This window comes from Miniopterus schreibersii, assembly GCF_964146895.1.
Source record: "Miniopterus schreibersii genome assembly, chromosome: 6".
NCBI classification, from domain to species: Eukaryota; Metazoa; Chordata; class Mammalia; order Chiroptera; family Miniopteridae; genus Miniopterus; species Miniopterus schreibersii.
Genome location: NC_138107.1, coordinates 76,554,033 through 76,675,928, shown reverse-complemented (window position 1 = coordinate 76,675,928; position 121,896 = coordinate 76,554,033). Strand labels below are relative to the sequence as shown.

The following is a 121,896-nucleotide window of genomic DNA, read 5'->3' as shown; positions in this document are numbered from 1 at the left end:
TGTGAAATAAGAGGTGACAGTTTTCTTTCTAGTGCCCAGACATGTTAAGATATGAATTATAATGTTTACCTCTTATAAATACTAATAATCATTCTAGCCACTCCTCTACTGCAATAAAGTTCTAAAGAATATATCAGCACACTGGGTTTCTAGACATAAATGTTGAGTCCTACAAATGCTCTAGGAATTTAGTTGTGAAAGATAAGAACACTTTTTAGGACACATGATATTTGGGGCTTGTTTTTCAGTAATTTAGAACAGTTTATTCTGTCTGAATACTCATTCTATCAAACCTATACAACAACATTACACTTATGTAATGAAAAACTGAGACACAAATGATTATGAGTTAATAATTCGTTTTCTTTCAGACAGAGATCAGGGGTCAGCAAACTTTTTCTAGGGGGCCAGAGAGTAAATATTTTAGAGTTGTGGGAAATACAATTCTGCAGTCGTGGAAAGCAAACACAAGATAAAACAAAAGATAAAACAAAAGAACAGGCATACTTTTGATTCAATAAAACTTTATTTGAACAACAGGTGGCCAAGCCATGGACCATAGTTTGCTGACCCATAGGTTAAAGTACTTTAATCTTAGTGGAATCAAATGGACCAGATAAATTACAGGTAAATCTGCCAAATTTGCCTTTTTAAAAGAAAATTGTGTCTTACTACAGAAATATATTCCTGTAACTAAAAATAATGACATAAAAAATGACAATTCTAGCATGCAAATCAAAACAGACATTTGGCTCTGTAGTAAGTTGAACCAGTGAAAAGAATCCTTGTATTTATTTTTTTACACAGCACAAATGCAGGTGACACATTAAGTCCAAAATTCCCCACAAAACTTATAAACCTAACAACTGAGAATCTAAGTTCTTACAAGCTTCGGCATCATTCATAGCTACACTCTAGAGTCCATTCCATAGCAGCAGAGGAGAACCCTACCTCAAAGCACCGGGTTTCCAGGCATCGCTACAACTGTTTTTCATTCTCTAACACATGCAGCCAAGCTGCCTATGAAGCACATACCAATTCACCTTAAATGTCAATGGATAAGGGAAAGCGGCTGGGAAACCAACATCTTCTTAAGTTTAAAAGTGATTCTACCTCTTTACCTTACTTCTTCTCCATGAAAATTTTAACTTTTAACATGAATATAAATTGAATTTTGAACATAATCTCTTTCAGATTCATCTAACAGTTTCGGATGTTCATACTTGTTTTATAAATTCTGAGGAAAAGAAAAAACATGATCTCTAATCTGGAATATTCTGGCAATCTTTATTAAAAGTTAAGTTTAGAATTTTATAGCAAAGTACTATGATCTGTTTGTCCAAATTATAAATTAAAATATTCCTTAAATTATGTAAATTAAGATACAAAGCTTATTCCCAATACATCTTATAGAACTGTATTTTCGTTTTTTGAAGGAGGGTTCAGTGGGCGTTTTTAGGATCTTGCTAACATCAGCCCTATTTATCCAGAGATTACTGGGCCCACTACAGGCAATGAAAACTGGTTGAGACTGCCGCTGAATGCTTCAGCAGGAATCTGGTACAGACACAGATTTCATTGTCAGAGTCAATGGGACGGAAGACTTCCCTACAACTGTGCTCCCGATAGGCTGCAGATAGAGTAGTGGACTGTTAGTTCTTTAAGCCAGAAATGCAGGAATCTGCCGCACAAAGGCCTTACTCTCTGCCCGTCGTCAGTAACCTGAGGGCCTTCTGTAGGTTCTGCACAGCGGTGCTCACATCCTCGTACTGCAGGGCACTGCCGGCGTATTTGCAGTATTTCTGAGCTCTCGCAAAGTCCTCGGGAGTTAGACAGAGATCCCCTAGAGGAAAAGAATGGTTAAGATAGCTATAAGAATATAAAAAGTGTTCTGTTCAGGTTAGGTAAATGTTTAAATTTAAGATTACAGAAAATATTAGAGGTTATATAAAAACATTAAGGATTATTTCAATCCCAGTTGTATTTAAATAAATTTTCTCATGTTATCAATTTTTTTTATTACTAATATAAACCATACTTATACCAATACACAATAACTTACACGAGCAAGATTGTTCTTTCAGAAGTAATTATCCAGAAGCCTTTATATTTTGGCAAATTAGTTACAAAAATTATACTCTGTAAAACAACGATAGAAGCTCTGTGTTTATGCTAGAATCGCTCTGCCTCTCTTTTCATGGAACAATACACACAGACTAAACCATTCAACCTTCATTTGAACTGGAAATATAACCCTCAAATTTAAAAAAAGGAATAACAAACTTTATGTAAAAATATTACATAAGTTGTTTAACTTTCTTTAAGCATAAATTTTTTTAAAAATATTTTTGTGCCATCCATATAAAAAACTCTAAGGTTTAACAGAGGTTTTATATCATTAAACTACACAATTAGGCATGTAAACCACCCCTAGAAATTATTTCTCTAAAATGTATTTTCTCAGCAAGTTTTCCACTTACACATGTGACTGATATGTGTCAGCCCAACCTAATAATTTGGGTAAACTAACCATACTAAAAAAATGTCATTCAATCTAGGATTTGAATATCCTTAAATATATATTTCTAAAGATGAAATTAAATACTACTTTGTATTTTGTCTTTTGAAATAAATAGCATTTTCCTTAGAAATTTTATGAGGATTCTAAGAGAACTGATCAGAACGCTAGGGGCACAGGCTATAACAAAAAGATAATATATTGTGTGTTATCCATTAAAGCTAAAAAACAATTATCCTGCAGTTCTACAGATAATTTAGTCAGGCATGCCTCAGTCTATTTTTGCTTGAAAATACCTACCAGATTCAACAATGGTTTTGCAACATATATTAAGAGGCTCTAGTAACTGAGATATACATGCTATTTAGGTGAGTGAGACACCTTTAAAAATTAACTTAACCTTAACACTGCTCATTTTGTGTTTTAATATCCTGTGCTCCTATCTCGGGGCAATCTTTAAACACATAAGGCATCCATCCAGAATTTACTGGACTTGCTGGAAGAAAGCCCTGATGCTCAGGGCTAATCTTATTTTTACAGCATTAGCGTTAGCAGTGTTTTGCTGACATATCACTTATTTATTAATCAGGTAAAATGTGGATAGTGGCAAGAATTCAGTTACTATTTTAGTTTTACAAACTAAACTTATCCACCAATGACAAAACTATTTTAGAACACAAATGTTGAATTTTCTTATAAAATGAATATTTCAATATTTATAAAATGTGAATGAAAGTATTTTAGTAAAAATATAGTTACTGATATGTAATAAATATAATAGACATGTATGACAAATTTGTAACTCAAAAAATAACTAAGTAATAACCAATTTATGATTTAGATACAAAATGTAAGTTACAGACTTAGAGGTGTAATTTATTTTCAACAATCACAAATACAAAGAACTTATTAAGCCATGTCAAAGTTACTTCTGGTATTTTGTAACAGTTCAGGCTTCCCTTCATTTAAAAAGTATAATGTATAAGTCATTAAAATATAACATTTTAATTAAAAATTTTTAAATAAAAATAAAATCTGTCTCCTAATTATAGTTCTTTTAAATTAGTATTTAAAAGCTAAACACAGAAAGTGGATAAGACATAGGAAGAAAAAACAGTTTAATTTCATTTTATCTGATTTTTTTTTATTCAAAATAGTAAATACTGTTTAATGAACCAAAGTAAAATTTTTTTTCTATCCTTAAAATTTACCAGACTCCATAGTCAGAACCAGAGACAGAGAGAATGTTGTGGCCCTAAGATGTGTTTCAAGAATCAGAGAGGTTGCTTAACATAGTATCTCTTTTCTGAAATCTGTGCTTTTAAGTTCCAGGTGGCTTCAGTCCACATTGCCTGTCACACAGACCCGATTCTCCCTTCACCGGCCGGACAAGGTCTATCCAGCAAGCCTTCAAACAGGAGCCAGCTAGAGCTATCCAGCAAGTTCTCTGTTAGAGTGCAAAGATACCCTTGATCAGTGCTGAATCAAAGGTAACATTATTTGGTGTAGAGAGAAATCCCTGCATGCTCAGTTGGCATAAGCATCCATTTCCAAGGTTGACTTATCAAGTTTCCAAGGAATAACACTTAGCTCTAAATATTTCCAAAATGAGTCTTCAGCAATTCTTTCCTATTTAACCAGGTAGTTCTAGAAATTCAGACCAAGGACCTTGGATAATCTGATCCTAATGTGCTCTACGATTCTCTGACTTAACAGATGCACAGGCAGGATCGTACGGGAACCATCTGACCTGCAGTACATTTTGGAGATAAATGTAAAGCATAGCACTGTAACCTTACTTTATATCCAGGCACTGCCAAGATAGGTCACTTCATAATGACGACAGTAGTAATGACTGAAGGCAGAATTTTATTACACCAGGTACTATGCTAAATGCTTTTTAGATACTCCATTTACTTCTCAAAATTTTTTCTAAGTTGTTATTCATACTCTAATACTATATAGAGGTATACAAAGTAAAAAAATAAATACTGCGCTTCAAATACCTACCTTTCCAATTCCATTCTCCTTTCCAGAGACAGCCAAAAATTCATTACAAAAACATTTAAAATATATTAACACTAACACACACATGTTACATGTGTATTAAAAGGCAATACTACTAAACAGTAAGGAGAAAAATGTAACAGGAAGGGGGTATTGAAGTACTAGAGGTGGCAGTGCAGGGGTGGTTATGAAACCACTATTGCTGTGGTTTCTCTAGACTTTTCTTATGCACTTACACGCATCTGTACACATAGGAGGATACCGTTTAGTTTTACATTTTTTCCCCCCTAAACAGGGCTATACTACACAATGTTCTGCAACTTGCTTTTTTTACCTACTGTGTCTAGAGCTTTGCACATGAGAGTTATCACATTCTTTTTAAGTATGGGCACAGTATTCCTTAGTATAGATAGATCATAACTAATTAACCACTTCTTCATTAATAAGCACTTAAAGATTTTTCCTATTATTACAACTGATGCTGACATAAAAATCTCTGTAAATACATTTTATACCCATGTCTAAGTAATTTTTAAAGATGGATTCTTAAAAGTATAATAGCTGGGTCAAAAAAATTATATTTGCCATTCTAATACTGACATAATGCTACTGAGAAAAGTTTTACCAATTTATAGTCCCACCAACAGCACCCAAAAGTTATTCGTTTTCATTAACATTATAAATCTTTAGACATATTTTTGCATCTATTTTAAATGTATAGTCACCAACACAGTCCTCAGTGCTTGGAGACACCATTACCATCAGCAGTGAGTGCGCTGTGCTCCAATCACTCATCTCCCCTAACTTTCATTACATTCTCAACCAACTACAAATAAATCTTTTCGGTGTCACACCAGTAAGCCGACTGAGTGAATACAGAATTAGAGGAATACAATTTAAGCAATTCATGTTATATTCATAATGATACCACTGAGGTAGATGTGACCCCTCTCCCATCTCCCTTCCAAAAGAAAGCTCTCCCCGGCCGTGACCGAGAGGCAGGTAGCTCAACAGCCAGTTCCCATTCACAGTGGGAGCGCCGGGAATCACGTGGGAAACAGACCTGCACACACAGTATCGGGGAAACTCACAACAGAAACTAACAGAGCAAGGCTTTCATTCTAAATACAAAGGACTAAGTCCCTCCAGACATATGAAGAAAACTGAATGAGAAAGACCAAAGTAAACACAATGATGGACTGGGGGGGACAACAGAGAAGTCAGAAAAGTGGGGAAGATTAAAATTAACAAGCCAATCACCTAGCCTATGAACCAACCAAAATAATTATCCTCAGTGATTTTTATTTTCAATTATAGCCAGTTCTCTCTTCTTAGATAATCTCTCAGTACAGATGAGAAATATCATAATCAAAACACATGACAATCTTTAAAATTTTTTTTTAATCCTAACCTACTTGAGGATATGTTTTTATTAATTTTGAGAGTGAGTGAGAGAGAGAGAGAGATCGATGTGAGAGAAAATTTGATCAGTTGTCTCCTGTACCTGCCCGGACCGAGGATCAAACCCACAATCCAGGTATGTGCCCTGACCAAGAATCGAACCCTCGACCTTCTGGTGTAAGGAACGATGCTCTAACCGAGCCACCAGGCCAGGGCAACACACGGCAATTCTGAACTACACTAATGAGTTTCCATGATATCTTTGGCTAACTGTCTGTGCCACTTATATATATACAGCAGTATACGAAAAAAGGGACTGCAAAAAATAAAGGAAATGCCTTTAGATTTTGGCATTTTTGCTAATATGAAACAATCCTGATTCATTGGAGAATCTAGTGAACATGGGCATTCAAAGAAATGTGTTTCAAATTACCTAGACACTCCTAAGGTAAAATAACAAAACGACACCCCAAAATAAAAGATACACTATATCTTATAAAACACTCAGATGACTTACCCTGGGAAACTGTGTTGAAAAGTGCAGGATCGATGGCCGGAATAGTTTGTGGAGTAGGTTGGATAGTATTACTTGTTACACCTGCAAATCAGAAAACCACAAATGATGATTAAAGTTTTATATTTCTTAATTACACAGCAGGAAAGCACTTAAAGGATCATGGAGGAATTGCATTGCTTCCCTAACTTCCTTGAAACCTTAATGAATTCTAAACTGAAATAGTTATTTGATGTTGGAGGCCAGTATAGAAAATATGCAGGAAAATACATTTTGAGTGTTTACGCACATGTATTGGTTACACATTTCCTATTATGTATTTTGTTTGTCATGTCTAATGTTTCAACTTGTCTATTAATTAAAGCTTACCAAATACCTGTAGAAGTAATAGTTTCTCTTCCTACCTTTTAATTTCTTAGTCAATTAAATAATTTGGGGACAAGGTGGGATATACTTATGATTTAATTTAACTTATAGGATAAGACTCATTTTACCACTGTGCATAAAATTAAAAATTATACATTCCAAATTTCCAGTTAACATGTTTTTAAGATGATATTTTTATATATCCAATTAGCAGTTAGTTTTGACTTCCTATTAGAACTTGTTATGACTGTCATATTCAGTGAATAGCATTCTTGATTAATCATAAATAATATAATAGAGTTGAGGATTACTAATCACCTAAACATTAACACAAATTGTTGAAACTTCCCAGAGAGACTTACATGATTCAATCAGCAAGAAAGCAAATGAAGAAAAAAAGTTGATTACTCTAAATCAATGCACTCAAATAGAAAACAGGATTCATTTGCCCCAAGCTAATAGGTTAAATTCGAATAGGCAATTTGTAGTAAGGTCAAAGGGGAAAGACAATGGAATAAAAAGAGGAAAATGGAAGGAAGGAAGAAAAGAAATTAAGAAGTTTTTAGGAAAACAAAACCATAGCCAATGAGAGGTCTATCACGATGGTTTCAAAAAGATTGACTTAAATTCTAAAATATAGTATACAGATCAAAGTGCTGACTTTGAAGGACCTTCTCATTACCAACCCAAAAGAAAAGTGGCTTAGATATATACTGTTTTGTCTTATTTAATTATAATTTAGGGCAAATTAGTTTCATTTTACATCTCTGGAACTATTAAAGCATGAAAATACTTTTTAACTAAGAATTGAACTAATAAAAATTTTAGAAGTACAAAGGTATACATATGAAAAGTCAAGTATGATTTTTAAAGAGTGAAAAAAAAACGTGCCTGCGCAGTCGCCTCCTTATCCCCACTCCAGGCCCCGTGAGGGCCGTCTCCAGCTCCAGGGAGCCCTTCCCTGCGCGCAAGCCTGCGTGTGCCCAGTCCAATGTACTTGTGAGCGCGCAAGCCTGCGTGTGCCCAGTCCAATGTACTTGTGAGCGCGCAAGCCTGCGTGTGCCCAGTCCAATGTACTTGTGAGCACGCAAGCCTGTGTGTGCCCAGTCCAATGTACTTGTGAGCGCGCAAGCCTGCGTGTGCCCAGTCCAATGTACTTGTGAGCACACAAACCTGTGTGTGCCCAGTCCAATGTACTTGTGAACAAAAGGAAGTGTTCCACCGCCCTCTCACAGATCCATCTTATCCATGCCATTCCTTGCTAGGTAAGTTGTTTCTGCCCAAATTAAAATCCTCCAAACCAACCCCCTTCTGTATGGAGAAGGCATACTATTTATGGTCAGTGTCCTGCATTAATTTTTAAATATATATTTGTATATCTCCATCTGATCAAGTAGGCAATATTAACAAGAACAAAACAGACTTAGAGAAAATGTAATTATGTAGTAAAATTTTATTTGAATAATATTAGAAAAATAGGTAGTTTGCATTTTAGTAAGAACTTCTGGTCACTGTAATTCAACTAAGACTTGAACTAACACACAGGGTGCCCAACATGCCTCATGCAGCAGTCAGAAGGTACTGCACCTCATCCGTCTTGACACGAGCCAAGGCCTGTCCTCTTGGCAACTATCATAGCATGTTGCCATAGTAGCCTAGCATACTGGCTCAACACAGATGCCTAAATACCAGTCACATTAGTAAAAATCATTTTTTAGTTTATGTTCATTATTTTTTGAGATGCCCAAATATAGTTTTTTTCCTTCTTTTCTGATTTGGAAAGGATTCATCTGTCAATTCACAAATGGGCTGCAGCCCCCCAGACTGCAATATGTTGGAGTGAACATTCCTAGAGTATGTTGAAAATGTCTTTCTTTCTATTACTTAACAAAAAAGAAGTATTCAAAAGTAACTTTTGGTTAATTTTTAAGTAGATTGTTGCATATCCTATTAGATGGGATTAATAAACGTTCAAAAATTAAACATTACAAGATTTCTAATTAAGCACTAAGTTGTTCTATTGACTAAACGGTGTGAGGAAAATGGGTGTTGCGTAGAAAATTAGAGAAGACTATACAAAAAGTGTAATGAAACAGAATACTGAAAGTAGTAGCTTTTGGAGAGGCAGAGAAAAGGCAGGAAGACATGCTAACCATGAGGAAGACTGTGAATAAAGGTAAGAAAATAGGAGGGTCGGATTGAGTGAAACTTCAGCACAGTTATGGAAAATAGCACTGATACAAATGATTAGGCCAGAACATAAACAACTCTGAAAGCTGTACATAAGAACTCCAATGCAGTACTACTGACGTTCAGAACAATAAAAGAGCTAAGTTTTTAATCTATATATGAGGTGAGCTGCATTTATAATTAAAAGGCTGGCATTCATTATAAAATTGTTATTTAATGTAGATTTTTCACTGAGATCTTCCTCTACATTTAGCTATAAAAAGTGAATTTCAAAAGAAAGAAAACAGCACACCGCACTGCCCACATCTGATATTACATTGGTTAAAGCACAAGGGGAAACTCATGGCCTCTTTAAACAACCACTATCCCTGCTCTCATTGCACTCCGTTACTTTCTTGTGGAGGAACTCGAAACCGTATATTAGTACATACTATTCTTTTCAGCTATCTTAAGGATTTCCCTTTGATAAAAGTGTATCCTGGACCTTTATATGAGAGAAAGTAAATCATTCTTAAAGTGAGTAAGAGGGGAAACATCTGCTATATTTATAAACTAAAAATCTTATTTCATTTTCTATTAGGCAACTACAAACTGATCTTTTAAAAACTGTTTTAAATATAATAGAAAAAAATTCTGCCAGCTAAGAGAAGATTCCAACATCTCAAATCAATGTAAGAGGGAAATATATATCAAAAAAGTAGGTTTTGACAGAATATTAACTCCTTAGAGGAAGGGGCAAAAAAGGTTCCAAACCCATGAAATCAGAATGATTTGGGTTCAACCCTAGTTCTGTTACTTACTAAGTATGTTAGTATTAAAATACAAGTATTCCTTGGGATAACTGTTTAATTTCTTTACTGTTAGTAAATTAAGGACAACAATATCTAATACAGTTTCTATAAGAATAGATTTATAAAATAGTTATGGTTACTTTGATGCTAAGTCTGTAAGAGTGTATCAAGTAACAAGATAGGACTTTATCTTAAGAGAGGTTATAGGTTTTTAGTTTTATGTCCCCATTCTAATGAACAAAAGAGAGAAAAAATAAGGTTAGACTTAATTGGATCAAAACGAACTCTTCATACCATAAAATTTCCTAACAGAATACACCCCCTTAATATCTATCTTTATGTGATGCCTATTCTAAACAGGTGTTATTGTCTGTTAGTTTGAACATATGAAACTACCAATATTCTATCACTTTTGTTGTACAAATATAGCAATTTCATATGGTTCAACCTGATATAGCCCTTCTATTGGAAATATATGTTCCCTTGCATATGTACATAGAGGATGTCTACAAATAAAATATGTGTATATGGCTATACCACTACTCTGCCCTAAGACATACTGTCTAAAGCAACACCCCTTTTGGCAATCTTTTTAAGGTCATATCATATCCCCAAATGTAACACTTCCTTTGATTCACAAAATTATTTTAAGTGTTATTAACCTGCTATTAAATACCCTGACTTGCTTTGGCATAGAAATAGGAAGGAAGAGAAAAAAGGGAAAGGAAGCTAATTTGCTGAACACTGATTTTGTGTTAGGCACAGTACTAGTCAATTTTCATTTGTTTTCCCCTTTAATAATTAAAACAACCATGAGAAATATGATTAATTTCATTTTAGGAAGAGGAAAAACCTAGGTCAAAAGAAGCTGAACAACAGTTGAGTTTGTGGCTTAGCAAGGGGTAGAAACTAATAACCAATACTACTTGACTCCAATGCATTTTATGCTCACTTTACTCTTCTATAGGGATGCTCTTGAGTAGTGTTTAAATTTAGTCGTATAATTCAAACAGTATTCATCTAAGTCTCATACACCTAAAGTAGCTGTTTTACTGATCACATTCTACAGAAATTTTCAATATTTCTAAAAGATGAAATACTTAAAACAATGTTCTATAAAATTTGACTTACAAACTAATTCAAATTGGTTTGCCTATGAATGTCAACACATAGATGATAAACCAATGACAAGGCAAAGTAAAATATACAGAATGATGACACAAATGAGATCAGTGTTAAAATTACCTTCGTTAAAATTATTAGCAATATCTGTAGATAATATATAGTTGAAAGTTTTAAAACAGATAGAAAGAGACTAATCATAATTGCTGCTAAAATGGTCAAAACAGAAAACTTACATGTTATTCAACTCATACACAATAACCTAACTGGTATGGGTAAACTGAGGCTGACAATGGAAGGTCAATGAACTACTAGTGTGTTACATAACAGAAAGACTAGAAATCAGGACTCAAAGGATGACTCATTATATCAATTACATGTTCTGAAATGTTTGTATAGTTTACTACCACAGATTACCCTTATGCTGAAATCAAAGCAAAATTTTAAGAACAATTTTTATTAAAAATTTAAAATAAGTTAAAGATTTAAATTATCATTTTAAATACCATTCTATTTGGAAGTAGGGCTGATGCTATGTTAACAACAGAAGTACATAGAAGTGTATCTCTTTAAAACTTAAAAAATATCTTCATCTACTGATATTAACTTATTGGAGACTAGTTTTGTCAGATCTTTTTTCTATGAAAACATATAGTCCTGAATTATTCCGACAGTAGACATCACTTCCCTGTTTTAGTCACATTTGTAATCTTAAGATGAAAAGAAAAAAAAAAAAAGGGGAACTCAAACCCTCTCCTTTCACTAATCTGTGATTCCACTGCTACTGAGATTCTGCGCCTCCCCTTCATGAACAACCCCATGTTGCAGGCAGAGCAGGGTCCTAAGGAAATGAGGAGGAAAACTCGCATCTTGCTATCACAGTGGGACGCTGACTGACAAATTCCATAATAGCCCCCTCACCTTAGTGCTATTCTTGAACAACAGTGAAGGGGAAAGGAGAGGAGGGGGAAAAAAAGAAATAAGTAACACACATGAAAAGCACAGAAGCTATTCTTATTAATAAAATATAAATAGTAATCAATATATGTAAATGTTCTGTCATTTCTCATAAAACTAAAATATAACTGATATCAAAACATTAAAAAAAAGAACTTGATGTTTTCTTGGGGGTCCAAATGGAATTAAAGATCTGATCATGCTTGATGACATCATTATGAGGCACAGTTACAGTAAGAGGCGCAGTTCTTACTTACTTAGGAAAGAAGTCCTTTCCTACCTGTGCTATGAGGCACTTCTGCTGGTGTATTGGCTGGCGCGTGTGCACCGGGAGGAATCTGTATTCCAGTATAGTTACTTGATGGCATGTTGCCAGGGTCGAAAGTTGAAGATGATGGCTGAGGTGATTGAGTGGGCAGAGAGGTTGCTCCAACATCTTCATTGTCCTCAACATCTATTATAGAATATACATGTGATGTTAAACTATGTATTTTGAAATAAAAATGCTGAATATTCTTATTTTGCTATATAGGCATGACAGACCTTCAAATGCAATTCTATTTTATGCTGTTGATAAGCAGGCTCTATCTTTTAAAATAATAGTTTTAAATATTTTCTAAACAGTTATGCCTAACAATATGATTATCACTTCTTGTAATTCTAATTCTGTAAAATCTATGCATATACTATATTTTTCCTAAAAATAAATTTCCTTTAAACCCACTCTTTAAACTTTTAAAAAAATTGACATTTTTGGCAAAACATGTCACATTCATGCTACCCAATAAGAACTCTATTTTCTGACAGCTGCCTTTTTTACCTATATGTCTTAAGACTCATATTTTTAAAATAAAAGGACAAAAATAGATATACTATGTAAATACCAAGCAGACAAAAGCTGAAGTGCTAATTTCAATTACAGAAAACACAGAACTCATGCCAAGGAATATTAACAGAGGTACAACAGGATGGCTCATAATGATAAAACGGCTGGTAATCAACAAAAAAATAAACTATAAAGGTGTATGTGCTTAATAAAGTTTCAAATAAACAAAAGCAGAACTAGTAAATACTATATTAAATACTATATATTTTACAAGACTTTTTAGACATTAGAGGAGTTTGGCCTTAATTTTTCACTATCCCTAAATTTATGATTTTATACACGATTTTCATGAATTTTGGGCCTGAAGGGGGGAAACAATTGTATGGTTCCTTCAGAAAACTTTAAATAATAATATACTGAACAATTATGACTCTCCTACATCATTTTACATAGATAAACAAATACATACCATTATCTTCTTCAAGTCCAACAGGCCCTGCCTGAGGAGTTTCTCCATTCTTTAAACAATTATGGATATACGTTGCCTTCCACCTTGCATACTTTCTGTGTCTCACATTCTAAAAGAAAGATTTTTATATCGGTATTTAGATTGCAGTAAAAAGTCAAGTAAAAATACATTTATGATAACCTATACCATATTTTTAAGATAAAACCCATTTTTGCATTATACAGCTCTGAAAGAGTCTGACGCCCTCCCCATCCTACTACTGGATTCTACCAACTGTCTAAGGCTCAACAGGCTTCATGAAAAGCTATCTTCCTCAAAATACATGCCCAGTTCTCTTTTATGGTTTTGAATTTCAGAAAAGGTCTGCAATGGAAATATGAGAGTGTCCTACAAGCAAAACTTGCAACTTTTATGCAGAGGGGAGAACTAGGCTAGATGGAATTCTAAAATTAAATATAAAGGACAACAATATATTAAACTATTATCACTACAGAGGAAAAAATTAATCTGTACAAATCTAGAAAAATGAACACGAGTCTCAATTACAGCAATTCCAAAAAGGGGGAAATAATACATCATGGGATTATTGTGAGAACTGAAAGTATCAGTGAAGAACCTGCTAGTTGCCTCTTCTTTCCTGCCTTTAAAATTTATGCTATATGATATAAAATCAGGCAAAATATTTTGTCTTGTTTGAAAATATACAAGAGTAAAATCTGTCAGAATTTTGGATGGTCTAGTGATTTTTAGTTCATATAGTTAATAGATCTTTATGATACTCCCAGACCAGTGGTACTGGTATCAACTGGGAGCTTGTTAGAAATGCAGAGTCTTCACACCTGAATCACAATCAGTACTGTACCAAGATCCCCAGAGGATCTGCATGCACAATGGAGTTTGAGGGGATACACAGTTTCTGCCTTCTGCAAAAACCCACTAAGTCACCAATGAGTACAAATACAGCATACAGTCCTGATATTTAGTTGAGTATTTTATGTGAGATTCTCCAGATACTACAGATTAGTATACAGAACCCTAAAATGTAACTCCCCAAATTACTGAATATGTACCATATTTACTTTCCCCTTTCTTATCAAATAATCCTCTTATATATTCCATTATAAAAAAGGTTCTATACATTGATTTCCAATTTCCAGGTGTGATTATAATTTGTTCTACTTCACAAAAAAGCTCTCCAAAAGAAGCATCCACATTTAAAGTCTTCACTTCACCACCCAATTCATTCTAGGGAGAAAAAGTTTCTCTTTATTTTTCATTTTGTTCTTATTTTTATTAAAAAAAGATGAGAAAATTTGAATGTATCCATGCATTCCAGTGGAGGGATTCTACATGTGCCAGACTCCACCTTGTTTAAGTCATCAGTTTACCTGAAGAATTCCTCTTGCTAATGTTAGCAACGACCTATCACACTGGCAAATCCAAAGGACACCTTTCAGGTGATCATCTCACCAAATTGCCCAGAAGCATAATAAACACTGAACCATTCCAACCTTTGTGAAACACTCTCTATTCCTGCTTTTTATGACACTCTAGTCTTGTTTCCTTCTTATGTCCTGCCTACTAATCCTCTATCTGACCTCCAAATAATCTTACATACCCTCTTCTAGCAAAGCCCTATCCTGCTCTTCAACAAACTTTACACCAACTAGTTTTAAATTCCATAAATGATTTCTAACTTCATCTTTACTTCTATACTTATTAGTTAGAATTCTACTGTAAAGATCCTTTTCTGTTATTCCATCATTCATTCATTCATTCATTCATTCTTTCAGTCAGTCATTTACTTCATTGTATGTTTCAGTAGAGACCCACAGAGTCTTATTTTATTCAATGGTTATCATGTATTAGTATCATTCTTACTTTGAGGCCCAAATTGTCCCTGACTTGGGACAGTGGAAACCCTTTCAAACTGGCTTCTGGATTCTTTTGACATGTTACTGTGATTATGTCAACACTTCTTTACTTTCTGGTATAAGCAGGTCTAACTTCATCTAGTACTTTCTCTGACCCAGCCCTAGACTCAGCCCTTTCTATAAGAATCCTGACTCCTTTTACAGATGATGGTATCTAGAACCCCAAATCAGACACTAGGGGTGCTCACTGCTATTGATGCATGACTGCTTCCAGGTCCTTTCAGTACAGGGACAGAGGAACTATGTTTCATGTGCATGTGTACACACAGCTATGATACAGACTGTATACACAAACGCATACATATATTGTATATACACACGTCTGTAGTATACATATATACTATCTATATACATATATCGATTTTGCTCTATTTATCTAATAAATTTAAAAGCATAAATTAATATGGACAACTCCAAATCTAATCCAACACAAATACAATGTAGTACATTCGAATCCCATATTTTAAGTTCTTTTCCCAGAAGTAAGAAACCTGGCTCCTTCAATATTACTCATTTGCTCAATTCTAGTACACAGAGTAAGCAGTTTCAGAACTGACAACCTAATACCATAAAGAAAAACCAAACCTACAAATAACAGTTCAATATTTAACTATTTTTCTTTTGTGGTAAAACTGACATACCTTGAAATGGATAAATCTTAAATGTATAATCTGATGAGCTTTGACAGACAGATTTGTCTGTGTAAAACATACTCCTATCAAAATATAACATTTCTAGTTCCCCAGAAAGTTCCTTTATATCCCCTTCCAGATCAATTTTCCCTTGCCCAGACTCCCAAATAAACCACCTAATTTTTTCACTAGAATAAATTTGCTTTTATACGAAGGGACTCATAGTTTTCATTCTTTTGAGTCTTCTTTTGTTCAGCAGACATCCACAAGATTCGTTCATGTTGTAGGGTATATCAGTAGTCCCTTTTTATACTTTAGTAGTAGTACAATTTATTTATCAACTCCTCTGCTGGTGGACATCTCAGTTGTTTCCAGCTTTGGGCTATTATGAATAAAGTTCCTATGAGCACTCTTGAACAAGTCTTTTTCTGGAAAAATGTTTTCATTTCTCTTAAATAAACACCAAGGAGGAATTACTGGGTAAAAGGGTAGGTGTGTTTAACTTTATAAAAATCTGCCAAATCTTTTCCCAAAGTGGTTATAATGTCTAACATTTTCGCCAAGCAATGTAAGAAAGCCCTTGTTTCTCCAGATTCAAGCCAATATTTGATGTGGCCAGTCTGTTCATTTTAGTTAATTTTACTGTTTCAAAACTACTTATTACACTGATGATTGGGGGGTGGGGGTGTTAAATCTCCAAGTAGGATTAAGAATTTATGCATATTTTTTTATTTCTATCAATTTCTGTTTCATATAGTTTAAAACTATATGTTATTTGGTAAAGACATTCTAAACTAATATCTTCTTGATGAACTGAACCCTTTATCATTACAATATCCCATTTTACCTCTAGTAACACATCTTAAAATTCACTTTGTCTAATATTAATACAGCCACTTGGATTTTGTTTACTCAATATCTGTATTGAATATTTTTTTCCATTCTTTCATTTACAAAACATTTGTCTCAGTATTTAAAGAGTGTCTCTTGTAAACAACATAAAGTTAGAGCTTGTTTTTTTATCTAGTCTAAAAATCTCTACTTTTAAATTGTAGTGTTAGTCCATTTACATTTACAGTACTTACTGATACAGCTATATTTAGGTCTAAAATTTGATACTTGTTTTATATTAGTCTCATCTCTTTTTGTTTCTCTCTCCTCTCTTTTCTTGCCTTCTTTTGGGTTTTCCAAATAGATATGTATAGTTATAATTTTTATTTAAACAGGTATATACCTTTTTTTAAAATTTAAAAATATATATATATAGTTTTTTTTAATGTATTTACATACATACCATGTCAAATGTTCTTCATTCCTCCCAATATCCAAGTTGCCATCTGGTATTATTTTCCTTCAGACTGAAAACTTCCTTTTTGCTGTTTAGTTCTTTAGCTCTTCAGTGCAGATTTGAAAGCAATGACTTAATCTGCCTGAAAATGTCTTTTATTTTACCTTAATTTTTTTGAAGGATACTTTTCCTCTTATAGAATTCTGAGTTGACAGGGTTTATTGGCTTGTTTTTTTCTTTCAGTACTCTAAATGTTGTCAATTTCATTATCTTCCTGCCAACACTTTAAAAAATGAAAAGTCAACCATCCTTCAAAGCATTGTTACCTTGTGCATAATGTGTTGTTTCCTAAGACTGCTCTTTAAGATTTGGTCTCCTACAGTTGAACATCACTGGTTTGGCTATGATGCTCTCAGATATGGTTTTCTTTGTATTTATTTTATTTGGGGTTCACTGAGTTTCTTGGATCCATAACTGTTTTTTCAACCAACTTAGAAAATCTATAGTCACTATTTCTTTAAAATGTTTTCTTCTCCATTTTATTTTTGCTTTCTTTTATGGGACTCCAATTACACATGTTGGACCTCCAAATACAGTTAGTAGCAATACATAATGCCTATCTACTTCTAAATAAACTCATCTTAATATATACAATGTTGCTTAATTCAGAAACTTCCAATACAAAGGGATACCTTAAACAGACTACCTCCTTCCAGATGGCAACACGTATACACAATTGGTCCAGTTTTGCTGGAGCCCTGCTTTTCCAGAAGCAAAAGTCCTAGATTGGGATATAAACAGGATTCACTGGGGTCTTCCATAGAGGGATCTAGATCAGTGCTAAACAAAATGTGGTCCCAGAACCAGTGCTAGTCTGCAAACTGTACACCAGTTTGTGACAACATAGTACACAAATTGAGAGTATTTAGGAAACTTACAGCAAATTAGGCTTGTACTTTTTGTGTGTCTTTTAAGTTTCATTTTCCTAGTAATTCAATTATTACTTGTATTTTACAAAACAATCAGTCTGCAACAAATTGCAAATTAAAAACATAAAAGCTGGACCTTTATCACAGAGTCAAACAAAATATATCTAAAAGGTCTAAGTACAGTGCCTGTCAAGTGGTAGAAGTGGATCCCTTCCCTGTATTTTATCATTACTAGGCCACATATCATTATAGTCAGTTATTTTGCTTCTCTTTCCAAGTCAGAACACAAGGTCTTTGAGGGCAGGAAAACATGCCATATGCATTTGATTTTTTAAATTAGCACAAACTCAAGAGGTAAAAGCAGTTATCATTATCTTTTAAGTGATTTTCATATTCTTCCTAAATTAGCAGTATTAAACCTAAAGACTACAAAGCAAAGAAGGTAAAATAGTATCTGCTCCTTACACACTGCTAAAAGTGAAATAAATCTAAAATACAAGAAAAAGCCTATTAATAACATTGACCATAAATAGAATAAGATATAGTAGGAAATAAAAAGTTTTGAACATTTCTTGCTTTATAATACAAATTTAAAGTTTACATATATATATTCTGGTGACTCTATACCTAAAACTGGGACACTGAATTCAAGAAAGCTACAGAAATGCTAGAAGTGTGTATAGCAACACATTTAATAACATACTGAAATGGAATTATGTAAGGCACAGTTAAGAGAGTTCAATACGTGTACCTAAAGAAGGTCTATGTAAACAGGTCTGAACATTATTTTCAACTACAGGTAAAAAAATAAAAAGCTAAACTATAACAACTTTTGAAACAGTAACTGATTAGCCACCACATCTACTCAGTGTGTAAACTGCACTTAATGCCAAAGAAGAGCTAGCAGAATGAGACAAAGTTCCCCTTCTAGGACTTGCAGTATAACTTATTCCAAAATGTAATATATAAAACTCAATCAATACACTTATAGTGTAATATGCACACAGCTGAGACTCTAAAGGTGGAAGAGTTGAGAGAATGGAGAAATTCATATAAGAAAAATGTAGCTAAGGCTTAAAGGGAATGTAAGACTCAGGTAAAGCAGGCTCAAAAGACACAGTTCCCAGTGGTAAAAGCTGGGAGCAGACTGGCCTGACAAACATGAATGGGACTGGTAAGAAGTCCCACAAGTAAGATGAACCTGCAATGCCTGGAAATAAAAAGTCCGTATAGGTTCTTCAGCAAAACAATGACAGCGAAGAATAGGTCGCATGGAAAAAGAACAAAAAAATAGTATAAAAATAATTATGTAAATTGTAGTTATCTAGGCCATGAACCTAGGGCCTTTTTAAAAAAATGCTATTTTTTCAAAAGAAAAGTAAAGAGAATTTAATTAGATTAAAAACCTTTATGTGCAAATGTCATACAGACGGCCTCAGGTGTGCAGCTTGCTTGCTCTCAACACGAACCCACCCATATTGCTATGTTACCCGTCTCTCTTCTCCCTACTAGAATCTGTTCTCATCTGGTTTATGACTTACTTTGCTAATCTGAGGTCCATTCTTCTCCTGTGCCTGCTTGGTGCCTGCTTGGTGCTCACCAAAACCATACTGAACTAGCTAAAGCTTTCCATAATGTCAAGTTGAAATCACCTCGGCATCCTCAAGTATCTAGTATAGTGCCCCATACATGTGCAACAGAGCGGAAAAGAAATGCAGGTCAGTAGAAAGGAGTAGAAAGGTTGCTAAACAGAGTGGATCCACTGGGATTCACAAAATGTGCCAGCCACTGAGAAGCAGTGCAGATTTCCATACTCCAGGTCTCAGTTCCGTCTTATACTCCTCTGTCTCCAGAAAACTGTACAGCAGTGGCTCTCAATGGGCATTGTCCCATACACTAGAAGGTGTTTTGAAAATATCTGGGGGTGGTTTCTGGTTATCTGAATGACTGGGAAGGCTGTGTAGGTCAAGGGCCAGGGATGCTTTGGTGTTTTGAAATAAAAGGAGCAATCACACAATTTTGAAAGTCCTGCACAACTCTGCAATGCAAAAACCACGCTTAAATCACCAAGCCTAGAACTTAACTTCATTTTACATACAAACATAAATAATTTTTTGCACAGTTTTGATATATTGTTTTACAAAACTGCAAATATTTCATAGATTATACTTTGTTTTGTTTGGAACTTTACTATGAACTGCTCATCATTTTGAAAAAATCCTACCACAGAAAGCAGTGTTCTTCATAGATTTCAAATCACCAATATAACATGCCTTTATCAGTCTCATTATGGCTATCCTTTCCCCCTCCCTATCTCTTTCTAGATTAACATCTCCCCTCTCAGAAAACAAATTTTCTTGCAACAGTGAAAACAACACTGAAATCACAGCAATGTTTGTCACTTAGCCTCAATTTGCTCATGTATAAAATGATTATGCACTCTACTTATCTTAGATTATGAGAAACAAATTAATATGAAGTACCTTGTAAAATAGCATGTTATATATGTATTTTACAATAGAAACAAATCATAAATAATAATATTTCTGGATAGAAATGAAATAGGAAAAAGTCCTTAAGTCATCTCTGCCTCCAGTATGTTTATACCAAATAACAGTGAAGGAACTTAACAGCATACAGGGTTAGTAGTATTTAAACCCTTAATAAAATCAAACTCAAAACCTGTGCTGCCCAATACAGTAGTCATGCATTTGCTAAAGTGTAAAATACATACTGAATTTAAAAAACTTACTACAAAAATAAATATACATACATTATTTAAAACAACCTCTTTTGTTTATACTTTGAAAAATGTGCAGTAATTTTAAAATTAAATTTTTTGTTTCCATTGCATTTCAGATGGACAGGCTGCTTTAAATAAACATTGCTATAATAAAACTGATAAACAGCAACAATACTGATCTTTAGCTATTAAGACAATAAAGAATATATACTCACTTCATCAGTGAGTTCTCCAAACACTGTTATGACATCTATTAAAAGACTTGCAGTATAGAAAGACTTGATCATGTTTCTGGAATAGAAAAGAGAGCTGGTCTAGTTTAAAGAAAAAACATTAAGATGTAGGGTTAGTTATGTAACTATATAAAAAAAAATTCCAATGTTTATTAAAGCATTCTGCAATCAATATTTTAAATAAAATTTTAAAAACACAATGGAGCTCCTCTTATAATGCTATTAGGAGAAAGTAGCAACACTTACACTATAGGTAAGTACTATACAGTAAGATTTTATAGTACACATTTGATCTTAGATAATGCATATCAAGCCATGTGCATTTCTTTCCACTTAAGTATTATTATAATAATGACAAACCATTTGAACTGGTGGAGTGGGAGTTTTTAAAATCAGCATCACTGAACTAGGTTGTTTTTGGCTAAAATCAACTTAGATTTTGAGAAATGTTAGATTTTTTCAGTCATTTTCTCTAAAAAGAGAGGATTACAGTTGATACTCAAAATCATTCTGAGATTCTACAAGTACTTTTTAAAAATTTAAATCATTAATCAGGAAGTCAGAAAGTGTTCAATACAAAACTGGATAATTCTGGTTTAGAGCAACTAAACTTACCATTTTTATTTTCCTCTTTCTTTACTTACTTGTGAAATCGTGCAGCCCGATCTTCGTTATCTGCATACAAAAACATTTTCAAAGCATAATTCTCCAAATGGGCACAACCAACTACTTCTTGAGTAACAGCTTCATTATCACCCAACTGTTTCTTAAGCTAAAAGAAAATCAAATATAAAGCTTATGATTTTGGACTTACAATCATTTTAAGTAAATTATTTATATTCATTTCAGTAAAAGATGTATCAATGAAATCCTTCAAAGAAAAAAATTGCTCTGCCTCAGCTCAGGGCATTTAAAACAAAATCCAATGTTCACAAATTTTTGAAGAAACATACATATGGTAACCTGAAAGTATAATTAACTCAAGAAATAAAAATAACCAAGAATAAAAACATAACACATCCAAGTATCTACTTTAAAGCATCACAAATATTTCAAAATAATGTATCATCCAATGTACTACCTTTCCTAACCATATATAATTTAAAACTTTAATTTATTCCCATTTCAATTTCTTATCACATTAAAAAAAATAAAACTAAACGATCACTATATCCTATAATAGTATCTCTCAGAGAACGTGTAAAATAAGAGGTCTAATTCTAAGTAAGGTATACATGACAAACCTGGAACTGGATTATGGAAGTTTTTTAAATTTAGAAAAACATAAACCTCAAAGCAACACAATTTACTACTGTGTACATTTCCAGTTAGTATATCCCTTTTCTACACATACAATAATTTAAAGTATCTTAAAAATAAACTAAATTCCTACATTTTATTCAGATTGTCACATTGAAATAAACGACCTGGAATATTACATTTTAGCACCATACTACTGTTTTATAATTGCTTTTCTCAAAACATTATAAAATAAAAAATTATATTTAAAAAAGGTCTCAGGATTTTTCATAAAATCAACAAAGTAAATATTCTCATAATTACAACAGAATAATTTAATGTCCAGAAGGGATTCAATGTTGGAATTTAGAGATATTTTTAGCTATGATTTTCCTAAACAAAAAAAAAGCCTATGGATAACACTAGTTTACTGTATCCAAAGCATGAAATCATTTAATTCTTTATTTAATTCTATAGGCAGATTTAATTCTAGAAATAAGTTAGTAAGAGTATGTCATCTCAGCTTCAACATAAAATACCTGGTAGCAAAAATATAATATACTAAAAATTTTCCAAATGTAATACAAATATATTAGGCAGTTGTGCTCTCACCACCAAATAAACTTACTCTACTTGTTATTTAATTTAGATAATAGACTCCTGATGATTCACTTTATAAATGTGATTTTATACTCTGCTTATTACAAAGAACTGAGTTTTGTCTCATTCAAAAGTTATTATTTTACCTATTATTGTTCTACTATGAAATGAGAAATATACTCTATATAAAACTTCTGTTAGAGATGGATTTTACAAATATATCACTATGTGTAAGACATGGTCTTCTTCCGGCTATCTAACCCCACCCTCCAAAAAAAAAGAATACTCCAATTTTTCCTGCATCCACAGAAGTAGCGTTAGAAGTGTAAGGCCAGACAGGCTATGGGGACAGCTGAATTCCCACAGTGGTGACACCAGAACCACCTTGGGTGGTCAACAGCAGCAGATGACGGGGGTTTGAAGGCCAGGCACCTATACCAAGTTATAGAGAACACTACTGCCCGTGACTGCTTAATACAACCAGGCTTTGATCAGAGTAACTTGCAACATTTATAATAACCTGTGAAATTATACATTGGTATCTCTCCATAACTTGTGAAATTCAAGGTGACTCATTAGTCACCTATCACATTTCTTCAAATGGGCAAGAATGCATGGATCAAAGAGCATCTTACCCTGGGACCAAGTGTGAGAGGAAGAGAGGAGAGACAACTGGTATCATTTCCTTCATTGTTCCTTTCACTAAATAAATAGCCCATTTCAGTCATCCATGTGACTGCATGAGGAAAGGTTAGAAAGGGTGCATCACTTATGAAAGGATGACTCAAGGGCCATCTATAATAATATAGAACAAGATATAATGGTATATGCAAAGATAATGGGGCCTATTTTGAATTTTGCTTATAACTTCCTTAGCAGTATGATATTAAAAAAACAAAACAAAAAACAAACAACAAAAAACCTGTGTCATTTTTTTCATCAGCTAAAATGACACTGCTGATTGCAGCAAGGAAAAGCACTAAAATGACAACACATACACACACAAATGAAATAAAATATCATTTTAAACATTAATCAGAAAATACATTATCACTATTTAACTCACAGCTTCTAACTGATCCATTAGCTTTGATAAAAATTTACGACATTCAGGAGTTTTACTATCAATCTTCATTCCAGTTTGCATTGCATATAAACGACCTACAGAAAGAAGAAAAATAAACAATTTAATTTTTTAACATCTGCTGATTGAATTTTTAAAATTCGTTTTGTCTAAGAAATCATTTAAAATGTAAGTAAATTTAGAAATAAAACTGATTTACTATGCATCTTATTTACAAAGATAAAGAACACAAAATACGATTTTAACAAAGTTTTACCAAGTAAGGCATTCTCTTTTGGCATTTTTTTTAAAGTATACCTTTATTGATTTCAGAGAGGAAAGGAGGGGGAGAGAGATAGATAGAAACATCAGAGAATCACTGATCAGCTGCCTTCTGCAGGTCCCCAAATGGGGACTGAGCTCACAACCCGGGCATGTGCCCTGATCAGGAATCGAATCCCAATCGCCTGGATCCTAGGTATCTTAGGATTTCCAATTCAATTATGTCTACCCAATCATATCTCCTTTAAAAATGTGTTAATATACACATAATACTGTGTATATCCTGTGTGCTTTTAATTTTAATAACTCTACCTGAAGGAACTACTTTTTAATGCTTAGGGTTTTAGGGCTAGCTCATGGTTTAGAGTCTAAGGTTTAATTTATTATTTGTTTCCACAAATCAAATTTAAGGATTTGATCCATCTAGGGATTAACAAGTGGAAATTGTACAGATGTACACTGGCACACAGTGAAAAAACACAGCATTTCATTTTCACTGCATGGCGCCCACGCTGGACATCACTGTGACACAAAAATAGAGATATGCTAATTTAAAAAGCAGAATGAGCACTTATTTTAGTTTAAATATCCATTGCTTTAATCACAAATGTTACCAAATTTTCCCCTTTTTTCTTTCTCTTAACTAGTCATATTTCTCTAGCAACTTGCTTTGGTCCCTTCTCCATATATCTATTAGGCTTTAAGTACCAACTCCTCCACCCGCAGGCCTCTGAAAGCACCAGTGAGTACCCTCCCGTTTACACCAGTCGTATTTCCTTTGCGTTGTTCAAGCTCTGTGCTTGCTTTAGTCAGCTTTGTTCTCTTAAAACTCACTGAACTCCCCGACATTTCTTTGTGAGTTCTTCAGTCTTTACTTCCAGCATTTCTGTTTTGAGTGTGTTTAGGCGCAGGGGTATTACTTTTGTTTTAGTTTTTTAAATTTATCTTTATTGTTCAAACTATTACATATGCCCCCATTTTTCCCCCTCCTACCCCCTCCATCCCACCCCCACCCCCACCCCCAGGCCTTCCACACTACAGTCTGTGTCCATGGGTTATGCATATATGCATATAAATTCTTTGGTTAATTGCCCCCCTCCCTTCCCTCTAAGATTCCTCAGTCTGTTCCATGTCTCTGGATCTATTTTGTTCATCAGTTTACTTCGTTCATTAGATTCCACATATAAGTGGGATCATGTGGCATTTTTTTTAAAGTATATCACAAGCTCTTTAGGTAAATAAACATAAAGGCTACAAATACTATGTTGTTTTTCCATTTTTGCATGTTGTTTAAAACAGAAGTTTCAAATACTTATGTACTCAAAGCTACTATTTTTCCCCCCCATCAGTTCTAAGCTTGGAAAGTTATTTTATCTCCAGTTACACAATATATTCAGTTATACAATTTTTCTAATTGTTCTTATGATTTAATATTTCAAATATAACTCTTTAATCTCATTTACATTTTCCCCCAAGTTATTGGCACCTATCTCAAAACTCACTTAATAACACTTCCTTTTCTAATGATTTTATGATTCCTTCTTTGATATACATAATTTAACTTTTTTAATCCTCACCTGAGGACGTGCTTATAGAGAGGGAGGGAAAGAGGGAGAGGGGAACAGAGAAAGAAAGAGAGAGAGGGAGAGGCATCAATATGAAGGAGACACATTGGTTTCCTCTAGGATGCACCCCGACCAGACCCGAGGAAGAAGCGTGCAACGGAAGTACATGCCCTTGGCCGGTACTGAACTCGGGACCCTTCAGTCAGCAGACCGACGCTCTAACCACCGAAGCAAACCGGCTAAGGCTGCAAGCAGCTTTGATTTTACAATGTATTTTTCTAGAACATTACTGTTCTCTCTCCTCCTACCCCTGATTCTTTTTTTACATCCCTCTGGTAAAAAGCATACTCATATATAGAGCCATCTATTTTCTTTCTCTATACTTACATAGAAGCCACAGAGACCACTGCCATATTAGCATCAGTAGAAAGATCACAATTATCAATTAAGCTTACTACCTGCCTTCCCAATCTCCCAAATGACTACTTCAAAGAATCTGAGTCTCATTTTAAAAAAAACCTGATCCAGAAAGACACACAGAAAACTTAAGATGTTAACTATTTGCTACCTATATGTAATACTGACTGACATAGTAAAACATGGTAACATTAAGCACTGTACTCACATGAAATACAGTACTGAGTTTCATTTCCCAGGTCTTTCTCCTTATTTTCTAACGTAGTAGTGAACACTGTGATTCCTACCATCTGGAGTGTAGTCAGCTACTTGGTAGACCAACTCTGGGGATAAATGGCTACCAAGCACAGGTAATGGCCCAGATAATATGAAATGAGGTTGATTCCTGGATTCATGTTGGCCTTAGTGGCAGCCATCTCAGAACTTAACGATTAAGTAGACTAATGCAGAAAATTAACCCAGCATTTTCTTGTTACCATGAACAGGAAATTTATTCCTATGTAAAAAATGCAATTTTTAGCTTCAAATTTGTTACTCTTTATTTCTACTATTGCTTACAATAAAAATGGAGCCTATCTATCATCTTTTTCCTTTGAAGCAAAAATCAAATTATTTCTATTTCGCTATCACCAAAAGCCATGACCATCTTCCCTCACAACGCAAATATAAACAAATATCAGCTTTTTGTCCTTTCAAAGTTAACCTCAACACAGATGGCAGATTCTCGTAATACAGTGTAATGACTATATAGTTTATTGGTTTTTCCAAATGCATTTTTTCTTGGTTTAGATGTACATTTAGTCTTTGCTATTACAAGGACATTATTGTACAGTAACACGTTTAATTGAAGAACTGGATCATCTCAGAATTGGAAAGATTTAGGATAAAAATTGGCCTGGCTTTTGCATTTTTAAATATCTTATGTAGTTTACAAGTCTTACGCACAGAAAATGTATCACAAGATGCATTCTGTAATTTTAATAAAAGTGAAAAGAACTTAAATCTACTTATGAAAATTAACAAACATGTTTTTGCCATAAGGAATGGAAAAAAAGGATCACATTCATATAGAATTCCGTTCAAGACAAGTAACTCATTGTAGCAGCAGCAAGATGATGAAAAATTAATGTCTAACATGGAAATTACCTACTAAAACAACATAAATGTGTAGCTAAAATCATCTATAAGAAAATATATTTGACTCATTCCAGCAAGGAAATGTGTTTATTTTTATGAATAAATATTATTTGAAGATGAGTAATGAGGCATATTTGCAAATGGATTAAATACTTTCCAACTCAATTTTAATTTAATGTGAGGCATTTGGCGACAAACATTTACTAATCCTGAAGGTATGTGTAATTCAAAGTTCCATAAAATCTAAACATTAATATTCTAACACATCCTTCCTTACACACAAGAAATATAAAAGTATGAAATACATGATATACACAAAAAAGATACATTAATAGCAATTCTGAAGAGTGATACTTTAATAGATTAACAAATCTATTAAATAGGAATCATTATAGTATATATTGATGTCTAATGCAAATTTTATTCCAATGAACAGAACTGAATTTCTAAGTATATTGTAAATATCTGCTTATTGGTTAGTGTTGCCTTTTGTGTAGGGACTTTTGAATAAAACATTTAAAAGAAAGCATTACTGAACGTCTACTAAGAAAGGATATTTACTTCCATCATTCCTTCACTAAACAAACATTTTGGAGCTCATTACATCATAATGTATATAAATTAGCAGCTTTAAGAAAACCTTACTAATGAATTCCTAAGAAAAGATTGTGCTGGTACAGCCCTGGCTGGCTTGGGTGGATGGAGTGTCATCCCATACACCAAAAAGGTTGTAGGTTCTACTCCCAATATTAGCACATACCTAGGTTTTGGGTTTGATTTGGGGGGGGGGGGTACGGGAAGCAACCAATCATTCTCTCCCCCTCCCTTCCTTTCTCTCTAAAATCAATAAACATATCCTCTGGCAAGGATAAAAAAAAAAAAAAAAGACTATGCTGGTACACAGCAAACACTAACAATTTGATTATTAAAATGAGACCACCGATTTTAATTCCAGCCATGACGGGAGTTGCTGTATTTGCCATCCTACCATAAACAAAAAATTAAGACAAAATATAGAAAACCCATTTTCAGACAATGGAAGCAACAGAAAACCATGACACCTGGGGTAAGGAAACAAATGAGGTGACACCAATGGTCAGCCCAGCATTTTGATGGGCTACATGTTCCACACTAAGGAACAGGAGGGGCATCCTAAACAGAGTATAGTCTTCCAGTTGAGTTGAGGAAACAGACTGAGGCAGCTGTAAGTTGAGGGGCAGAGTTCTGAAGAAGAGAGAGCTAAGCAGAAAAGAAACCCAGAAATCTGTATGGGGGTAACCTTGAGGTTCAGCCAAATACCACCCACCACGTGCATGTGTAGGAGAAAACTCCACAAGGCCAAAAAATAGGCAAAAGACATGAGCCAAACTGCTACCAAAGCACACACAGGGCTACGACGCATTCAACTAGACATAGTGAGTTCCAGATGTTTATCCAGGATATTCAGTAGAGAAACCAAAAGACATATTCTTTAGTAGTAGGCGCTACCTGTCCCTAGAAAAAAAGTTACTTTATACCTACCCCCAAAAACTAAAACCAAACCAAACAAAATAACAAGGCATAAAGGAATCAAATTGAAAGTCAAATAACTTGTCAGCCAGATCAACTCCCTTCAAAGAAAGACCATAAGCTCCAGATATTTAAGAACTTAAAAATTCACAGAGTCCTGAAAATAATAGAAAATTACTAAAGATGGCAAGAGGCAGGAGAATATAATCTATAAGAAAAATAACAGCCCAATAAGATCAAACAATGACAAAATAGCAGAAATAGTAGATGACATTAAAATACTAGGAAACCATTATAAAGTATTTTAAAGGCAACCATGAAATGAGATAAATAGAACATACACAAAGGAATATAAATGGAACTTCTAGAGATGAAAAATATATCTAAAATAAAATATTTATTGGATAAACTTAAATACCACAGAAGAAAAGATTAGTGAACTTCAGAACACAGCAACAGACACTACTCAAAACAAAGCATGGAGAAAACGGACTGAAAAGAAAGGAAAACTAGAGTCTCGCTGAGGTGTGGGAAAATACCGTGTTCTAACAAGTGTAACTGGATTGCCCCCATAAAAGATGGGAAAATGTGGTAAAAAAAAAAAGTGCCAAAAGAAAAAATAAATTAATTAAAATCTTTACTCAGCAAAAATATCTTTCAAAAATAAAAATGAAATACAAGTTTATTTCATACAATAGAAGAAAACAATTCAGTCTACAAGCCTCGTAAGAAATGATAAGGTTCTTTATAACAAAAGAAGGTAATAACCAGACTGGATCTATGCAAAGCAATGAAGAGTGCTGAAAATGGTAATTATGTGAGAGAATATTTTTAAAATTTATTCTCTCATTTTATATATTTCTTTAAAACATAAGTTTAAAAAAATGTGTTCCAGGTTTTGTGGCGTATGTATAAGTAAAAAGTATGTCAATCAAAACCAAAGGCTAGGAGAGGAGGAAACAAAGCCAAGTTCTCACCTTATATGGCGTGTTATACGACAACAGACAAATTATTGTAAATATCAGAGCAGCCAATCAACAAGGAATATCTAACAATCCCAAGTGGAAGTACAATGGAATGCAAGTGCTTCCAAAGAGAAATAATAATTAACTGACGTTAAAAAAAAACATTTAAAAACCAAAAGACCTTGCCAAGCCACAGAAAAAAGACAAATTGAATGAAAGCAGAAAATTATCAAACATTGAACATTTTATATATAATCCTGTGCTGCTCCAGAGTATGTAAGCTTTCCCCCTAAATAATCAAACACAACTGTCATAAAATATGAACCTAACCGAAGATGCTTAAACTCGCATGAGTACCAAAAGAAAAGAAAATGACAGTTAAGGACAAGCTACTTGATTCCACTAACCCTGACCCTTCAATCTTAGGGACAGGTTAAAAGAACCTAAAAATGAGATGACTCACCTTACTCAAAAAAGGAGTAACTATTAAATGACTATTTTTACAAAATAAAATTAATGTATATATATGTTTGCAAAAACAAATATAAATGACTGGAATGCTAATGGATAAATCAATGGTCCAACTTTCTGTTTTCTATTTATTATTAACCTTTCGTTGCTACAGTAAAATATCCTTAATTAGCTAATAAAACATAAGTACTTAGATAACATGACTATGGGTTCTGATTAATCTTACAGGTTTAGAAATCAACAAAAAAGAAAAGTGCTTATTTTTAGTCTTAATTAAGCATGTCTGAGTGGCTTTAGGAAATCCAATTTCTGTGTGATTAACATCAATAAAAAAGAGGCAACTAATTATTAATCCTAACATCCATGTAGCTCAACACCATCAATAAAGAAATCCAATATTATTTATTTAAACTTTATTTAAACTACACTACAATTTTACATTTGTTGTCCAGAATTGAAATAACCATAAATATTTACAACTTCCTGAAAACTGTATTTTACTTTTTCTATGATGATATAAACAAATGGCTCTCAGAGAACATTTATACAAGGTCATGAAAGCCTATTAATTGTACAATGTCACCCCCTAGAGGAAACTTTAACAAACCAAACTTGAAACTATATGTTTAGTTAATTAAGCAAATTTAAAAGAAAGAAATTTTTCTGGGTTTAGATTTATCTACAACACCAAACCCGATAGAATCAAAATATTTATCATATAGCATCCCTGTTTAATAGGGACTCAAAAATTTTCTGGCTTCATTAAAGAAAAAATCGAAAGAGAGAGACACATGGAGTTCAAGCCTGTCCTTTATTAATTTTGTCTCCTATAAGAACATAGATTATCCCTTTGTAAATTTTGAAGTTAATATCTACCACTTTTCATCAGATGCTTAAATAGGTACAAAGAATGTAACTACTATATATCAAATACTGAGATCTAAAAATTATACTCTTTCATCTGAAAATATAGCAATTTGATATCTATCACAACTATTTTAAAAACAAAAAGCTCTGCCCAGCCGTGCATGGCTCAGCAGTTGAGCGTCGACCTAGGATCCAGGCAACTGGGGTTCGATTCCTGGTCAGGGCACATGCCTGGGTTGCGGGCTCAATCAGTGACTCATCATTGATGTTTCTCTCTCTCTCCCTCTCCTTTTCTCTCTCTGAAATCAATAAAGATATATTTAAAAAAACAAAAAAAAAACAAAAAAGCTCTTTTCTAAGAGTTAGAAATAATACATTGTTGTATTTTATTTTAGCCCATATTTCCATTTACTTATCCTATAAAATGTTATTATAAAAAATACAATTTGTACCCCTGGCCAGGTGGGTGTTGTCCTGTGCACCAAAAGGTTGCTTGTTTGATTAAATAAATAAATAAATCACAATTAAAAATATATATGTATATATTTGTATGTTTAAAATTCATAACTTGCTTATCATACGTCTCTGCAAAAGTTAAAATTTAAATTAATCAAAATTTCCTGTGGGATAAGGTGCTAAGTATTAAAATTTTTCTTCTGGAATTGAGTTTTTATAATTATTATATGCATAATTGATCAAACAACATAAATTTTATATATTTTAATAATCATTAAATATAAAAGTAAAATTGTATTAGAAATGCATCTTATAATGAATTAAGTTGCATACTGATGAATCCATATGATCTGTCATGATGAACTATAAAAAAATACTAGTTCTATTTCCACCTTCATTTTTATCACTGTAACAAGGGAGAAAATTCATTCACATAAAGCAGCAGATGAGCATGAAAGTTTTGTCATAGCAAAATCACTGAATTCTTTATATTCCTTCTGGGTATAGACTAAAAACCATGAAATCACCTATCATCAAGTATTATTTTTAATAATCTCTTGGCTGACTATTCAATTAGCTCTCCCTCAAAATCTGTTTTAAAACTAGAAAAGACTTTGTCCCCCCATCAGTAAAGTTATTCATTTTCTCAATTCCCGTGAAGCATATAAAAAAGATCTTACAAAGATCCTTTTTTCTTCAGTCAGAGGCTTCTTGTTTATCCTAGACACTGACACAGGATTGGGAAAACTGAAATACCATTTATTTCAACATCCTCTGACAAATATATCTTATCACTTGTTTTAAATGTATTTCTGAAAAAAATAGAACACATCAGAGCTGAAGACATAGCTCATTTAGTTTAAGAAGAATGTCTACCTTATGACATAAATGGCAAAATCTGTTAATGCCCAACCAATCAGCCAATGAGGCTTACTTTTTCAGAAAAATATGACTTAACTTTCCAATTCAAATAAATATGTTAACCCATGTCCCCACACGCCTCCTGTCATGTGAATCCCAATTCTAAAGTTCGATAACCCACAGACCCCTATGTGAGCTTGTCACCTGGATGCAGAGAGGCACCTGGCCCCTTAAGCATTTCTCTTCTGCCCTTTTTGCCTCTTCTCTCGAGAATGACATTCCTTACTAAGGAAGAGAGCGCGGAAAGGCAAGGTCATTTCATAAAAGCTCTCTACCACTTTGGGAATTTCACACACAGCAACACAGGCCAGGTTTTTTATTTTTCATCATGAGAGTTATGTATAAGAGTGTAAGAGACTCTTTCTAGTGTGATCCTTCAGCGTCTTTGTCCCCACAGCTAATCCTTCCCACACCTGTTGCAAATGACCCTGGTCCCAAACTGTCCCTCCTTACCCCTCTGGATAAAATCTAAAACGATCAAACAAAAGGTGCTAATCTCTAAGAACAATTCTTCCATCTTCGGAGATTCATTCCTGACCTATTATTCCTGAAAGGAGATAAACTCCAGGTGACTTCCCCATCCCCTTTATAAAACATACTGCTGCTCTCTTTCCCCAAATCAGAATGGTCCTCTGACATCCTTTCTCATCCCCAGCACTTTGAATAAAGGGTTATTCTTTGTTCTGACTGATATTCTTCCACATAACACACGGAAAGACAGAAAGCTCTACCCAATACCTTCACTAACACTAGTAATTTGAATTGTCCTGTTTTTCTGGACCCTGGAGGTTTTCCACCTTCTTCCCCAGGGCAACTCCCCCATAAAAATACTCAGATGCACATGGGTATGTCTGTCTTCTTTAAACTAGCAGAAGAGCATTTGTGAACAGGATGTGGGAAAAGAGAAGGCAGCATAATATTTTGCTACTGTAAGCAAAGGAACCTTGTCAGGAAAGAAACACTGAGAACTGAGAAAATGATTCCTGTAGAACTACCTGCATACAGAAGTTTGAAGAGCACTGCTTTAGCTTGTCTAGAGCACGTTACAGAGAAAGAAGTCACCATGAGCAGTCTTCTGTTAAACAGCAGATTCATACCCACAAATACAGCACCTACAGGAATTATCAGGCAGCATATATGAATATAAATATATTCAAAGCATTTAAAGAAATAAGAGTGTTTTAAAAATATAGTAACAGGACTATCAGAAATGGGAAAGCCAATTTGAAAACAAAAAACAACAAAACATCTAGAAATAAAAAAATCAAAGTAGCCCGGCCAGGTGTGGCTCAGCAGTTGGGCATCGACCTAGGATCCAGGAGATGGTGGTTCGATTCCCAGTCAGGGCACATGCCCGGGTTGTGGGCTCGATCCCCAGTGACTCTCTCATCATTGATGTTTCTGTCTGTCTGTCTGTCTCTCTCCTTTCCTCTCTCTGAAATCAATGAAGATATATTTTAAAAAAAGAACCTTTAAAAAAAATTGAAGTAGAAACACGGTAACTGGGCTATACAATAGGTAACCTACATGGAGATGGACACAAACCTAAAGAAATTACACCAAATGTAGCTCAGAGAGACAAAGGGAGACAAACTAAGAAAACATTAAGAGACAAAGAAATAAAGGAGAAAAGTGCAACCTGTCTAATCAAAATTTCAGTAGAGAATAGACAACAGAGGAAGAACAACATGCCAAAGTCCCAAACAAGGTACTACTTACACAAAAGGAAATCAAGGACTAGAAAATCAGAATACAGATCATAGGGAAGAGGCTGGTAAATTGGCTATAATTTAAAACTAAGAGCTTTTCAACATCAAAGGACTTCACAGAATGAAAAATCAACCTATGAACTCAGAGAAGACATTTGCAATGCATACAACAAAGGAACAGTTATCTAGATTATTAAGAAAAATGGTGAAATAGAATGGTCAAAAGCAATATAGGGTATTTCAACAGGGAATCACAAATGGTTAATTAACATATGAAAAGATGCTCAATCTCATTAAGACTCAATGAACTGCAAATTTCACTCCAATGACACACCACTTGGAGTCCACCAGATTGGCAAAAATTAAACAGTCTAATAATATCAAACATGGTGGGTTCATTAATGTTCATTTTATTATGCCTTAAACTTTATACACACACTATATATTTTGTAATGCATATGTTTCATTACAAAATATTTTTTAAGTGCCACTTAGATTTAGCAAAAATATTTGCTAAAAATATTTGTTCATGACCCGGCTGAGAGCAGTTTCAGTGAAATAATGGGCATGAAAACCCGACTTCAACGGGCTGAAAAGACCTAGGGGATCAGGGTGTAAGAACTACTGCACACAGCTATTTCAGGCTCGTCTCTGAGGTTGGGCAGCCAGGATGCGACTCTAGGGGAATGTCCTAGTGAGAGCTTCTTTTATTTTTTAAATAAAGGCAACTGGGGTAAGTTTAGAAAGAAATGGCCAAAGGGAGAGGACAATGACACAGGCCATAGAGGGTCCCTGGGTAGTCAGGAAGGTATAGGATGCACAGCCCAGGAATAGGGATTAGTTAGATGGGGATGGGAGCTCCTGTTTCACTGTTACAGCAGACTACCTTTGTCCACACCACCTCATTTCTCTCCCTGCTCTAACTACTTCAGATCCGATGGCTTCCCTCAACCTCCTTCAAGGAGCCCCGCCTCAGGACTTCTGCATTTGTAATTCCCTCTCTGGGGAAAAGAGAAGACTCTTTCCCAGATGAAGTCAGGCCTGTTTTCCCTTCCTTCTGAGTCTTTGCTCAGATATGAATTCAGCAAAACAGTTACCAGACCACTCTCAGAGTGAGATTCCCTCCTTGGCTCCTGCCACCCTGCTCCTGGTACTCCCTATTCTCTTTCCTTGCCTCTTCTCCCTCCATAACCTTCTAATATTTTACATAACATACTCATCTTACTGCGTAACCTCCCCATCCCACTGTGCCTGAGCTCCACGAGGGCGGGAGCTGTAGCCACCGTGCCTGGTAGTGCTGGATGCAGGTAGAAGCTCAACAGATATGTGCTGAAGGATTCATGGTCCCTGCTTGAGGACCCCGAACAAGTACAGTAGAAACAATACTGTGAGACTTGAGCACAATGAGGTAAAGCCTAGAGAGTCAGTATTCAACTTACTGACCAGGGAAGAGGTGACATTTAAGTTAGATCTTTAATTTGCCAAGTGGAGAAAAAAGGCAGCCATTCCGAAGGGGCCTTGCCCACGTGGGCACTGAAAGCGGGCACAACCGCAGGGCAGAGGGGACGGCGGATCCGACTTTGGCTAACCTGACAGCACTCACAGGAGAGGACACACTGCATTGAGCTTAACTCTAAAAATCCTGTTCAGCAGACTGACAGTGGCTGGGCTACCGATCTGCAGTCAAGTTCGAGCACAGAACACAGACTAAAGTTGACATAACACTGCTACTACTCTCTTCAACGCAAAAGACGAAGCTGGAACAATTGTAACCCGTGCTTCCCACCGACTGCAGATGGTAAGTATGACAGCCCGTCCAAGTGAGCATATGGCCACGAAACGTCTCAACCCCAGGCTTTTATTTAAGTCGAGACTGAAAGTCCTCCCCGGCGGGAGAGGGCAGTGTGGCTGCAGAAGTGGGAAGGGGTAAAACCCGACCGCCGGCTGCGGGGCAGACGCCCTCCACCGAAGCGCGTCTGTTCCTGCACCGGCCGGCACGGGTCACCGTCCACCTGCACTTGCTGCTGCGCCCACAAAACGGGCCAGTATTCCTCTCGGCCGCATCACTCCTGCCTCTGGGACACTCACCTGCGATGCTCCAACTCAACTACTAACTACCCAGGTTATTTTCAGGCTTCCCTGGTGCAGACGAGAGGCTCCTGTGCGTACAGAAAACACAACACAAAACAGAAACACCCCGGGCCAGCGTGCTTCGGGGCTCGGGAGGCCGTGGAATCAGCTCAGGGATATTTGTAAGCCCCCCACAGGAGAGCGGTGGATACCACGGTGCTTTTGTTGGAGTTGTGCATTTCTGGGACCCGCGACCCCACAGAGAGAAGGGCGGGACCCCGAGGGGGGCGGGGCAGAGGTTAGCGCTCGGCTCTAAAGGTAGGGGGCGGGGCCTGCCCCGGGGACCCGCGCGCGGCGGGTGGGCCCCGGAAGCTACGGGAGGCCGCGGGGACTCGGAAAGACTCACAGTAATAGGCCACGACAGGGTCCCGCTTGTCATGCTCCTGAGCCGTCCTCAGATGATGCTGTATGCTCTTAAACTGCGGCGGGAGCGGGGGCAGAGGGGCAAGCGCGGCCATCTCCACTCCGGGACTCGCCACTTCCTACTCGCGCGCCGCCGACACTTCCGCTTCCGCTGGGAGGTCACGCGCACGAGCGCTCAGGGCAAGTCCCGCCCACTCCGCCCGTTGCTCCGCAACAGCGAGTCAACTACGGCTTTCCCGCCGGAAGCGCCTCAGCGCTCTCGGTTCCCGGCAAGTTAAAATTTGAGAGACGCCAGCGCGCTCTGCTGGTAGGAAGGGGGGGGGTATGTTTTGTTTTACTTTGGGGGGGGGTTGTTTACCACCCCCCCGCCCTCAATCCCTTTTGTAGGAAAAACAAAAAGAAGGGAATGTTTGTTGACTGGGAGAAAAGATAAAGGCACGAGTCGCCCTCGGCACCATTCAGGAAATAGTCGCTCCCAAGTCCTCAGGCTGTATCAGCAGAGTCCATGGCAGCTTTTCGGGTCTTAGAGACTGTACGTTCAGTCCCTGCTTTAGGTAAGAGGCGATGTGTTTAACCTTTTAAATTACGTTCTTCTACACCGACACATTGATAAAGTAACCAGCAGTTTTTCTTTTTTCCTAACGAAGAAAAGTGAGCTTTCGTGGTGAATTGGATAGTGTATGCTTTAGGGAATGGATGGCCTGAAAGTCGTTCATTTTCGGGAAATGATGAAACTTTGCGGAGTCTGGACGTTCGCGGTCTGGTCCGCGGCGGAGAGGGGGCCCCGGGCGCTGCGGGCCCAGTGCTGCTGCCCACAGCCCGTCAGGCCTCAGCCTTCCTCCTGCCACCCGCGACTTCACTTCTTTTTCTTTCCTCTCTATCCCATATTATCACCTTTAACTTAGTTACCTCCTCGAATGACCGTTATTTCTTTAACTTAGTCCACATTTTTGAGAGTTCATCTTAAAACGATTTTCGTTGACATTTCCAAGAAACAAGAGCTCAAGCCCTGAACGGTTCCTCTGTCTGCTCTTCTCTAATCAGCACCAAACTGTCCCCAACCCCTGAAGGAGCTGCTGTATGTCCCTACATTACCCCCACTCCACATCCTGTGTCTATTCCTGTTTGCAGAGTCCACCACCTTACTCTGGGCCTGCCCCCCCCCCCCCAGCAAGAAACGGAGCCCTTTCTTCTCCCGTCTCAGCATCACGCTGACTACCACTTGAGGAGGTATTTGCTGGGAAACTAATATCTGTGCCCCTCCGCTGCCGCCAGATTCATAGGTTGAAACCCAGTGACCAATGTGATGGTATTAGGAGGCGGGGCCTTTAGGAGGTGAAACATTTCTGTTGTTTATAAGCTACCCGCTCCGTGTTATTTTCTCATAGCAGCCCAAACAAACGAAGGTATTATGATTGCCTTCTTTTACTCCCATGGTCCTGACTTTCCAGTCAGAAGTTGCTGGATTGGTAGAGAAATTAATGAAGCAAAGCAGAGTGGGACAACCATAAACGTCTTTTCTCTGTCCTATGCCTTCTCGCTTATTCTCTTTGTATTACTTCTTGCTTCTCAACTACGGTTGCCCTTAACTATCATCTCAGACGTTTATTAAAAGATTCATATCTAGGTTCCACCGCCAGCCTTTCAGGTTTAATTGTTCTGGGTAGGATCCTAAATGTCAGTATTTTGGAAAAGTCTTCAAGAACTTTTAATGGCGTATCTAGAGTCGAGGACAACTGCCCTGGTGACTCACCAGTACACACCTGATTCTTCAAGCCTTCTCTACTCTTTTCAAGCCATACCCTCTGCCCTGATTGCCTCTGTCAAAGATTGTACTCACTGCTGTTGCGATTAAGACCACCAAAAAGGAATTGTTTCACCTCACCTCTGCCACACCAAAGTAATACTAACCAGCCAGCATATATTGAGCATATACTATGCATCATGCATGTTTCTAGGCTCTTTTTGTAAACTCATTTAATCTTTATCACAACATAATATTCAGAACTTTTAATTTTTTGCCAAGCAAGTTTCAAGTTGCTTTCCACAAATTTTGATAAATTGTGATTGTATTAGCATTTGCTTAAAGTGTCTTTCAGCTTTCCATGTAATTTCTTCTTTGATCCATGGGCGAATAAAATTGTATTGTTAGTTTCTCAAATATTTGGGCACATTTCTTGCCCTTTCTTCCTTCTTTCCTTGGGTGCAGAAAAGACCTGCTGCTTGTAGCTGCAGCAGCTTACATTGCAACTGTGAGTGCAATGCACTGAATGATTGTGTTCCCCCAAAATTCGTATTTTGAAATCCTAACCTGCAATGTGATGATATTGGGAAGTGAGACCTTTGGGAGGTGATTAGGCATGAAGGCGAAGCCCTTAGGAACGAGATTAGTGTCCTTATAAAAGGGACCCCAGAGAGCCCTCTTACCTTCTTCCCATCTTGTCAGGAAATAGCAAATATGTAACCCAGAAGAGAGCGCTCACTAGAACCTGACCATGCTGGCACCCTGACTTCAGAGATTCAGCCTCCAGAACTATGAGAAATAAATTTATTTTGTTCATAAGCCACCCAGGCTGGGTATTTTGTTATAGCAGCCCAAATACACTAAGACAATGGCTCCACCAGCTTGAGGATGGAATTTGAGATTGTGAGAGCTGTGGAAACGTAATGGTTCTGATGCCTGATGCACCAAAGGAGAATCTGATGGAGCGCACAGGGAGGCCTTATTTACTTTAGTAATGGGGCAAAGTCAGCCCTTCACCAGGGCTACACTGGTCCCATCTAATAAAGCTTAAACTAAATCACAAAGGATACATTGTTTCCAAGTTACTCAACTGGGCCTCAGAATAAAGTTTAACTATATTTATGGGAAGAAAATAAATATCCAGCATCCAACAAAGTAAAACACCCAGTCTGGCAAAAATTACCAGCCTTCCAAAGGTGCAGGCAAGTATTACTCAAAATGAAGATGTATGTATATGTGTGAGGATTGGTGGGAGCAGACCACACTGGTGGCAGGCAATAAAACGTGTATTATCGCTAAAGAATTTAAAAATAAGAACAAAATGGACTAAACTTTGTTGCTGTTTATTAGCACTAGGGGCCAGTGATTCTAGACAAAGACAGTGAATAAATAGTCCTTCGCACAGCGTGGGCTATTTCTACCCCTTGTCATGCCACTGAACATCCCACTAGAATATGATCTCATAAAGGTACTAAATCTTAGTTATCTTTGTATATGAACTCAGTGCAGTAAATGGTAAATGACACTCAGCAGCTATTTGTTGAATGTTGGTAAGTTGGATTTTTCTCCTGTGTACTCATGTGGAAAAAGCTTCAATAATGAAAAAATCCTAAATCTGGAAATTCATGATATCGAAAATAGGCTGAATAATACTGAGGAAAAGATTGAAAGTCTCAGTATTTGACTGACTCTACTTACTTCCCTAATAAAGCACCAGTATAAGGCAATCATACATAAAGATTTTAAATGACATCAAATGAAGATGATTATTGGTAAGGCAGGCAGATAAAAAGAAATGCACTGAATATACACAAAATTGTCTTTGAAATAATTTCATGGCCATTTAGAAAGTCTAATTTAATATAAATATAATTTTCCATTTCAATAATCTTGAATATAGAAGCAATAGTTATATCTATGAGCACAGAGGTTTTAATTTTTTTCAACAAGAAACAAGAAAACTTTGCACAATATTTTTCATAGCATCTAAAAAATTTATTTGGAGGCTACATTACCATATCGTTTAGTACTTAGAATTTTAAGAAAACAGTAGAGTATACTATTAAAAATGTAATTGCCATATTTCTTCAAGTTAGTGATCAAATATAGAATGACTTTTAGTAATTAGCTTACAACTTTTGTGCTTAAATATGTTATACTTTACATGACTGCAGATATAATTACATCCTCAAAGTTTAAGCTGCATGGTTCAGTGGAAAAGGAAATGGTTTTAGAGTTAAGGAGGTCTGGATTCTAGTCTGGTTGTATGAATTAACCTCTCTGAGCCTCAATTTTCCACTCTGCATAAAAGGGATAATAAAAGCTTCTCTATCCACAAAATACTGTGACCTGTTAAGATATTGTATGTGAGAGAACTCTGTAAAGGTACTATTTAAGAATGAGCTAACATTAGTTCTATGTCTGTTTTCCAGTGCATGACAAAATTAAAATAGAATGAAATGGTTGTTCAAGAATCCCTGCCTTCGAATTTAGCACTATATTTTATGTTAGACGTAAATTTTAGACACACTGAGGTAAATTTAAAGAATAAATATTTATGTTTGAAATTAAGATACTCAATAAGGTAAAAACAAATTAAAATGATTGATAAATAACTGTGCCATGACAGCAGATAATCACCATTTGGGTCACTGCTTAATTAGAAAGCATAATCTTTTAAATGTGATCTCAAAAACCTCAGCAACACATAATACCATTGTAATTGCAGCAAATGTATACATTGCAATGAGAAAAATGGTCTTCTCCAAGTGTTCTGGCACCATGCATTTTATAATAGTAAGATTTTTCCCCAGGGCTCCAGCGTCACACAGGTAGAGAGGCTTGACTTGGAAACCAAAGAGGTGAATCTGAAGCCAAAATGATATCGTCTCTAGGCTGATTCTTAATAAAATGGAGACTATATAAATCACAGCGTAGACGGGCTTTTGAAGAATGCATTCTTCAGTGATGCTTTTACACGCAGCGTAAAGATGGAAAGTAGCCCCAGGAACCAGGACAATCACTAGTTGCAATGCCCAGAACACCTAAAGTGTGTCAGAAATATCTTAGTCAAATCAATCAACATATAACCAAAAGTACACTTTAAAAAAACCACTGATTATCAAGAGAGGCTAACTTAAAAATTCCAAGTTTCATAAGTCTTATAAGCAATAAAAATAATATAATGAAGGAAGGAAGTAATGAAGAACATTCTTTTAATTAATAAGATGTTTGAAACACTAAACATCTTAGTAATTGTGAAATGTAGTCATATTGTACTATCATCACCTACCAATGAACTGATAATGATGAAGTACTTTATTTTATTAGCTGTCTAATTTCCATTTTCTAATTACACGCCTGGAGTATAATTTTAACATCAATAGATGATAGAATGTTGGAGTTGGAAGGAACTCTCAATCAACTCAAATTAATTTACCTGAAATCAACAGCTAGTTAAAAAATAGTAATAATTCTAGAAATAATACCTGTTATATTAAATTTATTAGGGTGACATTGGTTCGTATGATTGTATAGGTTTCAGGTGTGTATTTCTATGATACAAGATCTGTACATTGCCCACCACCCAAAGTCAAATCTTCTCCCATCACCATATATTAGGCCCCCTTCACTCCCCACCCTCCTCCTCTGGCAGCCACCACACTGCTGTTTGTGTCCACAAGTTTCAGTTTTATATCCTACATATGATTTTAATGTTATTATGACATTAATTTATATTTAAAACAAAACAAATTTTGTGTGGTGCAGAGTCAGTTTTATGGGAACACAGAGAAACTTACTTGGGGAGTGATTGGCCTGAACTGATTGTAACAGAAGAGGTTTATTTCTCTCTTGTCTGGGTCACAACTGAAGTGCAAAGCCTCATTCCCATAGACCGCGAAGCCTAACACCCCGAGGAAGAACATTCGGACGGATCCAAAGAAAAGCGTGTGGAATTGACCGACCACGGTTGGAGGCTTCACCTGTTATAGTTTTGGGAGAAAAGAATCTTTTGAAAACAAACATTAAAGGAGGACATTTTAAAGGATTTTTTTCGTTGCCACATTTTGAAAAATTTAAGGTTCATAAAATTTTGAAGCAAGAAAGAACCTTAGCGGTTATCAAGACCAATGCAAGCCCTGCATTAGGAGATTTCTCACCCCCTTTTACTCTGAAAATATGAAGTGCAACAGTCAAATAGTGACACGTTGCTAATAATGAAATGTATAATTTTGGAAATATTTAAAAAGCTTTCAATTCAATTAATATCCCCAATCCTTTTGTAATGAAATCATGGAAATCTGAGAATATCTGGGACCTGTTTTGGAAAAGTAAATAACCCATCCAATGTTAAACTCATGCGCACTAGCTTAACAACCAAATTATGTTTATTTATTTCACATTACAATTTATTTTCTACTCCTTTATTGAATTGCAAGAGAGTGAGCTACTTTAAAACAAAGCTAAAAGTACTTCCTGAAATGTCCTAGTTACAATTTTAAATTCAGAGTGTTTTGAAGTATATGGTTAATATGTGATTCTCCGTATATGTAGAGGAACTTATTCAATACACAAAAATCAGGTTAAAACACACAAACAGTACACCATTTTTTGTTATTTGTATAATACTCACACATCCTTCACAGAAGTTTCTGATGTAATTTAGAGACATACTCAGGAGATGTTATCCTCGCATCCCTGTAGGCTAATTCTTGACCCACATGCCAGTTGGCTTCTGCCGGAACCAAACTCACATTGTGTCCAGACTTTTACAGCAGAAATCACCTATCCCTGCAAATTTCTTTCCCCTCCCCCTTCTTTTCTGTCTTCTTTTTCATAGATCTCTGGGGCCCCCTACAACTTTCCTATCTCTGTCCCAAAACAAAAACAAAGAAACAAAAGCCTAGGGCATATGGTCAATCTAATAATCCCTTGATTTACGCTGTCAGCACAGCCTGCCAGACAGGAGTGCCAGCAAAGCAGGAGGCCAGCCCGACCTGGGCTCTGAGCACTCAGTGCCTCTCAGTTGCCCGAGAATTGCCTATATGTAAATCAGTGAACTGTAGCTTAGAATTTTCTCAAAAATGTCCTATTGTTATTTATTTATTTATTTATTTATTGGCTTCCCTTTACATGTGTCTGAACAAATAAGTACGTGAAAATATCCCTGATTCTTTCTTGTTTACTTCCATGGAATAGAACTAATTTCTGGGAAGTTTAAGAATTTTGGAACATAGGCTATGATAGGTATTACATTATTGAATACCGATGTGTTTCTCTCTTTGTCTTTGGCTGAACGTTTACCACAGACATGGAAAAATCTGGTTAGAACTCTCTTCTAAGGAGAAAGACAGGGTCCTGCTAACCAAGGTGAGACCAGGATCTGGCGCAAGTCATGTGAACAGTTCCTCCGCCCTTTCTTTTGTCTTTCAGTAGATATATGTGATCCGCTAGACATTGTTATGGGTGCTCACAGTCAGCTGGGACCAAGACAGACAAGTGTTGCCTTCAGATGGATACATCTGCTTACTATCTTCCATCCACCCAGAATGTCATACAGCCAGTGGTGAATCAAATCTTCTTTCTTCATCTGCCTTTCTCATCTTTGTTTTGTTTGTGATCTGTGAAAGTTGGAACTACAGACAACTTCGTTGCTCTCCTCAGCAACTGGAGAAGTGACTGCTTAACATGTAACTGTCACCAATGGGCAAGGGACAGTGGCCTTGTACTGGATAGGAAAAAATAAAAAAGAGCAACGTAACAATCCTTCAGAGCTGTTGAATAAGAGAGTTTGAGTATTTTTCTATTAATTTTCTCTTTTTATGTAGACTACAGAAAATTAAAAGATTAATAATCTTTCTTAAGCAAGGAAGAGTCACTACTTCTTCAATGTAAAGAATCTTCATGTTGACCAGAGTAGAACATTTTATGTCTTTTTACAATGTCTCTCCTTTTTCTATCTCTGGTCAATCTTTTTGGGAGGGGGTGTCCCTTCCTTTAGAGTCTATTAAGCTGCCAGGGCATGGACTTCTGCTCAGCAAGGACTGGTGAATCTGAACCCCAGGGATGCTTTGAGTAAATTTAACCATTAAAACTACTTCTGTTCTCCAAGCCCCAAAGATTTAAAAAATGACCAGAACATCTCCATCAATTTCCTGAGTAAAGGTCTAAAATTTGAGGCAACCACATCAGCTTGCTTGCTCAAATTTGCTGGGAGCTTTTACTTTCAAGATAGAGGAGTGAAGGCAGGCTCAGATCTACAACTACCACTGTGAACACACACACGGGCACACGGACACGGACACAGACGCACACAAATTGCTGACATTTATTGATCACCACTGTCTTTCAGTACTACTCTAAACCCAGAAAGTCACATATAGTTTTTGAATAGATATTCTTGGTGTCCTAAGATTAAAAACAGGTGTCCTAAGATTAAAAACATAAATTAAGACTTGTGTGGTCGAACCCAGTAAGGGGATACAACTCTAATTTCCTTCAGAACCCAAGACAGGATTGAATGAAATTAAAGTATGGAAACGCACTATCTGTGATAGCTAACACATGAAAATCAATTCATAAATGTTACTTATTATTGTTGTTTACAATCTGCTTAAAAATCTAGCTACACGTATTGCTTTAGAGCTATGCTTTTCCATATGTACTTATTCACTCATTTTTTTTTCCATTCACCCAATAAATATTGAGCACCTACAGCACCGGCTGCCCAGCTGCTATGTAAGGTGCTGGGAATGTGTGTGAGTAATGTAGCCTCTGCCTTCATGGGGCTTACAGAAAAGCACGTGTGTCTGTCCGTCTGTATGTATGTATATATGTACATCTATGGTTGGCATTCATACTGTTGAGAATTTGCTTAAAATAAAGCATTTATACTTAATCCTTCAGAGTACACTCACAAACTATTTTGGCTTATTTTACATCTGACAAAAAGGAAAAATGGTCTCTATATAAGTTTCCTCTCTAACATCCTTTGATTTTCAGAATTTTCATGGTGTTACAGCAACTTACCTTCTTCATGAAGGGGCGATGACTGTCGAATAGGATGGAAGAGAGGTCAATTTAGGTACTCAAAATACCATGTTTCACAGAAGGACAGCTGAGATAAGGCAATCTGGAAAGCTGCCTGGATTCATAAATCACAGTCCTTAACCAATTCACATCTCATTGAAATCTCTGCCCTGCCAAAATTGGGTTTGTCTTTCTGCATGAATAATTTATATTTTTGGGAATGAAATTGGGGACTGCTAAGAAGAGAGGGTCAATAACCAATGATGTTATTTTAGACAAATGATACAGCCTTCTGGGTTGCATTTCCATTTCCCCAAAAGGAATAGACTGTATTCTACAATCTGTAAATAATTTCACAATTCTATGGTTTTACAATCCTAACTATTACAGCCGTACCGGGAGCTATTGTACTAGCTCTGAAATTTATTGTCAGTAATTTGTACTGTAATTGCTTGAACTAATGGTAAAATCGAGGGTTTGCGTTTCAAATGTTTCTAAACTACATGATTTCTACTTACAGAATGCATAGACCTTATTTCTTTTTCAGCTACTTCATCCATATAGCCAAGCTCCGTAGGAGAACACAGTCTGTAAATCCAGAAGATCTGAGGTGGTGTCTTTTTCTACTGTTATTGCTTGTTACTTAAGCATTCTATGTTAGCTCTGTGACCTGAAGCTTTTCCATTGTAAAATGGGGGGAAATATTCGCACTTAACAGAGATATTGTAACGAAATCAGAGAATATATGAGATAACATCTAGCACAGCACCTGATATATAGCTGGTTTCTCAATAAATATGATTTTTGCTCTTGTTGTGAAGACTAGACTCATTCTGTCATGCTTGAGAGGAAGTATAGCAAATAGGTAAAAACTTAGGTTTTGAATCAGCAACAGATTTGAATCATAGCTTGTCATGAAAATGCCTCTGGAAAATAACCTAGCAACTCTAAGCCTCAGTTTTCTCATCTGCTTGGAATTTGTTGAGCTTTCTGATTCTGTGAATTTGTTGTCAAGAAATCTTAGGGGGGGAAAAATCAGCCATTATTTCTTCAAATACTTTTCCTGTCCCCTTCCTTTTTTATTCTGGGATTCCAATTACATATATATATGTTAGACTGCTTGATAGGGTCCCAAATGTACCCGATCCTATCTATAAATACTTTTTCTCATTGTGTTTCATTGTGAATAGATATGATGCTAATTCCATTGATGTTTTCTTCTAGAGGATTTCAGCGGTAGCTAACTCTATTTAAGGCACTTTTTATTTCTGATATTTTAACCTCTAGATCAGGGGTCATTGAACTATTGCCCATTGATTAGACATACCTTTAGTAAAACACAGTTTATTGCAACATAGTCATGCCCATTCATCTATGTAATGTCTATGGTTGGTCGGTTGAATAGTTGCAATGGAGATAGTATGGCCCGTAATCCTGAAATATTTACTATCTGCCCCTTTAAGAAAAAAATTTGCCAAACTTTCTAGAGCCAACCCATCTCTAGAAGTTGAATTTGGGTCTTTTTTTAAATCTTCCATTTCTCTAATCAGAATGTTAATATTTTTCTCTATCTTAGTTCCAGCATTTCTGACTTTTTTGTGTCTATTTCTAATGATCAATTTTCTCCTCATTATGGGTTATATATTTCTGTGTTTTCTTTAACGTGATAATTTTTAACTGAATACCTGACATTTTGTTGGTTGCTGCATTTTATCGTCTTCCTTTAAATAGTGTTAAAATTTGCACTGGCATACAGATAGGGTTACTGGAATCAAAAGGACACCCTTGAGGCTTGATTTAAGCATTGTTCAGATGGGTTTAGATTAGCTTGTGGTACAGGACAAATTTAGGCTCATAACTAAAGTAATATGCCTCTGAGTATTCTACAGGATGAGCATTGCATTACAAGGTCTTTCCACTCTGGGTGTGTAAACACAAACTACTCTCAGCCTTGTTTATATTTCAAGTTTTTATGGGTGTTTTTTCCTCTGGTAACGAGATGTTTTTCTCATGTATGATCTGATTAGTACATAGTCAAAATCTCAAGTAGACCCCCTGCAGGCCTCTAAAGTTCTCTCTCTCTTTGGGTCCCACCTCTGTAGTACTCTGCCCTTCAAATTTAATCCATTTTAGGCTCCTTAAATGTTGATCTCTGGTGGAGAAAGACAATCGTCCCTTCTGCAGTAAAAAAACAAACAAGACAAAAGATAACTTAAGGCATCTGAGGTGTTTGTCCTTCAGATGTGCCAGAAGATGGAATATTTCTTAGGTCTTAGATTTGTATCAACTTCCCAAAAGCTTCTAGGTCTCCTGAGACTTTCTGAATAATTCACATCTTTCAAAATACCTTTAGACATGGACATTTCTCTTAGGAGCGATTCCTAGATAAACATGAGGCAGTATTAGGGTAATTCTTCAACTGACAGATTTTTCTGATATGAGACAATCTACATCATATAAACATGACTTCGGAGGGCTCTTATCAGAAGTTATCACAAATTGCCATTAACAAATGAGGAACTTATATATTAAGTTAGGCTACATGAACACGATTAATATTTTTACTAAAAACTTAGTGATGACTACAAATATGAACACATTAGCACATATCTTTCAATATGTTTAGATTTTCAGGTTATTTCAGTTTATATCAAGGAGTTAGTGAGCATTATGCACTGTAACTGGGTCCTTTAGATTTATTAGTTGGAGGTTCATACTCATCTTTTTCTGAAAAATACTGAATTTTTTATTTGTGGCTGCCAGTTTTATTTTTTGTTTTCTGTGAACCAAGTATCCGTAGTCTGTGGTTTCTGTGAAATTATTTGCTGTACACTCAAACTCAGGAGCTCAGCTTCATACTACTCATTCGTCAGTGCTTATTCTTGACTTCACCTCAATTTTTATAAGTTCTACAAGCCATCTATTCATTATAATTTTTCAATGTTGGACATAATGAGAAAGTATAAATGCTTTTGTTGCATGCCTTAGTGTGGGGAAAGTTAATGATTGTTTATGTTTGGCAAAGCAGTATAGTCTGACTGCTTCTTAATTTCAATATATATTGAATCGTATTTTATATTACAATATACATAGCATTCCTTTAATTTATGAAATGCTTGTAGATTCAAGCTTTAGTGTATATAATTAGTCTTAGATTCATAAACTCCAGATTACGGAATTAAAACTCTGTGCTAAATTATTGGGCTGTCATTAGAACTTCCGTTCCTTATTCCCTTTGTGACATGTTACCAGGGAAAATTCATTGCTTTGAATAGTAATGAGCTTGAGACAAATTTAGCTTTTGAAAGCTGATTAATGTATTCCCCTGTTATGAACACCCAATATTAAACCACCTTTGCTCCCTTTTACAAGGAAAATTTAATGCCCATTTTTCTATGAATTTCTACTTATTAAGTATTAAGATGTGCTAATTTATCTTTAAAATGTTAATATAGATCTTGAGATGCAAATGTGCTAGAGCTGGTGAAATATGAAACCATATGTGAGATGATTGTATTAATATTCTACTGACTATAATTATCTGAGTTTTATGACTCATATGAACTAAAACTGTCACATATTCTCTGATAGTTTCAGAAGAAATGATTTTTCCAGCTTTTTATGTTAGAAGTATGTAGTTTCCAAGGTGTAGTGAAAGGTCTTGTGACTGTCTAGCGACCTTTAGTGACCTTATCGTCGCAGGCATTCTTGTGCACTACAATGAACAGAAACCAGTCTCAGCATTTACGTTATTGTGATACAATTTAAGATGAAGTTATGTGTTGAAAGTTTCTAATAACACTTTTTATCTATAGGACTTCCTAACTTATTTTGGGTGAGGTGGCAGGTTTCTAATACTATTAATCATGATGTTAGAAGTTAATAGTTTGTTAAAAGCAATTATGCTAACAACAAAGGTAATAATTATGGGGTCATTTGGATAACAGTGGATAAAATTTATAGTACTAATAATCTGAATGATGATTTTATGCCAATAGGTCTATTAAAAATATGTAAAACCGAATTATGAATGGAAACTTAAATGGATAAGAAAATAAAAAAAGATGCTTAAATAACAGGTGGCTAGAAAGGTGCTTTTCAGTTGTCAGATGACACAGGTCTTGTGCAAAAGCAACACCCTGCTGAAATGAATTCCCCCTGAGTTGGTAGAGTGATTTGGAATCAACTGGTGTCACATTTATGATACAGAGACTTTTCATTGATTTCTGATAGGTCGGAACGCAAGAGCATTGAGCTTTTAATGCCTGCTCAAAACCTTCTAGGGTTTCAAGACTGTTAGAGGAAGTATGGTTTAAGGGTTTAGTCCTTCATAAATGGCTCTACAAACAGAATTTTTTGAAGACCTTTACCTGTCTGTGTACACACAAGATTTTAATAACTCTAAACATCCCCTTAGAGCCAAATATTCTATGTACAGCTTCCTATAGGAATTGTAGGCTGAAGCTATATTTTTGTGTAGGTGTAGGTGCAGGTGTTTGAATAGGTGTATCTTTCTGTGGGATTAAGAGGGTGTAGCCCTGGCCCGTGTGGCTCAGTGGTTGGAGCATCGTCCCTACACCAGAAGGTGGTGGGTTCGATTCCCAGTCAGGGCACATACCCAGGTTGCAGCTTCCATCCCCGGTTGGGGCATGTACAGGCGGCAACCTGTGGATGTCTCTCAAATCCATGTTTCTCTCTCTATCTCCCTCCCTCCCTCTCAAATCAACAAAAAACATAAATTTAAAAAACTAAATTTAAGAAAAGAAGTTGCAGAAAACAATGGATATTAAAGTTCTTTCTTGGATTTAATAATTCTATCAAATCGCAATTCAAGGTCTTTAAATATTTTTCCACGACCATTAATTACCCCTATGTCAAATTCCAAAAGATCTTAGTGTTTTTAACTTGGTGCCCACATGGACATATATTAGAGCTAAGAACTTTAAAAAAACTAAGGTTCACTGGAAGACAGAACAAAACTGCTTTCTGGTATAGATTATCCCTTCTCTTACTTCCACTACTTCTACAGTCGTGTGGCTCGGTTCTGGTATAATAATTCCCCGATTGTCTTCTTATTGCCATATGACCTGCTCAAAACCTTCTGCACCCAATGCTAGAATGATACCTCATATATGGCTTTATTGTTTCCTTCCAGAACCTTCTCTTGCTTTCCAAATCTTACTAACCACAGGCTACACACTTTAATTTAGCACTTTGAGTATTCCACAAGTTGGCTTTTTTCATTTGGTCTCTGATCCTTCTGGAAAAATCTATGCTTCAGCCACTTCAGACTATCCCTTATGCCCCAAAGGTGTGTTATTTTTATCCACATATGGATCTTTTGCAGCTTCCAAAAGGCCCTATTTTACACCAGTTCTCCACGCCCCTCCCACCACACACGCACACACACACACAATACTCTTCATCTTCCCCATTAAAATCCCATTTGTTTTTCAGGCTAATTTAAATTTTTATGTCTATGCTCCCATCCTTGATAAACTGAGCTAACAGCAAGCTTTTCTGTCTGAATTTCTAGAACGCTTGGCAACACGCAGGGCTTAATACGAGGCCGTTTGAGATCTTTGTGTAAAGTGGAAAAAGTCACTCCATTTGAGCAGATAGTCCCACAGGCACATACCTTGGTGAACAAACTGACTCTAGGTGAATTAGGAAAAAGGAATTCTTTTATTTTGTTGATGAGTGGATAAAAAAAAAGCTGTGGTACATTAGCACAATGGAATACTACTTGGCCATAAAAAAAAAAGGACATTTTACCTTTTGCAACAGTATGGATTGACCAAGAGAGTATTATGCTAAGTGAAATAAGCCAGCCAGAGAAAGGTAAATACCATATGGTTTCACTTACTGTGGAAAATAGGAACTCTTAATTCTTGCACCTCTAACACCTTGCCAGGATGCGTGGCCTAGCAAATGGAGATTCACTAGACTTCAGTCCCCTTTTTTTGTCATTGTCTAGCTGGATGACCTCAGATATATTACTTTACCTCTCTAGATTTAGCTTTATCCCTTGGAAAATAGGGATAAAAATATGGAGTTTGTAGTGCTGTAAGAATATGACATGAGATAATGAATGTAAATTGTTTAGCTGGATATTTGACCTATAAACCCTAATCAGTAAATAGTACTGACCTTTACGATTATTATGTTTTATGCTACCACCCTTAGTTTCAGGGCTAGTCTGTTTTTCTCACTGAATTGAAGTTTCTGATATGGAAATTCAGTATTTGTAGACACAAATGCATTTTTTGATTGAAATGTTTACTGATGATCATTATCAGGTCAGTACCTCTTAAATAAATATTAACACAACTACATTTCTTGAACCATGATGCATTTTTATCTGCTGTTGACACTAGCTGGACACATACCAACGTATGAACCCAGAGAGAGAAAATAAATATGAAAAAGGTAATAGTCTTATTAATACCCTGACCTTGACTTAAAATTATGGTGGATTTTGGGAAAGACATTTGTTAGCATGATCAATCACCCCATTCAACTAATGAGAACACTTTCCATTTTCTGAAAGACAATTTGTAAAAAAAAATATCAGATCACTGGTCACAAAAATGTCAAAACCTCTTAGTTATCTGCGGGGGGAAAAGGCAATAGAGATGATTCTCCATGCAACACCAAAGTTAAAAGCCTTAGCCTTGACCTATGGAGATTGCCTTCAAGGCCATAAGGTAATTTATTTTTTCAACCTAGACTCATTCAAATTCTTGTTTTCTCTGGCAATATCCCTGCAGGTTATATCCAGTGGACCAAATTCATATCAGTCTTTTAACCTCTCCAGAGCACTTTGTAACTGCATATATCAGCTTTGAGTGGAGCTTTTCCTATTTTATAATTGGCTTCTTTATGCTGAGAAACCTTTGGGGGATTAGGAGGGGCAGCCAGGAAAATGTGAATGTAGGAGGGAATTGGGAAAAGGAATATTTCTGTTAAACATTAATATATTTGCATGTGCAGAGTGTGATTGACTTTGATATTTTGGCTGGGCTTATATTTGCAATATATCAGTCTTTATGTGAAAAGGAAACATTTGGGAAAAACTGACAATCCAGGCAAAAATGACAAATATTTAAATGTTTACAGATATTTAGATGTTTCCAAATGGGTAAGCTGCTTGTTAAACAGTTGGGGACTATAGATAAGAATATATGCAATGTGAGCATTGCTTGATTCCTCAGTCCTGGTGTTCTATCTGCATTAGGTATATGGTAGAAAAAATGAGTATGATGAGGTATTTAATCAGATACATGGAAATATTTTTACTTTATTGTTAATTATAATGTTATGTTGATTTATTATTATTACTTTATTCAGACAAGGTCTACATAAAGGTAGTGAAAGAGCTAAAGTTTTTGAGAAGAACTTTTCTTATATAGAATCATTCTGTTTTATAAAATTCACCAATAGTTGAATATCAATGAACTTGATACTTAACCACATATAAGTTCTTCATGTACTTCATGATTCTTCAATAGTTTCAGCAAAATCAGAAGTTTGAACTACCAGCTTTTCATAGGTCATGTTCAATGTGTATGAGTCAATGCATCTTTAGAACTGAAAAACAAATGACTTTAAGTTATAAAAATAACTCCTTCATTTTTCTTAGAAATGAAAAGATACTAACAAAGCAGTTCCAGACCATCAAATGTAGGAAATCTCTTTCCAGTGAAGTGAAATATTTCAGCTTTTCCAAATGCTTAGCTCAGTTGAATCTAAAGTAGCAGCCTAGCTTCGATTAAAAATTTAGTAGTAGCATTTTAAAAATGTTTGGAAAAAAATTAAATAAACTGAAAATGCCATTTCATTATGGGTTAAATTGTATAAAGTGGTTTACATTTTAAAATTTTTAATTGTTTACAAATATTTTTCACATGCATTATTTTATATAATTGTTATTATAAATCAGTGATACAGGTAAGGCAGGTATGGCTTAATTTTTATTTTCATCAAGCTAAAGCCTCTTTTTATTAAATTATCACATATAAATGAAATTTAGGGCTAATTCTTTCCTGGCATTCATTGCCCTAGTTACTGAACCTATTCTAAAATAGTTTGGGTGAAAAGAAAATGCTGGAGATATAATCATTCTATTGTCATCCTTTTGTTACTTCAATTTGGTTCCTTTTGTGTTTATAGCAAGTTGACTTCTGAGACATGAAATGTGACCAGCACTCGGTAGGTGGCGATAATGAGACATAAAATACTGAATTGTCACCTATTGTCAAACATTTATTATTATAGTTTAGTAATAAGAATGTTAGGGATAAAGACAGGCTAATCATACTCTTGTTCATTTGAGGCATGCTGATGTCACATCAAATTATTTTAGAGATTCATTCAATTCAAACTTTATACTGGATTTGAAGATAATGTTTAGTCTTTCTTATTTACTTCATATTTGAAAAAGATATATATAAAGCACCTTCTTCCACTGAAAACTCGGCCTAGTTGTTTGCCTACATGAACTGTCTTCCAGTCATATGCTGCAAGAGGGGAAACTAACTAATCACACTGTGGTGATCCCATTAAACACAAATATAAAATTCAAATGAGATTCTTAGGAGCTACTAACTCACAAGAAATTATAATCCTGTTTATCTTTGAGAGATATCTAGCAGATTATTTAGGCCAAAGATTTCAAGTTGTAAAATTTCTTTTGAATTTTGACTCCATTATTCATTCAGAGTGAAAATCAGATGTATTGTGGCAATTAAATGGACCTTTCTGAATAAGAAAATACTATTAAACTAGAAAGGATTGAAATATTTGCTTACTTTGTCAATCTAGCAACATAAATAACATGCTTTTGTATTAGGTATTGCCTTGGTGGCTTCTGAGTAAGTTCTTTGAGAGATATCCCAGTAAGAGAGAAAGAGCTCTATTTTATTTATTTGTTTATTTTTATTTTAATAGATTTAATGTTTAATGTTGAAAGTGTTACAGATGTCCCCCCTTTTCTTTTTCTTTTTCTTTTTTTTTAAGTGTAGGCAACTTTTTGTAGATGTGCAATAGTCTGGAAGGAGAAGGAGTGAGACTATCTTTGAGGGAGAAGAGATTGCAGGTTGTTAGAGGGCTGTTTTAAAGTTATAAATTACTCTTAAGTAGTTTTAGAACAGTGATATTTATCTTTAAAATGTCACCCATATTCATAAAATGGAATGTTATTTGGCCATAGAAAGAATGAAGTACTGACACATGCTATAGCATGGATGAATCTTGAAAACATTATACTGAGTGCAAGAAGCCAGTCACAAAAAACCTCAGATGTCCCCCCTTTTCCCCCAATTGGCCCCCTCCACCCACTCCTGCCCCCACCCCAACCCTTCCCCATACTGCATTTTAAATGGGGATTCAGTGGAATTTTCTGTGAACATACTAATGCATGTTCTCTGAAGTGACATTTCTACATGGATTAAATTATCATTGACATTTCTGGTATCCTAAGTTTTTCCATGTTTAATTTCCTTCTAATAAAACCCAATGTCATTCCAATTCTATATTCTAATTTGCATAATTTATTTCAAATTTTGTGAATCCCAATTGAAACCAATGGATAGATAAAACTATTTTAAAGAAGTTTCCTTTTAAATGACTATAGTTACGAGACTGCTACATATATGAAGGTCTAGTTAATTTTTTTACAAGTAACATTAACAATTGGAAAGCTCATAGAAATTGCATCATTATGTAACCAAAGCAACTTTTTCTTATTAAGAAAAGTATTTAATTTTTTTGGTTTTTATTAACATACCAAAAATTATGACTGTTGTATTTATTGCCCCTTCCTAACAGAAATAACCTCTTCCCAGGTACCAGATTTTGTTGTGTACATGAGTAAACCAAAGCCATGCATCAGTAGGCTTAGGGTCCAAGTATTTGTGGGCATAGCCACAGATCTTCTATCATTTTGTAGGACTGAGCTGAAATAATCTCCCTTTGGGAGGAGTCTCCTAAAAGAGCCAATCAAGTTCTCAGTAGGATTATCTGAGAAAAATTTACTGTCATTCCTGTTCCCACATGGTCAACAATTGGGTTGACTTATTTGTATTTATTCATGAAACCAAGCTGACAAGGGGAATCATGTGAACTGCATCCCTTATTTACAAACTTCCATAAGGTAATGGGTTCATACATTCTCTATAAGTGGAGTAAGCAGTGAATGTGATAAGCTCCTCCTACTCCTTCTTTTCTCTTATACAATCCACATACCATACCATTAACCCATTTAAAGTATACAATTGTATTGGTTGTAATATATGCACAGTGTGTAACCATTACCACAATCAATTTTAAAATATTTTACTAGCCCCCAAAACAAAGCCCATACCCATTAGCATTTTTCCCCTTTTCTTCCTGTTTCCCCCCGACTCCCCAGTCAAGCAACCACTAAAATTCTTTCTCTGTAGGTTTGCACATTCTAAACATTTTGTATACATTTATGCATTACCTTTCACCTATATGGAATCCTACAATATATGGTTTCTGCGATTGTCTTCTTAGCAAAATATTTCCAAGGTTCCTCCATAGTGTGGCATGTATCAGTACTTGATTTATTTTTAATTTCTAATTATGTTCCATTGTGTCGATATATCACACTTTAGTTACAATTGAGTTGTTTCTAGTTTTTGATTATTCTGAATAAAACTACAATCATTTGTATACACATTTGTGTAATATAAGTTTCCAGTTCTCTTGGGCATATACTTAGGAGTAGATTTGTTGGGCAATATGGAACTTCTTTATGCAGTCTTTTGAGGAATAGCCAGATTGTTTCCTACAATGGCTACACCATTTTTATTTTTACCAGCCAGGGATTCAAGGATGTGAATTCCTCCACATCGTTGCCAACACTTATTTTGTCTGTCTTTTTTATTACAGCTATCCTACTGGGTATGAAGTGGCTTTGATTTGCGTTTTCCTAATGGAAATGTTGGGCATCTTTTCATGCGCTGATTGGCCATTTATATCTTCTGTGGATATCTCTTTGGATTTACATATCTTTGGATCTATTCAGATTTTTTGTACATTTCTAAATTGAGCTATTTTTTTTTTTTTATTATTGAGTTGTAAGAGTTCTGTATATACTTTGGATAAAAGTACCTTTTCAGATGCATGATTTATAAATTCCATTCTGTAGATTGCCTTGATAGGATCCTGGAGAGCACAAAAGTGATGCTCCTCTTTCACACCTGATTTTAGTAATTTGAGTCTCCTTTCTTTTTCTGTTAGTGTAGCTAAAATTTATCTACTTACTGATCTCTTCAAATAACAAACTTTTGATTTTATTAATTTTTGCTGTTCTGTTTTTTTATTTCATTAATTGCTGCTCTAATCTTTATTATTTCCTTCCATCTGTTTGGTTGATTAATTTTAGGCTTTTCTTCTTTTTTTATTGCTCTAAGATAAAAGGCTAGGATATTGAATTGAGGTTTTTCTTCTTGTTAAATATAAGTGTTTAGAGCTATAAATTTCTCTCTAAGCACTGCATCCCTGTAAGTTTGGTATGCTGCAACTTATTTTCATTTCAAAATACTTTCTAATTTCTCTTGCAATTTCTTCTTTGACACATTGGTTATCAAGGAGTATGTTTAATTTCCATATATTTGTGAATCCCCCCAATTTCTCTGCTATTGCTTTTGAATTTTATTCCATTGTGGTCAGAAACATACTTTGTATGTGATTTCGATGAATTTATATTTATTAAATGTTGTTATATGATCTAGCCTAGAGAACGTTTCAATTATACTTGAGAAGAATATTTATTTTGCAGTTGTTGAGTAAATTGTTCTATAGATGTCTATTATGCCTAATTAGTTGATAGTGTTATGTCTTCTAGTTCCCTGTTGCCCTTTTGTGTAGTGTTCTATCCATTAATGAGAGTGAGGTGTTAAAGACTCCAACTGTTATTGTTGAATTGTCTATTTCTCCATTAAGTTCTGTCAATTATTTGCTTCATGTATTTTGGTACTTGGTTGTTACATGCATATGTGTCTATAATTGTTAAACAGTCTTGATGGATTGACCCTTTTATCATTATAAAATGTCTTTTATTATCTCTAATAAACTTTTGTTTTAAAACTTTTGTTTTTGAATTGAATTGTTTAATCCATTCACATTGTATATTATTACTGATATAGTAGTAGAGTTTTGTGTGACTTTATTGTATGTCTCAAATCTTTTTTGTTCTTATGTTTCTCATTTATTACTTTCTTTTGTATTAAGTAAATGTTTTCCAGTTTAACATTTTAATTTTTTTATAATTTTTGTTTTTTTAGTATCAGAGTAATGCCAGCCTCATAGAATGAGTTGGGAAATATCCCCTCTTCTTCCATTTTATAGAAGAGTTTGTTTAAAATCAAATCATTTCATCAAATTTTCTTGCTCTGATTTATTTTCTTGTAGCATTTGTTTTGTTTTTTTCTTTGCTTACTTCTATAATCTTTGTTTTAAATTGGCATTACTTCTTTCATAAATATTTGGCAGAATGCATCAGTGATGTCATCTAGGCCTAGAATTTTCTTTGTGGGAAAGTTTTCAAATTTTTAATAGCCTGTTTACTGAGATTATTCAGGTTATTAATTTCTTTTTATGTTGGCTTGGGTAATTTGTTTCTTTCCAAAGGAATTTGTTCATTTCTTCTCAATTGTTGAATTCTTGTCATAGAATTATTCATTATATTGTATATATTTTAAAAATATCTATAGAATATATTGACTTCATATCTTTCATTACTGGTATTTCTCATTTGTGTTTCTCTATTCTGATGTCTGGCTAGAGGCATATCAATTTTATTGATCTCAAGCTTTTGCTTTAATTGATTTTTCTACTGTTCTTATGTTTTCTATTTCATTGAATTGGCTTTTATCTTATATCCTTTCTTCTGCTTACTTTGGGTTTATTGTTTTTGTTCTAGATTTTTAAGATATAAGCTAAAGTCATTGATTCTGCTCTATTATAGGCATTTAGCACCATAAATTTCCCTCTAATCACTCCTTATCCTTTACATAGATTGTGCTTTTGTTTTCATTACGTTCCAATTTACCTTTTAATTTATTCTTTGAATAAGTCATTTAGAAATGTTTTATTTATTTTACATCGATTTGAGGATTTTCCAAGTAACCTTTTATAATTGAGTTCTAATTTAATTCCTTTGCTGTTATTTAACATACTTTTAAGTTTTGAATTCTTGTATATTTATTGAGACTTTTTCTTATGGCCCAGAATGTTTTATCATTGAAATTCTCTGTAGGCAGTAGAAAAGAATGCACATACTTCTGATGTTTAGAGACATAGTTTATAAATGCTAATTAGTTCAAGTGGGCTGATAGTATTGCTATCAACCTACATAGCTTAATTATCCCAGTTAGTCTGTCCCAGTCAGCATTCAAGTACTATGATACCACTTCACATATAGATAAGAACCTTATAAGAGTATACTTGCATTTCCCTTCTCCCTTACTTTGTTTTATTAATATCATGTTTTATTTCTATGTATGTTATAATTTACACAATATATATTACTCTTACTCAATTATCTTTTAAAGGGGTTTAAATCATAAGAAATTAGTTTATATATTTACCATTTGCATGCTTTTTTTCATATTTGCAGATAAAGATGGAATCATTTTACTTATATCTGAAGAACTTCTTTTGGCCTTTTAGTATGAGTGTGCTGGTGATAACTTTTTGAGCTTTTGTATGTGTGAAAAGTTATGTATCTAAACTTTATTTTGTAAAGTTAGCTGTTTGTTTTTTTGTATAAAATTTTAAGTGACATTTTCTTTTCTTTTTGTATTTTTAACATACTTCTCCACTGTCTTTTGGCTTGCATTGCTTCCAGTTAAGTGTCTCTTGTCATTGTTTTATTTGTGTCTCTAAGTGTGTTTGCTTGTTTATTATTTTATTTATATTACTGGCTGATATTAATATTTTTTCTTTGTCATTGTGATTTGATTATGATGTTCCTTGGTACAATTTTTTCATCCATAGGTGTGTTTTTTTAAAATATATTTTTATTGATTTCAGAGAGAGGAAAGGAGAGGGAGAGAGAGAGATAGAAACTTCAATGATGAGAGAGTCATTGATCAGCTGCCTCCTGCATGCCCCCGACTGGGGATCGAGCCCGCAACCCGGGCATGTGCCCCCACCAGAAATCGAACCCCCATCACCTGGATCCTAGGTTGACGCTCAACCACTGAGCCACGCCCATCCAGTCTCAGCCATAGGTGTGTATTTTTTTTTTAAAAAAAGCTCAAGTAAGACTTCTTTTGACAGTAAAATATAAAGCAGATAATCCTATCAAGTAGTTTTTATAAACATAGATATCTAGATAAAATGAAGCACCTTATTAGATAAATATAATTTTTATCATATTTATTTTTAATTTTTTGAGCAATTTTAAAAGAAGTTTTAGGTTCACCCAAAAAAAAAAAAAAAAAAGCAAAAAGTACATAGATTCCTATATACCCTCTTTCTTCACACATGTATAACCTCCCCCATTATAAATATCCTGCAGAGTGGAACATTTGTTCTAATTAATGGACCTACGTTGACACTGTATCATCACCCAAAGTCCATAATTTGCATTAGAGTTTACCCTTGGTGTTATACATTCTATGGATTTTGACAAATGTGTAATGACTTGTATCCACCATTGTGATTCCCGACAGAGTAGTTCCACTGCCCTGAAAGTCTTCTGGGAGCTTCCTCTTCTCTGCATCCTTCCAAGGGTAACCCCTGCAACTGTTGCTCCCTTTACTCTCTCCAGAGTTGTGCTTCTTCCACAATGTCATACAGTTGGCATCATATAGTAGGTAACCTTTTAAGATTGGCTTCTTTCACTTAGTAATATGCGTTTATGTTCCCTACATGTCTTTTCATGGTTTGTTTGCTCATGCAAGGTGTTGTCCTTCAAAAATGTATACACACTTTGAATAATTATTAATTCCAATGGGTTAAATTTGAAAAGAAAGACACATCAATTGAGCTATCAGCTGTAAAGTGTGTATACATTTTTGGGGGATACCCTATATTTTAAATCTGAGTAATATTCCATTGTCTGTATATATCACAGTGTATACATTTGCCCACTAAAGGACATCTTGGTTACTTTCACATTTTGACAATTATGAATTAAGCTACTATAAATACCCATGTGCAGTGCAGGATTATGTGTGAAGTAAGTTTTTAAATTTTGAAATACATACCTATTTGAATACATACCAAGGAGCACAATTATTGGATTATGTGGTAAGAGTACGTTAAGTTTTGTAAGAAAGTTCCAAACTGTCTCCCAAAGTGGGTGTACCATTTGGTATTCACACCAGCAATAAATGTGAGTCTCTGTTGTTTCACATCCTTAACAGCATTTGGTGTCATCACTGTTTTGGATTTGGGTCATTCTAATAGGTGTGTAGTAGTGTCTCATGGTTCTTTTTTAAAAAAAAAATTTTGAATTTATTGGGGTGACATTGATTAATAAAGTTATATAGGTTTCAGGTATACTATTCTATAATACATCATCCGTATATTGTATTGTGTGTTGACCACCCCAAGTCAAGTCTCCTTCCATCACCACTTATCCACCCTTTACCCTCCGCTACCTCCCCCCTCCCCTTTCTCCTTTGACAATCACTCTTCTGCTGTCTGTGTTCATGAGCCTTTGTTGTTTTTCTTTGCTGAATCCCATCCCCCTTCTCATTCAGCCCTCAGTCCCCTCCCCCCTGACAGCTGTCAATCTGTTCTCTGTATCCATGAGTCTGTCTCCACTTGAAATAAACCCATCCTTTATAGACAATTAATATTTGACAAAAGAGGCAAAAACATACAATTTGGTTAAAGATAGTCTATTCAATAAATGGTGTGGAAAAATTGGACAGATACATGCAGAAAAATGAAACTAGACCACCTCCTTACACCATACACAAGAATAAACTCAAAATGGATTAAATACTTAAATGTTAGACTTGAAATTATAAAAATCCTAGAAGAAAACATAAGCAGTAAAATATTGGACATTTATCGTAGCAATATTTTTTTCTGATATGTCTTCTTGGGCAAGGGAAACAAAAGGAAAAAATAAACAAAGGGGACTGCATCATTGTTGTTTTAATTTGCAATTCCCTAATGGCATATGACATTGAGCAGCTTTTCATGTGCTTATTTGCAATCTTTACATGTTCCTTGGTAAGGTGTCGGTACAGATAGATCTTTTGCGTATCTTTAAATTGCTTTACTTGTTTTCATACTGTTGAGTTTTCACTGTTCTGAATAAAATATTCTCCCAGTCTGTGATGTATCTTCTTATTCTCTTGACAATATCTTTTGCAAAGCAGAAGTATTTAATTTTGATAGCTCATTAAGTCAAGCTTATCAATCCTTTCTTTCACGGATTGTGCCCTTGGTATTGTGCAGTCACGCAGCACCTAACAAATGGGCTACATTCTGGGAAGTGCGTTGTTAGGTGGTTTTGTTGTGTGAACATCACAGAGTGCACTTACACAAATCTAGGTGGTATAGCATCCATTTTCAGAATAGGGAGGCTTTCATATCTCCCGAACATTTGTTCTGTCAAGTAATTTTCCTCCACAATCAGCTTATCTAGAGTTTCTAAAAACTCTTCAGTTGTCTTCACATCAGCACTCACAGACTCACTACTCACTTTCACATTATATAATAAATAATGATTCTTGAGTTGCTGAAACTACCCAGAGCTAGCAGTAAGTTCAGCATTGTAGTCAGGTCCAGGCTTTTCTTTTACCATCGCCCCCCCCCCACCCCCCTAAACAAACAAACACCTTTTTGCTTTGGTCGTGATTGCCACGGGGCTGTGAGGGATGTGTTTCTGTGTCTGGTCTTCAACCCAGGTCCTTATTAACGTTTTCTCCAAGTTTGATTTAGGACCTTTCTGAACTTTGTTAGTCTCGTTGCCTTCAGTGAAGCAGATCCTTTAACAGCTTCCATCCCTTTGTTCTTGGTCTTCAAGTTAATACGGTGGAATGGGACATGCCTGACTGCTGAGCAATAACCATCACTAATTTTCCAACTTCCTAGTCCTTAATCACTTTTAATTTCATTTCCAGGTCAATCACTTGATGTGACTTCTTACTGAAAACATTAGCAATAGATTGTGCATGCTTAGAGACCATGATAAACTAAACAACAGGAGACTAAACTGAACACAAGAGAAAATGATACAGTTTATACTAGGCTCTGATGGTGTCAATTAGGAAGTTATTTTGTTCTTAAGGACATCCTATTTAAAATAGCATCATATATATGTATATATATGTGTATATATATACATATATATATACACACACACACACATATATATATGGGGGAGAGTGAGAGTATTCTTAGGGCTGGCATTACTAAGTCATAGGCATACATATGTTTAGCCTTAAAAGATATTGTCAAGCAAGTCTCCAAAAGTTGAAATTTGCTTTGAAAAATTGTCAATTTCTGCTAAAGTTGGACATAATCATTGTAGCCTAGCAAATCCACACCTGGGATGTAAATGTGCACCGGAATACGGCGACAAGAACATTTATAAAAACAGCTTTAAATTATCTAAAACTATAAATCCAAATGTCAATTACCTTAAATGGGGTAAATAAACAGTGGTAAATTTATAATGGAAAACTATACAGCAGTGAAAAATTATACATAAAAAGCATGGGTGGATCTCATGAATGCAGTGTTGAGTGAAAGAAGCTGCGCACAAGATTACATACTTTATAACGCCATTTAAGTTACGCTCAGGAGCGACCAACTAACCTTGGATGATAAAAGGCATAGCCAACGCTGGTTACCTTAGGGAGAGTGGTTAGCCTGTGGGTTCTGAACGGTGGTTAGTTCGAGCTCTGTGCTTAAGGATTGTGCATTTTATAGGCTTCAATACAATAGAAGTTTAAAAATAATATGCCAGCTGTAGGAAGTGAGAAACGTGGGTCAAGGAAGAGAAGTGGGGAGGGAATTCCATTCATTCCCTTCATCCTGTGTCGCTGGTTTTCCTTCCTAAATTCAGTGTCACAGCGACAGGCGCCTGCCAGCCTCCAACTCCTCAGAGGCTCACAAACTTCTGGCGTGTGGCTCCTGCGCGGAGGCGGCTCTCAGGTCCCCTCCAACCCGCGCGACACGGCAAACTGCAAACACAATGCAAAGCCCCGGGCTGAGCCGAGTTCCGCCGCCTCGGGCTAGGTCGCGGGCTTCAGCCGCGGGTCGCTGGACAGCGACAGGGTGACTTCGTCCACTCTCCAAGGCCAGGGGCAGGTACTTTGATTAACCCGAGGGGTAGGTCTGGTTCACCAAGGAGCCTTTCTCATCTAGGAATGAGCGAGAACAGCCCCGTGGAGACTGCAGCAAAGACGCCAACTGCTTTGCATTTTTTTTTTTAATTCGGAGCCAGCGGGAGCCGGTGCGCCCCATCCAGAAGCGAGGCACGGAGCGCGTGGACCGACCCCTCCCCGGCCGCCCCCTCCGGACGCGCAGCGCCACGCGTTCCCCGCACGCCCTAAACTTGCCGCGGAGCCCGCTTCTCGGCACCTGGCGCGACAGCCCCGCGCGGCCCCGGGAGGGGACCATGCCCGCCGAGTCCCGGCGCAGCCTCCCCCCGGCCGCGGGCGGGAATCTCAGCCGCTCGCCGGCCGCCCCGCAGGCCGTCAGCGCCGAGCTGGCGATCCGCTGCGTGGTCCCGGCCCTCTACCTGCTGCTCATCAGCGTGGGCTTGCTGGGCAACGTCCTGCTGCTGAGGATCTTCGCCACCACCAGCGCCCTGCGGAGCGCCCCCAGCATCTTCATCTCCAACCTGGCCGCGGGGGACGTGCTGCTGCTGCTCACCTGCGTCCCCGTGGACGCCTCGCGCTACTTCTTTGACGAGTGGGTGTTCGGGGAGGTGGGCTGCAAACTGATCCCGGTCATCCAGCTCACCTCCGTGGGGGTGTCGGTGTTCACGCTCACCGCCCTCAGCGCCGACAGGTAAGTAAGGGCGCAGGTAGCGCTGGGCTGGCCGGCGGTGGGGAGCGCCCGAGCGCACCTGGGGAGCTGGGGGGGGGCAAGGCTGCGAGGAGAGGGAGCGAGGCATCTGGGGATGAGAGGGGAAGGTGAAGCCTACTGACACGTGAAGCTTGGAAAAACAGACGAGAATCATCACTTTGAAAACAATGAAAACTGCCTTAGTTTGAAAGTAGCTTTAAAATCGCACAGCCTAGCCTTCCTCTTCCCTGCCACCCACTTTGGGGATCTTTATTCCACTTCCTAGAAAAGCTATAGGAGACGTGGGCTACAGTGTAACTGTCTTGCATAAGCTTTCTCTGTGTGCTTAAAACCTTAGGTGTACAGTTTGCTTATTTAGAAGCTTTACAACCTGATAGGTAAGAATGTCTGTTTCAATATTTAGGGAAATGTTTGATTTCTGACTTTTTTCCAAGTAAGGAGAAACATCATTTACGCTTAACAACTAAATTCTGCTATTTATTTGAAGCAAAACCAGCCAGAATAGTAACTGTTCTGACAGATGACTTGACACATTTGTTTTTGTTTTAATGCCTCAAGTCAAGTGATGTATTGTTTGTTTTTTGACAAACAGGTAGGTACCAGATATTTGTATCTTGAAACAGTGTTGTAAAAACACACCTTGGATATCAAATCTGCTTTTCACATATGCTAAGGGGTGGGAAGTGCCCATTCCTCTACCTTGCAGATCAGTTAGTCCAACTGTACCATTTTCTAGGTAAGGATATTGAGGCTTGAGGAATGTAAGTTCCCTGGGAGGAGAATCCAGGCCTGCTGACCCTGGGCCCAGTGCCAGTGCTTCAGGCTCTCTATAAACGTGCCTTTGGGCATTTAAACAGCAGGGATGACTGGATGGGAGTGGGGGCAAAATTGGGCATGTCCAAATTTAGAGTGATGTTCAATAGGCATCCTTGCCTGGAGCTGTAGTCTAATTCCCCTGGGGATAAGGTGTTGACTCAGGCTATTTAGATAAACTATTTGTGATTGAAGTGGTGTCCACTCTCCCCCTCTTTAATTTACATATTAGACTATTAATGAAAACAAAATCCACCTAATGTCCTGGTATTTGCAATAATACCCTTACATCACGTTGGGATTAAGAGTTAGTCTTCATTAAAGGGAGAAAATATTCAGTGGAAATTTGAGAGCTGTTGTCTTTTCAAACCGAATATTTTTGACATAATTATAGTTATCACTATAATAGTTAAAATCACTATCATTATGCTTTCATTTCTAAAGGTAATATTAGTAACATGAGCCAGGCCTTGAATTTATTTCACACCACTTTTCTCTCTTGTCACGAAGACACCCAGGTAAATCGGCCCTGACAAAGGTCAGGGAAAGTGCCATTCCTCACGTATTTACTGACTTTTGGTTGGTTATGTGCATCAGGTACTTTGTAAATAAAGCATGGAGGCTTTCACAAAAATGATAAAGAAAGGTGGGCTGCCTCTTCTGCTTGGTCCAGAGGCTGCTCTTGCCTATCAGTGTGTATCTGGAAATATAAATTGAGCAGCTGAAATCACGGGTGATGAAATCACACAATACACTCTAATAGTCACGTAAGTGGCTCGGAAACGGTTTGTTGTATGTCGTGCACACTGCTGTCCTTCATCCAGGGCCCAGTAATCTAAGGGTTCACTTGCACTTGATCTCCTCGTACTTCATCTCACCAAGTGTTTTAATTTCTAGTGGATGTGGAAGCAAGAATAAGACTAACTGCACACAGCCCTGTGCTAAGATTTTTGGGAGCTCATTGTTCTCACACTGCTACGAAGCAGGCACTATCATCATTACCCCTTTAAAGGAAAGGAGGGCTGGAGACTAAGCAACATTTTCTGATCTCGCAGTGGAGCCAGCATTTGAACCCAGCTCCAGGCCTGCAGTCTTCACCATGAGCCACATTACTACTTTCCCAGGTGTAAGAAATTACTGATTTTTTTTCTATTTAATGGCAGACTAAAAAATTACATTTAAAAGGGCACCAAGAGTAAGAAAAAAATAATTGCAAAGGCTTATTCATTAGATTCAATAGAATGAAAAAATGTCATAAATGTAACTGCCAAATAAAAACACACACCTTGAATTCAAAATTAAGTAGTAGTTGTAGCAATAGGAACACTAAAGATAAGCTGTTGTTAGAGTTTTAAAACAAATAAATTCAATTGCTTGTTAAACCAAACTGAATATTCTTTCTTCATGAGATGAGCTAAATAGAGGTAGAGAGTTTAGAAAGAGATCACAGTAATGTAGAAAAGAATAATTAGATTTTGGAAAGCGTGTCCCAGTGTGAAGTGGAATGTTAATTACATATCATTGATGACAGCATCACCAAGTAGCAGAGGCTGAAATAAAAAATACGATATTTATGAAGCTACCTCGAGGCCCAAGTCACCTTGTTTGATATGGGTGGTACGGGTAACACTGGGTGGCGGTTGTGATTATTAACCTTTGACTTTCCAAATTCTTCTGAGGCATTTCAGTCGATCCACCCTCAGGAAAGATCACCTGTGCTCACTGGGGATGTGCCTCAGAGGCATTTCCTAACCAGAGTGGGAGGGGAGACAGCACGTAAACCGAAATGGTGGTAGTGGCCCTATCGGTTCACTTTTGACTTTTATGTTGATGAATTTTTTTGTTACTATATTAAAAAAATGTAATCTTTTGCTTGATCGCATTAAATAGCGGATTAAAAGTTTTTGCATAGCGTGTGTTGTATCATTTCTACCAGTTTTGCGTGCGCGCACACACACACACACACGCACACACATCCACCCCCCACTGTTGGGACTTGTGCCGTGATGCTGGGCAGGTGGAGCCCCATAAGCCACACTTTGCTTACGGTTGGCATTATAGACGTCTTCTTCTCTATCTATTACAGTAGCTGCATTCCAGACTTAGGATATTATTTCTTGGACCCTTGAAGACCTTTTGGCCTCTAAAATCCCATAATAAAAATGCAGGTAACTTTTAAGAATGAGTTCTCTTTTTTTCTTCACAGCAAAAATTCCCACAGATTCCTAGTGCTAAGCTATAAACTTTATCATTTTGTGTATTTACAGATGCAAAACTGGATATCAATGCCTTATTCTGTTTTTTTTATATAAGTGTTAACTAAAATGCATTTATAAATTCTATAAAACAGTAAAAGTGAAATTAATATTAATTTAATGTATCATGTATGTTGTTTTTCTGATGCTATAGAGCCAATGTTGGGTTGAATGCAAACATAATATTGCATTTAATCAGACTAAAGAGCTAGTGTATTAATAATTTCAGGCTTTTGTTTGCTAGTTAGGATGAACATATTTAATTCCATACCTGAGCTAGTGCTCTTAGATATGAACCTTGAATCATTAACATTACTTGCATGTTCGAGCAACGCAAACAGAGATTTTATTCACTATAATTATCTGTTAAAACTATTGAAACACATCAAATATGGGCCCTGGGTCTCACACAGTCTAGTCCTTGGGCAGGTTTTTCTCAGTCCTTGTGCAGTGGTGAAAGGCAGTGCCATTCTCTGTTTGCTGGCTTCTCACCAAAGCTCTGGACAGAAGCTCAGGTACTGACTTCCTTTCTTCTTTGGTCCGTAGCCTGAGCAGTAGCTGAGATGCGCTCTCTGAGTGAGCTTCTAAACTCTAGAGGGGTTCGGGCTGGCCATACAAACCCAAGAGAGTGGTTCACACTCACCCTACAGGTAACCCATGTTTCCAGAGTCATGACATTTATTTTCAACTCCTCCCAAAAGAATTTAAGGCATCTAAAAGATACAGATACAAATAACATATGTAGGGAATAAAAAAGAGGAAAACCAGGTATAGGGAAATAAAAGGTAAAAATAGAAAGTGACCCATACTTGCACACAGTGTGAGCCCTACAGTACTTTTGTCTGAGAGCTTTCTAGCTGCCAATTCAGAAGGACAATTTGTTTTGCATAACAAGTGCTCACTTGTTGTCTTTACATAACCATAGAAACAGGATGAATTGTAGTCTGCACTTAATTTATTAGTTAATTTGAATTTATATAGTTTTTTGTTAAATAAAGGTTTTTATATCTGACTCCAATAATCAGATATATTTTATTCATCAGTCGCCAATACTTCCAGCTTATTTCTTGTTCCCTTCTAATTCACACATTAAATTAGTGCTTTATAATCCTCACAATATTCACACTATTGCCATAATTTATATATTACTTTATAGATTTTGAAGGTTTCCACCTTGATCTGAAACCTTTGGGACGCACAATATAAATAGAGAATGCACCAGGCTGGGGCTTATGGCATCTGAGCGCTAGTTCTGCATCTGCTATGCCCAAATGTTCAAGTTGGAGAAAATGATAAAACAGCACAAAAGACATACCCACAAATCAGTATTTTCTTTATTTGCAAAATAAAAAATAATGTCTTCAACTGTAGAGCTGAGGGTCCTAAGATGGGATCCTATTACCTCTTCTCTGAGTATTGAGCAAACAGTGACCCAAAGAGAGCAGGGAACCCAGGTAATTGATGAGGCAACTAGGTGCTCAGTCCAGGGCCCCGTCTGCTGCCTGTGGCACTATCCCATGTCACCACAGCGCAGACAATTCTCCCATTTAGTCATTTATGCCGGTTCTACTTGCACACTTCTCAGTGGCACAAAAGGACCCTCTTAGATGTCCCTCTCCTCTTTTGCCTGCAGTGATGTATTTGACATCTGTTCCGGCTGAGCCATGAGGTCAGACAGTCAAGTTCAACATTTTCCTTGTTAGTTGTCACCTGAAGTACAACTCCTACCGGTGTGTTTCAAAACCCAAAATAACTTACCTTGGCCCCTTTCAACTGCAGATTGCCCAGAAAGATTCACTGATTTCCAAGGTCTTGTGTAGGTTTTAGATAACGTGGCATGTAACTGGTAGATTGCTTTCAGCTTTTCGGAGAACCTCACTCACATCCCAAATACACTGGCAACCTGGTATTTCCAAAGTTCATTTGCTTGTTTTCTGTACAAAAGGACACGTGTCTTCATTAAACATCCTTTTATTTGTTACCAGTGGTTGTTCTGTTTCCTTATACTCATTTGTTTCCATATGACCAAAGCTATTTTCATTTTCAGGCTCCAAAGTGGTGATCAAGCTTAATTTTGCTTGCTTCAAACTTAATGAGCTATCTTAACTTATTGTTTTAATTATCGATATAAAATATTAAGTGTTATTAGGTCCATACCCTACTCCTTGTAAACACTACTGATATATTGAGGTTCTTGGCAGCATCTTGTATTTCCAGTCACTCCTAGGTCTTCATGGGGAGCAGAAATAAACACAAAACCTTCATTTCTCCCTAGCACTTCCCTTCATTCCTTGAGTTTTAATTTTTTCATATACAGATTTTCATTAAGAATATTTTTTAACTTCCAATACAGACCTTCTTTTTTACATTTATCATTTATGAAAATTGTGGGGGGATTTTGAAAAACTACATTTTATTAATTGTGGTTTAATTCAAATTTTTAATTTTTGAAAAGGAACTACATCTTAAGAGAGAACCAAACATTTAACATCTCATTAGGAACCAGTTTAGATTATGAAAGCACAATCTAGAAATGATTATAGACAGTTACACAGATTCTATGAAAATGCAGCTTTTAGAGATGACTTAAAAGAACATGAAACATTATTTGCTGATACTGTTGAGACTTAGCTTCTCTACTGTCAACATGATCATTAAATTAAGAAAGCATAATTACAGATATAAGTTAAGTCTCTGCAGTGAAAAATACCATTGGCTTTAAAAAGACAGGAGATCAACTGTCTAAAACTGGATAGAGTAGATAAAGAATTTAATGCTTCAGTTGCATTCTCTGCAATGTGCTACAGTTTAAACCACAGAATCTGTAGTTATAACATGTGAGTGTATTTGGAGTTGTACGCTATTGGCTCTGTAATCATTCAAACATCATGTAATTCCTTAGTCTAGGTAAGCTTTTCTGTAAAATGGGCACACTAATCAGTTTTGCAGCACAGGATTATTTTCTCAAGCGAAATAATGTGAAAGCACTTTTAAACTGGACTGCTGTGTAACTACTACTATATCATCTATGTGTCAAGATGAAAAATGACTCACTAATTCAAATGAGTATTTATTCACATGTGCAGTTAATTATCAGAAAATAGGCATTGAAGTGGAGAGGAAAATGAGACTTTTATACAATTAATGATGATAATCTCTTGAGACCTATAGCCTCTCCTCAACCTCTTTATTCATAGACCGGCTAGTTCCAACCTGTTGTCTTCATCAACATAAGTTGTGATCATTCCCCTCCTTATGAAACGTTTGTGTAATTTAAGTCGTACATTGTAATGAGTTAGGAATAAAGTGATTTTTTTCCGGTCAAGAACAACTAGAATACTGACCCCTCTGTAACGAGAAAGGTATTTCTCATCCTTTCCAAAGTGACATCCACACACTACATTATTTTCAATAAGGTTATTCGTAGCTTTAGCCATTCTATTATATGGTGATGCATTGATATTTTTAAGTGACAAATTTAGTAAATTTGTTCAGAGTAAGTTTCGCTGCTCTGTGATATCCATACTCTTAACTCATGATACGGCGTGTTGTAGAGGCCAGGCCGCGGGCTCGCTGGGTTCCTGACGCTCTCCAGGGTGCTGCACCGGCCCCTGCGCCGCAGGAAGAGGGAAGGACGCTCGCTGCCCCACTCAGTCTTCTCAAAAGGCGGTTTCTAAACCTGGTTTATATTCAGAACTACTTGAAAACCTGATAAAATGCAGAATCTCTCTTTTTACATCCTAGAGACTCGTGCTCGTGAGTCTAGGACGGAATCTAATACTCTCTTTTTTCAGTTCTCTAGGTGGTTCTGACGGCTGGTCCAGCCTGGGCATCAGTAGACTGGGCTGTCTCCCTCTCTCACTTCCACGGTCACGACAACCTAACAGCCAACAGCTACCACCCCGCTCTACCAACTCTATTCTTAATGAAGCATCTCCTTTTTGCTCAGGCCATATTTCTTTGTTAGTTCAGTAAAGATTTATCGAGAACCTACTGTGGGGCAGGCATTGAGTTTTGCATTACAGGTAGAGCAGAGAGAAGACACAGGCTCTGGTTTCAAGATTTTTCTCTCTACTTTTAGAGTATTTGACGCAGAGGCCTAGACTTCTTTTTGAAATTCTTTCTCTCTCTCTTGCTTCCACAATACACTTCTCTCCTTCTGCTTGTCAGATAGTCCCTCCCTCCCTCCCTCCCTCCCTCCCTCCCTCCCTCCCTCCCTCCCTCCCTCCCTTCGTCCCTCCTCTTTCACGCCCCCCCTCCTTTCTTTCATAATTTGAGGCATATTGTCTTCCCAGGTACAGAGCCATCGTGAACCCCATGGACATCCAGGCGTCGGGGGCGGCGCTGTGGACCTGTGCGAAGGCCGTGGGCATCTGGGCGGCGTCGGTGCTGTTGGCTGTTCCAGAAGCCGTGTTTTCCGAAGTGGTGCAAATCGATAGCTTGGATAACAGTAGCTTCACGGCGTGCGTACCCTACCCTCAGACTGACGAGTTACACCCCAAGATTCACTCGGTGCTCATCTTCTTGGTGTATTTCCTCATACCCCTTGCTATTATTAGCGTTTATTATTATCATATTGCAAAGACCTTAATTAAAAGTGCACATAATCTTCCTGCAGAATACAATGAACATACCAAAAAGCAGGTAAGCTTGGTGCGTGTGCGTGTGCGTGTGCGTGTGCGTGTATTAGGGGTGCCCTGGTTAGCTGCAGTACTGCTATTTTGTGATCAGTTTTATGGGCTCTCAATTCCAGGAATGATTAGAACTGAGTCAGAGGGCACTGGGACATGCATTGGCCTGAACTAGAAGGGGCACCGGGGGTCTCTAATGTGTGGCTATGTCATAGCTCTGTAAAGTCCCCCGAAGTCCTACTTCTTTGCCCTCTGGGCCTACAACCATTAAAATTTAATGTTTTGGAACAAACTTTTTTACATGCAAATATTTATGCAAATAATCACATAATAAACCAGAAAATTTTCACAGTTTAAGTATAAACTTAATTATTGTCTCTTCTCCCATTAGCCCTCTAAGGATGACAGGAAGTCTGGGAGAAGAATCATCAGGGAGGGGCTGTAGGATGCTGCCGGGTCTGGGGATTAGGTTTGGTAGGAGGCCCAATGGGAGGCTCTGGGCACCAGGCAGCAAACGTGGGAGTGATCGAAGGTAGGCTGGTGCTGAAGTCCTACTTGGTCTAACTCAACTTTATAGATTTTCCTGTAAAGATGGTACACTAATTTAAAAGTTGCAACATGCAGCTTACGTACTTTCTTCCTTAAAGAAAATGCAGCACTAATTTAAGGAAAAAGTATGTTAATCCATGAAGAGATGGAAACACTGTACTTATGGGACAAAGTTTCAAGTTGCACATTTTTTGCACTCCTAGCAAGGAACTTCTTTCAAAGGGTACAGGGAGGCTATAGGTGACTGTTCCCTAATTTGAATGAAGACAAGTTTAACTGCTGATCATTAAGATTTGCTAGATTGTAGCTGGGGGCACCAGCTGGGGTTTTGGGCCCTTTAGCAACAGCAGAATCTCATAAAGGCTTCTTGCTTGGAAGGTAACTTCTGTTTACTGATGAGCATCAACTTCCGAGAACCATGTCTGCTTCAAAGTCTCAAAAAAAATCAACCAATCATTAAAGTAATTGTTAGATAAATTAATATATTTATTACCTAAATATCTGACATCATTGAAGGAAAAATGTCCAGGTTATGTGCTTTTTACTTTTTATATAATCCTTTAAGTCAGAGCCTTGAGATCTGATTTTTCTCTCCGTTTGGGTATTTGAGTTTTTGATCAGGTTTCTAAAGTTGGGTTCCTCTTACCCTCCCCACCATCATTTTTTTCTAATGGCCTTAGCTCTGCCTTGTTTTTATAAATTTCCCTATTGAGACTTAAACAAGCTCAGGCTGGGTAATTGTGCCTGACATTTGTTGAGAAGTACTCTCAATGCCAGCAGCATTTGAAGGCCCAGGTATAGACCGCCATGAAATCCTTGCGCCCATGCTCCCCTGCTTAGCCTTGCGGGCCGCCTGACTTCTGCCACAGGGAAACATCTGGGGCGCCCCGTCGTGCCTTCTAAACTGGGCTCCTTTTCACGTCCCCTTTCTTTGCTGTCACCACTCACCACTCCTCGCCAGTATTAGACCTCTTTGATTCCTAAACATTCCCAGTCTCCTCTGGCATATTCTAGTTGACTACCATTAGTTTTAGCTCAGAAAGTATATCGCTTACTAACAATATCTTTTGATAATTTTTTTTTTCACATTCATGTTGCCTTATTTAAATACTTAAATCAGGCAAATATCAGCTAAACTTGGACTCTAGATATTAGAAAATGATTTTTAGATTAAAAAAGATCAATGTCCAATATTTGAACTGTCTATCATATTCCTGAAGACCTGCCTATAAAATAATAGACCCAGTATGTAAATTTTATGAAAATAAGGAAAACTGTATTTTTATTTTTAAAGGTAAGCAACACAGTAATGCTTATAGGATTGACAATTATTTCAGGTGCTTTTGATTTATGTGAGTCTGGAATTTAAATCTTAAAACCTGGCTTTTTGTGTGCAATAAAGGTTAAAAAAAGTTATACCTTATTTTAATAGATGTATTTTTCCTATTAAAATACTCTAATTTTTAAAAAAATTAAGGTTGAATATATTCTGTGATTCATCAATTCAGTGGATTTAATACCACCAGAAAAGACTGGTAATTAAAGTGAGCACAATAACCTTAAGCTAAAGGAAAATATTTAAAAATAAGAGACTTTTTAAGATCACAGTTTTCACAAAGAGACATAGCCATTTCTTAATAATTTATCATCTAGTCTTGTATAAACTGTCACATATTATGAATGGAAATAGTGTAGTGACCATAATAGTCTTCATCAAATTGTTAAAATCATCAAGTTGTTGAGGCAAATAAATGGTTTTTACATTTTTGGAGGCATTTGCATGCTATCAGAAGCTCACCCATATTGTATTACGATGTTTCGGATGTGGCTGGCTCCCTTTTCATTTTAACCAACGGGCCTTGTGTTTTGCAGATGGAAACTCGGAAACGCCTGGCTAAAATTGTGCTGGTCTTTGTGGGCTGCTTTGCCTTCTGTTGGTTTCCAAATCACATCCTCTACCTGTATAGGTCTTTCAACTATAACAAGATTGATCCGTCTCTGGGCCACATGATTGTCACCTTAGTCGCCCGGATTCTGAGCTTTTGCAATTCTTGCGTCAACCCATTTGCTCTTTATTTACTCAGTGAAAGCTTCAGGAGGCACTTCAACAGCCAGCTGTGCTGTGGGAGGAAGTCCTATCCGGAGAGATCCACCAGCTACTTGGTCAGCTCTTCTGCAGTGCGTATGACGTCTCTGAAAAGCAATGCTAAGAACCTGGTGACCAATTCTGTTTTGCTAAATGGGCACAGCATGAAGCAGAAAATGGCACTGTAATTTTGGCCATTCAGCTTACTACCTGGAAATAACTTACTTTTTATTTCTATTGCGCAGGGAAAAACTAAGCAATTTTGTCTTTCTTAATATTTTTGAGTGATTTCATTAGACAGTTTCATGATGGACTTAGAAAAAGGCAAGACAAACATAGCTGGCATTTTTCTCTGAACAGAACCTTAAGTTACATAAATACATTAAAAGTGATTCAAAACCCAATTCTGCATGTATATAAATCAGCATTGCTTCAGGATTTAAGCTGTTGCTAGAGCCAATGCCAGTGTTATCTTAATTTTGTTTTAACTTGAGGCAGGAAATCAATTCCGGTATTGACTCAATGATTCAATGAGTGTGATATTCCAACTCTTAATATTTGAAATACAAGTAATATTTTCCTGGTGAACTTTATTCATACCTTGTGCATGTATATAGCTCCTTTGTTTGAATAAAATAATAGAAAATTCAAAGGTGGAGTTTAACCAAAAGCAAATATTTATTGTGATTCTTTGTGTGATAAACCGTAATTTCCAGTAATAACATATTGTAACTTCTAGGTTCAAGGGCATTTATATTATAAACAGTAAAATAGGTGTCATCTGAATATGGTGTATATTGTGAATGTAAAATAGGTATCATCTGTTCCAAATTGTAAAACTGTGAATCAGACATTGGCATGGCCTTTTTTGGATATGTTGCTAAATCCCTGGATGTTTGGATGATTCTCTATAGCTATAATCAGATTTGTGTGATTCTGGTGAGTTCGACCATCTACTCACCTTCTCTTGTAACAGCCACCTGACAAGGCAAGTTTACTCTGTGTGTGGTATCATAGTTTTTTCTGAATAAGCGTCATGGATTTTTTTTTGCCAAAATAAAAGATGGCCTTGATTAAATTCGAAGCTAGCCCTTCCTTCTTAAGTGTGATCAGTAAGTCTAAAATTTGGATTAATATACTTCATACTGTTTCTTTTTTCAAACTTGCTGAGTAGAAAGCAAACTCGGTTAGTATACTAAGCTCTTTCTTAAACATCCCTAACCTATGCTATTTAAGATACGAAAATCTGAATTGCATGTAGCAGTGGGTAGAAGAAACATCAGCAAGTGACCCGTGATAGTCGGTAATAATAATGACAATGAACATTAATCAAAGGTTTTCTGGGTTCTAGGCATAATCCCAAAGCTTCACATGTACCATCTAGCTTCATCCTAAATGAAACCCCTGAAGTGAGAAAGAGAAGCATCCGATTTTAGTAGTCTTTGAAGTTACACAACTGGGAATACCCCCACTTAAATTTAAGGGAATAGTCCGGCCTGTGTGGCTCAGTGGTTGAGCAGAGACCTATGAACCAGGAGCCACGGTTTGGTTCAGGTCAGGGCCCGGCCCGGGTTTCGGGCTCTGTCCCCGGGGGGGCGGAGTGCAGGAGGCAGCGATCAATGGCTCTCTCTTATCACTGATGTTTCTATCTCTCCCTCTCTCCTTTCCTCTCTCTGAAATCTATAAAAGAAACAAACACATGAAAAAAATTAGATAATGCGTGTTAAATACTCATTCGGTGCCTGGCACATTAGTAAGTTTCCAGTAAAGGTAGCTTTTATCACCATGTTTTAAAGTTATTTTTCCTCATGTAGCAACATAGCAGTAAAATGTATTAAACATTTACTATGTGCCAGATCCTGTATCATATCCTCTTGTCAGCTCACAAGGCAGGCATTATCCTGATTTCCATTCTGTCAATGAGGAAACTGTGGGTAATAAGCACACAACGTAAGGATGGAGGAGCCTGTTGTTGAACTCTTGTCTCTCTGACTTTAAATTTATATATTGTATCTATAATCAATACTTCCAGGAACCTGGAATTTACATAATTCGTTGGAAGGCAGAGATAAGCATGCCAACATTTTCCTCTCTGGAGCGTAGAGGTTACCCGATGATAAAGACAAAAGGAATGGTTCTCTGAGTTTACTTTTATTATTCCTAGGGTAAGAATAATAACCTGAATTTTGGGTCAGCCATGTGAACATTTTGATAACCATAATATCTGGCCCAAATGTGTTTTTCCATTTTGTGCATGGGCGGTGGGGGGAAGAATAATAAAAATTAATAAAACATTTTTATATCAATGCAAATATTTTATTTGACTATTTGTGTGTTAGAACATGTCTTAAATTTTTATGTGGTTCTATATAGCTATAAAATAGTTAATGGATTTTGAACAAGTATAATTTTTCCATTTACCACTATTTTATTACTGGCTTCATTGCACACTTAGGAAATATTTCTATTAAGCTTCTGACAAATGAAATGTTTCAACCATCAGGCTTCTCTTAAAATAGAACAAGCATGTGCATTTCAACTTCAAATAAATTAACATGTGTGCATATTTGCTTTACACTTTTTCAAAACAAGGGGGCAAACTGTGAGTAAATATGGTCAGTTTGGGTGCAGAAAAGCCATTTTTAAAAGTTATTACAGAATAAAAATAAGAGTTCTAAAGAAAGTCTGGTTTAACTGCATTTTTAATGATTATTGGAGGAAACGTTAAATATATACTGTGGTTACAGCATTTTATACCAATTATTTTCTAAATTATTTTACAAAGTTGTTCCAAGAGCTCAATTTTTTTCCATATATTGTGTTTGAAGTAATGTGCTGCAAAATTTAACCAAGACTTCATTTCTAGGAACTAATTCTCCTCTTGGGCAATAAACATAATAATTATTCTACATAATAGAAAAATAATATAATTTTAACCCACTTAGGGACTTAAAAAGTATTTTACAAAATGTTGAATGGTACTTAATGTAACTATTTGAAATGGGAAACCTGTAATCATTCGAGGTATTTTGGCAGTGTAAATAATCAAGTCTGAAAATCAAACACTTGACTGTTCATATTATTTGCCTAAGCTGCAAAAATTTAATCGAGAAACCTGAGCCTATGCTTAAACCTTCTAATTTTCTGATGACTGTGAGGAATGGATCTGTCTGCCCTGAGCATGTGGTATTCTGCTATGTTCTTCAAGGCAAACAGTGGCAGCCCTCGGCAGTGTGACCCATCTTTCACCATCTGCACATGTTCATTTAGGTGCCAGTCTAATAGCAAAAGAGTACATGAAGATGGTCCTATCAGAGCGCAGAGATGCGAGAAAAGGAAAGCCCACGGGTCACTTTAATGTGACCCTGCTGTCTCCGTTGGACTTGTATCGTCCTCAATTCCTGGTTTCCCATGGAGGAAGCGTTTGGTTAAACAACTACATGGTGTCTTGCAGATACTTAATGCGATTCAATGGGAAATTAGATTTAGTGTACGCTCCTAACTTACTGTGAAAATGCAAATCTATTCACGTAACAACTTACTAAGAGGAATGTTATTTCCGCTTATGGGTTTGATCTAAGAAATCTCTGGGCATCAGCAAGGACCATACAGAGTGTATGCAGGATTTCAGGTGCGCCTGACCTGCCTGCGCTAGTTTTGCATTTCAGCTTAAGCTCTAACAAGCTGTCTAGAGTATTTAAAAATTAGAACTGGTTTCTCCTCTCCAGGCAGTTTTCCAAGAAGCATATTAACGGAGTGTATCACTGTTGGGGAAAAATGTTCTGGCCTATCTCACTGCACAGGACAGCCGGATACATTTCCTTAGGAAAATTTATTATTAGTGAATGAAATAAAAAAATAGGAAATTAAGATAGATGTTTGGACACTTTTGATGTTTTTTAGTTCTTTATTTTAGATTGACCTCAGTTTTAGAATACCATATTGGCTTCCTTTGAATTAATAAAATCAGGGTGGAGAAGATACAAATTTGAAGACAAAATTCACAAAGTTCTGGAATCAAGTTCTACAGTCTCCTTAGAACACTATTTTGGTGTCAGAGAACTTTCTATTTAAATTATCTCATCATGATATGCTTTCCTTTACACTATCATTTCCTTAAATCATTCAAAATCTAAATATCACTATATGTATAATTTTAGGTTAAGATAATTATATAATTTTTAACTTAAAACTAAAATCCTGCTCAATACTTGTGAGGGTAAACTTTCCACATGCGACTGTAGACACAAGAGTCAGGAAGGGAAGTTGGTGTCAGACTGTGCACAGTTTGAGAGACACAGTTTACCACGAGGATTCTGTGTTGCAAGTTAAGGGCAATTGCTGACATTGAGCATGTTTTAATCAGAGCTGTTCCTTCAGATGACTAATCCGAAAGTAGCCTGGATAGTTTGCAGAGGGGAGAAATGGTTAGGACACAAGTGGGAGATCATTTCAGAGTGGTACTGATAAACACTGGGGAGCCTGGACTAGGATCTTGGAAGTGGGAATAGGAAGAAGATGGTGAGTGCCAAAAATAATTTCAAGATAAATGGACCCCACAGGGTATTCAATAGGCATATTGAGTCGTACTAGGTACTTATTCTTGACTTTAATAATTGCCTGTGTATAAGACTTCTGACGGGTACAATTAGCCTTATTATAGAGGGAACCTGTGAAGTAGAAAATTTCTTAATCTTGGAAGAGAGCAAGGGCACCCAGACTGAGACTCAACGTTCAGAGAAAGAAACTTGAAGTCCACACAATGCAGAAAAATCCACGAGCATGACCAAGTGCACAGAAATGTCTGTAGCCTTGCTGAGTAAACTAACCAGATGAAGTTAGAAATGGATCAGAGTTGGGGATTTGTGCCGGAACAGCACTGACTGTGGAGACAAAACCAAGGGCTAACTATAATATTTCAATCCTTCTCACAGGGGTATGACCTGGGGTAAGTGCTTTAAAGTCCTACTTGGGTCTTTTTGAGCCAGTTTTACCTGAGGCAAGGGTAGTGATGTTGTTCAAATAAAATCAGTAACATCTCACTACTACCATCGCACATTAGAATGTCCCATAGTTACCGCAATTAATCTATTATTGATGAGCACACTCTAGCTCACATTTGGACAGCCTACAAATAATCTTTCAATTGTTTCATGGAACCAATTTTACTTTGTGAGCCTGAAATTCCACAACTGCACTGGGTTGAATCATGGAGAAATATATATATTTTTAGGAAATGTAACATCAATAATAGAATAAGTAATTCATTTAGTCAAGTAATTATTTGTTGTGCCTAATATTGTAAAGAACAGATATGGCAACAATAAACTATTCTGATAGAACTAATATCTTCCCTATATGTTTAAATTTTAATTTACTGTCATGTCTGTAATAATGGAAATTTAGTGTTGAAATATATATATATACACACATATATACTAATTAAACTTATACTTACTCTCTTTAATCTTTGATTTGGCTGGCATCTTAGTATTTTGGACTGATTATTACTTGCTACCCACACCAGTATTTAGTTGTAATGACTTCATGAACTTTGCATACATTTTAATCAGCCCTTGTTCCCTGTTGCAGTGCAGTTCAATTCTATTAAATAATTTAATTTGCCATTAAATTCACCTCTCTGTGGTGTTGTTTATTAAATATGGTGCTTTGGAGAAAATCCATATTACTAAACGTTCACTGGTGACATGAATTATCTCCCGAAGATGGTGTTGTGATTCAGCGCCATAAGTTATTTGGACAGCTCTTACGGTAACTCTGTTTTACTCCATAACGCCTCATAACTCACTGCTGTCAGCTGCAAAGGGTGGGAGGAAGTCTCCAGATCCAAATGCCCTCTTCCATTAGTCGTCCTTGCATTCTTTCTTTGGACAGAAAAACTCTGTCTTAGTAACCACTGGTAGAATTTCCCTTTGAACCTCATGGCTCATGTGCTTTAAGTTTTTTAAAATCTAAAGCAATTAAATAACTTTTCGAAAGAAGTGGGAAGATTCTGATCCTTCATTCCCCGGTGTATCCATCTTTCAACTTTCTGGAACAAATATTTGCATGAAGACACCCTCACTTCTTCATGTTCACTTTGGGACAAAAGGCTTATTTGCAACTTGATGAGGTCACCCAAGAACTGCCTGTGTGCCACCTCGTTTCGCTGTGCTAGAAATAGCAGGAAGAAATATGAGGGGAGGGAAACTTACTGTTAAGATGCAGAACTGATACAATTATCTGTCATTTCCGACAAATGCCAGAAGATGGCAGTCCTATTTGTTCGGGACATTATGAATTTTGCAAGACCCACGAGTCCTCTTTGGTTTCAACATGACCATAGCTCATGAAGAAACCCAGAAATTAGTTTTTGTTACTATAGAAACCAAGTGGAATGTCTGATTTTTTTTTTTTTTTTTTAAGAAACAGTCTCAAAAATCAGGTAAAAATAACATAGTACAGTACTAGAAAAAAAAAGTGTCAGGGAAAACAAAACTCTTAATTATTTTTACCCCATACAGCAGCATTATGACACCCTTGGGCTTTTTTAGAGAGATAGTTTCTTTTCTGTTTTGTTTTTTTAAACAGAAATATGTTCAAATTGGCCTTGAAAGTCTATTCCTTTAAAACAAATTAACTGAATTTGTATTGTTGTAAGTACAATAAATATATGAGTAGGAAGCTGAAATGATTTGTTCCACTACAAGAAATAGACTAGGATACTTTTCATGCTTTTTAGTTGAGTATAACAGATCTCAGTAAAGAAATAATCTAAAACAGTGCTAAATTTAGAAAACAAAATTGTCCTGTTTCTCCCTCCTCCTCAAGATATTAATAATTCAGATAATTTTGCAATTGCTTTCATTGAAATTACTATGTGACCTACAAGGTGCAATGATCATTTTTGACTACTCTAATTAACACATTTAATATTAGGACACTCAAGATCTCTCCCTGTATTTGGAATTTGCTGGGGCTTATGTCTTATTTTTACAATTAAATTTCACATGGAATCTACTAACAAGTGATCATAAGCAATACACATAAACACTGCATCTGAAAAAGTGCCTTTCTTCTATATCTTGGGAGTAAACAATCCCATGATCATATCACATCAATCATGACAATTGTTACAACTGTCACGTCACCCGTGGATCGTGACAATTCAGGAGGAAGAGAAGCTCTATGGGATAATCAGGAGGGATTAGTGCAGCCAGCTGTATCACTGTTACACTCTCAAGGACTCCCAGCCCCTAAACTCTCCCTTCGCCTCGCCCGGGAGGCATAACCCTCCCCTAAATGTCCTGACCCTGGTCTATCATGATCCAAGGACTGGATTGATCCTGGTGGTGTACAGCTCAGCATTTTTGCCCCTTACTGGGGCTATGTCTCTGACTTTGGACACCAATCTGAATAACTAGTTTGCTTTTTTAAAAAAAAGTTTTTAAAAAATATACCCCATAGAGTGCCCCTCATTCATTACATGGTCCCCTTCCTGCCTCATATCATAGTCCTTGTTTAAGTAACCTAATATCGTTATTTATTAATTAATACGGTCACTGCTTTATTCTAGTTACTGCTCTTCTGGGGGGGCAAGTACGCTGATCTGGAACCACAGCTGGGCCATGCTCACGGCCTGCTACCTGACGGCTGACCCTGCTGTACCCGCGGTGACTCGGCCTGTTCTTCCAGGACTAGTCCCTCTTCCATACCTCTCCTCTCACATCTCTTAAGACATATTCCACTGCCTGGTCACCCCTGGGCCCACCTAGACTGTCACAAATAGATCCTTGTCCGTGATTTGTTTGTCTGATGGAATCTCATAGTTGTACTTGCAAGTTAATATGCTCCTAAGTTGTGCCCACAGCTCCTAAGCAGCGCTCCTGGTTCCAGAATTGGGCTTTGTAGCTATAAGTGGGGAGGCTACATATGGGTGCCAATGCACGTCTCTTCCCTGTTCTGTGACATCACATTGGTAGCCTGAAATCAGCCGTGGCGAGAACACTTACCCATGTGAACTGGGGAGCCCTAAAAACCAGATGCCCCCACATGCCCTAGAAGAGCAGGTGTTAACCAGTTACGGGAGCGTCACTATCCCTCAGCCTTCACATGGCCAACATTGCCTTCTCCCTGAAAGTGACCCTTTGCCAGTGTTATTGCAGAAAATATCACGTTTGCCGGGGCTCAAGCCAGAGCCTGGGGGCGATCTTTGACGCCTCCCTTCGGAAACCAGCCCGGCCGCCTGTTTCCCCTGGGCTGCCCCCCTGCAGCGCAGCAGCTCCCTGACACCCTCGCGCCTCCTCTGGGAGCCATTCCCTGCTCTAGAGTGGAAGGGATTTTCTAGAAGCAATTCTCTCCCCTGCTGAAAGTCCTTCAGAGGTTTGCCTCAAACAGAGGTTCTCAAAGTGTAGGTGTGGATCACAGGCATCAACAATTCCAGGGATTTGCTAGGAAGGCAAGTTCTCAGGCTCAACCCCAGGCTTACTGCATCAGGCACCTGGAGGTGGGGCACGTGCTCCGGCCTAACAGGCCCTCGGGTGATTCCAGTCACACTGACTCCGGAAGCCGTTCAAACTCCTCTCATGGTCCAGCCTTTAGAAGCCTCTCTGATTTACCTCTCCCCTGGCCTTTCTTTCCGTTCTCTCCAGCTTGAATTCTTTGCTTCAGCAACACAAAAAATACTTTCAGTTCCTGTGCTCGGGGTCGTCTTTCCTTGCAGCAGGTTCTCTGTAGTAACTGGCCCTTTGCATGTGCCAGTGGTTGGGTTTTCTCCCTCTACTTTTCTTTGTCTTCTTCTGCCTGAACATTTTTCCTTCAAAATTTAATGTCCCCACCTTTTATTTATCAAAATAATGCTTAATCGTTTTTATAATTTGGGACTTTAAAGACAATTGCATGTCCAAATATAGCAAGGTGGAATAGGTCCCAGTTTTATTTTACTTAGCATAATCCTAAAATTCTTAATTGTATATTTCAAGTGAATTGTAGCTATAGCTTTATATATCATATTGATACAGAATAATTTAAGCAATTAAAAATCACTTTATTCTTAATATCAAAATGACATTCCCCCCAAATTATTTAAAACTATATGGCTGCCAAAATCTTTAGTAATAATAGATCAATTTAGAGATGGATGAACACAATTTCCCTTTGAAATTGATTATATAATGAAAGAGAATCTAATTGATGTAGAAACAGGCATTGGCAAAGTAGTAACATAGTTCTTAGATTTGTATTAAGGTATTGCAATGAAAAAGAAAACAACTGAAAATGAGCTTTTTTCTTTTTAAATAGAATAACTATAAACTGAAAATTTGATAGGAAAAAAGAGATATTATAGGAGAGGAAGAAGCACTGCCCCCTTATCATACTGGGAAATGTAATATATTCAGCCTTTTGAAAAGTATTGGTTTCTAAAATCATTGTACATTCTGTTAAATGCCTTTGAATGTCCTATGTCTGCTTTGAAGTACTTGTTTCAAAAATGTACAAATACAATACATCTTGCTTACTGCTGGAAGACGATTCAATAATTTAAAAAAGTCATACTTTAAAGCAAAAAATGTTGAATCCTAGCAAACATTTCTATAACAGCTGCAAGTTTAGTGGGGAGGAAACAAGAAGCACAGTCATTTCAAAGGTGAACACGTCGCTAAATGCCCTGCATACTCTCAACATGAGCATGCCTTTCTCTTTTTCTTTGACATCTCAAAATGAGATCTTTTTAATACTTCCAACCAACCCATAGAACCTGAGAAAAAACTATCCCAGCCATCAATGTGGAAAAAAACAAGTTCTTGATTTGGAGCACACACAAAAAATCAAGACACAGTAAAAGGTGAAAGGAAGAAAATTTCCATTTATCCTTTAGAATCCCCAGTGATTTATGGAAAAGTTGTTTTGATTTATGGTATTATGATTGAATTAGGTTGACCTTTCCACTTTAGCTCCAACCGCTCACAATTCTAGCTGTAATGCACCTCTCTCAACCAGCCAGCCACCTGGACCTATTTCTATGGCATCCTGCCTCCTGGATTTGGAGTGATTCCTGTGATCTTAAAACAAACTGGAGCTAAGCAGATGCAAAGAAGACCAGCTGCACAAAATCAGGCTCCTTGTTATTTAGAAGCATTTGTAAGACATAGGAGATTCTATTCTCTTTGTTGCCTATATTCTTTAGGCATACACAAATAAATTAACTCTTTTTTTTGTTGTTGTTAGCTCATTGTGTGAGTTAAATAAGTTAATACAGGTAATGCACTTAGAATAGTGCCCGACACATTGTGTTTTCTATTATTTTTATTCAAATCAGTAACATTGATTAAATTACTTCTCCTGCCACCAAGTGGACTACCCAAGAAATATGTGCCAGGGTTCTGCAGACCTCCAATGGGTAACAAAGTGGACAAATACTGAAACTGTGTATGCACTGGAGAAGCAGCTCCCCCCCCCCCCCCCCCCCCCCGTATAGAAACAAACTCTTAGGCTTTTATTTTAATACAATTCAGCCTATAGCCTTCAGCTTCCAGCCACTAAACATTTACAAGTTTATTCTTTGAAGTCCTTTTTTTTAACATACAATATCATATTAGTTTCAGGTGTACAACCCAGTGATTAGGCATCATATCACTTACTAAGTGATCACCCCAATAAATACAGTGCCCATTGGACACCATGCATAGTTATTACAATATTTTGACTATATCCCCTATGCTGTATTTTACATCCCCATGACTATTCCATAACTACCAATTAGCACTTCTTAATACCTTCACCTTTCCCACCCACCCTCTAACCTCCCTTCCATCTGGTGACCGTCAAAATATTCTCTGTATCTATGAATATGTTTCCATTCTGCTTGCTTATTTTGTCTTTCAGATTCTACATATAAATCAAATCATATGGCATTTGCTTTCCTCTGCCTGACTTATTTTTCTCAGCACAGTACTCTCTAGGTTCATCCATGTTGTTGCAGACGGCAAAATTTCATTCTTGTTTATGGCTAAGTGATATTCCATCGTACATAAGCCCACTTCTTTATCCATTCACCTATTGATGGACACTTAGGCTGCTTCCATATCCTGGCTATTGGAAATAATGCTGCAAGGAACATACAGATACATATGTCTTTTCGATTTAGTGTTTCAGGTTTCTTTGAATAAATACCCAGAAGTGGAATTGCAGCATTAACTTCAGCAGGGCTCTGGTGACTGCTGAGTCCACTGCCCCTTGAGTGTGTCCCCTGTGGAGGCGGCTGGGCGGCGCTTCCACGTGGCCTGAAGCTGTCCGCCAGGTGTGCTGGCTCTGGGCCTGCCGGGAGGGGCAGTGCAAGGTCAGCCACCGGGTTACCCAGCACAAGCTACGCGTCCGCTGCAGGTGGCTGCTTCTACTTGTGCTGGGCTTGGAGGTGCCCAGGTGAAGCCAAGCTGCAAACCAGGCCAGCTGCTGCTGGTGCTGGTCCCGGAGCCGCTTAGGGAGGCTACGCAGCCCGCGGAGGCCAGGCGCTGCTGGTCGGAGAGAGTTTAGGAAAGTCAGAAGGAGAGCGAAAACAGGCCATTTGAATGGAAAAGCCACTGGAAATGGCTTGGGCTAGGCCACAAGTTGCGTGGGGTGGGGTCTGAGGGAATCATCAGGGCAGAAAGCAGTGTGAGCCAAGGTCGTGGAGATTCAGACTTGGTGCCCAGCTGCCGGCTCCGTAGGGGGAGGGCCCAGAAATGCGACAGAGGTCTCTGCCAGTTCCTGCTCCCACGCCAGACAGCTCGGCTCTTCCCAGGGTGTCCCTGGCGCCTTTCAAGCTGCTTCCCCAGCCCTGGAGTCAGAGTGAGTCTGAGTGAGTACCTGGGTGGGCCCTTTAAGGGGAAATGTCGGGGCCCAGCGGTCCTCTGTCTTGGCCACAGTCCCTGCTGGTTTTCACAGCCAGGAGGCATGGGGACTTCTCTTCCTGGGACTGGAACCCTGGGGGTTTGGGGTACCTGTATGGGGACCGTCACAGCTGAGACATCCTCTGGATTTGTACCTGCCACACGTGGGTGTGGAACCAGCTGTTCCGCGACTCCGCCCCACCTATCAGTCTTGATGTCGCTTCTTCTTTATATCCTTAGTTTGAGGACCTCTGTTCAGCTACATTTCAGGCAGTTCTGAATAATGGTTGTTTTGTAGTTTCGTTGTAATTTTGATGTGGATGTGGGAGGATTCGAGTACCTCATTTACCTACACTGCTGTCTCGGCTGGAAGCCGAGGGAGTGCGGAAACTAAACAAGGGGTTCTGGATTGTCTCAACATTTATATTTAGGTCCAGCTATAATTCTGGATATTTGCTTGTAGTCAAGTGCTGGACAACAATTTCACATACATTGCCAAAATGAATCGTGTGAGTTAGGGGTAACCATCACTGCTTGGCAGTGAGGAAACTGAGGCCTAGAGGGTGACGCGATTTGCTCAAGATTGCACATAAAGGAAACAGAAGAACCTGAATTTTAACCTGGGTCTTCTCACTCCATGTCTGCGGTTATTCTGATTGTACCTTAGCCACCTGGAAGTTGGCCTCGTCGCGACGTGGTGTTTCTGGGCTAACTGCTTTGTGTTTCAGCTCTAATGTTCCCCTGGAGGTCTAGGATAGTGGCCTTGGAGTCTCAGGGTATCCACTGGCATTAAACCAGCCTGTGAGATGAGGGTGGGGGTGGGAAAGTCATAGTCACTGAGAGTAAAAGGTTATTATATATGTGAACAACTGGGCTATGGCAGTGTCCAACAGCCGGTTCCTGCTTATAAGAACAAATGTTTTCAGGGTATTAAAATGTTGCATTATGCGCTGCTTGCTGTGGTCTGTATAACCAGCGCTGTTCGAGTAGACGAGGGAATCTGTCTCTTGCTGTCGGCTCCGTGGGCCTTCTTTACGCTGGGGATCTCGCCTCCAAGACACCCCTTGCAGCCTCCCTCCCTAGACAATGTTGTAAAGTGTTGGTTCCTAACTGTTTACCTGTCATGGTTGGAAATTATTCTCAGGTATAGTTAATATCACAAAAATGTCTTTAAAATTGACCAAGAAAAAAAAGAGTCTGTTTCTGTTTCATTCTAATTAGGAGCCAATTATTTTCACACCTCAGATTTTTAATGTTCACTGAATCCCCACCCCCCCTTTTTCTTGTTCTCAGATATTGGTTCACTGTCTTTTCATGCCATTCTTTTTCGCCCGTTCGTTATTCCTTTGAAGTTTTGCTCCACAGGCTTTATGTTACTACTGAGATTGGTTCCTAAGTGCAGCAGATTGGTCAGTGAAACGTACAACTCATTCACTGAAACCACCTGCCTTCAGTGAGTTGATGATGATGGATGTTATTAGCTAAGACCATTTTATCACTGCCCCGATAACTGGCTGTATTAAAAACTACTATCCTTAAGTATCATTTAAAGATGAATATTTCTAACAGAACCAATGGGTGGTGGGTAAAACTCTAAGCAAATGCTAAACCGTAAAAGAAACTTAGTGAATAATAACTAAGTCTTGGAAAAAAGAAACAGGCATAATTTTCTGTCTATAAATTTCATCATATGCTTGAAGCATGTTAGATCTTGGAAATATTAACTTGTTGCAAGTTAAACATGATTAATTCTTCTCTGGGAACCCATTTCTCTCATAGTTCTTACTCAAATTTTGCACTTTTTCTGAACTTTCTGAAACATTAATCCCTAGAATGGTTCTCAAAATACCATGGATCTAACTGACATGTGGAATTCATTACAATAAAGTGCTGATGGTAGGAGGAGTGACCAGAGAAAGGGAGGTAATATATGCAAGAGAAGACTTCTCTGCTGGCCAACTGGAAAAGTGGACAGTTTAATTCATAAATATAACATATCGATGATGATATTTATAGAGTTAAAAATCTCAATTAATGTAGTATCACTGAATGTGCGATCCTAGGTATGAATGAATGGGAGGCATTTTGGAAGAGACATTCTTATTCACATATTTATGCTGAAGTATGGGAAGATTTAATGATTTCCCCTGCTCCCTCTAAGTGGCCATACTTAGTCATGGGAAGTGGAAACACAGAAGCTACATTCTAAATTTTGAGGTCATTGTGGAAAGATACAATTCAAACAGAGGATGTGTTGAGACCTTATCTGAACTTTTCACTGCCTCAGGATTTTTTTAAACCAGAGAAGTGGCATTGAGGGAGGGATTTCATATTTTGGGAAAATAAAAGTGATCTCCAGACCCTCTTAACAATGCAGCTGTTGATTTTTGGCAGCTGTAGTTGCAATACTATCAGCACATCTAGGTGTATCTTCTTTTCATTCTGGTCTCATTCTGTTTCACACTGTAATCTTATAACATCTCTCTTAATCTGAGAAGTTTGTCTTGTTTTTTTTTTCATAAGGAAGCAGCCACAATTATGGGCAGATGCTTGCCTCTGTGTTCCTCCTTTGGGCAGTATTTCTCAAAATCTTCTTGGAACCATTGTATTCTATCACTTGGGGTGGGGTACATTATTAAATGTGTAGATTTATTAAGCCAGAATCTCTGCAATCTTTAGTTTTAACCTGCATTCTTGAAAAATCTCCCTCCCTCTCTCTTTCTTTCTCAATGGAGAGCCCAAACTATTGGGCCTGCATCACAAAGCACCAACCAAGATCATCTCATGTATATGTGTGTATGTGTGTGTATATATATAGATATATATGTATATAGGTGTGCACTTGGGACAAACTATAAGCTGCAAAGGGTCATTCCTAAAATTTTATTTTATAGATTAGATAAAATCATAAAGATAATGCAATATTTCAACAAAAATGAGTTAAGAATAATTTTTAAAATACACATGCACACTTGCATTTGCCTTTTGTCTTCCCACCTTGCTGGTTGGAAAGTCAAGAGAATAAGTAACCTCAAGTGAGACAATACCTATGAAAATAATTTCCAGAGGAATGGAAATGTACATCTTGGATTTCCTTTTTCCCTGTGAGACTGTTTGCTCACAACCAAACAGGAAACTTTTTACCTTGATTGGTCTTCACAGGATCCTTCAGTCAGAGGAGAGTCCTGAGGGGCAGGCCCAAGCAGGGATTCAATGACGTTATGCACATAAGGCTTAGCAAAGTGGTGGTCACTCAATAATAACAAGAAACACTTCTGTATCGTATCCTATATGATGTTGCCAGGTACCATTCTAAGCACTTTACATATATTTAATCATTGTGATTGGGCTGGAATTATGAACATATGCAGACTGGATTTAGAGTCTGTGCTCTTAAATCACTGCACAAAACTGCAACAAAAAAGGGTACTTCATTCTCATCTTAAGAAACAAGCAGATGTGAAATGTTTCAAAACTTTTGGAGAGAAAGAATAATAGTAGGAACTAGTCTTACCAGATAATAAAGCTTTTTGTAAGACTAAAATAATTAAATGTGTAATTTAAATGATTAAACTACATAATTAGTGGGTGAAAAATAGACCAGCAGATCAATGGAACAGAATGGCTCTCATGGAAGCAGATCCCACAATGTAATGCATGATAAATAAATCCTGATGAATCAGGTGAAAGAGATGGATTGTTAAGATGTATTGCTGAGAGTATTGATGAGCTAATTAAAAAATCCATTTTGATTATACTTCACTCTATTTCATCAAAATAAGTTACAAAAGAATGAAAGAGCTAAACATAGAAATTGAAACTAAAAAAACCCCAGAAAATATTGGTGAAATTAACTTAATATGTGAGTGGCCAAAAAAGTAAAAACAAAACAACAAAAAAGAAAAAAAGAAACCAAATTAAATAAAAAATTTGAAATAAAATGTGACAGATTGTTATTACTCTTAATTTATAAAGACATTAACCCACTTCACAAAGGGAAAATACCCCAAAGTAAGCTTCAGATAATTGGACGAGTCTCGTGCACTATTCACAAAAATAGAAAGGCAAATGGTCAATTAACATTTGAAAGAGATTACTGGTACTGATAATGAGTTGGTAAATCATAACTATGATATTCCATTTTCAGTTATTATGAAAGATATGATAATTACCCTAGTATTTAGTGCTAGTGGATGTATAAATTGGAAAATAACTTTTTTTGGAAACTGTTACTATGACCTACAGCCTAACTATGCTCACATACTTTGACCCAGAAATACTATTTCTGAATATATATTCTAAGGTATATTCCTCAGAGAAGACAAAGATTTAGAGAGAGTTTAAAAGGCCTGTTTCATAATGGCAAAGAGTCAGCCAATACCTGAATATTTCCAACTCAACAATGGTGTGTCTATACAGTGAATGGATGTATAACCAACCTATAAAACAGCTTTAGCATTTTATTATCATTAAAAAATCATGGCTGCATCATTTTAAATGCAAATTTTATGTGCTTGCTAAACAGTTTGCATAGTAATTGCAAAATGAATCCAAAATGTTGAGGGGTAAAAATTTGAGCAATGTTGCTCTATTTTTTTCCCTATAGTTCTTTAACCTATCTTTTTCATGGTGAAGGTACATTCCTTTTGCACTCAGAGAAGGTTTTTCTCCACTTTTTCCAAAAAAGCCAGGAGAGGAAGAGAAATGTGCTAGGAAGCCAAGGCTGGAATAGTGATATTACGGAGAGGCGAGTGCTGCTTCTCTGGGATGGTCGCTTCCTGTTGGAGGGACAGTGTCTAGGGAGAGTGGGAATTTGGTATGTGTTCCCAAAGATGGCCCAATAGGTTTCAGAATTTTCTAACAAAGAAATATATTTCCTTTTCTTGTTCAAGGAAGAACTGTGTCTGTTTGCTACCTCCAATCCTATTCTTTAGAGTGTTTGCCCACACCAAGCCCTTAACATTGTTCCTGTCGCTGGTGACCTTCATGTTGATACATTCGATGCCATTTCTCAGTCATCACTTTGCTGAACCTAGGGTTTGACACCGTTGATTGTCCCTCCTTTGTTTCCTGACACACTTTTCTCACTTGCTTGATGGGAAACAACATTTTTCTAGTTGACCTACAACCTGGCTTTACCCCTTAATTTCTTAACTAGTTCTTTCTCAACTCTTTCTTCATTCACAAACTTAGAAAGTTGTTTTCCCCACTTTCGAGGCTTTAAATACCACTTACGTGGGGATGGCCCTTCCAATTTGCATCTCCGATCCAGTCTTCTCCTTCGAACTTCCGACTTGATTACGCAGCTGCCCATTGATCATTTCCACTGTTACCTCTCCGGGCCTCAGGCAAAATCATCTCTCAACTGGATTGCTGAGTCCCCTAATTGGTGTCACTCCTTTTACTCTTACTCTCTATGATCTTTTCCAACCACCAGATAGAGGGAATTATAAAACAAATCATATCCCTCCTCTGCTCAAGATCATTTAATGGCTTTTTTCGCAGTCAGAAAAAAAATCAAAAGTCTACAATCGCCTGACAGACGCTAGCTGGTTTGGCCCCAGCGTCATCTCCCTAATGTCACTCTGCTCCAGCCTCACGCATAATCCCACGAAGCCTTTACCCTTTCTTTTGCTTTGCTTAGAGCACTTTTTCTCAAGCAAGCTAAGGGAATGGCTTTTCCCACCCTTTAGTTTGCTTATCCTTGCATTTTCAGAGCTTTCAACTATATGTGGTATGCAGCTGGCACCTAGTAGATATTTGGGGCAGGAGTAAATGGACGTAGATCCTCACCTACCTTCTCAAGACAAAAACCAAATCTTAAAGGACCCAATCTAGCCTGAATAAGGGAAAACTCTTTAAAATGTATCCTTATCATAATATAATCACTTCATAATAATACTGTATATTTTTGTGATTTTTTTTACTTTGAGAGAAAATTATGAAACCTTTTTCGTCTCTCCCTAAAAATTAGATTGCCATTCTGTCTTAAGATTATTTATTTCTTTTTTACAAAATGCCATGGGACTTTAAAAATCAAAATAATATAATTTCTGTACTGAATATGTTTTCACGCTCATCTCTTTGTATTCAAATATAAATGAGTTGAAGTCAGCTTTATAGTTTGTAATTGTCTTCTCAGGGGAAAAAATCACACTCCTCAGTGACATTAGATAATACCTTCAGTAAGAGTCTATCATATCATTAAGTATTATCCCCTGGTGCGTATGACAAAGGACACTCTTACAGTCTTTATAATTGATTGTTTTACATTATAGGCAGAACAACCATAATTACATAACTTTAGTCTCAATTTTTCTGTGCTTCATGTAATTTTAGTCAACTGCTTTTTCACATTGAAGAGGCGCTGCTAGTTATGTCAAGCAAATTATCAAGAGCCAGCACTTAAAAAAAGTACTAATCAAAATTATTAAGTGGAGCTCCATTACTGGGAGGTTTTAAGGGTTTGTGCGTCCGCCTTGCATAACACGTGGGGGTTTGCATTCAGTAATCAGGCATGGGTGGGGGAATATATCAGAAAGCCATGACCCATATTTATTCTAGTAAACATGTTCAATTTTATACTTGTCCAGTGATTTTTTAGGGGATACATGAGACATAAACCTCTTTTTTCACTTTTAATCTGTGGATATAGGCTAGTATCAATGTATATTATTGGATATCAAACCACCCCCAAAATATTATGAATTAAAACCACAATGATTTATTATTTTTTATGATTCTGCAGATTGATTTGATAAGCTAGACTTCTTTAAAATTGAACATCTCTGCTCATCAAAAGATATCATTAATAAAAGAAATGACTAGGCAAGCAACAGCCTCAATGATAATATTTGTAAAACATATAACCTCAAAAAGACTGGCACCCAAATATATAATAATAAACTCCCACAATCAATAATAAAAAGACAAACAATTTAATTAGAAAATGGGCAAAATATTTTAACAGACACTTCATAAAAGAAAATATACAAATGTTCATTAAGCATATGTAAAACTACTCAAATCAGTCATCAGGAAAATATAAATTAAAACTGTAATCTGATACCACTATACATCCACTAGAGTGAATAAAATTAAAAAGACAGATAACATCAAATATTGGCAAGAATATGGATTAACTAAAATTTCATACATCGCTGATGGGAATGTGAAATGAAGTAGCCACTTTGGGAAAGTACTGGAAGTTTCTTGTGAAACTAAACATACACTTATCCTTGGACCCCACAGTTTTCATCTTTGGTATTATACAAAAGTTGTGAAAACAAAAAGGCTCTTATAATTATATTCATACTAATCTATTCTGAATTGCTCCAAACGGGGAAAAAAAACATTGTACATCAATAGGAGACTAGATAAACAATCTGTGGTATATCCATACAGTGACATATTAACTCAGCAATAAAAAGAAACACCATATCGACACAACAAATCCCAAAATTATGCCAATGAAGAAGGCAGACATAAATGCACATATTGCATGGTTCCTTCCATATTTATGAAGTTTTGCAGTAGGTGTCCCTGGTGGACTAGAGATTGAGCATGAAGAAACATTCTGGGCTAAATAATGATATTCTATGTCACGAGAGGAGTTTGGGTTACACAGCTGAATCCATTTGCCAAATCTCAATACATACCACTTAAATTTTATATATGTAATTGTATATAGATGTAAGGATTTCACAGGATTAGATAAACAACAAGACTTACAATACTTCACAGAGCACATTCACCTAAGGTTTTAGTCAAAGCAAAGACAAAATGGTATGCCATTATCTGAATGTAGGCAAGCGGGGGCAGAGAGACTCTCAGGCTCAGCTCCAGGGGTCTGTTTCAGTCTCATCGGATGCGCTTAGTCTGTGGCCTGTGAGTCACTGGTATGTGAGCCAGGAATCTTAGTTTCAGGAGACCGTGAGGAAAAATATCCAGCAGTCTTTTATGCCCCAGTAGCCACATAGCCAAGCCAGGGTCGTTAACCAGTTACACTAGGTGTAAGTGGTCAATAAACAAGTCGGTCCTGAGTATAAAATTTGAGATTTAAACAACACATTATAAATCTTTAGTTAGCCCACATTTTCTTATCTTGGTACCAGACTTCTAGGCATTTTTGGAAATAAGCACAGAGCTATCCCAGTTAATTGTCAGATAATGGTATCTTACACCATCAATTTTGCATTTAAAGAAACTATAAGGAAATATTGAACTCTGGTTTATAATACGCATTCTGAGGTATTTAAGTTTAAGTGTACAAATTCTGCAATTCACTCTAAAATGCATAAAAAACAGAGAGATTCATAGACAGGTAGATGACTAGATATGTTTAACAAAACATAAGTAAAATGTTAATGGCAGAGTCTAGGAAGTGAATATACTGGTTGTATATTAACATTTTTTCAACTTGGCTGCATATTTGAATATTTTCATAAGATGCTACAAAAAAATTCTAAGTGCATAAACTTATCAGGCGTGCTACAGCTTATAGTTTTGACTTTGAAGAAGGGGATTGCCTCAATAAAATGTGAATTGAACAAATAGGTTGTCTTCTCTCTTCTACCATTCTCTGTTTGCTCCCCCGTTTCTCTCTCTGCCTCCTCTCTGCTTCCAGGTGATCATGAGTTTTCCGCCCACACTAAATCTCTCTATTAAGTTTCCTTTCAACATTGTTCTTCCTCCAACTCAAGTTTTTCATTTCCTCACTGCACTAAAACCAGTTAGCTGAAAAGGCAATTTACACTAAGGTGCAAATAACCATAAACAAACTTTTAATGAGGTCTACCTTCTTTGAATAGTGCCGACAACTGTGTGTCTATAAGATTTTAAGGAAATTTCATTTTCTTGAGATAATTCCAATTTAATGGTGGGAAAACATATGTTCACATATGGAAGTAATTCACAATGCAGAAAGGAATTCTGTAAATGCAGAAATCAGGGGCATGTCCTAGATGAATTTTGTTCTGGGAGGATGAGAGCATACTTGACTAGAGGGCAAAAAATGTTTCAAACTGAAGGTGGATCTTAAAGAAAGAGTGAGCTGCCCAACATGAAGACAGCATTCTTGGCAAGGGGACTTAAATAGATATAGGCCTATCAATTTTCTAGATTCTTTTTTGGGGGTGGGATGATATTACAGTTCATATTAAAAAGCTGTGATTTGGCAGAAATATTTGAGTTTTATTTTAGCTGTATTGGAAAGCAGGATTATCTGTATACCTCCAAGGAAAGTAAATCTTAGACCATTGCCATGCAGCCAGGATTAGAAAGGTAAAGGGCCCATGTGGCACTGGATATGGTTGCATAAGTCATAGAAAAATCCATTTTATTACCTTTTTGGTGTACACCTTATATAGATTTAAAAAATATTCTGATACAGATGATTATGGAATATATTTTCTGAGGGAGAACTGTATAGAGAGTGAGGCCGAGGTGCTCCGAGAAGAGAGGTGAAAGGCAATATCCCAAACCTAAAAGGAAGAGTCTCTGAGAGGACTCATCTAAGCATCAGCAGGTTTGTCTAACTTAAACAGGATTGTGTTCTTTTTTAATCTCTGATTTCAGAGTTGTGGGAATAGACTTGACAGGGTTTGCTCATACTTTTTCCTCATACTTTGCACCCAGTTGGTTCCCAAGCTCCCTTGATTTATTTTAGCAACATTTTTTCATTCATGTCTCCCTTTTCCTTAAGCCTGTCCTTCCTTAGTTCACCCATATTGCTTCCTTTAGTAATTATTTCTAGTTAGTCTTTCTTACCCCAATATCTCCTCAGTTTTAAGGCAGGGCAATGTCTTTTTAATATCTTCACACAACTAGCTAAGCATGCATCTAGTAGGATGCTTGATTGAACTGTTGAGTTAAATTTTTCTATTAAACTTCTTATAATGAAAGTTTTTTTTTAGAAACACTAAATAATTGTAGAATATATGATGGGTAGCAACATGGTAATATCTATCTGTCTAACTTAATTAAAGTATAAATAAACAACACTTTTCTGTTCAGAAATTAGTAGCAGGTGTTGCAATTAAAATATAGACAACATATTACAAAATGTCTTGGTAAAATGGACACAATCCCAGTTATTTAACTATGTTCTACTTACTTAAATCCACCTGCTGTTGAAGCCAGATAAGTTTATTTGCATTTATATGCAAACATTTATAGACAGACATTATTTACAAAATTTTGTCTCTTATATTCTGAATACATGGGTATTCATTCTTGGCCATTATATACATATTTATGTCTTTTAAGCCAGGAAAGAACATTAGAGAAGGAAAAGATTTTGTCTGGGAGAGTGAATTAATATTAGCTAATGCTTATGAGTGTTTACTATAATCTAGGAAATGTGCCAAAAGTTTAAAGACAATAATTATGTAATTTAATCTTCATACTAACCTTTTGAAATAGTTATTCCAATCTCCACTTTACAGATGAGGAAATAGGGGCTTGGTTAGGTTAAATGTCTTGCCCAAGATCATTTAGCAACTAAAAGATAGAATGGCATTTGAAAGATATCTATGTAGCTTCAAAACTCAGTAGGAGGTTGGTTGTCAGTCACAGGAGGTAGCAGAAAATTCCTTTCACAGTAGGAGGTTGGGTTCCAGTCATGGGTACTGAGTCTCAGTGACAGGACTCAGTCTACAGAAGGTGTGCTAAAGTCGACCCTGCCTTCCTAAATTTTGTCCACATGAAAATGTTAAAGATCTGTAAGCTACACGTTAAGGCCCATCCATAGTTCTTAATACAATCCTGACCAAACACATTAGGAAGGGATTGGGCTATAAAATTAGCTTCCTGTTGTATTTGTCTTCCATTGTTGCACAGTGTGTTGCCACCGATTTACCAGCTGAAACTATACATATTTATTATCTCACAGTTCTGTAGGTCAGAAGTAGAGGCACACTAAAACTGGACTCTCCACTCCCAGTCTCACAAGGCCGGGATCAAGGTGTCTACAGGATGTGTTTACATCTAGAGCTCAGGGTCCTATATCAAGTTCATTCAGGTGACAGAGACCTAAGTTCCTTATGATTGTAGGACTGAGGCCTCCTGTTCCCTTGCGAAAGGTCACTCACTCTCAGTCTCTTGTCACATGTTCCTCTTCACCTTCAAAGCTGGAAATGGAGAATCTTTCTTGTGTTGAATCTTTATCACACTTCAAATTTCTTTTGTCAAGAAGAGCCCAGATTCTTTTAAGGGCTCACATGACTAGGTCAGTCTTATCAAGTCAACTTGCTGAAAGTCAACTGATTCGAAATCTATCTCTGCAAAATCCTTTTATAGAAGTACCTAGATGAATGTTTCATTGAAAACCTCAAAGGAGGAGTGTGTGTAACGGGGTGGGGGGGTCTCCAGGTCACCTTAGAATTCTGTTTATTGTACTTGTCCAGACTGCAGAATCTGAAACGGGCTTCTGTATATTACATGCCATACTCTGATGGACTATCAATCTTAAAGTGTATTTTATTTACATAAGCATTATGTCATGTGATATGTTTTTACTTTCCTGTCCCTAATTTCAGCCTATCCACCTATGGATATGACTTTCCCTAGCTCTTCTTAAGCAAGTCCTTGCCTTGTTGCTCTTATTGGGAACTTAACCCCCTTCCCTTTGCCCTTTGCTGATACCTGGAGTATAGCTTTAACTTCATAACACACCTAGAATCATGAACATCCATTGAGTCTTGGCTGTAAGGCCAGGTCCTGAGGACATAGAGATAAATAATAGAGAGAGACATTATCCTTAAAAATTCAGGATTTTTTTTTATGTCCACCAGACGAAAACATAAGTGGTGAATAACAGTTGGTCTTTTTTTAAGAAAATACCATAACAGGGATGCTTATATGCTTTAGTGACAGAAAAAGAAGGGAGTGACCTTAAGCAAAGTCCTGAAGGATAAGTCAAAGTGCCAGGTAAACTAACTGGGGGAGAGTGTTCCAGGGAGACAAAGGGGGGTGCAGAGCATCTCACATCAATGAAACTCGAAGGTATCTGGAGGACTACCAAAGTGAAAATATATCACTACCGTCCCTCTCACTTCGGAGAAAGGCGACCTGTGAGCTTTGTCTTGGATCTAAAGGATGGAGTTGGGCTTCTGATTCTTGGTCTTGTTATTTAATGATGGTTACTGAGGACATGTGGAAACTTCTTCAGTCTCACCTCTTAAAGCATAGTTTAATTTTACTGTTTGAAATACTACAGAATTTCAATGACTTTAAAATACATTTATCACTATATAGTATCTGTATAGTTAAATATCTTATTAGATAATAAACTATTTTCTCTCTCTTAATTGATAGAGATTATTTAGAAGTAAAATTCCTGGACTTAAAATGTATAGAAATACATTGAGATGTTATGCATAGTAGGCTTATAGTGACTATTTTAAATGATAAATAATTTTTGCCTATGTGTTCAACTAAGAATAAAATAATATTGCGTTCTATAGTGTTTTACATTTCATCTTCTAAACAAAACCATTTGTAATTTTCAGTGATATTTATGAGGCTAAATACTTTTTATTGAAAGGAATTGGCATCATAACAGTACATTTTTAAAATTTTATACATGACACACAGTACATTCCAATATTAGATTGCAAAATATTCATTGCACATAAAACAAAAGTGCAATAAATGGGAAAAATGCTAATCTGTTAATTTAATCATCTCTGAGTCAACATTGTCACACTTATTTAGACAATTCTGTCACACATAGCAAGCTAGAAATGACTAAATAATTTCTGCCTATTATAATTATGTTATGTATCCTCATTTATTTATTATAATTTCTGGAAAATATGAAATCCTCTCATTATTCAAAGATGTATCAGTAGAGCATATTGTTAGATTTTAAGTTCTCAATCAATTGCATGTTCCACGTGGAAATAAATCATGTTTCTTTTATCTATTTTTGTACTAAGGGTACTTGGCACAATCTCTGGAACATGTTGGGCCCATGATACATATTTGTTTAATAAACTTATTTTTTAATTGCTTCTTACATGATTTCCTGAGATTAGAATAATTGTCTTTACTCTGACTTTTTAAACATAGAAATTTAATCTTACTGCTTCAATTTTTACAGAATGTTATCTAATTATCTTTAAAGACATTTATCACCATACACATCAGTAAATTTATTTTAAGTATTTCTTTTAGGTTCTTCATTAGTTCATAAGCAGAATCTATATCCCTTTAATTTGTAGATTGATAGAAATTATTTGGAAACAAATAAACTAAATTTGAAACAGCAATATAATGTATAAGCAGATTTTATTTTCTTACACAGGTGGAGCGTGGAACAGTAGATAACCCCCTAAGGGGCATATAAAGAATGACTACTGCCTGGCTGGCGTGGCTCAGCGGTTGAGCATCGGCCTAGAATCCAGGAGATAGCGGTTCGATTCCCGGTCAGGGCACATGCCTGGGTTGAGGGCTCGATCACCAGTCGGGGGCATGCAGGAGGCGGCCGATCAATGACTCTCTCATCTTTGATGTTTTTTTTTCTCTCTCTCCCTTCCTCTCTCTGAAATCAATAAAGATGTATATAAAAAAAAAAAGAATGACTACCATAAGTATATAAAGACAGAATATACTGTATTAAGGGAAATAAGTTCTCTGTGAATGGAGTTATTAAAGCACAGGGTAAACAGACTTGATGGGATCTATGTAGAATGGATTTTAAGCATGGTGGTTTTTAAAGTCAGATTTTTTATAAGATTTCACTTCAGTGGCTTAATTCTATTATTTCATGATTTTACTTTTTGCAAAGCAATTAGTCACAGGGATTTTTTTAGATTCCTAATGGGCAATTCAACGCAGTAAGAAAAGGCATATTTTCTCTTTAGTAATTTTCACAAAACAATCACATCTCTTTTCTGTAAACTGTTGAATAATAAAATTTTAATCACTGAAAAATGAAGGAACCAGTAGAATTATTTTTAATTTTAAAAGCTACCTTTAGATTTAAAGTGATACATAAATGCTGTGCAGATGGTAATTATATATAATAGCCTGTATCATTTCATCAACCTTTAAACCAGCTTTCTCCTTGAAATTTTAATTAGCAAAAATCATCTGTGGTACAACAGCAACTTGCCATAGATTTGAAGAGGTTTTCTTGGACTGTTTAAGGACACCAGGCCAAATAAAGGGAAATAGTAAAAGGGTTGGAACCCCAATCTCAGAGGGAAGGAAATAAAGCAGGGCATGCCTGTGTTCCAGCTATTCTAGGGGCTGCCTTAGAATATTCCATGAGCATTCCTGGGCATTTGCAAATAATGAGTTTCTGGAACAGTAACATTGTCATCCTGAATTTGCACCTTTGGTGGGTAATCATAGGTTTTATTTTTTCTGAAAGTCATAATTCACATCAGCTTGCTGCACTGAGTGAGATAACATTATTTTCTTGTTCATGGGAATAAAATTCTGCAGGTAATTTACTGATGTGCTAATTACCATTTCCAGTGATGAGCTAAGGAACACTGTGGTTCCTCAGATTGTTTGTACCCTGAAAAAATGTATTTATATTTGCAAAAACCCTGAAGCATAAAATGATATTAGTCTTGTGGATTGTTGCCAAACATGGTAGGCAATATGCTCTTTTATTTTTTTTTTTGTAAATGATCAGCTATGCTTGGGCAGGAAATACCATAACAGCTGATTTGTGTGTGTGAGTAACACTTTCTTCATAATATCAGGGACAAAAACATTTTAGCACTGTGGAGACTTAGCAGATAAGAATATATATATATGTGTGTGTGTGTGTGTATATATATATATACACACACACACACACACACACACATATTAACCAACAGATATATTGAACTGCTAAAGACCTGCAAAGGAAATAGCACTTCCATTGATTCAAAACTTCAGAAGGTGTTTATTTGAATTGTCTGAAAGCTGTAGTCCTCTCACCCCTGTTGCTCGCTGCCATCTGGGCACACTCCAGCTTTTCTAAGGCTTCCCTGTTTACCTCTCTCTCAGTCTACACGAGTCCGGTCTATCCTTGGACCTCTGTCCCACCGTCCCCTGTGAGTCTGTCCTGACTTCCCAGCTGGCTGTGATGTCTCGCTCTGGGCTTTGCTCGGGGCCCTTCTAATTGCGCCGCAGTCAGGGCTCTGCTTATTAGGTGGAGACGCGGTGACTGACGTAGTCGTCACATGCCTGTGCTGAGGCGTGGGCTTCTGGAGAGCAGGGACTTTGCTTTCCTCATCACTGCATCGCTCCCGTCTTTGCACTAACCTCTGTAACACCGCTGGGGTGATACCTGGCGAATGGTAAATTACAATGGATTTTTCTTGATGGAACTGTTGACCAGAACTTCTTTCTTAGCGTCTTAATTTCCTTTCCTGCTCTTGTGGATATTCTTGTCATTTTGTTTCTAATTTGCTATGTGTTTCCTGATGCCTATTTGTTCAACTTTTATCCCCTTCATACAGATTTCCACTACATTTCTATCTCTACTTTTTTGCCAAGCTGAAGTCAACATCATGTTTTATTCCCCCATCTGTACAGCCTGGCCTGGCCTCATCATTCCTTTCCTGAGTACAATAACCAGGTGTGCACCTGTCTTAGAAGCCCTACTTTGTACTACTTTCCTGTCCTACCTGCCTGACAAAATGCTCTCCGCTAGTTCCAGCATTTTTCTTTTCTATTTTTTCTGTACTCAGTTGCTGAGAGCTACTTGGGGAAACGCATAATCTACTGAAGGCCTCCATGCAGATGTAATTTAGAAAGCTCAAAGTCAACACCCATTTCTAAGCCATCCCCACTCACACATATTTAACAAAACATTGTACAGGGTCAAGAGGCTGAAAATTACCAATATTGTTGAATGAACACAAAGACCTAAGTAAATGGAACGTTATACTGTGTTCATGGATTGGAAGACAGTAAAATAACAATGTCTATTCGCCACAAAATTATTTATAGATTTAATATAATTCCTATAAAAATCTCCACAAGGTTTTCTGTAGACATCGACGAGCTTATTGTGAAATTTACATGGAAACACTCAGGTCCTGAAATAGCTTTAAAAATCTTGCCAAAAAGGAATAAAGTTCGAGGATTCACTCTACCCAATATTCAGACATTACGTAGCTTCAGTAATCAAGACAGTGTGATTCTGAAGAAGAGATAGACATGTCGATCAATGGAACAGAATGAGACACAAAAAAAGGCCCACAAGTATTAACTGATTTTGACAAAGGTGCAAAAGCAATTTAATGGAGAAAGGGAAGGCTGTTAAAGAAAGTGCTGTGCCATTTGATATTCATAGGCAGAAAAGCAAGCATTGACTTTTTAAATCTCACACCTTATACACACACAAAATAAGTCAAAATGCACTTTAGACTTAAATGTAAAATGTAAGACTATAAAATTTTTAGGGGAAAAAAAATGCATCAAAATATCCAGAACCTAGGGCTAAGCAGTGTTCTAAGACTTGACAAAAAAACAGCAACACCTGGTATAAAAGAAAAAATTGATAAGTAAGACTTCATTAAAATATCATAAAATAGTAAAAAAAAAAGGCTTGAAGGCTTAGTAAAATAAGCCAGTCAGAGAAAGATAAGTACCGTATGATTTCACTCATATGTGGAATCATAATGAACAAAATAAACTGACAAAATAGAAACAGACTCATAGATAGAGAACAGACTGACAGCTGTCAGAGGGGAGCGGGGGGGAGTTGCTGCCGGGCTGGGTGAAAATGGTGAAGGGATTAAGCAAAACAAAACAAAATCCCTCATAGGCACAGAAATGGGGGCGGTGATTGCCAGAGTAAAAGGGGTGAGGAGAGAGAGAAGAGGTCATAAGGGGGATAAATGATGATGGAAGGAGACTTGACTTGGGGTGGTGAACACACAATACAAGATACAGGTGATGTATTATAGAATTGAACACCTAAGACCTAGGCAATTTTGTTAACCAATGTCACCCCAATAAATTCCACACAAAAATTTGCACCTTGCAATGCTGATCATCCCTCCTTTATAAGTAGGATCACATAGATGTACCTATATGTGAAGTTATCAAAACTGTCATTTTGCCCAATTAAAAGCTCATCTTGAAGACTTTCTAAAGTATTTCAAAACAGCTTCACATGCAAAAGATAAAATAATTTGCAGCAGCTGTTAATTGGATGAATTTTTCACAATCTTTATTGTCTGTAGACAGATAAGATTGCTAATTTTCCACCATTAACAGGTGCTTTGACTAATGGTTTCTACAGCGGTAAGCGTAGTTGTATAAAATGTGCTCAGACGTGTATCTCATTGTTTTAGTTGATCTTAGGAATCTGCTAGAATCTGTGTCCTCATTCTCTGAAAAGTCTGCAACTAACCACAGAAACAACTATTTCAAATAAGGTGGTATTTTTAGAAGACCTGTAATATATAACTCTTGATTAATATCACTCCGGCTCTCAAGCCATTTAACTTTTGATTGAAAGAATGAGAAAACCTATAGGAAACACTCATGAATTTCCAATCCTATGTCTTTTAGGGGAACCCAGCTTAACCTACTGTGAATGTTAGTTCTCCATAAAGTGTAATATGCTAGTTCTCCATAATGCTTTTGCTTAGTCCTGAAATGGTGCTGGTATTCTGGTTCAATTTTATAGCCCCATAAGATGGTTGATTAATCTAGAATAGTGTGCAATCTATGACAGCACCATAGTTTTAAAACAACAGAAAAAATATAGAGTCTAAATTTTTTTCCTACCTTGTTTTCTTTTTAAAAGGGAATGTCCTTAAAAGCTTCTACACTAATAATAAATGTCTTTATAAACTGAGGCTGTTTCTCACACTCCACTAAACTACTCCTTTTATCTTTGAAATTGATGTGAAAACAAAATATTTATACTATGCTTCACTTTTTAAATTGCTTTTTGAAAAGAAAGAATGAAAATAAAAACAAATATGTTTGAGACTCAAGAAGTGGCCAAATACATCTAATATATTTTGCAGGGATCATTAACGCCTTGCATTTCTGTTATATCGTAACTAGCCAGCATTAGGGGGACAAAGTAGAACATTGTAGAACATTCTGAATAATTAAAAAATACATGTTTGCCCAGATTAAGAAAGGAAAACCTGGTTTGAATCTAGGGTAAAATCCATAGAAAAATCGGAAAACAAAATGTTTTTTCGCTTGCTCATGCAATGTGAAGGTTGACTTGAAGCTCAGAAATCATGAACATGAAGTTGATAATTATCAATCCCTCCAAACATCTTAGTATGCACACTTCATAGCAACTTTTAGGAGCTGTAAAACATTTTTAATTCTTATTAATATGAACATTGGTGAAATAATAAATTACAAAAAGCCAATGTAATACATTTTAAAGAGCCAAATGACATCTTCAATCAAAGGAAAACTAAAGTTATATATATTTTTTATTTCCAAGATCATAATATATGCAGTGCTTACTTATGTCAGGCTAACTATAAATCATGTACAATTTAGTCAAGAAAATGAATCATTTTATTCTGCTGGGCCTGTAGTTTGCTTTCTAGCACTAGTCACTGCTTCTAGCAAGCAGACCTTCATCAGAAGGAGAAAAGGGGCCATGTAAGTTCTCCAAAACCTGGTCAAAGATAAGAAGGCTTGCTCCAGAACAAAAATCTATGCACCGCTGCCCTTTGCGAGAAAGTCGTGCCCCTTCCCAACACACACATTGCCAGGTGAACTACATGGTGTGCTTAGTGACAGAGCTGATTTATGTTCTGGCTCCAGCTCCTTTTCTAGTATCAATCTGTTCAGAGACGATTTGCAGTCAGCAACCACTTTGGGATCCACACTTAGATGGCATTGCTCTAATGCCTTGTTGCCCACAAACCAAGGGGTGTTAAAACATTCAGGAAGCAACCAGCTATAAAAGCAGCCGATAACAGTGCATGTTCGGCTGGAAAATGAAGAAGCTCATTACTGCTTGGGTACTTTGGCACTGGGGGATCTCCTATCACAAGCCTACTGACTCACAGGCTTCACTCCTGCGTCCTGGTGCAATAACCTTGCCTGGGACTCAGATCTGCACTTACTGCTGCGGAAGCTTCCCAGGAGCAAAGCGAGGCTTCTCTGGTTGGTCCGATTGATCTCACCACCCTGCCTGGTACCTGTGGCAAATGTATAACAATCATGCTAGGAGGTGTCTTGCTAGCTTGCTGCATATGTGGACAATATGGTGAAAATCTTTTATGAGAGGAAACATTTTATTTTCAACTAAACAACAAATTTATTCTGCCTGTTATTGGCAATTTTCCATGGGACCCAGTGGGACCAGAGGTGCCTAAGTATATGATAAGAAATAAAAGCACAGGCCACAGAATCATCAGATATTAGCAAGTTATCTTATTTTTTTCCATTTTCACTGGTGTGAGAATTTAATTTAAATCTATGGACATAGCAACTAAGGCGAGTCAAAATGTTTCAGTAAACAAGTTTCAGAGATCCCACATTGTAACAGGCATAAGTAAACTTGTTAAATTGTTCTGGATAATGCCAACTTCGGGGTATTTTAAAACCAGGAAATTTATTATTGGTGACAACTGGATGACATTTTATTATACACATTAAGGAGGAAAAGTGGGTTTGCAGTTGTTCATAAATAATTGGAAATAATACAATAAATAATAAAAGAATAAACTCTGTGTTGTGTGTACTCACAACTGTCAACCTGCTTCTCCCCACCCTGGAGAATACATTCCATCCACTGACTCCACTTTCCTAGTTGGGTTCTTATATATGCGAACACATACCTGTAATGCCCATTCTTTGAGCTATTTCCGTAAGTATTCTATTAAAATAAATTAACTCCTTGTAAAAATTCTCCTGGAGCCACTGAAATCAGACAATGTGAGTTTTATGCCCTGCCTTGTCCAGTCACAGGATGCAGCTGGATCTCAGGTCCTGATTTGTAAAACAACAAGATTGGTCAGGTTGACATCCCAGCCTCCCTGTTGGACAATATATTGTGTCTTCCTGGTTCACCGGGCTAGATATTGGGGATACCAAGATAAAATAAGAAAGAAAAGGCACTATTATACTCTATGAAACTTTTTCAGCCTCTAAAATAGTTCAATATCATAATATTTGTTAATGTACCTCTATTTAACTGCACCACAATTTCATTATTATTGTGTGAAATTAATTGAAATCATTGCAGAGGATTCATTACTTTTTCTACCTAATGGAAGTGTTTAAAGAAAGAGGTATTGATTATAGAAAGCCCAAAATGAGAAGAATGATTTGTTGCCTAAAAAACCCCCAAAACATTAGCTCATTTCCTCTTTACGTTTCAATGGATGTGTCTCTGGAATCAGATGAATTTGATTTAAAATATATTTCTCTCTTGTGTGAACCTGGGGAAAGTTCTTTAAACTTTCAGTGCCTCAGTTTCTCATCAATGAATAGGGGATGATAGTAGCGCCGGGGAGAATTTGGGGCAGATGAAATGAGGCTATCTTTTGAAAAGCAGTTGTTTTGCAAATGCACGGTAAGCCCTTGGAAAATATTAGTGTTTGCTGACGTAAAATTCAAGATCCCTTCTCTTATTCTCTATTGGCTCTATCCTATTTAATTCCTTTGGCTTGGTCTCCCCAGCTCTGGCCTTCTCTATTTCAATCCATTTCCACACAGATACTAGAGTTACAAATTTGATTATATTACACCCCTTCTTAAAACACTCTGCCTTTCATAACATGCTTCAAACCTGTCTCCCTAAGCTCATTTCCTCACGATCCCGTCTCAGACCCTCCCGGGTCTTAGCCTTCAGCTGTCCTTTAGTCCAGGCAGGGTTGGCTGGGAGCATTGCACCCCCTGCTCTTCCTCTGTTTTGCCCTATGTTCAGGTTTTCCTTTTTGCCTGCATCTTTCCTCTTTCCTTCTCTAAAGAGACATCAGCTACAATGCAGCAAAATGCTTAGAGCTTATAAGAGTTATTGAAGTGAAGTGTCTGATTGCCCTGTTTAATTTTCTGCTTCTGAGGACAGATCAAGTAGTTCTAAGTTCCTAGTAAACACTCTGGTCTTGGTGATTTGAAAATATATTGAAGACCAATTTGATAAGAAAGTAAATTATGATCTAGATCTCAAAAGCTCTAGAAAAGTGCTGTAAATTTCACTCTAGAAGCAGCTAGAAATTATTGCATAAGGTGTAAAACTGTGCTGGCACACTAGTTGAATTTTTAGAAAACATTTTATTCTGTTTTGGAGGAAAACAGTTAGATCTTTGCTTTTCAAGGCTTTTTATGTTCATTTATAAGTATGCATTCACTTAGATGGAAGATCAACACTTAATATCTTTTTGGTGATATCTCTAAAATGTTTGAGTCTATAAAATAATTCATCTCACCTGTAATTCCTCATTCTCCAGAAAAGAAAAAACAAAAGAAAGATCCAACTGTTCTCAGTTAGAGTCACCTTTGGAATCCCATTCCATTCTCATACTACATTCCTTGATGTCTTTTGTGGCCAACATTCACTTATATATTTTTTCAAATTATGCACTGCTATAAATGAAATCAAAAGTCCATCTTGAAATTGACTGGATAGTATGCATTCTCCAAATATTCAAGTGAGAGTGAAGAAGTGATTGAAGCAAAGGTCAAATGAGCAGTGCTCCTCTGAGCACCATAAGCCAGTAGAACCGGGGGCAGAGCTGAGAATTTGATTGCACCGTGGCCGCAATATCCTGACCAGGCGAGCGGGAAAGCCCGCGAGCAGAAACCACCAGTCAGGCATCTCTGAGATGCAGGAACCCTTTCCCTTTCCTGAGCAGGTCTCCAAATTTCAGTGTTGCCATGACAACCCCCGTATTCATGCTCAGGTGTGCACTGGCATCATGTCTTGAGAACTGATGGGACCACATAATCCCTTTGGGTAACTACTTAAATTATCACCTTATAAAACAGTGACAATTACAGAATTTCCACTTCACTGTGTATTAAGGTGTCAAGCAGCTCTGGGTGGAAGCAAAGTGATAATTTTTATAATTATCTACCTTACAAAGTCACCTGTAAAGCTTTCCAACTAGAAGCTATTAAATTCTTAGTGAGGGGCAATCAAAAATAAAAAATCTTCTCTTTTAATTCTCAGAATTTTACTTTAAATGAATGCGAGGCCCATAATCTAGTTGAATAAAAGAGTGAGCAGTGGTGTGAGATGCTCCTGTGACTGACCCTTAAAGAGAAAAATAAGTTTTCCAAACTGGAACATAGGCATTCAGGTTAAAAGATCGGTTGGAAAGGAAGAGGAAATGCTATAGAACATGCTCTTTTTCACTTTTAAATGCTGATCACTCTCATGTTTTATCTTCCCTTCATCTCTGCACAGAAAAGTAAGGGATACTACTTTGCAGAGATGAAATGGTGCTTTGTTACTTTTTATACCAGAAATTCCTAAAACCAGAGAGAAACTACCTAATCTATAATTTTTAAAGGGAAAAAACCCCTCAGATATTGGAGATGATAATATATGTATATAAAAGTAAACCTTGTGAGTATATTTTAAACCATAGATTAACTTATTTTAGAATTAGTATTTACTTCCTTTTAAGATATAGATACTTTATTAAATTAACTTATAAAGGCTTCTATTTTCCTAAAAAAGAAAATATAGCTCTAGATGATATGTGAATGTACACAATATAATATATTACTTATTGACTAAAATATCTCCAACTGAAGAAAGTAGTATCTGAATGTGCCAAGCAAGTGCAATGCCTGCACATTTTAACAATTTTACTAAACCTTATAGAGGTAATAGCACATGCTTAAAGCTCCATCATCCCATAATATTTACATGAAAGTAGATAATTTTTTCATACTTAAAAACAATTGTATTTTCAATAGTTAGTGCCTTTTAGCACATTGTCTAAAACACAGAGTGTTCAATATATATTTGCTGAAAGGTTTAGCTGGCTTCTCATTTTAACATATCAGATGTTGACTAACACAGTTACCACAGAAGATAACTTGTCTTAGTAAAGAATGTGGGTGGTACAGATTTAAACTTTCAGATGCTGTGGGGATGGAAGTGGCATGAAGTTCCAGCTAGAAAGCGAATGTGGATGCATAGGAGCTGCAGGGAATGTAATCCAGTGAAATGGTCCTGAAGGGAAAATGAAAGGACCGAGCTCGATCCATTTGGAGAAGTGGTTCAGGATTAAAAAAAGCAATTCAAGTGAAAGTACACAAAGCAAATGATCCCCAAATCTGAGTGAGGAGGACCCTGCATTGGGAGAGCTTGGGGTCTGCAAAGCTCTGCCATTTAAGGAATTATGACCTTTGGCAAAGGGCAAAACTAATTTACTAGAACTGGTTTAGTGGAGAATCCTTTATAATGCAAATGCTTAAGAGAAACTGTCAACAGCTTAAAAAATGAGCATGGTGTGCCAAAGAGATGAAAGAATGTTCACAACAGCCCATGTTCCGGCACAGAGTAGGTACATTTCAGTCATTCTCTGCGGAGGCCTTGAAGTCAGGGGAACAAGGAAAACTGTGAGGAAGAGGGTGGTGCACAGACCCCTCAGGACTCATTCCTTTCTGAGGCAGGAGCGAGGAAGCAGAAGATGGTGATGTTCTAATGATCTAGCTGGAGACCCACTGACTCCTTTCTGGGCAGATTTCGCTTCTGCTGGCTAATGTGAGAGAAAACGAAGGGTTTTGGTGTCTTCACTGAGTTGCAATGCACTAAAGATTCCACTCAAGTGGCCAAAACAACGGCATGCATTACTTTATATTGAAATTCTAATAAAAATTACAGCAGGAATTGAAGAAGTAATTCTAAAATCATATACAAGAAACAGGTTTCTGTTACAGAGTCAAATCTAAAGGGATAAATGTACACACTCTCCTCACCAAATCAATTAGGAAAGGTGCGTGGATGGCTTTTATACAACTTTCTACTATTGTTTTCTTTTAACGCTCCAAATTCTTCTTTCTTCCCCCAAATGTTTCATATACATATCTGTTTTTTTAAACCTTCCCTTTGGTTTAAGATGCTATTTTGGTTTAATAGCTGAGATGTTATCATATTTGTTTTGGGATAACTATTTAAGATTTAGATGTGGAAAGACAGAAGAGAGACAGAATGAACACATTTGTACCAGAGGAGCAAAAACCAAGCCACAGGTTGAAGGGGAAAAAAATCTAGAAGCAGGAGGCTCCTATATGCTGCTGATGCTCAGGGAGCCTAGAATATCCCTAGGGAGACATCAATTCATGCCCCAGGCAGTAATGAAATTTAGGAGAAAGAAGAAAGAAAAACAAGAGCTACCTTTTTTCCACCATCCAGTCAGAGAATCATAATGAAATAGAGCAAGGGAATTGGCAAGGGAACTGCCTCAAGCAAACTTCTTAAATTTTGTTCTTTTGCTTGGAGGGAAAAGGGGATTCCCCAAATTTGAGGACCGAACAAGATTAAAATTGCTCTGAGGACCCTGCATGCCCTGAGCCTACCTGCCACATACTTTCAGGAGGGGACGCTGGGGTAAGCTGCATAGTGGGAGAAGGCATTCTGGGTTGGTAGTTTTCCCAGAAATAAAGATTCTAAGCAATGGATGGATAAAACTAGTCTTGCACTCAACACACCAGGTCATTACGACAGTGGACTACCTGCTGTCTGTTTCTTGTCATTGTTCTTGGGATCCCAGCTCATCTACAATCAATCTTTGAATGAATTGATGTTTTTACTGTCTTAGGACTGTCTGATTTTCTTTAGGAATCAGCAGTACTATTTGTCTGGACTGAGGACCACTGGCTGGGGAGAATTTGGCACAATGCCCCTGCCCGGGTTTATGTGTTTCAATGCTGAGAGTCACCTGTGTTGACTCTCCTGAATTCTGCCTACATGTCAACCTCAAAGATCCCAGGGGTCTGTTCCACTTCACGCTCCTACCAAATCAGTTAATCTCCACATTAAAATCTGCAGAGTTTTGTTTTTAATTTCTTCTTTCTTTGATTCACATTTAAGTGGTCCCTTTGTAAAAGTTCAAGGTGAGCCCTGATTCATATCAGAAAAGTACAAAGTCACTTCTCATTGAGACGTTCAAATTGGCACGTGCGTGCATAGATCTCTTACTATCAACACGAGAAGCAAAATCTCTGGGAAAGGGTGTGAGGTGGGCGAAGGTTACCTAGTGGCACTTACTGGCCTGTGGATGTTCTCCTGGCTGTGGTAGGGACAGGCCTGGGGCGCCCCAAGCCTGTGCTGGGAAACTCAATTATGCTTAGATGAGTGGAAATTCTTTGAGACTTGATAAAGCATTGATTAATGTTGCTGGTCTCCAAGCAGTCAGGACTTTTGATCTCCTGGTGGGCTTTTTCCCCTCCCTCTTTTTCTGCTCTTCTTCCATCCCACCTCCTTCTCAATGAATCTTTCAGTGGGAAGTGGGAAGAGTTAGACACTCACCATCAAACCTCTAAATCTCCTTCATAATTTCACTATAATGGGTGGTGACAAAGTAAATAATCTCTGTTGGCTAAATTTAGTCTAATGAAATTGGTGTGAATGTATAAACAAGCGCAGTATCACTATTGGATTTAATTTAACATTCTAATTAGATGTCACTACTTTCCAAACCTAATTGCCTTGTGATTTCAAGAACTTTAAGCGTATTTGCCTAAGGAGGCTATGACTAATGCTTCTTTTTTTTTCCTTAGAAAAAATGTTTATAGCTATGATTCAAATAAAAAGATAAGGCTTCTGTAACCTATGTTTAAAAAACGTGAAGATGTACGTCTGTGGCCCCTGTGCTTCAGTGATCACCACGCTGACTGACTGATCTGGGTGGCTACAGGCATTCCCTTTCCTTACCGAGTCCTGTATTTGTTTCTTCTATAAAGAAAGACCTCCCATAAGAGAGGAGCCCAGCTTTTTGGTAACCCTAGGAAGGAAAGCCTTTGGAAATATGGTGCTCTGGCTAAACAGATTTGCCATTCTCTCTCTCTCTCTCTCTTCCTGCATTATACATTGAAAATGTAATTATATTTTCTTACATAAGATAATTTGACTAGTAATTTTTCTCATCAGAAGACAAAAAGGTATAAATCCTGATCAAAATAATGACAAAATTTTGCAAGAGATATTAAATTATATTTGGGCGTGTGTATGTATGCATACATTTTAAAACTCAGATATTGTTCCAAGAGTGAATTTGTTAGACTTTACTTGGCTTATCAGCTCTTTTCCCTGAGCTGTTCGCTATTATATACCAAATGAAAAACAATTGCCAGGTTGACTCAGTATTGTGCATGAATAAATTATTAAATAATAGTAAACTTATTAAAATAAAAATCCAGTATTTGATCCAGGAAACGTATAACCTTGCCTTTGCTTAATTTTTTTCTGTTCTTTCAACATATAGAGGGATGGGCAAAAAAGGTAGGTTTACAGTTGTGAGTATGCAAAACACAGTTTATTCTTATATTCTTGTTTATTAATTATTGCATTACTTTCCATATGAACAACTGTAAGCCTACTTTCCCGCCCCTGCATAGTCTCACTGGGACCTACTTCACTTCCCCCCCCATAATATTTCTGTTCTAAAACCCCCACCCGAGTGATCTATCTACATAGCAAACTGTCACTGGACATCCCTACTTGGGTTTCCCATTGGCTCAAATTCAGCACGTTCAATACAGGTACAATCTCTGGTCACCATTTCTTCTGCAGCATGCTTGTGTACGCACCAAACAAATTCATTGACACCGTCATCTCGCACCTGTCATTTCACTCCTGTTTCTGCTTTGTTTCAGTGAGAGGCATTATTCCAAGTAAGAAACATGCTTATCACTTTCCTCTCCATGTCATTCTCATACACCTCAGTCAATTACCCATCAAATCCCGTCACCCCACAACTGTAGTTCAAAGGCATGCGTTCATTAATAAATATAGGCAGGCCCCATTATAAGCCATACAATAAATTTTAGTATGTTTAAAAGAACTGAAATCATGTAGGGTATCTTTTATGACCACTATAAAATTACATTAGAAATAAATTATATTTTATTTATATTCAGTCAATCATACAACAGTAAACTATTTGGAGAAACTCCAGATATTTGGAAATGAAGCAGCAAACTTCTGAATAACCCATGGGTAAGAGAATAAGTTACATGGGAAGTTGTCAAGTATTTGAACTGAATAATCATGAAAATGCAACATATCAAACCGGGGAATACAGCTAAGGCAGCACGTAGAAGGATATTTGCAATTTTTAACTTTTATATTAGTAATCCCTATGAACATAGACATTGTTTACTGAGCATTCAGATGTCTGGAACGTAACATAATAAACACTCAGCAAATATTTATTTATGGACTCGACTGCCTCATTTATCACATCTTTCTGACATTGTCTCTATTCTTTCTAATTCAACTCTTTGTCTACCTCATATACAGAGTGTGCAAAAGTTAGAAACTGCAACACAGCTATCTCTCATTTCTGGCATTGATTTTACATTTCCCAGTCATAGAAGTAGTGATATCTTTTCAAATGTATTTAATTTTCTTTTCATCTATGGGGTTATATTAATCTACTTTCAAATAATGGTTAACAAAAATTTCTGTTTAGCTTTATTTTCATGTTATCTACATACATCGTATAGAAAGAATATTTAAGACGCAGATAATATAATTTAGAGAAGGGTAAACTTTTTACTAGTTTACCACAAACAGACAACTAAATAAAGCTATATGTTTTAATGATAAAATTGTTCTTACAAAGGAGAATACATTGCATCAGCATCAATTCCATCTACTATTAGAAAAGTATATGAAACTCTAGGTCCTACTATTGGGGGTTAATGACATCAACTCCTTTTTTAAGTCATTGAAATTTTCGTATTACGGATTTCGTTTGATTTCAAAGTGCTTACTCTATGCTCAGCACTCCCCGCTCCCCACCCCCACCCCCACCCCCACCCCCACGATGGGGGTCATTTCTGGCTCATTCCCCCAACACCTGGAATAGCACTTTGTTTTATATTCAATAACTTTATGAAGTAAAAGAATGCCAATAGCCTTTTTCTTAAAAACAAACAAAGACCTGTTTAACTTTTAGTATAGTTTCTGATGAAAATTTTGTGGAGCGCATCACTTCAGCCTGAAGCTCTAGCTCTGCTTAATTTCTGACAGACACACAAGAAAAGTTCACAAAGGTGGTCTTGTTGTAAGAATCAAGGTTCTCCGCGCTTTGTGCTTTGAGAGCGTCCCTCTCTTAGTGTTGAGAAATGTTGACATATACGACCCAGGACAGCTTTTATGGATTAAAGAGTCACTTTGACATTTTGACAAATAAACATGTGTGCTAATTTCTCAAAGTGGGCACAGATGACTGATTATTTCATCAAGCTCTTGATCTGAAATGATAAGTGGTGCCAAGAAAAAATTAATCAGCAATTTAAGTGACTGACATGTTGTTTAAACTCTAAGGCTCTGCCACACAACTTCACATGCTCAAGCATTAGTCTTCAAAAGCAAAAGGTGGTAGAGAAAGTAAATGTCATTTAAGTGAAATACATTTTATCAGTTTGACACAAATGGAACATCCGTTGAATAAAGCATTTTTATAAAAACAGAAAAGGACAATTTGATTATAAACTGTTGTCAGTTATCTGAAAACAGATACTAATAACTTTTTTCACAAATTATATATTTAAATAATAAAGCACATCATAAAAACAGAAAATTAAGAACAATAGAAACTAGTATTTATAGGTAGATTAATATTTTTTCAGCCTTTTATTCTGTTTAGCTACCTTGGTATTACTCTGTCTATATTGGGCCATCATTTTCTCAAAACAGAAAAATTGGGGACATATTCTATTTAATATTCTACAAATTGTTTTTTGCATTTCTAATTAGCAAGTTTTTTCTATACTTTTTCTTGGTACTTCATATTACAGTACTGGCCAGTTTTGCTCAGTGGTTAGAGCATTGGTCCATGGACCGAAGGATCCCTGGTTCGATTCCAGACAAGGGCACATACCTTGGTTGCTTGCTGGATCCCTGCCCAGGTCAGGGCAGGGTGAGAGGCAGCCAATCCTTGTGTCTTTGTCACATCGATGTTTCTCTCCCTCTCCCTCTCCCTCTCCCTCTCCCTCTCCCTCTCCCTCTCCCTCTCCCTCTCCCTCTCCCTCTCCCTCTCCCTCTCCCTCTCCCTCTCCCTCTCCCTCTCCCTCTCCCTCTCCCTCTCCGTTCCCTTCTCCCTCCCCCTCCCCCTTTTTCCTCCTCACCACTCTAAAAAAATCAATGGAAAAAATATCCTCAGTTAAGGATTAAAAAACCGCACATGAATTACAGGTTCAAAGGGTTTGACAATTTAAGATTTTCATAGATATCACTATTTTTTTTCCTCCAAACTATTGGTGACACCATAAAAAATATATGAGTTTCCATTTCCCATAGATTTATAAATACCGGATATTATCAATCTTGTTAATCTTCTGTATATAATGGAATCTTCTGTATATAATCTTCTTTCACTTAAGGCTACATAACATGTTTCCAGTTATATGACTTTATGGAAAAGGCAAAATTATAGAGAGAGGAGAAAGATCAGTGGTTTTAGGTGACACTTAAGAGAGGTTTAGGGCAGTGAAACTATCCTGCATAATACTGTAACAATGACTATGTGGCACTACCCATTCGCTAAATCCCACAGAGCTTTACAACATACTGGCCCTTAAGGTAAACTATAGACTTCGTTAATAATAATGCGTAAATATTGGTTCAACAATTGAAACAAATGTATCACACTAAGGCAAGATGTTAATGATAGGGCCAATTGTGGGGATGAGAGAGGGAAGGGACTATATAGGGAACTTTTAATTTTCTTATTGTTCAATAGCTTTGCTTTCATGAAGAGAATTAATTATAGAAATAGCACTATTATAGGGTTGTTTGAAAAAATATCAGTGTGTAGAAAGGGGTACAATCACTCTACAGTCAGGTACTTAAAAGAAATGATTGCCCTTCCCCAACAGCTCATAAGTGACAGAGAGCTGCTTCTGTGGGAGAGTCATTTCGTTGGTCGGCAGCCTACCTGAGGCTGGATTTCACAGACAGTTTTAGTTCCATAGAGTATTTTATAGTTGGTATCAGTCGGATAAGTAATAGAAGCTTCATTTGGCTTCTGCTTCCATTTTATAGGCCTGAAGTGACTGGAGAAGAGATGTAATGACAGAACAAATGATGATTAGCATCGTAGATACAAATGATAGCTTTTTGTTCATTTTAGTTACTAGATAAAAAATGAAGGAAGGGCACATAACTTTTTTACTCAAATTAACCAGAATCTTATTGAATAACTGTATCACATCACCATTTCAGACTTTGATTTATTTCAGGTTATCAGACACTTGATAAATGACAAGAATTTTAAGTATACTTGGCTAAGTTCTGTCATATCCTTGGAAAAATAGAAAAATGAAACCTCATATTAAGTTATATCAGATTTTATGGCAATCATTTGAACTGTAATATAATTCTAATTGGTTTACCAGTGAATTTTTTTAGGGCTTTTATTTCTAGCATTTTTGATGATCAATTTCAATTTGCTCATATATTTCACTTCTCCTTCCTTCATCTGTCTTTTAATATTGTGAAACTTCGTAATAATATATTCATTTGAATTTTATGAACCCAGTAAATGTCACTTTATGATGCCTTTTTCATTTCTATAGAAAAAGGCATTCCCAGCCTCAGAAGGTTACTCTTTAAGCTTTTTACAAAAGCTGGTAAAATTGGTTTAAGTGTCCTGACCCCTTCAGTTTTAGTCAGTTTTCCATTTCACTGTTGCAAATAAAAGTACATCTCAAGTTTTTAGGAACTAACACAAGTTGAAGTATGAAAGACAAAAACTGGGGGAAAAACCCAGATGATATGAAAAAAATCCTGTAAAGGGTATCACAGTGTCAAGGCAATTCTATTATCCCTATTAGAATAAAAGAGTGAGAGCAGTGTAGGAATACTGAGATAGCTGGAGATCAATGGAGAGTGGTTAATTACCTTATTTTACCTTGGAGAGAATATAAAAGATTATATAATCTGGTGCTTTTTTAATTACTCTTGTTTGGGAGCTCACCTGGAGCTCAGTGTGCTGTTGGTAAATAATACACCCTTGAGTTTTAAATAAAGAATTCCAGATACTATCAGTGTTCTCTTTGTTTATTTTAACATTAGTCGGTGATTGTTAACAGCAAGCACCTTTGAACTGATATTTTGTAAAATAATAATAGTCTATTGCAGACTGAGCTCTTTTTTACCAAGTACCAAGTTTTACAAGATACCCAAGGGACCTTGATATAAAAATTGCTAATTTTCTGATATGCCCCTTATTTTTCTTCAGCATCTCTTTGTCTCTCAAATTGCTAATCTCCATACTGGTTATCTCAGAGGAGAGGTTCTCAAGACCCAGGAACCATTTTTTATTCCATAACATGTTTTTTAAATTTCAAAAGTACAGTCTGTATTGCTTATCTTAGTTAGCTCTGCATTCGATGTGCCCCTATCCCATTACGTTTCATGACCTGCCTTTCTTCCCTTACTTAGAAATAGAGATGAGATTCTGACTTAAACGGAAGAGGGAAATACATGAGACATTTTAATCTTCTATCTTTTGTTTTTGAGAGCTTTTAAAAATTAAATCAGAAGCTCAACATCAGGCATGGAGAGCTCAGGAATGAGAGAAACATTGTAGGAAACAGGAAGACCCCCCTCATGCTTTCTGGAGCATTAAATCTCCTTGAGGAGAGGAGACATAAAGGTAAGAAAAGACAGCCTATGGCAGATTTTATTTTACAGGATACTCACATGGACAGGGCCTTGCACATGGTTTCAACACAGAGCAAGTGCTCAGCTATTATTATTCTTCGTAGGCCACTACTTTCTTTGTAAACTGAGGTTTCTAGTCTTTCTTCCTAAATTGAGATTAATTTCTGTATGATGAATCACACAAGCTCACATCCTAAACGTGCAATTCCGTGAGCCTTGGTGAACGATTTCATTCACGCAGCTCATAGAGAGTATTTGACCTTCCTAGGAAAAGTTCTTACTCCTTTCTACTTGATCTCTCCCCTGAATAGAGAGGATTTATTAGCTTAGATGAACTGCGCTTATTCCCAAGCTTCATAGAGCGGAATCACATAGTTGGCTCTCTTACATTTCTTACTTCTCTCACTCAAAATGTTTCTGAGCTTATCCGTGTTGTGCATATCAGTAGTTTATTTCTTTTTATTCCTGAGTAATAGCCTATTTACATGAATATATTTCAATTTCTTTATTCATTTACCTATTGATGGACATCAGTTGTTTTCAGTTTTAGGCTGGTCTTAGTTTTAGCTCAGATGTACATTATGATGATTCGATACACGAGTGCATTGCAAGGGAATTACTGTAATAGGTTCAGTTAACAACCATCAACACACTTCGTTACGCATTTTTCTCTTGTGGTGAGAACCTTTAAGATCTATTGTCTTAGAACTTTCAAATATACGACACGGTGTTACAGTCACCATGCTGCGCGTTACACTTCCACGACTCGCTTACCTGACAACTGGAAGTTTGCACCTTTCGACCACCTGCATCCGTTTTGCCTGCCTCTAATCCCTGGAGTAAAAAAGAATTTTTAATCATTAAAAGTTCATAGTTAGCACAAGCTAATGTTTAGAATATAAATATCTCTTGACTAAATAAATGAAGAAAGCAGCTCTAACAGAAGGTCAAATAAATGTTAAATGTCATAGAGACATTAATTACAACAAAGCCTGTAATTTGTCAATAGGTCATAAGTGATCTTAGCCAGAGCCATTGTGGTGGAGTAATTTTGATGAAAGTCTTATTGCATTAAGTACAAGATGAGGAAGAGAAAGAAAGTAAACATGGTGAGGTAGACACATTCAAATTTGTGCATTAAGCAGGATTAGATTCAGCTGTAAATGGCAGAAAAATAGTGGCTTGCATATGATAGTTAATTTCCTTTATCTTTGACTTTATACTTATAACTCCTCACAGCTTATTATAAACTATATTTACACTCAAATTGTTTCTGTATGACCTTATTTTTGTTTCTTTGGTTCATAAAAAATCTTTGGGCTGATAGAAAATGATTTTTTTTTTTAAGATAAAAAAGACTGGAACATATTTACAGTCTGCACAGAGTGAGCCAGGAGACACTGTGAGGTGGGAAGCACAGGGGAAAGAATGAATAATTGAAGGGTCATTTCCCTGAGGGGATGGGGCGGGATTGATAGATATGATAGATGCATTATCATTGAATGCAAGAAATAACAATTCTCTTTTGAGACCACTGAGGAAAGGAGTAAATATATAGAAATAAATATCATAGTATTTTATAGCTGTGGAATTTAAAGCTAACAGTACTCCATTGTCTCAGTTTTCACTGTGAATTTGTAGGTAAGCTTATTTGCTGGGAAAGGGTGATCTGTTACTTCTGAGGATGGAAAAGCCTACCAGGAATATTAAAAAGAATTTGTCCTTAGCAATGTTCAAGTGGAGGTCATCAATTTGCATTTATATCAACTTGGTGAAACTCAGTTTCTGCAGGAAGTCTTGTAGTGGGGGCGTAGGAGAAGCGAAAGCAGTCTGACTCAGAGTACTCTGGGCAAATCAGCAGGATACGTGGACAATGCGGAAAAGAGAAGCCTGAAAGCCATAAAGCATGTGGCAGTGTGACAAGAAAAGTCATGATGAAAGTGGGTGTCAGACTGGAAGAAGGAGCAGTCACAGGGCGCCTGATGTTCATGATGGCATCTTAAAGGGATACGAGGTTGTGGCCATAAACTGGCCTTTCATAGTTGACCTGTGGGTGGTTGAAGTGTAGCAGAGTGTGGGTCATGCTAGTCTAAGAAGTGAAGGGCTTTCGGGAGAGCTAATGAGTCACACATATGGCTCCGCATCCTCAGAGAAGGAAAAGGAGTGCCTGTGAGTTTTACAGACAATCTCAAGGAGGAGAAGCCGTGTGTAGTTGGAGCTCACAGCCAGGCAGCAACACACTCACCAACACTCTTTCCACGCAGGGGTTAGTAACTTATATTTGATTTTGATTCACAATAATTTCTTTATTTTATTTACATACAATTTATTTATGTCTTTTTTCTATTGTTGAAAATATTACAGATGTTCTCTTTTTCCCCCTTCCACTGGGCACCCATTCCCTGCCCCAGGCCTTCACCACACTATTGTCTGTGTCCATGGGTTGTGCATATATGCATGTAAATTCTTTGGTTCATCTCTCCCCACCCACCCACTCACTCATCAGTTTATTATGTTCATTAGATTCCACATAAAGTGAGATCGTGTGATACTTGTCTTTCTCTGCCTGGCTTATTTCGCTTAGCATAATTTTCTCTAGGCCCTTCCAGGCTGTCTCAAAGGGTATGAGATCCTTCTTCTTTACAGCTGCGTAGTATTCCATGGGGTAAATGTCCCACAGCTTTTTTATCCACTTGTCTACTGTGGGCACTGGGGCTGTTTCCAGATCTTAGCTATTGTAAACTGTGCTGCTATGAACATAGGGGTGAATATAGTCTTTCTGCTTAATGTTTCAGGATTCTTAGGATATATTCCTAGAAGTGGGATCACTGGGTCAAATGGCAGTTCCATTTTTAATCTTTTGAGGAAACTCCACACTGTTTTCCACAGTGCGGCAGTGGCTGCCCCAGTCTGCATTCCCACCATCAGGGTTCCCCTTTCTCCACACCCTCGCCAGCACTTGTAGTTCGGTGATTTGTCGATGGTGCCGTTCTGACAGGTGTGAAGTGATGCCTCATGGTGGTTTTAATTTGCATCTCTCTGATGATTATCGACATTGAGCATTTTCTCATGTGTCTCTTGGCCATCTGTATGTCCTCTTTGGAGAAGTGTCTATTCCAGTCCTTTGCGCATTTTTTAACTGGATTGTTTGTCTTCCTCTTGCTGAGTATATGAGTTCTTTGTACACTTTGGAAATTAGCCCCTTGTCAGATGCGTCCTTGGTAAATATGTTCTCCCAGACCATTGGGTTCCTTTGTGTTTTGAGGCTGATTTCTTTTGCTATGCAGAAGCTTTTTAGTTTGATGTAGTCCCATTTGTTTATTTTTTCCTTTGTTTCTCTTGACCTAGGAGATGTATCTGTTAAAATTCCACTATGTGAGATGTCTGTGATTTTCCTGCCTATGTTTTCTCCCAGGATTTTTATGGTTTCTCGACTTACATTTAAGTCTTTTATCCATTTTGAATTGATTCACAA

At 36.8% G+C, this 121,896-nt stretch overlaps 3 protein-coding genes across 6 annotated transcripts; 1 reads left to right on the top strand and 2 right to left on the bottom strand.

Moving 5' to 3' along the window:
• Nucleotides 1-504: 504 nt before the first annotated feature.
• Nucleotides 505-36,764, bottom strand: VTA1 (vesicle trafficking 1). The gene is made up of 8 exons (XM_081139897.1): nucleotides 36,598-36,764; nucleotides 23,826-23,920; nucleotides 21,565-21,692; nucleotides 20,903-20,978; nucleotides 13,162-13,270; nucleotides 12,147-12,320; nucleotides 6,444-6,524; nucleotides 505-1,843 (listed from the first exon to the last, which is right to left on the bottom strand). Exons 1-8 carry the CDS (start codon nucleotides 36,707-36,709, stop codon nucleotides 1,698-1,700), a joined length of 921 nt encoding a protein of 306 aa, XP_080996023.1. The 5' UTR covers nucleotides 36,710-36,764; the 3' UTR covers nucleotides 505-1,697.
• On the top strand, nucleotides 36,223-77,057 carry NMBR (neuromedin B receptor). Of its 4 annotated transcripts, XM_081139895.1 has the most exons (4): nucleotides 36,890-37,168; nucleotides 45,935-45,997; nucleotides 71,783-72,131; nucleotides 74,540-77,057. In XM_081139895.1, exons 3-4 carry the CDS (start codon nucleotides 71,805-71,807, stop codon nucleotides 74,939-74,941), a joined length of 729 nt encoding a protein of 242 aa, XP_080996021.1. In that variant the 5' UTR covers nucleotides 36,890-37,168; nucleotides 45,935-45,997; nucleotides 71,783-71,804; the 3' UTR covers nucleotides 74,942-77,057. The 4 variants fall into 4 exon arrangements, with proteins under 4 accessions (XP_080996022.1, XP_080996020.1, XP_080996021.1 ...); XM_081139896.1 differs by lacking the exons at nucleotides 36,890-37,168; nucleotides 45,935-45,997 and adding an exon at nucleotides 36,223-36,243; XM_081139894.1 differs by lacking the exon at nucleotides 45,935-45,997 and having other exon boundaries at nucleotides 36,876-37,168.
• GJE1 (gap junction protein epsilon 1) lies at nucleotides 41,007-43,030 on the bottom strand (the record flags this gene model as incomplete). The annotated part of the gene is made up of 3 exons (XM_081140809.1): nucleotides 41,007-41,402; nucleotides 42,159-42,341; nucleotides 42,992-43,030. The coding sequence occupies 3 exons, from the start codon at nucleotides 43,028-43,030 to the stop codon at nucleotides 41,007-41,009; spliced, it is 618 nt and encodes a 205-aa protein (XP_080996935.1).
• Nucleotides 77,058-121,896: the final 44,839 nt, after the last annotated feature.

Bases quoted from the DNA above. Each gene is read 5' to 3' on its own strand.
- VTA1 (XM_081139897.1), bottom strand. From the start codon at position 36,709: ATGGCCGCGCTTGCCCCTCTGCCCCCGCTCCCGCCGCAGTTTAAGAGC. The intron at 13,271-20,902 runs GTGAGTATATAT...TCTTTCTTTTAG, and splicing joins TTGGAGAACTCACTGATGAA to AATGTGAGACACAGAAAGTA. The intron at 1,844-6,443 runs GTAAGTCATCTG...CTTTTCCTCTAG, and splicing joins TTTCAACACAGTTTCCCAGG to GGGATCTCTGTCTAACTCCC.
- NMBR (XM_081139893.1), top strand. From the start codon at position 64,007: ATGCCCGCCGAGTCCCGGCGCAGCCTCCCCCCGGCCGCGGGCGGGAAT. The intron at 64,402-71,782 runs GTAAGTAAGGGC...TTGTCTTCCCAG, and splicing joins ACCGCCCTCAGCGCCGACAG to GTACAGAGCCATCGTGAACC. The intron at 72,132-74,539 runs GTAAGCTTGGTG...TGTGTTTTGCAG, and splicing joins ATGAACATACCAAAAAGCAG to ATGGAAACTCGGAAACGCCT.